The sequence below is a fragment of the Marmota flaviventris genome, chromosome 13, assembly GCF_047511675.1.
Source record: "Marmota flaviventris isolate mMarFla1 chromosome 13, mMarFla1.hap1, whole genome shotgun sequence".
Classification (NCBI taxonomy): Eukaryota; Metazoa; Chordata; class Mammalia; order Rodentia; family Sciuridae; genus Marmota; species Marmota flaviventris.
Window position 1 is genome coordinate 90986695 of NC_092510.1, and position 114420 is coordinate 91101114.

The 114420-nt window shown below is 39.4% G+C and overlaps 1 protein-coding gene across 1 annotated transcript; it reads right to left on the reverse strand.

Moving 5' to 3' along the window:
• Positions 1-12834: 12834 nt before the first annotated feature.
• Positions 12835-97103, reverse strand: C5 (complement C5). The gene is made up of 41 exons (XM_027937931.3): positions 97030-97103; positions 93008-93200; positions 90823-90985; positions 87499-87569; positions 85028-85119; positions 82631-82713; positions 80293-80383; positions 78651-78765; positions 76892-77018; positions 74328-74443; positions 72957-73142; positions 71417-71620; positions 69873-70082; positions 69609-69758; positions 68288-68417; positions 66282-66344; positions 64874-65071; positions 63045-63135; positions 61010-61083; positions 59930-60069; positions 57250-57477; positions 55984-56044; positions 51629-51718; positions 50066-50278; positions 49552-49627; positions 44280-44439; positions 41348-41443; positions 39856-40027; positions 36432-36637; positions 33918-34070; positions 31240-31302; positions 29908-29989; positions 28736-28793; positions 22414-22516; positions 21971-22045; positions 21758-21863; positions 20548-20631; positions 19557-19646; positions 16649-16732; positions 13570-13708; positions 12835-13051 (listed from the first exon to the last, which is right to left on the reverse strand). The coding sequence occupies exons 1-41, from the start codon at positions 97092-97094 to the stop codon at positions 12913-12915; spliced, it is 5040 nt and encodes a 1679-aa protein (XP_027793732.2). The 5' UTR covers positions 97095-97103; the 3' UTR covers positions 12835-12912.
• Positions 97104-114420: the final 17317 nt, after the last annotated feature.

Sequence of the window (114420 nt, forward strand, 5' to 3'; positions counted from 1 at the left end):
CCTCAAGAATGTGTGAAGCATTCGTTTATATACCCTTATTCTAGACTCAGATCAAATTGCTACTTGATATCTCCACAAGGATGTCTAAAAGTCTTCTCAAATATAGAAATATCCTTTTCCTATCTTGTGTTGGTTTGCAAGGGCGGTGGTAATGAAATATCACTAACAACAGAGATTCAGTCTAGAGAATAGATTTATCCTGTCAGAATTCTGGCGTTAGACGCCCGAAATCAAAACGTCAGCAGGACTGCATCCAGGAGCTCTGAGGAGAGCCCGCTCCCCGTCGCTCTCCTCGCTTCAGTGACAGCAACTCTTGGTGTTTCTTGGCTTGCAGATGCGTCACTCTGACTTCTGCCAGTCTTCATGTCTTCTGTTATCTGTGTCTTCTCATGATGTTCACTCTGTGTCCAAATTTCCCTCTTCTTATAAGAACAACAGTCACATTGGACGAAGGGCCTATCCTATTCCAGGATGACTCCTGTCTTTAATTATAACTTGATTTCAACAACTTTATTTTCAAATAAGGTCACATCCTGGGCATTGGGGGTTAGAATGTCAGTACGTCTTTTGGAGGGACATGGTTCAAGCCCATAACAACTCCCTTCCTTATTTTCCTGAAATTTCACCTTCTTCTGTCTCCCCAGCTGTGTCAATGGCACCTGTAGTGGCTCAAGCTAAGGGTGCAATCCTTGGTCCTTCCGCTTTCCTCACCCCATGCCAATTCCTTCAGCCCAACCTCCCAAATTATCCTGAATCCGTCCATTTCTCTTTACTCCGATTTCTATGGTTCTGCTTCAAGCTACTCTCACCTCTTACCAGGGCAGCTACATTAGCTCCCTGGCCCTATTCTCATCTCCAGTTTGGTTGATGGCCCTTGCTTAATACTCACAACTGAATAATATCCAAATACTTCATAGCTGCTTACAAAATCCTATTGATCTGGCCCCTCCCACCTCTCCAGCCTCATTTGCTGTAACTTGGTTTCTTTGCTCCAGTCACACGGGCCTTCCCACTGTTCCCTGGACCACTGGGTGTTTACCTTCACTAGCTTCCCTTCTAGAAATCTCTTTCCTGAACCTTCATATGGCTGTGAACATCCCTTTTGTTATGAGAATCTCAGCTTAAATGTCACCTTACATAGTGACATTTAATACACCTTCTCTGACCATCCAATCTCAGCAGTCACCTATGGTTCTCCATCATAAACCTTGATCTTAATTCTCTGCAAGGAATTTAGCAAGTTATATTATTTTTCTAATTTATGTGGGTATTGTTTTTTCCCCCATTGGAAATCTCCAGGAGAGCAGAGGGCTTGTTTATCTTGATTACACCACCTAGAACTGCATCTGGCTTGTAGGAGGTACTCAATAAATATTTGTTGAATGGATAATTAATGTTCCACAGAAGACCTTTGTGTATAAACCCTTTTTTTTTCTGTTTGGAAATTTAATCTACATAAATAATTCATCAGAAGGAGGGTTATTGGATCAAGAGATATAAACATATTTTGACTCTTGAAACGTATTGTTAAATTGCTTTGCAAAGAGGTAAGATCAGTTTTCATTTGTTAGGCAGCTTTTTAAGTCCTAAGTGCCAAGCTAGTGATTTCTGGTATGTGGGGGGAGGAGAAGGGAGGCATGCACTGGAGGAGGGGGTGGCCCGTCAGAGCTGCTGCCCTGGAGGGTCAGGGAGGGAGCTGCAGTGGCAATGAGCCAACTGAGCAGGTCTGGCAGGAGGGCAGCAGCCTGGTCTAAAGGCCGACATAGAGGATAGAGGGTGCTGCTCTGTGAACTTGGGCCAGAAGAAAGCCGACAGCGCACCTGCTCTTAGCTCAGTGAGGCCTGTCCTGCATGCCTGGTTGGGGACAGAAGTGAGGACACAGAGTAGGGCCTGGATCTTTTGCTTGAAGGCTCTTTGTAGGAGGCTATTTTTAGATTGGACATGGGGTCTGGGACATAAAGTGACACCGGCGCCCCTGTATAGAGGCCTCTAGGAACAGAGACCTGCTTTACCCAGTTTTACACGGCCAGGCCTGTTCCACAGGGCTCTGCCCTGAATCCCTGCTTGGCCACTGGAGCAATGGCAGGAAGACAAATGTCCCATGCTCATAAACGGAAGCTAAAATAGTTGACTTCATAGTAGAAAGCAGAATGGTGGTTCCTAGAGGCCCAGAAGGTTGGGGACAGAGGGAGGTTGGATCACAGATACCATAATGCAAGCAAGGGCACCTCCTCACAGGTAGCTGGTTGTGCACATGCTCTGTAAATGGAGGTGCTGGGCATTAATCGGCTTGCTCACTGAATAGCATAAATACTGGAGAAAGTTCTACTGGGTCTCTTTTGTTTGGTGAGGGAGCCTTGGAACAGCTGGGGGTGGGCACAGGTGACTGGGTACTGGGAGGGTTCTTGTTTATGGTGTGGAGTGCTTGGATGGAAACCATGGCATCTTTCCTGCCTTAGTCCACCTTACGCCGGTCACTCCCTCTGTAACTCCCAGCCCTACTGCACAAACAGGTCTCTACTTTGACGCTGCCTCCTTCCAACCCAGTCCTCTTTTCTTCGGTCCCTGGCCCCAGTATTCCCTGGATCTTTCATCTCTTGCAGGGCATGTCCCTCCACCCTCCTGGTCATCCTCCTTAGGATCTGCTCTGATTTAGGTCCCCAAGTAACTTGTGAGGCTTGGTTTCCCCTCCTTCCATCACCAGGGCCACAAGCCAGGATGCTACCCACAAGTCAGAGCCGAACTCTCCCTCAGGGCTGGCTCTGTCTCTCTGCTTCTCCTCTCCTGGTGTCTGAGTGTCTCTATTCTATCTTTGCAATTGCACAATGCTTTGGCTTCTGTCTGTCTTTCTCTCTCATGTCCCTCCCTATTAACGGGCCTCTGCGTAGGAGCAGTTTCCTTGTACTATTATTGTGGTCAATAAATATTTAATTGCATAAACAATGTTTTTAATGTCAGTAGTCCCTTCCAGAGCCCAGCGTTTTTGTCTGGCCCTTGCTGCGTCTCGCACATATTTGCTGAATGTACAATCAGCCCAAACCAGAGACTGACACTTCCTAACACATCATCCACTTCCGAACTCCTCCATGGTGCCTCTCCACTCTAAACAAAGGCCACACTCTGAGTCATGACCTTGAGGCTCTGCATGACCCCCTTACTCTTCTTACCTCTCAGCTCCTGTACCCCACCAAGGGACCCACCATACTGTACTTTTTTCTTTCCTTCACATCTTTGATGCATGGTCCCACTTTGCTCTTGCAGCTCTCTCTGTGCTCAGGTTGATCTGTTCCTTTCCCTTTGCTCCACTTCTGTCCTCTTCATCTGCCAACTCCTCCTACTTCAGATATTAGCTCAAATACCACTTGCCCCAGGCAACTAATCAGCTTGCTCACTGGATGGCTAATTGCTAGAGAAAGTTCTATACTGGGTTCTAAATTCTGGCTGGACCACTTACTAATTGAGTGACTGTGGGCAAGTTACTTAATCTCTTTGTTTCTCTGTTTACTGCTCTATAAAGTAATTATAGTTCCCACCTCTTGGATGGTTTTGTAGATTCATTAATTTGGTGAATGCAAAGAACAGTGCCTCACATATAGAGGGCATTTGATGAGTGAATGGTTAGTTCACGCCCAGACCTGGCCTGCACATGTTCTGCACAGGGAACTGAATTTTCCTTTAGTGCGCTCCTTTTTCCTTAAGACCTCTTTGTGATTGTTGTCTGTTTTCCTTTTCCCTAGTGTCCCTAAGCTTTTTCTTCTGCAACCAATTCTTGAAAATCCTGTGCAGAATTACTCTTAACTAAGGTATTGATTGTTAAAGGGTTATTTTTCTTCATACAGAAAACTCTGTCTTTATAGAACAATCTAGAACCTTGTTGTTCAAGGTTCAAACACCAGTTCTCTCTGGGCATCAGGTAGATGTGGAGGCTCCAGCCTACTCCAGGCCCAGAGAACCAGAACCTGCATTTTCACAAGATTTTCAACAACACTTCTTAGACTCTGATGTACCTGTAATTTTCTTGGAAAGCTTGTTAAAATATAGATTTCTAGAGCTCCCTGGGGTGGGACCTGAGGATCTGCTTGTCTAACAAGTCTCCAGGAGAATGGCAGCCTCCAAGCATCAAAGGAAGATGTGCTAATGGGGAAATTGGAGGCACTGGGGGACATCTTTTTTCCAAGATAGTACCCTTTTCCCATCTTTTAAAATCACCAGGCAGTCTCTGCCTGTGGTTTTGTGGCACAAAAATGCTTGTGATTATTGCTGCTATGTCCATTTCTATTTAAAATTCCACAGTTTAAAAGTTCTTCACATCTTTCATTTTATTTCCTCCTTGCAACAATTCTACCAATTGCACGAGAAGAAAATTCTTAGCCTTCTTTTTAAAAGAGCCTGATCATGTACAACCAGACGAATGAGAAGTTATACTCCATTTATGTATGATGTGTCAACATGCATTCTACTGTCATGTATAAGTAATAGAACAAATAACAAATATATTAAAAAACAGCAAGAGACTGAGATTAAGAGAACTCAGAGAGGCAAAGGCTCACAGCCACCAGCTGCCACTGCCATCACAGGTGGCGTCTCCTGGGTTGGCACCTAGTGTTTCTCTAATACTTACAACCTTTACGGCTGATAACATCACTTCCACTTTACAGGTGATACAAGGAGGCTGGATGAGGTTCAGGAACCTTCTCAGGGTCACAAGCCAGGGCAGCTCCACTCTGGTAAGTGGGTATTACAGAGCAGTAGTTCTGCTTCTAGAAGGGAATGTGGCCCTTCTGTTTCCTGGTCAGGATCTTAATTCTTCATTATCTCATTACTCATAGTAACAGCTCCTCTGTCTCTATCACACAGTCTCTCTCTCTCTCTCTCTCACACACACACACACACACACACACACACATACACACACACACAGATGTATAGGCCACTGATGGGCCATTTAAATTTCTACCTCCATTTGCCCTTCTGCCTTTAGAGGTGAAAGGAGCTGGGGAGGAGGTATGAAAGATGACCTCCCTGCCCAAGGCCCCGACAGATCCAGGAATCCATCTGGCTTTCTCCTCCGTCTCGGGCCATATCATCTTTCTCTTCCTCTTCTTCTGCTCTCAGAGAATTACAGTCCAGTCCTGGCTCTAATTTCCTACAGATTCTTTATTTAGAAAAAAAAATATTAAGCCAAACAATCTATTCCTTAACTTCAATTTCCCTTGTCTCATTGGGTTTCAATTCCCCTTCCACCTGCACACACAACACATACACACAGCCAAAACTCCAACCAATAAACTCTGATTTTTTTTCTCATCAGACAGTTCGGATTTCTCTCCTGTTGCCCGTTAGAAGTGCTGCCCTGGCCCCCTTGCCCTCCCCTGGGCTCTGGTATGCTTGCCTCCCCTGAGGCCCGGCTGGCAGGAGGACACACCAGGCTGCCAACAGAGGGCAGAGGAGCTTAGTGCTGCAGTTCTAGGCCCAACTGGGCTGTGGAGCCCTCAGAGAGTCCGTGCTCCTTCATGCAGAACACGGGCGGGTTGGTTAGATGACCTCCAGGGGTGCCTCAGACATCAATATTTTATGATTCTAAGTGGAATGTTCACAAGGAAAAACTTTCATGGCCTTTATTACCGATGGCGTGCCAGGGACATGTTATCGGGAAGCCAGAAGTTACTTTTATTGTGCCAGGTACTGTGCTAATAATTTTACATGCATTATCTGAATTATCTCATTTCATTCTCACAGAAACCCTCCAACCTGGGAATTATTAGTATTTCCGTTTCTCATATGAGAAAACTGAGGCTTAAAGAAATGTTTTGTTTTCCTGAATATCAATGGTCTCTCACAGACGAACAGAGGTTGGACTGTTATCAGGGCCAGCCCCTCACCCTGAATTGTGCCTGCCATATTTCTGGAAGGTGGTGCCTGGACTCTGCTTGGATTTCCCCAGGGCTGGGGAACTTGGTTTTTTGGAATCATTTTTTTGGTTCCATCTTTGGAACCACTTTTTGAATGGTTCTGAGTATAAGAAAACTCTTCTTCACAGGGAGCCCAAACTTCTTTCCTTGTAACTTGTGCTACTCTGTATGGTGGAAAGAACACGGGGTTGAGAGTCACAGGCCTTGGGCTAGTATCCCAGCCCTTCACTTAGCACCATAACCACAGGCAGGTGGCTCCTCTGGGCCTCAGTTATCCCAGGTGAACATGAAGGGATTGGAGGAGTTGAACTTGGGGTCCCTTCTGGTTTGGACACTTTAGGATTATATAGTTCACGATGGAGGATGTAACATACACATATCTGATCCCAATCATGGAAACAGTGAAGGAGTGAACATTGTGTTCCAAGAACAGGTCCCTTTCTGCCAAAATGTCTGTGAAGGTGGCAACCCTGCCAGCTGAGATGAATCCAGAAGGTTCTTATAAATGGAGTTCTCGTCTGGTCTTAAAACCAAATCCCTCTTCTCTCCCTCCTTCTTTTCCCTCCTTCCTACTTTTTTTTCTCCCTCCTTCCCCCACCTCCCGCCCTCCCTCTCTTTCTGATTTAGAGAATGTCTCTAAATGTGGACTACTGTAATCTTCCAAAGTTAGAGATCATGTCCCTGGCAACACACTTCTCTCATACGTTAAACATACAGAATCAATCCTTTTCAGGAGCAGAGAAAACCTGCAGAAACATAATCTAGAGTTGTTTCATGTCTCTTGAGAACCTTTAAATTTGGCTGCTAAACTCGTGGCTGTTGGGATAGCGGTTTTCAGTCATGAAGTCCCTGCACAACTTTTGAGGGGCCTCTGGAATAGTATGTCTATGTGTGCTTTGTTTGTGAATGTGCATTTTCTGGGGAAAAGTATCTGTGAAAGAGAAGAACAGCCTGTGACACTGGGGGTAGGCCTTGGTGTCTCTAGGAGTTGGCCTGGTGTTCAGAGCTGGGCTGTGGTGTTCTCTGTATCTGATGTCACAGAACACCAGCCGTCAGACAAAATGAATCAAGACAATAAAAAGAATACTCCATAATCATGTTTGAGCAGAGAATAAAAATAAGAACATCGTCCAAGCCACAGAAATGACCACACATTCCCCTTTCCTGGCCAATGGGAATGCTGCTTCCCTCCCTACCTGCTAGAAAAGAATCTAGATGACCCATTATGATATCGCCCCCGTTTCTCGACTGTTCAGTCCAGAACAAGAGCTCCATTTCCTTGAAGCTTCCCTGAAATGATCCATCAACAGCCCAAATCCTATAAGGAGTCTGTTCTAACAGCCTCTTATTGAGAAGCCTCCTGAGTCTCATGGCATATGCTCTCCCTTGTTTCACTCAATAAACTTGACCTTGTCTAGTGGCAGGTGTTCCCAGTTGCCTTGACCACAGGGAATAGGCATGTCTATAGCTTTTCAGTATCTGAATGGGATTAGAGAAAAATCCTACAATCCATGCTGACCAGTCTCATTTGAAATTCATGGCTAGAAACCCAAGTGGACTCTGGAGTCAGAGAGGCAGTTATATGGCAAGTTCTTAGTCCATTCAGTCTTCCTGTCTTCTAGACAATTGCTCCTCCCCTTCCCTATCTCAGGTGGCGATCTTCCTGCCTAGTTCTCCGAGACAGGGACTTGCACAGGTTCTCTGGCACATCCACCCACCTTCTAGTGTCTGCCCATGTACTCTCGCTCTCTGCCTACTCTCGTGGATCAGGGATGGGTACACTGCTGCCCAGGGCTAAATCCAGCCTGCCCACCCCCTGGCCATGCTTATCCCCTTATGCATTATCTATGGCAGCATTTGTGCTGCAATGAGAGAGTTGAGTGGTTGCAGCAGAGACCTCTTGACCTGCAAAACCTAAAATGTTCACAGATATTTTAATGCGTGGCCCATTACAGAAGAAGCTTGCTGACCCCTGGCATAGATGAGCAGGTGATGCACTTGGTTAAGCCTCCACTTGTACTCTAGATCCCCTGCCCCAGCCTCTTCCAAGACATTCCTCTATCAATCATCTTTGTCTCTCCTGCAAGGTCAACAGTTTCTTGTCTATTGGATCACTCCCTTCATGCACAAATGTGTTATTTCTCCTATCTTAACTTTTTCTTCATTCTACTCTCCCAACACATTTCTTTTGCTCCCCTTTGTGGCACAACTTCTTTAAAGAATTTATTCTCCCTGTCCCCAAATCTTCTCCTCCCATCCACTCCCCTGCCCCCACCCTGCCCCATATTGGGGACTGAACCCAGGCGTGCTTCACCACTGAGCTACATCCTCACCCATCTTTACTTTTTATTTTGAGAGAGGGTCTTGGTAAATTGCCCAGGCTAACCTCGAATTTATGATCCTCCTGCCGCAGCCTCCAGAGTCTCTGGGATCACAGGTGAGAGCCACTGGGCCACTGGGCCTGGCCCATTTGCTCTTCATCCATTGTAATTAGGCTTCTGTCTCCACTACTTCACTGGAGTGGCATTTCTCACAGTCACCGATGCTAAACCCAGTGCCAAGCCCTCACCCCCTTCTCCTTTCAGCAGCGTTGGTTCAGTCCAGCACTCTTCCTTCTTCCTCCCCAAACTCTTTTCTTTCTTTCACTTGGCTTGTAGGGCACCCTGCTCTCCCGGATTTGTTTTTCCCCTTAACTCTGTGGATCCTCTATCTCTTTTTCTCCATCAAATTAATATTGGGATGCTTCAAAGGTCTAGGCTTGGTCTTCTTCCCCTCCTCTTCTTCCCCCTTCTTCTATCTATATCCACATTCTCCGTGATCTTATCCAGTCTAATGGCTTTAGATAAGAACTCAGATTGATATCAGCTCAGACCTTTCTCTTGAACTCCAGAACTGAATGACCGGTAGTCTCATTGCCTCCTTCACTTGAATGATCCATAGTCTATTCTACAACTCGACACACCCAAAACAGACCCCTCCTCCTGCCTCCTGCAGCCGGCTCCATTGGCAGCCTTCCCTACCATTGTCAATGGCAACTCCATTCTTCCTTTACTCAGGCCAAAATCTTGGTGTCATTCTGACTTCTCTCTTTCAAACTTACTTCCAGTCTATCAGAGAATCCCATTGAATCTACGTTGATAATATATCCAGAATTCATCTGTGTTCCAATACGCCCACAGTACCTCTCTGGGCTGAAGCGTCAACCCTTGGGTCTGGTCTCTAACTCGTCTCTACCTCCATCCTTGCGTTATTTCAATGTGGCAGTCAGAGCAGTCCTTTAACACGGTTAGATAGATTGTGACACTCCTCCATTCAAAACCTTGCAGGGGCTAAAGCCCCTTCCACTGGCCTGCATAATCTGGACTGTTACCCCAGCCTCCCTGCTTGCGCTGTGGTACCCGTGCTCCTGCTGTAGGCTCCTGCTGTAGCTACCCACAACACTCTTGCCCTAGTACCCATTGGCTCACTTTTACATCCTTTACATCTTGGTTCACATTTCCCCACTGAAGCCCACCCTGGCCTGACCCACCCCATGTAAAAGGCAGCCCCTCTCCCCTCTCTCAGTCCCCTTGGTCTGCTCTATTTTCTTACATTTCTTATCTTCTAACATTCAAGATCAGTTTCCCAATTGTTGTCCTTGTTATTTCTTGCATGCCCCCCTCCCCTGGAGCCCACAAGGTTAGGGATCTTGGCACCAACCACCTGAAAATGGACTTAGCCTACAGTTACCTTTCTGTAAATATTTGTCGCATGCTGCTGAATAGATCAAAGACTGACCATTGCTTTGGTACAGAGTTTCTCACTGAGCCCTCGAACTTGAGTCATAGTCAATTCTATGCATTTCCTTAGTAGAGAGTTCCCTAGGCTTTCAACCATTTGCATGCCAAACTCTGGATTACTGCCCCAAACATAATCTGTATTTTTATTTACTTTATCCTTTTCCTTAATATAGACTTATTTTATGACAACTAAATTAATTTTATCAGAATATCTCATATCATGGCTCTGATATACTAGTTCTGTTTCTCCTAATACATTAAAATAAACATATAGCTATTAAATGAAAAAATGCTCATTTGTATTAACCGAGGTCATCTTGCTTAGCTCTTGTGGTGACCTGCCCATTCTTTTCCCTTCCATCAGAAAGGCCTCCAGCTTCCCCCATCTCCTCAAATCCCATTGTCCTTCTCTAGGAGGCCTCGGGAAGCTCCTCCAGCCTCCTTCTCTGAGCTCCCTTCACACTTACAGACAGAATGCTTAACCCAACATGTGGATGCCGACATCCTAGTATGGTTGGGCTCATGTGTTGAAGGCATGTTTCCCAATGCAGCAAAGTTCAGAGGTGGGCTTTTGGGTAGTGAGGGACCAGGAGGGCTCTGACCTCATCAGTGGATTAGTTCATTGATAGCTGAGTGGACTACAGGAGGTGGTGGAAACTCTAGGTGGTAGAGCATGATTGGAAGAAGTAGGGCATAGGGGCATGCCCTGGAGAGGTATTTCTTTTTTTTTGGTACCAGGGATTGAACCCAGGGATGCTTAACCACTGAGCCACATCCCCTGCTCTTTTTTAATTTTTTATTTTGAGACAGGGTCTTGCTTAGTTGCTTAGGGCCTCATTAAGTTGCTAAGGCTGGCTTTGAACTTGTGATCCTCCTGCCTAATCCTCCTGAGCTGCTGGGATTATAGGCGTGCGCCCCATGCACGGCTCGAAAGGTATCGATTGACCCTGGCTTCTTTTTCTTTCTCATGAGCAGAGCAGCTTCCCTCTGCTGTGCCCTTCCACCCTGGTGTTCTTCCTTGTCTCTGGCCCAAAGCAATGGACCCAGTTTGTAAAAAGCTGACTAATATTCCATTTGGTTTTGTTTTCTGTTTTGCATCATAGGATAATGAAAGATCTTCCTAGAGCTATACATAAAAGAGATGTTAGAGTGCTCGACTTCCTTATTTTACAGGCTGTCAAGGACATTAAGGGGCTTTCCCCAAATCACTGCTAAGTAGGGGAAAAGCCAAGTCTTGGGTCTTCTGATTCTTCACTCTCAGAGGGGGAAATCCACCAGCACTTGCTGGGTCCCTGTAATGTGCAGGAGAGAACCGTGAATAGAACGGATTCAGGCCTTACCCAGAGCTTACAGTGTGCTCAGGAAGACATCACTACACAAACAACCCTACATGATTAAGTAAATCACACCCTCTTTGGGACTGACAACTCAGCTGCATTGTGGGTTAATTAGGCCACTCTGGTCTCACCTATTTGCCACTGTGCTCAGGGAGAAGGCAGCCCAGGAGCTCAGGGACTCTCAGCCTTAGGAGTAGCTCCAGTTTCCACCTCGCTGCATTCAGCTAGATGGTGACAGGAGAGACTGCCAGGTCTGCTCTGGAGACAACCCCTTGGTTTTCGGAGTTTGGGCATCTTGGACATTTTTTGTTGTTGTTTTTGGTATTGGGGATTGAATCCAGGGAACTTTACCACTGAGTTACATTCATAGCTCTATTTTTTTTTTTTTTTTCTTTTTGAGACTGGGTCTTGCTAAGTTGTTGAGAGTCTTGCTAACATTCTCAGACTGGTCTTGAACTTGCCATCCTCCTGCCTCAGCCTCTGAAGTTGCTGGAATTACAGGTGTGTGCCACAAAATGCATGTTGGTCATTTTTGCCAAGGGAGTGCCTATAATGTGGCTTTGATGTTTTTTTTTTTTTTAAAGTCCTGAGTTTCCGGAAGTGGAAACTCTTAGTGTCATGTGTGAGGCCCATTGCAAAGCCTCAGGTAGCTTCACCTTTTTGGTAAAATGCAGGTTCTTCTAAAGAGGATGCACTTTTGTCCCTGTTACCATTACATCCAGAGCTTGTGCATTTCCTTGAGATTGTTCGGTGGGGCTGGTTAACCCATGCCTAAGAAACTCCAATTCCATCTGCCTTAGTCTTAGAAAATTAAACCTAACAAATGATGTGACATGTAGTGATTTGGAACAGGGGTGCATTTAACTGAGAAAGCACTGGAGGGCTTCAGCTCTGATTCTACCTCTCGTGAGGCTAGGCAACTGGCTTTGTGTTTCTCAGCCTCAATTTCCGCCGCTGTCAAGTGTAGACAATAATGACTCCTATACCTTCTGACATTCTTGAGACAGGAGATGGGAACATATGGGAGAATCCTTATCAGATCTCAAGTGCAACAAAATGTCACTTAAAAATTAACCTCCTGTTATGAATCCTGTTTTGTAAAGTTCACAAGGAGGCTCAGAGAGAGAGACGTGTTAGGGCTAGAACAAAGGGTCTCCTGATTCTTATGTTTCTTTTCACCAGGTTACTGTACCAGGGCCTGCTTTCTGGTAGAGCAATTATTGGCAAGAGCAAGTTCCTGGGGAAATTAATAGGGGCTGGGAGGGAAAGGAAGGGAGGAGAGTAGAGGGATCTCCTGTCAGGGTATGGAGAGGGCAGCGGAGGGGAGGGGGCAAAGCTGAGCTCTCTCTTACCTTCTCAGCATGTGGAGGGGGTGAGATCGGGTCTCCTCAGGGTCAGGGTTCTCTGCTGCCACCTTTCTTACCCTCTCTCAATTTGCCTATGAGTAGCTGAAGCTGATTCTAGTATAAAATAACATGCACTTTAGTACATTTTGAAAGGAAAGTCAAGTTTTAATGATCAGTTTCATGCTCCTTGGTATTTTCTTTCAAGCAAAGGCCATGTTTTCATAAGATACTCCACTTCAATGGGGCTATTCTTTTGGCCCCAGCAAACATTCCTGAGTGGTAGGTTTTAGGAGGTGTGCCAGTTTATTGCTTCTGTGTCCAATAACTTTGGAGGATCTCTCTTCATACCCCCCAAGGTCATGTTATTTCAGAAACCTACAGCTCTTCAACGTGTACTCTAATAAAAGCAAGCACCACTAATTCTAAAGGAAAGTGGGCTTTCCAAATAAGACCAGCTGTGAATATTTTTTTTTTTAAAAAAAGGTGTAATTTTAGCAACAGGAGTCCATACATCAAAATTCCACGCAGTTGGAACTCTTCAGGCATTTTCACAGCCATTTAAAAAGATGTCTTCAGCAAACTCATCTAAGTTAGCTATAAATGCTTGGCATGATGGACATGAAGTGTCTGTAGGCCAATATTCAATCCAGGTTGAGGAGTCTAATGGGTAGATGTACCTACCAAGAAGAAATGGAAACAGAGTTTGTGATGACGCCACACACAGAGCGAAGCTGTATTAGATCTCCCTGGTAAGAGACTATGGGCAGGTCCCCAGGGCCCCAGCTGTTAGTCACACTCTTCTAAACCAGCCTGGGGAGTGCATAGACCCTTAAAAGATGGTGAGCTGTTTGGGGCTCCCATGGCTAAAGATGGTAATGGCATCTATGTCACGGTCCATATTTCGTAAACAGATTTTAAGGTACATATTTAAACATTTGCTGAGGACAGATTAAGGGAGCTGGTGTGGTGCTCCTGAACTGATGCATCATGCTGGTTCCATCATCCAGATGGCCTGTCACATAGCTGCCAGGACGTTGCCAGCACTTCTTTGTTGTCAGTACGTGTTAGTTCATTTATGTTTGCAATGGTTTCTTGGTTAAGAGCAGAGTACATAAGAAGCATATTGTGCAGATAAGTATGAACTACACTCAGTTTTGGAGGGAAGATCAGAGGCCTCAAACTACTGGTGACTTACTTGAAGCTGAAATTGTATTTTATCTGCAGGGCTTCTTTACCCATAATTAAATACTGTCTTCCTTTTACCAGGTCTGCATTAGCACAGGTGGTCTTTTTGATGAAGGTGATTTCAGACCCTTTCTCAGCGACGGCTTCTCCTGAGAGACACAAGGAAGCTTATCACATTCTTGTTCTCATGTCACAGTTATCAACCCTCTCAAGCTGTCCAGTTCCTCATGGCTTCTGAGAGGTTAATGGCCACTGGAGAGCAGCACTAGTCACATGGTTAAGACTTCAGACTCTGGAGCCAGACTGTGTCACTCAAGCTCTAGCTGTGCCATTTCTTGGCTGTGTGGCTCTGGGCAAATACTCTACTATGCTCTGTATTAAGGACTCAGTCCTTCCACCTGAAAAATAGGCATGATGATAAAACCTACTTTGTGGATCGTTGTGAGATTCAATGGGTCAATGTGTGACCAGTGCTTAGAACACAGTAAGAATCATGTGTTTGTTATTACTGCTCTTATAGACTCCGAATTATTGCTCTAGTAGTTGAACAATATTAATTCCCATGTGTCATATAGCAAAAGAGAAAAGCATTTGGTAGCTGGCAATGGTCAACTTTGTTGAAAAGAATAAGACATGAAAGGCTTGGAAAATTTTAAGGAGAATAACTTGGATTCCCAAAGGATTCAGAGTCGCCTAGAAGCTGGTTCTTCTTCCTGGAATGCACTCCTCCCCACGTTGGTCTGTTGAATTCTACCCATCTTTAGACCCACTTTCAATCTTCACAGTATCCACTAAAACTTTCTTGTCTACTCTCTGTTGTATGAGTAATGGGGATGGAACCCAGGACTGGAGGCTGCCGGAGGAGAGCTCCACCACTGAGCTCCACCCCCAGCCCTCCCTCACTCCTTTTATCGTGAATTTCTATCAGTGTTTCACACCACATGTCTGTCTCCTCATCTAGACTAGAAACTTCTTAAGGCAAGGATTGTGTCTGATTCATTGCTATATATTTAGGACTGATATTTATATATTTAGGACTAATATTTAACTTTTTAAACTCTGGCAGAACACAGTGCTGCACACCTGTAATCCCAGCAATTTGTGAGGCTGAGGCAGGGGGATCACAAGTCACAAGTTCCAGGCTAGACTCAGTAGTCTAGTGAGCCCCTGTCTCAAAATAAAAATTGAAAAGGGCTGGGAATGTAATTCAGTGGCAAAGCAATTCTGGGTTCAATTCCTAATACGAAACAAGCAACAATCACAAACATACATACATACACACACACACACACACACACACACACACACACCCCTCTGGTACAGTCATTTTAATTGTTAAATCCTGAAAAAATTTTGAACCTGTCTGAAAACCATATTTAATAAATGTGTCCACGGAAAAACTTTAATTAATAACGTAAATCGTTCAGGCTCATTTTCTTAGGCTATCCCAGTGCCATGGTGTCCTGTTACAGCAACATGTGAACCACATGCCCACGCAATCTGCCAAGTCAACCATCGTCATACTATGCAGTGTGGATACATGGGCATCATCATCATCATTATTATTATTGTTATTGTTATTATTTTGTGTGCGTGGTGCTGGGGATTGAACCCAGGGCCTTGTGCATATGAGGCAAGCACTCTACCAACTGAGCTATATCCCCAGCCTTGGGCCTTATTATTTTTAAAAACTTTTGTTAGTGGAAAATTTCAAGTATATTTAGAAGAGAGAATAAATCTTTTTTTCTGTTTATATCCTCACCTACTATATGTACCCTTATGCTTTAGGAGAAAAATCAGTTTATCATTATCCACCAACTACATCATTCATCCTTGGTTCTGAGTGATTTCTTGTTAGTAGGCAACAATTCTTAAGCAAGTAGTAAGTGTGTATTATTTTAATGTTTATGTAAATTCGAAATTTATAAGTATTAAAAAGGAACATCCAGAATGGGGATGGCTTAACATTCCCTTTTAGGTATCATAAAAATTAATCCCCTGCATCTATAGAATAATGAAATGACACTCAACAAAGGACTACAGTTTGGAAATCATTTGATACTGGGTAAAGCTCAAGACAATCTTGATACAATGCAAAAAAATTGGTACACAGTAAAACAAATAATTTTTATTTTGGGAATGAAAAGCATTTATTATTCAGTAAAAAAGGGGTGGCTTATTGTTTGTGATGTGGGTGTTGAATGTAAACAGTGCTCAAAAAATGGAGGAGTGGTGGAATGATCAGAGTGCTAAATACCTATTTCATGAGAAAGGTAATCCATTCAAATAGAGAAAACCTGTGACCACCAATGAGGAAAAACTGAAACAGCATCACAAACAACTTTTATAAAGTGAAACGCTTAAAACTAGGAAAAATGTTGTTAGTGTTGATAAAACAAATTAAAATGAGGAAAATATTATTAGAATTTTTAGAACACTTTTAGACTCAAAATACTTGATAGGAATTAAGAGAAAAAATTGACATAAATATATTATTATAATTTATGTTTAGGATCTATTTATGTTTTTTTTAAGCATCAGAAATTTACTGGTTGCTCAAAACATTACATTGATCTTGACATATCATATATCATACATTTGTTTCAAATGGGGTATGAATTCTTATTATTCCCCCATGTACAGACTGCAGAATAGGATCTATTTATTACAGAACTTACACCTACTGAAATGAGAAAATAGCTGTTTGTTAGATATGAATAAGGCAATAAGCTAAATTTTCATCATGTTAAATAAATAAACTACTTCATTTAAAAAAGTGTTTTAAGTGACTCAAAACAAAAAATTGCACTTTGAGATTGGCTTATGATTTTTGTTAACCTCAAGGTGCTGGAAGAACAACTAAACAACACATCAAACTGTTTTGCTGAGGTTTGAGATTAAAGGATTCATTGAGAAATATTTACATGAACACCTTTAAAGGATGTGTCTCCCCAAGAATAATATAAAACTCTATGAAGGCAGAAGTCTGTTTTATTCAAGTTGATACAACTCTGGGTCTAACATAATGCCTGGCAAACAGTAAGTGCTAAATGTTTGTTGAATGAATGAAAGAATGCATGAAGGCTCACCTGCTTTGTAGACATCTAGGAGAGTTGCTGAGTACCTGACAAAAACGTTGTCTTCAGTGACGGATGTGATGCTAACTTTGTAAGCTGGTCAGAGAGCAAAGCAAGACAAGACAAAAACAAATAATTCAGGCTGAATACCACTGATACTATGTTCAATAAAAGCCAGAATTTGCCAAACAAATGAGAAACGCAGCATGGCAGCTATTATGGGAAACCTGAGGTAGATCTTACTTCTCCCAAGGAGCCTTCCTAAGCCCCTTCCTAAGCCTATGAGAATCATTAGCTCTGGCCATGGTTACAAAACAGGCTGATTAGGGTAAGGTACCAAATTAAACAACAGAAGCACATAAAACCAACCAACAAGGTAAACTCATGTTAGATGTAAAGTTCAGATGTTAATCCTTTAAGATTAGTGGCGTCACACCCATGGGCACTTTGAATTAAAGAGCCCCTTCCTTCTCTACCTGGAACAGTGGCGCCTTTCTCTCTCTGTCAGGCCTACCAGGAGAAACAACCTGCCAGCTTGTCTCCTTCATTTGCTTTCTCATATATCTTCATTGATTCTGATGTTTGATTTTAACAGGATTCTGTTTTCTCACTCATCCTTGCTGGAATTGGCAACTATCTGACATAAGCCACCCCAATCCTATTTTTGAAGGTTCAGGCATTGGTGTTTGACTTATGGCATGCTGGACCTCAGCTCTGGAATGACCTGCTTGAAGGGAATCATCTCTTCTCCTTGGCTTCATAGAAGACTCCTTTCTTATTGGTGCATTTGTTGGGGATGGAGTTGCAAAGAAAGAACTAAAAAAGAGATTTTATTTCTGAGATCCTTCTAGTCTATCAGTCTATCCTAGATAAAGATAAATGATGGATAGAGAGTGAACTCACTGTGGCAGAAGAAAAAGTTCAGTGGCTTAAGATATGTAAAAAAGGGGTTGGGGTGTGGCTCAGTGGTAGAGGGCTTGCCTAGCACGTGTGAGGCACTGGGTTCGATTCTCAGCATCACATAGAAAAAGAAGTAAATAAAGTCATTATGTCCATCTACAACAAAAAAAAATTCAAAAAAATTTTAAAAAACCATGAAAGATGTCCTGGATTTCAGATGTATGTCTTTGTGTTGGACATGGACAATGTACCTACCATATGAGGATGGGTCGAGAGAGGGGACTATTTTGTTTCCATTGTGTTATTACAGTAATAGTCTATGGTTTCCAGAAAAAGCCAGTTTTATATTATACTTGGGGAGACACATCCTTTAAAGGTGTTCATGTAAATATTTCTCAATGAATCCTTTAATCTCAAACCTCTTTTCTTGAAAGTAATACCCTAAATCCAGGTTGTGTTTATTCTCTATGTTAAAATTGGTTTCTGATATCTCAGAGTTAAAATAGTTCTAAAATGGAAGGAAGAAAGAATTTAGTGAAATTTTTGTTTGTTTGCTAAAACAATATAATATTCTCTTTGTCTTGATATATTTAAAAAACTGCAGTAGGTCTTGGCTGAGTCAGACTTTTTAAAAATCAAGATGAGTTCATAGAAAAGAAATAGCTTAAAGCATTCAAAATTTATTCTGATAGCGGTGTTTCCTTCCATTAACAGAATTCAGTAGATTATGATGGGAAAAAATATTGGAGCCCAGGATGTATTCTAGTCTACAACATACTTCCTGCATGACCTTGAGCAAACGTTTTAGTTTCCTTAAGGCCCATTTTCTTTATTAGTAAAACACTGATAAAGCTTGTAAAATACTCAAAGTGTGTGTGTATGTGTGTGTGTGTGTGCGTGTGTGTTTTCCCCATGCTGGGGACTGAATCTAGGGCTTTCAGAGTTTCACATATGCTAGGCAAGTGCTCTACCACTGAGCTACATGCCCAGCCCTTTTTATTTTTGAGACAGGGTATGACTAACTTGCCCAGTCTGGCCTCAAACTTGTGATCCTCCTGAGTCGCTAGGATTACAGGTGTGTGCCACCACATTAGGTTTCTGAAAGGCCTCTTCTGGAATTCCAGTGAGAAACCACACACAAAAACAGTAGGTAATTACAAAGTGCCAAATCAACTGTAGTTTTTTTTTTACTTAGAAATGATACCTTTCCAATAAAAAAGACATAGTGTACAATATGATCTCTGTCTTTTTAAAAAATATTCTGATTTTTTAGTTATAGATGGACACAATATCCTTATTGATTATTTTTATGTAGTGCTGAGGGCCAAACCCAGTGCCTCACATGTGCAAGGCAAGCGTTCTTCCACTGAGCTACAGCCCTAGCCCTGATCTCTCTTTCTTAAGGAAAAAAAAAAAGTGCCAGAAATAAGCATGGGAAACTATGGATAGAAAACAAAGCTAATTCTATCAGGAACTGGAGACAAGGTTACAGTGGTACTTGGGTATTGATTTAGCTCTAGGTTCTGGACAACTGGAAGGAGATCCTCCTTTTGAAATACAGTTTGAAACATGGATTGCAATTCTACAAATACTAAAAATTATTTAGAAATTTTACTTTTACCCTGTAGACATTTTTAAAGAACCAAGTCTCCCAAGCCACTCTTGCCACTGCCTCTGTTCTGTTAACTGGAGGAATACAGAATTGAAATCTCAGATCCCTGTGGTGTGTCAAAAGTTCCCTTTGAATTGGTTATAATGCCTGTAATTCAAAAGGATCTAGTAAAGAGTCTTAGCTGGGTATGCATGTCACTTTCATTATTTATAATGAAAATCATATTTCTTTGCTAGAGAATAAATAACTTTCCATGTTAATGTTGAAAATTGATGCCATTTTTCCTTCAAGGGACAAATGGAATATGGTATCCATATAATCACTAGTTAAGGTTTCTGACCTTTCTAATGGATCATGGATTCATAAAATTTCATGTTTAAAGGAACTCTATTGAACAGTTGAACTTACCATATGCAATCTCTGGTTTACATGCCGTTGCTTTCCTAGTCTCTGTAGAGATTGTCAGATCCAAATCTTCCTGCATTTGCCCACAGTCAGCTGGGTGTGAAAAATGGCACACATTAGGTCACTGTGAAGAAGCTGGTGCTCCCTTTGGGAGTAAACATGGTGTTTCATGAGCCCTGAGGCAATCCAATAGAATCTTACAAATGCCAGATTCCAAAAACCTGCAATTTTCTCCTCTTCCATAAAGTGGAACAGTACATAAAGTAAAAACAAAACCAACCAACATGTGCCAAATCTAGAACATAAGACTTATTCTTAGATGTGCATTAACTCCACAACCAGTTCTATAGAAATGTATTTGCTTCCCTTGAAGAATGGGGAAAATTTTTCCATTGGAGTATAATCAAAAGTCCCTTGAACAATCTAAAATGATAATTTGATTTCTAGTTATAAGATGGTATGATAAGTACATAGGAAACATGTAGATACCAAGGATTTTGAAAGAACCCAAACCAACCCAGACCCTCCCGGAGCCTGTGGTTGGTTACCGGTGAGTTCTGGATCTTTCCCTTGATCAAAAAAAGCTGTTTTCAATTTATGAAAGATGGAACTGAACTAGACCATAAAGAGACTTCCCTGACTGGGAGGGATAAGGAGAAAGGAGCTAGTGGCTTAGCCCCAAGTTCGTTCTCTTGGGCTTTGGTCCTATGTTAAAAAGTTTGGGGGAAAGTAAAACTTTCCCATCATGTTACCCTGGGGTATCCAACAACCACCTGCATGGGTTTCCCTGCTCCTGGGCAGTGTTCCATGGGGTTGTTCTAGAGTTATGCAGAAGTAGCTTCACAATGCTCAAGGAATCATTAGCTTTCTATCAGTTGAGATTACATTTCCACTTCTCAGAAACAGTAGTTTGTCAAACAGCTTCCCCCAGATTAATTTTGGATTATGCGTGGTTGCTTTAAACAAGCATGCAGTCTAAGTAAGTGAACTTTACCTTCTATGCACTTGCACATTGGTCCTTCACAAACTTTTTGGAGTTTGGTGTATGAGGTGCTGTAAAACATGGTGCACTGTTTATCTGTGGCAATAAAAGAGTGGTTATGAGAAGTGGCTAACAGACAGAGCTGCCCAAGGTCAAGTCATCTGCTTTCTGAACTGGTAAGCTCTCCCATCACTTAACAATCTCTGAAGTGCCTGAGTAGTTCAATGTGGGATCCTTCATTCAACAAAAGTTTATTAAGTACACACCATGTGCCTGACGCTGTGTTAGATACTAGGCATGCAAGGATGAAAACACTTTGGGGTCGGTGAGAAAGATACACCAACAATTTCAATGCAATGTGAAAAGCGCTATCACAGAACTATCTGCAAACTGTAATGGGAATGCAGGGTAGAAATTTTCTGGGAAGATCAAAGAAATAGAAGGGTATACTAACAGTGAATACCACAGACAAACTTGAGGCAAAAAATTTTAAGTTAGGCAACATCATCCAGTTATTTTAAAAACAAAGTGAGAACTGAGACTTGAAATGATTTTCTCAATGTCATGAAGTAGATTGGATTTAGTCATTTAAAAAGAAACCTGTATGCAATAGTTGGAATATTCTGGTTGGGACTGTTATGAAGTGGGTTCTAAGTGAGGCTATATATAAATCGATTGCATGGGTCTCTAGTGGGTTTCTATTGGTTATGTGAAGACTATCTGTGGGAAGCCATTCTCGAACGTGATTGGGCACCTCCCTGATTGGGTGTGAGGCGTTCTGGCCAAACTGTGTCGGAGCTATCCCCACCCTCTCCAGGTGCGAGAGCCTGTCCCTGTGGGGGTGTGACTGACCATTGACCCTGAGACCAATCACTGACCCTGACCTTGGAGTGCTGCCCCCCTCGACCTTCATTGGATGGAATTTTCCCCTGAATTTCTTGTTCCCCCCAAAAAGGCCACTCCCTGGTGTGCTCTCTCTCTCTCTCTCTCCCCTGCTAGTCCTGAGTAAGTCTTGCTGCCCCACCTGGTGGTTCGAGGCGAGAGCTAGAGGGAGGGCCGTCTCGGACCTGGTCATAGAAAAAGGTAATTGAGTCTGTGTGTTTATTTTGATCTCACTAGTTAACTTCTATGCTACGAACCTCTTGTATGAAACCAGCGTGCTGGCTGCGTGGTGGAACTATCAATTAGTTTTCTGAAGAAATTTTAGAGTAAAGCGGATTACCTGGTCTGTGATATTCATACACTGTAAAAGTGGCAGGATTCAGAAACCCAACTTCGAAAAGTTCAAATATCCGGAATCGGACACAAAGGAAATCGCTGGAGGGAATCTGCTTGACAAATTCAAGAATTTAAGGAAATGATGGGAGAGAAGAAATTCATAATAGCTTACTTTATACATTTTGAATGGTGATAGGAAGGGGAAAGTGGACCTTACCGAATTCAGCTGCAGAATGACATGTCCATCTTTGATTTGATAATCAGTCAATAGTTGATCTACCCCTTCCACAAGCTAAGGAAGGAAAGAGAAAAACTTACATTTCATTTTGTTATCTTTATGTTTAATTGCACTCACTTGATGATGGGATGTTTAACTAAAGGCATGTGATTCACTATTCAAAGAAGTTCAAGAGCAGTTTTCTCCTCTTGGAAAAAACCTGAACATGTTAGCACAAGCACTCACACTCTTTGGACCATGCTAGTATATGCCCTGGTTTCACTTGTGTAAATCAAAATGTAGGTAGATTATTGTTTTGGAAAGAAAATTTGGGGTGATTGCATGAAAGGGACATATGAGAACGAAAAGACAAACTTGTCTATAAAAATAATGCAGAAAAGAAATCCAAACATTCACAGCAATTTTTAAAAGAAAACACTTGCAGCTTGTAAATCTTCTTGGTTTGCACCGATGCCAGTGGGCAAGGAGATGTCCATCACTGCATGGGAGGACCCGGATGATGATTCCTCCTTGCTGGGCTTGTAGCTAAATGAATGAGAGATTAGGAATTGGAATAAGTAAATGGATAAGATGCTTTAATAAAGGACTCTATACTCTAAATTTCAATTTGGGTCTCCATTTAGCTGTTCCAGTCCCTTACATGAGTTAAAGTCTCTGAATTTTAGGGTTGTAAGAGATCTTTGACTCATCTGTTCTCTTTCCTTGATTTGTCCAGTAATCTCAGTATAGCCTATTCTGGAGCACAGAAGACACCAGTCCAGGTGAACGAGCTGGAGAAACTGAGGACAGAGTAAGACACCCCGCCAAGGTTACATGGCTAGTTCATTAAAATACAGGTTTCTTGATTCTCACTCGAGTTCATTTAAATTGAGTACATTTTAAATTGAAAATTAGTTGTATTATTGAGAGGGACTCCATAAGTGTGTCTAGGAAGAAAATACACTTAAATGTCAGCAGCTATTTTCTCCGGATGGTGAGATCACACTTGATTATCTCATTTCTCCCCCTACTTTACTTTGTTCTTAAAAATTCCCACAATAGGTAGATTTGAAAGAAGAATTCCTTGAGGACAGTCCCTTTCTGAGAATCATGCTAGTGAGGAATTAGGGAAAAAAGGCAAAGATGAAGCAGGAGGTGTTTTTGGTTTTTTGTTTGTTGTTTTTGGTTTTGGTAAGAAAGGAAAGAATGCTGAGAGGGAGAAACAGGAAGCCTGGGTTTTATCCCAATTCTGCTGAGAGATCTCCACAAGTCATTTCCCCTTTGTAAGCTCATTTGTAAAATGATCTGTGAAGAAGCATAAACTTGTGTTTTACATTTGTCTTTACGATTCTGAGGCTTTGGCTGAGTGGCAGAGGCTCGGCACTACCATTAAGGGGAGTCAGAGGACTGAAAGTGGGGGCAGAGGCAAGGCCCCTGCAGAGAGCGGGGTTCCAGCCTCCTCACAAGATGCCTGAGAGGCAGCTGTGTCCCGAGGCTGGAGTCGGGAAGAGCAGACAGGATAAAAGGAAGAAACTGAGAAGATGGCTTCATAAGAGGGGGAATGAGCTAGTGAAACCGCAGACACTGAGTCGGTGAGGTGTCAGGGCACCTCTTCCTCAACCGCACATAAGGGAGCACTCACAAAACGCCTCTATTAGTAGTTTTAGGTAGACTATTTACCCCAAAAATAAAGGATTAGGAAATCTCTGACTTATAAAAACTTAACCCCATTCTCCACCAAGCTAACCATTTAAAACAGAACATAAGACTTCTTTGAATGTACTGTGACACCCGAGCCATCTCCCTAATTGGATGGGCAGAGGCAGAGAACTCTGGCTCACAGATGCAAATACTCCAGGACAGGATGGAAAAGCCCCCCCCCCCCCACCGTGGAGGGTGTCTATGAAAAGGTCGCTGGAGCCTTGATGACTGGTTGCCATAGAGACCGTTTCAACCACAGAACAGAAATCCTCCTTTCAGGAAGCACTTTGCCTGCTGCCAAAACCAGCAATCTTCCCCAAGGCATTTTGTTGTGAGAGAAATGAAATCCTCTTTCCCCCTCTCCTTTTCTTATGAACATAACAGAGAGGCTGTAAAAAGCTAAATGCACGAAAGAGACCCTCAGAACACAGAGAGTATGTGCTGGGATTTTCTTTCTCTCTCTCTCTCTCTCTCTCTTTTAGTCAAGAGAGAGAATATTTGAAAGCAAAGAATTTCTTACATGAATAAGAACTACACAGTTACTTTTGGAATTGACCCAACCTAACTTCTGTATCACAGAACCCAAAACATATTCCACCCGCCTTTTTTGAACATTCTGTCTCCAATTTGTACAAACCAAAAGACAGACTATTCAACATGACATTTTAACTTCCTTTTGTACATTGACGATGTGAAATGAGGCTTCCTATCAATGAAGACAAATGAATGAATTTTTTATAAAGAGCCTTTTGGGATGTAGCAGGGTTGTGGACATTTAGAACTGGCAGAAATGTTAAGATAAGACTGTTCAGTTACCCTTGCTTTACAGAAAAGGTTCAGAGAAGTAAGCTGGTTTGCTGAAGGTCTCTGGAGTACATACAGGCAGAGGTGGCTCACAGGTGTGCGCCACTCCATCGTCAAGAGCCCTTCCTGGTGCCAACTCCAGAAGCCTCCCTGTAGAGTCCTGCACACAGATTCTGGCTGTGCCCAGAAGTTTGCTCACACCTCCCTGAGACAACTGCGGTGGGTTTAAAGAGAACCATGATTGTGTCTCTTCTTCAGTTGACCCAAGAAGAGGAATGGCAGTTAGGAGGAAGTGAGCTGCCTGGGAAAAGGTGACCTTCATGGAAAGATGTTAGGAAATGAAGAAAGATGCTCAAGAGAGAACAGAGCAAGGACTGGCCATGGCAGGAGGCAGGGAACGCTGGAAGGAAGCTATGCTGCCAAGGAAAGAAGACTAGGTAGTGAAGGAATCTGAAGAAGAGTAATGTCTTACTAAGGAAGTCGGGGCCTAATCCAATATGACGGAGATTAGGGCCGACTTTTTCTTCTATTAGATGCAGGGTCTCTGGTTTCATTCCTAGGTCCTTGATCCAATTTGAGTTTTGTGCATGGTAAGAAATAGGGGTTTAATTTCATTTTGTTGCTTATAGGATTCCAGTTTTCCCAGCACCATTTGTTGAAGAGGCTAACTTTTCTCTAATGTACGTTTTTGGTGCCTTTGTCTAATATAAGATAATTGAAATTATGTGGGTTAATCTCTGTGTCCTCTATTCTGTACCATTGGTCTACCAGTCTGTTTTGGTGACAATACCATGCTGTTTTTGTTCCTTTTGCTCTGTAGTATAGTTTAAGGTCTGGTATAGTGATGCCACCTGCTTCACTCTTCTTGCTAAGGATTGCTTTAGCTATTCTGGGTCTCTTATTTTTCCAGATGAATTTCATGACTGCTTTTTCTATTTCTATGAGGAATGTCATTGGGATTTTGATTGGAATTGCATTAAATCTGTATAGTGCTTTTGGAAGTATGGTCATTTTGACAATATTAATTCTGCCTATCCAAGAACAAGGGAGATATTTCCATCTTCTAAGATCTTCTTTAATTTCTTTCTTTAGCATTCTGTAGTTTTTGTTGTAGAGGTCTTTCACCTCTTTTGTTAGGTTGATTCCCAAGTATTTTACTTTTTTCTGAGGCTATTGTAAATGGGGTAATTTTCCTTGTTTCCCCTTCAGAGGATTTGTCACTGATAAACAGAAATGCCTTTGATTTATGGGTGTTGATTTTGTATCCTGCTACTTTGCTGAATTCATTTACTAATTTAGAAGTTTTCTGGTGGAATTTTTTAGATCTCCTAGTTATAGTATCATATTGTTGGCAAATAGTTCTAATTTGAATTCTTCTTTCTCTGTCTATATCGCTTTAATTTCTTTCATCTGTCTAATTGCTCTGGCCAGTGTTTCAAGAACTATGTTAAATAGAAGTGGTGAAAAAGGGCATCCCTGTCTTGTTCCAGTTTTTAGAGGAAATGCTTTCAATTTTTCTCCATTTAAAATGATGTTGGCTTGGGACTTAGCATAGATAGCTTTTACAATGTTGAGGTATGTTCCTGTTATATCAGATTAGGCCCCGACTTCCTTAATAAGACTCCTATTGCACAAAATTAAAATCAAGAATTAATAAATGAGATGGATTCAAACTAAAAAGCTTCTTTTCAGTAAAAGAAACAAACAGTGAGGTGAATAGAGAGCCTACAACTTGGGAGCAAATTTTTACTACTTACACATCAGATAGAGCACTAATCTCTAGGGTATATAAAGAACTCAAAACAAATAATCCAATCAATAAATGGGCCAAGGACATGAACATACACTTTTCAGAAGGTGATATACAATCAATAAATATATGAAAAATATTTAACATCTCTAGCAATTAAAGAAATACAAATCAAAACTACTCTAAGATATCATCTCACTCCAGTCAGAATGGCAGCTATTATGAAGACAAACAACAATAAGTATTGACGAGGATGTGGGGAAAAAAGCACACTCATACATTGCTGGTGGGACTGCAAAATGGTGCAGCCAATCTGGAAAGCAGTATGGAGATTCCTTGGAAAACTGGGAATGAAACCACCATTTGACCCAGCTATCCCACTCCTCAGTCTATACTCAAAGGACTTAAAAACAGCATACTACAGGGACACAGCCACATCAATGTTTATAGCAGCCCAATTCACAATAGCTAAACTGTGGAACCAACCTAGATGCCCTTCTGTTAGATGAATGGATAAAGAAAATGTGGTATATACACACAATGGAACATTACTCAACAATAAAAGAGAATAAAATCATTGGCATTTGCAGGTAAATGAATGGAGTCGGAGAAGATAATGCTAAATGAAGTTAGCCAATTCCAGAAAACCAAATGTCAAATGTTTTCTCTAATATAAGGAGGCTGATTCATAGTGGGATTGGGAAGGGGGAGCATGGGAAGATTAGACAAACTCTAGATAGGGCAAAGGGGAGGAAGAGAAGGGGAGGGGACAAGAGGGTAAAAAAGATGGAATGAGATGGACATCATTACTCTAAGTACAAGTATGAAGACACAAATGGTGTGAGTATACTTTGTATACAACCAGAGATATGAAAAATTGTGCTCTATATGCGCATATGAATTGTAATACATTCTCTTTGAATTGTTCACGATCAAATTAAAATAAAAAAATTAAAAAATAAATATACCATCTAATTTAATGCTTAAAAAAAAGAAGAAGAAGTAAACAGCTGGCTGGGAGGCAGTGGGAAACAATTGCTGTTTTTTGGGATCAATGGTCTCAGACTGCACTGATTGACAGAATTGGTTTAGATACTGAATTGGGTGTCAGGGGTCAGGGACATGAGCCCCTGGCTCTGCATCTAACTGTGAGAACTTGGCAGCCTACATTACATCTCTGGATCTTAGTGTATTTCTAAAATCAGTCTATTTCTACAGTATTCCCAGAGTCCTCTTTAAATCTAGTCTGTTACACAGCCCCACTGAATGTCCAAGATGTCCATATGGAGGGCTTTGGTATCGTGTGATTACAAGTAAAAACAGCAAAGCACCTTCCACAGATACCACTGTTTTTGACAATACCAAGAGTTAAGGAGACAGAACATGACAGGGGCCTGGAGAGGAGAGGGAAGGAGCCTAGGTCCAGCCCTTGCTTCCACCACTAACTGATGCACTCTTAGTGAAGCCAAAAATACACGCATATTTTCAAAACCAGCACACATGTTCACAAACATTTGAGGATGGTGGCTTGGTAAGAGACTAATGGCTCCCCGGGCATGTCCATATCCTAATCCCACAAACCTGGAATATGTTAAGCTTATGTGGCAAAAGGGACTTTATAAATATGATTAAATTAAGGATCTGAGGTAGGGAGATTAGGGAGGATTGCGGGTCTTTTACAGGGAAAGAAACAGAAGAGTCAGAGAGGGATGTGACGATTAAAGCAGGCATCAGAGTGAGGAAGGGCAACTGGAAAAGCTCAGATGCTGGCCTTGAAGATGGAGGAAGAGGCCACAAGCCAAGGGACACAGGAAGCCCCTAGAATCTGGAAAAGGCAAAAAAATGGATTCTTTTCTAGAGCCTCCAGGAGAAACAGCCCTGCCTACTCCTTGATTTTAGGACTTTTGATTTCTAGACATGTAGAAGAATAAATTTGAATTGTCATAAAGTTTGTAGCAAATTATTACTTAACAGCAATAGGAAACTAAGACAATAGCCAATTTAGGACCCTGGGTCCAGTCACAGATGGTTTAACATAGATGGTTCTCAACTTTGGCTCCATTTAGAATGGCCTCTGGGGTGAGGTGTGAGCTTTGGTCATTTCGGAAACTTCTGATTTCAATGTGCAGCCTGGGCTGAGAACCACTGGCTGATAGTGGCCAGGGGCTCGGTTGAGTGAATGATTTTTCTAAGAGGGAGGAACTGCTAATGGGAGACTCTTTTGCATTTTCTTTTCCTAACGCATCATATCTCCACCCTCTGAAAGACTGAAAAAGTTATTATACTGTTTAAACAAAAAATAGAAGAGAAAACTATATGTGAGCAGAACCCATATTGTTCTTTATAATAAGTAGCTACAGAGTAACACCTGTTAAATTTTGCCATTTAAAAAAAATTGAACAATTTCATATCTTCTGGACTTCTTAAGATTCAAAACGATACAAAGAAGTAATACTATGATAAAATCGAGACCTTGAACTCCACACTCTTGTTTTGTGGAAATGGCTCACCTGGCACAGGCTACGATGCGCTTGTATCCTGAGTCACTGAAGCCACTGTAGCTGGATGCTAGTACAAACAAAGGAACAAATGAGCAAATATGAAGCAAAGTGTTTTGAGTTGTCTTGGAACCTGTCAGAACAGAATCGTTAACGATCAAGTCTCTAAACATACTTCAAAATGATTTGACATTTGGAAGTTGGCACTTTTGGTGATTTCAATGGAAATTCATGGCTATGGGCAACATCAGGAAATCTTTAAATAATTACAACAGCTCTTTGCTCTCAAAGAACTTATAATTTAAGGAAGACATCATTTAAGATAAGTATATATTGGCAATGTGTCTGGGAGATTTGGAAGGAGGAAGAGCCAATGGCTGCATTTGCTGGTGGTTGCAAGAAAGCTGGTAGAAACTGAGCCAAAATGGAAGCCATCAGGGCAGAGGCAGCAGCAAGGCTCTGACCCTGGGGCAAAGGTCAAAGGAGGTGGTTTGGAGCCTGCAAGTGGACTTGATTTTGGACAGGGAAGTAAGATCCAATTAATAGAAGCTTGGGAGGGCCACAGGTTATAAAGGGGGAAAAAAAAGGAACATAAGAAAAGGGGGAGGAGGGGAAGAAAAGGAGGAGGAAGAGATGGAACAGGGGGAGGAGGAGGAGATAGAGAAGGGAGGAGGGCATGGAGGAGGGGGTGGGGGAAGAAAATGACAGTGAGGACTGTGAGTATTGGAGAGAACAAGGTAAAGATGGAGGCAGAGGATTGTGCATTTGCTGGATCCCTTGGAGTCCAGCAGAAAAGCTAGGGATGAAAAATTCACAGGGTTATAAGAGAATTCAAGGTCCTAAATGAAATGCTGGCATAGAAGTAAAGGGGATTAAAAGGAATTAGACCTTTCTGCAGCTTTACAACTAATTACAATCCTTAAAAGTAACAGGATCAAAACAACTTCAACAATAGTGAATGAATTTAGGTTAGTTGTTAAATTATTTAATGTTAGTTTCCAACTCTTATTAAAGAGTTACGCCTATTTTAATTGCAGTAATGTTTACGTGGATATTAGCCTGCTTAAGAATTGGGTTAAGACATTTTGTTTCTTTAGTGAGTACATTTTTCCTAACCAGGACAGCTCTCTTTTTTGACATTCTTTATGTTTAGCCAAAATTACATGTAAGTTGTTTTGTTTTACCTTCAATATCCTGGGTATCAATTTTCAAATAAAAGCTGCAAACTTCCTCAGAGGTGCTGGTTTTATGAACTATCGTTTTTACCTACATGGAGACATGGAAACAAGAAGGTTCTATTTAAAATGGGAAAATAAAAAAGTTATCATGGCAATCCTGCTGACGTAAAGGCGGTGCTTGAAGTTTTGATTTCAGAATCCAGTATGAATGGTGGACACTAACGACTCATTTCCCAGCAGCTGAACTTGCAGCAAACTCCAAACCTGAAACATAGCTGGGAAGCCCAAAGTAAACAAACAAACAAAAAATGACCTTTGTCCAGGCACATTCTTGGTCTGAGCACCTAACACTACAGAAAATTCCCAAGGGTCTTGTCCCGGAGCTTGGGCGCTTTAATTTTACACATGACCCTACAAGGCTAGGAAGTGTGGTTTTACACTAGCCCATACACCATCAAGGCAAGGTGTGTTGGGTGGGTGAGGGAACTGTCAGAAGTAGATACAGTGAGAGCAACCAGAATGGCAGAAAAGGACCACCCCTTCCTCAGGCAATCTATAAACAGACCTTGAAGGAATAAATAGAGGAAAAATAATATTCTATTGGTGATTTTAATTTTGTTATCAATAGAATATTAAATTAAAATCACCAATAGAATATTAAATTCAGCTCAGAACACACAGCTTAAGACTGCAAGGATATATGTAAAGAAATTAGAAAACTTGTAACCACAAAAATGGCTAAAATAGAAGAAACTTCAACCTTGATTATAATACCTCAATCCTCAAACACATTGGATAAACAAGATGTGACATGTTATTAACCAAAGAAAACACACATACGTGCACAATGTATGAGGCACTCATATAAAAAAAATTATAGGTCCAAACATAGTCATGTACCACATAACCCTGGGGATGTGTTCTCAGAATGAAGTCATTAGGCCGTTTTGATGTTGTGTGACTATCATAGGGATTACTTACAAAAGCTAAGCAGCTATGACATCACTAGGTGATATAATCTTATAAGACCATTGTCTATGTGGTCCCAGCATTGACAGCAATGTCATTATGTGGTACATGACTGTATAATCAGGTATATATAATTTCTACAAATATACAGAAGGTATGCATATAAGGATTAACAAGTCATTATCAAAAATAAATTGTGTGAGGAGCTGTCAAGATAGCTCGAAAGAATTAGAAAATTCTCTGAATCCTATTTTAGTCATGGTTATCCAAGTTCGGATTACTGTGACTTTGTGGCAAAGTCCTTAACTTTTACATTACCTAGTACAAATAGAGACACAGCTCCCTACTGATTTCCAGTTAAATACTTACATGTACTGTAGCCAGGCCATTGCTAAATCCTGTACTGATGACAAGATCATCATTGAGAGGCACCTGGAAAGAAATCAGGCTTTTTTGTTATTCAATAGGGAGAGAGGATGGAGCAAAGAAAAGAGTTGACTGACACCTGCCAGTCTCCTCTCAGAGCCCTGGTGAGAGTCAATGGATAAGACACATGCCCATAGTTGGCACTAAAAGCTGCTGGAGCTCACCCTTGCCTTCCATATGTGAGCAAGATGCCTGAGCTCTCTTGAAGGACAGCTCACTCATGTCAGAGGTCCTTTTTGGTTGCATTATTGTTATAGATGATCATAGTAAACCTGGGTCTTCATTTCCTTTTGCCAGTCAACTAAGTTTCTAGCTTGATGGCTTATTTCTTCCTACTTGTCTCTGGCCTTGTTTGTCCAAACTCCTGGCACCCCACTCAAGCCTTCTAAACCCATCGCTGCTGTTGCTTTTCTTTCCAACCCACTAGGAGGAAATGAAGACAAGAACTCAGTTAAGTAATTCTCCTCTCGAGAGAATTTTTATCCTTCAAATTCCCAATTCGTGGAAAGCCTGGGAGAGGTCATGCTGAGCAAGGGCCGAAGTGTCCGTCTGTAGCCCCCCCTGACCCATGCTTAGCACACTAGTGCAAAAAGGATCCAGGGTGCATTCAGGTTTGTCATCCTTCTCTCAAATGTTAGGAGACTTCAGAAAATTGGCCAACTATCCTATTCTACCTGACAGAATCTTGCCACATTAACTGGAAAGCTAGAAAAAAAGGTTTCTATGGACAAATACGTTTGGGAAATGCTATGCAATGGGCCCACCTGGCTCCTGAGTCACATTAAAGAATAGGAGAATCTTATACTAAAGAACTCATTTCACTTATTTTATTTTTAAATTTTTAAAAAATATTTATTTTTTAGTTATAGGTGGACACAATGTCTTTATTTTACTTTATGTGGTGCTGAGGATCAAACCCAGTGCCTCACACATCCCAGGCGAGCATTCTCCCTCTGAGCCCCAGCCCCAGCCCTCGTTTCACTTAATTTAAACAAAAGTTTCCGCACTTATTCAATGACCTAACATTCTTTAATTTCATGTAACATTTTTAAAGAAGAGCGTGTGTACAGAATTCCAAACTAGATAATAACAGCCCAGGTTTCACATGGAAGCAGCATTCTGGGCTGAGGTTCAAGGTATTTTAAGATGACAAGAGACTCTTACAAAATTACCCCTATGGAGAAAAGTACTTTTAGCTACGTCAAATAAGCCCACTAGGATCCTTAGGCCAATAGCTCCTCATTAGAACTTGGACTCAGAATGTGAATCTGGTGAGTTTTAAATGCTCAGGGGTGGGATGGGGATGGCTCAGTGGTAGAATGCTTGTCTGGTAAGAGTGAGGACCCAGCACCACAGAAACAAAACAACAAACAAAAAACAATAACTAAATGCTCTCAGGGACAGGAGACACATTCATAAACCAAGGACCATAAGAGCAAATGCCTACAGAGGCTGAGTGAAGCTAGTGAGGACATAAATGCATATTTCATGTGACTAGTGAAAATTATAGCAAATTAAAAATGACATGCCAATCAATGCCTAGAGCCCTATCACCGATCTTTTGATTTTCTTTTTTAAAATACTTTTATTTCACTTATCTATTTTTATGTGGTGCTGAGGATCAAACCCAGGGTCTCGCATGTGTGAGGGCTCCGCTCTACCACTGAGCCACAACCCCAACCCTGATCTTTTGATTTTTTTAAGGGAAGCTGATAATCATATTTGTATTTAAAATCTCTGGATCTTTAAATGTTGGCACAGACCTGTATTCAGGTCTATATCTTTTTAAAATTATGGGCCACTGGTTTGCAACTTTTGCATTATTTTTATTTTTATTTTTCATGCCTATTTAATATTTTTCACAAGCATAGAATTATGGAGGATGTAGACAGTGAGGACTATCCCAATTATCTGTATCTTTAAATATGCTTAATAATACAAACATAATAATTAGAAAAATAAATATTAGCAGCTTCATACTAACTGCTAATAGTAATATAGAACATACTTTTCCCCAGTGTGTCTTTGTCTTTGGGAAATTTTCATAAGTCATTAGAGTTTTCACTTTTAAAAATCCATCAGTAGCAAAGGACATGAAGCAAGGAGTTTGGGGACCTAAAGGCCAATTCCTACTTGGTTACAGTCTGCATATAGGACTGAGGCCAAAAGAACCACCAGGAGTCTTCCATTTCTGCTCTCCCACTCTGCAGCTGAACCTTTGTGTATGACATACCTATATTTGGAATGTTCTTCCCTTCTCTTTGCCTGGCTACCTCACTCCGATTGTTCCAGATCTGACCCACACATTTGGGCATGTTAAGACAATGTCCCCATCTTTCAGCCTGGATCAGGAGGCCCCTCTTGGAACTTGCACAGACTTATTGAGGCTCTTCATTTTCTCTGTCTGCTTAAATGACTGTCTCTCCCCTGTACACAGGTTCTTTGGGTTTTACTTTGGAGTCCCCAGCACTCACGATATAGCAGGCACTCCCCCTTAGGGCACCCCAGGCACTCAGCAATATATTTAAATGGTGCATAAATCTGTTTGTACAGTAAGGGCAGGACAGATGATTGGTGGTCTTACCCAAAGGTGAAATATTATGAAAAAATTCTTTATTTACCTCTACTGGCCTCCCAAGGAAATTCTTTTCGGTCACCTTGTAATGGTGGAAGTCCCCTTTGTGCTTGTAGGAGACATTGATGTCCATATTCAATTGGAGTTGTTTAACCAGGAGTGAATATTCTGTCAGGCCCTCGATGGCATTGATTGTATCCTATCAACAACCAGCAAGGCATGAATCACATTGAGCTTATTTATATCCCCCCATTTGACAAATGCCCTTCCTTATGAATGTGTGCATCATCATTGTTGGAGGCAAAACTCCAGTGCCCAAGGGCAACCATTGTGGAGGTGGAAGGGCGTCTCCTTTCCTCTCAACAAGGATGCTGCTGTTTGTAGGAACAGGAAGTAAGTGTGGTCTCAGACCTGGGTTCTCTACATATTCTGTTCAGGTAACCTCGGGCAAGTCACTCTGCTGAATGCCCCCGATTCTATTTTCCCTTCCCAGTATTCCCTGTTTTAGTGTTTCCTTTCTTCCGTTTTTAGCACCCATCTCTATTTGTTATACTTTTATTTGTAGTTAGTTAAAATACTTTTCTTTATAGTTAGTGACCTCCCTCTCTGTCATATGAGTCATGGTGTGAGTGAGTACTGTATCTTGGTATCTGCGATGGTTTGATTGTGTCCCCAGGTTCAGATTGGAAACCTAATCCCCAGTGTGGCAATGTTGGAGATGGATTCTAATGAGAAATATCTAGGTCATGGGAGAACCACCCTCACTAATGGATTAATGCCATTTTTGTCCTTATGAGTTTGACCCTCTTTTGTGTGTGATTGTTCTCTTTCTTTTCTTCTCTTGACCTCTTTGCCTTCCTTCAAGGGATGATGCTGCAGGAAGGCCCTTGCCAGTTGCCAGATGATGGCACTTTAATCTTCTACTTCCCAGCCTCCCAAACCATGAGCTAATCCATTTCTGTTCAGTATAAACCGCCTACTCTGTGGTGTTTGGCACTAGCAGCAAAAAAACTGATGGATACAATATCTATTGCATTTAGTAGGTACATATGATAGCTACTCAAGAAATATTTGTTGAAGAATAAATGAGTAAATTTATCATTTTGGGTTTCATCTTCCTTACCTATAAAATGAAGAAATGTGGCTAGATCAGAGATGTTACATACACAGCTATTCTCTTTGTGCATGCCTATGGAAGCCAGTGCTAATCAGTAGGGCATTTTTTTCCCTCTCCTAAGCCTACAGTTGTCCTCAAGACAAATCCATTAGATGATTACTAGATTAATCCTTCAGGATCCCTGAACTGTATATTTACATATATCTATAAATATATGTAGATATACACATGTCATCATTATCTAAACATTCAGGGGGCAGAAAAGATGTTAATATTTCAGCTTAATTTTGAATATAGAATATAGGCAATTCCATCATTGTACAAACATCACAGAGTATACTCACACAAACCTAGGTATAGGACAATCACTCAACGTGGCCTCTTTATACAATGAAGAGATGCGGTAAACACAAGATGTGTGAGGTTTTTGTAAGTAGAGTGAGTATGCTTTAAAGTAATAAGAAGTGTACTATAGGGGTGGGGGTGTAGGTCAGTGTACAGTTTGTGCTTAGCAAGCTCAAGGTGCAAGATTTAATAATCCCAGCACCCAAAATAAAAATATAGTATATAAATAGACAAAACCAGTAACATATTCATTTATTATCAAGTATTAAGTGCATAATTGTATGTGCTATGCTTTTATATGAGCGGTAGTGCAATAGGTTTGTTTTTACCTGCGTTACCACAGGCATGTGAGTAACATGTTACACTATGACATTATGATAAGCACATCATCACTAGGGAACAGGAATTTTTCAGGGCTCCCTGGAACCACTGTTGTATATGTGGTCTCTCATTGACTGAAATGATATTATGTGGCACATGACTGTATTTTATACAACGACATAATAGAATATAAAATATACATACTCAAATAATTGATAGGTAGGTAAATATAACAATCAGTGTTTCTCTTACTTTTTAGTTGTTTTCTGCAGGGAAGGGTAAGGGTACCTCTGACTACATGGTAAAGACTATGTTACATAGGATGTGATATAATTGTGTATACATATATATATATAATATGTATATATACATATATAGTATATATATGTATATATACACATTATTGCTTTAGTCAAGTAAACCAGTCACCTTGAATCCTTTTGGAACAAATTATTATTTTTTTAAAAGAACTTACAAGGCTTTCATGGTCTCTAAGAATTAGGAAGGAATCCCTGGGCTTAGTTGGGAGATGGAAGTCCTGAGTTAGGGTCTGCCACTAATGCCCTGAGGAAACTCCCTGGGCTCACTTCCTTCTCCACATAGTAAGGATATCAATGCAGATGGCTCTAGGGGGCCTTCACTTCTAAACATTTACTTTAATCTATAGCGTGCTCATTTGGTGGGCAAAGCATGGAGGCCAGAATAAGTGTGGAATGTGTGGTGTGAGCAACAATAAAAATGTCTACAGGAGGATAAAAGAAGCCACAAAAGTACTACCTGGGTGGAGTAGAAGCCGCCTCCATACCTCTGCTCCTCCGCTAGCCATTTGATGATGGGTTTGACATAATTCATGTCTTTCAGGCTGAGGCTGGTGAGCAAGGCGTAGGCGGTGGTTTCCACCATACCTGCGGTGCCCGTGTTAGGTGTGGAGCTGTCTCTACGCTGGAGATTATCTTTCCAAAAGCGGTAAATGGGTGGATTACCTGATATCAACACATCACATAGGATTAAAAATGTGAATATGACACCACTTTAGTAGTGAGTATATTATGGCCTTCTCATTCCTAGAAGTTTCTGATTTTCTTTCTTTCTTTTTTTAATATTTATTTTTTAGGTGTAGATGGACACAACACAATGCCTTTATTTTTATGTGGTACTGAGGATCAAACCCGGGTCCCGCCCATGCTAGGTGAGCACTCTACCGCTGAGCCACAATCCCAGACCCTCTGATTTTCTTTACACGAAGAAATTCCTCAAGGGTCCGATACAAAATGAGATCACTTATGACAAGCGTTACTTGTCTTTATTTGTAAAGGTCAATGTGAAAGGCCACATGGACCAGGGCGAGGTGGTTCAGTGGAGTGGAAAGTGCAATAAGCTGGAGATTAACAGACCCAGGTGCCAGTCTCTCCTCTAGGACTAACACCTCTGTCAACCTGGGCAAGTTCCCTTGGTCAATCTCCTAGTACTTCATGTAGATAATACTTTCTTTCATGCAGTGAAACTTAAATGAGATTCTAAATGCGAAAAGTATCTGTAAACCAGAAAGCACCATGCACATAGAAAAGATCACTACTATTATTGACACTACAAAGTAAATTGGAGAACCTTTCTCCCTGAAGGAAAAAAATCCACATATTGGGAATTATTAGATTCTACCCACATCCTTATTAGATCTTTAATTATCTTCTTCCAATTTAAAGTACCAAAGGGAATTTCATATATGCAGCACTTTTCATAACATAGATTCTAAATTATATATACTATACATCCATATTATATATAATATGTATACATATATATGTGTGTATAAATAGTATATAAAATATATTATATAATATATAAATGTATTATATAATACGATATATATATAATTGCTTTAGTCAAGTAAACCAGTCACCTTGAATCCTTTTTGGAACAAATTATTATTACATTTTTTAAAAACCTTGAAATCATTTTTGACAGTTAGTAAAAAGTTTCATGTGTCTGTTTACAACTCATTAATTACATTATTTTCATGACCTTGAACAAGATACTTTACTATCCCTTTCAGAGACTCACATTTGCTACATTTGAAATGAAAGATTTAGTTTAGGTTCTGAAAGAAACTTCCAGCTTGAACATTATTTTAATTATAAAGTTCTTTTCTAGCTCTTAAATTCTATGATTTTTCTGATCCATATCATAATATGGAAGATGTTTCTTTTGTGTGATTTTTGAAGTAGTTTACAAGAGGTTTGGAGGTATGTGATAAAATATAGTCATTTTTCAGTGATGACAGAGTGAAGCTTTGTAGAAGGCCATAACCTCATTTAAAAATAAAATTGTTATAAAACTCCATCCAGGAGAGGGCTCAAAAGTGTCCAACCAAAGGGCTGGGATTGTGGCTCAGTGATAGAGTGCTTGCCTAGCATGTGTGAGGCAGTGGGTTTGATTCTCAGCACCACATACAAACAAGTAAATAAAATAAAAAAGTTCATCAACAACTAATAAAAATACTTTTTTAAAAAGTGTCTAACCAAGCTGATGACTTTTGCTACCTGGTAGAATATAAGCAGATCAACCACTCCTTTGCTCAAAATCCTCCAGTGGCTTCCCTTCTTACTCTAAGTGGAAGTTAAAGTTCTGGGGTGCCCTCTGACCCTATAGCACTTTGACATGAATGAGACACAGACACCCCTTGCTGTGGATGGAGGTTGCTGTCAAAACCAGGGTGCATACCTTGAGGAACAGAGCACAGGCTGGATTTCACCTTCAATTCACCAGCCTGCTTAGGTGCTGTACAGTTTAATCTGGCTTGTCATCCCCAAAGCTCATGATGGGGCTTGGTCCCCTATGCAGCAGGGATGGGAGGTGGAGCCTAATGGGGAGTGTTTGGGTCATGGGGGTGGAGTCTTCATGGACGGGTTAATGCTTTTTCTCATGGGAATGGATGAGCTATCCCAGGAGTTCAGTCTCCTTTTCTCTTTCCACCATGTGCCCACTTGCCCATCTGCTTTCCACCAGAGTGCTTCATCAGAAGCTGAGCAAGTGCTGGCACCATGCTCTTGGACTTCAGAACTGTAAGCCCAAATAAACTTTTCTCCTCTATAAATTAACTGGTCTCTCGCATTCTAACAACAGAAACTGGACTAAGGCAAGTGTCCTAATCATTGTACACAGAACCCTGAAAAGTCCCTGTAATGGCCTCCAATGTGTTACACGACCTTCTCTCACTCCCTCCTCCTTTCCTTCCCTGACCTCACTTCCTGCTCATCATCTCAACTTTCCCATGGTCACACTGGCCTCCTGTTACTCTTGGGGCACCAGGCAGGCTCATGCCTTGGGGCATTTGTGCTTGCTCTCTGTTCACCAGAAACATCCTTCTAGCAGCCACAGGGCTTGCTTCCTGACGTCCTTTCAGGTCTTTACTCACATACGGTCACGTGCTGTATGATATGTTTCAGTTAATCATGGGCTGCTTATACAATAGTATGTCCCATATGACCTGAGTGTGTACCAGGCAGGCTATGCCATCTATGATCCTGTAAATATACTCTATTGTTCACAAGATGGTGAAACTAATACGCACCCCACTGTTAAGTGACACACAGCTGTACCATCTTCTCTGTGAGGATTAAGCTGAAGCATCTTACCTTAAATCCCAACCTTTACCCTTGTTATAACTTCTTTTCCTGCTTTATTTTTCTTCATATCAGTTATTACCAACCTGTTCACAGTTTTATTTTTGTATCATGTTTGTCTCTCCCCAAGTGGAATGTGCATTTCATAAGGGCTAGATTTTTTTCTTTGGGATCTGTTTTCTTTATTTCTAGAGCCTAGGACAATGCCTGGCACATAAAAAGTGCCCCTGAGACACTCAACACACATTTAAAAAAATGTTTTTTAGTTGTCAATGGACCTTTGCTTTATTTATTTAAATGTTTATTTATTTAAATCGAACCCAGTACCTCACACATACTAGGCAAGCATTCTACCACTGAGCCACAACCTCAACACACATTATTTGAATGAAAGAATACTTACTGAGTAAATGAATAAATAAATGAATATCAACACTTGGTGCATTGCAGCGTGATGACTGTTCCTTGAGAGCAGGGACTGTGTCTTGCTCAATCTTGTAGCCACCCACTTCCCCAAGTTAGCAGACTCTATGTGCTTAGTAAACATTTGCTGAATAACTGTGCAGGATTAGTCTCACCTTTAACCACAGCTTCTTTCTTTAAGGCTGAAGTAATTAAACGAAACCTTGGGTGTGTTTTATCTCCCAGGGAAAGAGCATAGGCCACAATGGCCAGGGTAAAGGTGTTCCGTGGCGGGAGGGCATTTTCAAGCAGGAAGGAGTCCGCTTTTTCTAGGGCTGTGTTGATTTTCTGGAAACAAGAGCAGAAGAAACTCAAGTTTGCTTGGTCAAGCACCAGCCTGTCAACTGATGAGCACAGCTCTCGGGGAGCACCATCCGGGGCAGGGGAGACAAGGGGTGGGAGGACACCACTGAGTGGAAATGGACAGTGTCTCAGAAAAGCAAGCCCTTCTGAGAGAAGGGGAAGAGCAGAACTTGGAAGAAACGTGGTTGTCCAAATCAGGTCAGGCTTTTCACCTCTGAATTCCCACTTTCCTTTTAGAGGTTTTGTCCCTTAAGTTTCTGACTTCAATGTCAGGCCTGACCTCTGGAAAGAAGCACCAAGCACAGACACAACTTTCCCCTTCCCTTTCAGCATAGTGGAGACAGGTGCATGTGTTCAAAAGAAATTATGCTAAAAATAAGTAAAACTATAAACGGCAGAAAAGAGAGCCCAGTTGCCAAAGTACTTTCTGGTCCTATGAATTCCTGGGAAAAGACCTCGGTCACTTTGGGCCAACACCACTAGAAGAGTTACTATGAACGAGAGCCTGGAGTATGTGGCTGGCATCCCCTCTGGCTCATCCTTCCCCCTCCACGCATGCTTCTCCCACTCATGGCTGCGGGTGCCACCTGGTCCTCTAGGCACCTGGTAATCGGTATAAGTGTAAATGCAAATACTTATTAAACAAACTAAAACTGTTTTTGTTCAGGTTCAGGTTCTGCAAATACCCTTGTTTTTTTCCATCTCAGTTCCGTATCCTAGTTTGAAGGACATGTCTCATTGAATCCTGCTGTGCAGATAGGAGTATTTAACCTTAGCTCTGGGATCTAGCTCTTCCCAAACCAAGAGAGCATCGCCATTAGCCTCTGGAAGTTTCTATGTTGGTTCATGTAGGAGGATCCTCTTTATTCCCCTCAGCAACAGTACAGCCCAAAGGAGCAGACCTGTGCTTGTGTGGCCCCAAGTACTTCCATGCTACAAAGAGCTCCAGTTACTGAATTTAATGGCAACAAGCATACAGCAATATGTACAGTAAGAGAGGGGAGCTGGAGACACTGGGTCAGTCCTTCACAGTCCCCATTATTGTCCCAATTCTACAATTTTGTACTGTGTGCCACTGGATGATTACATTCACCTTATTTACAGGCATTCATTTTCTGAAGTCTCAAGTAGTTGAGAGGATGTGGTCTCTAATAGCTATTATAGTTTTGAAAGCCTTTGATTCTAGAGTTCAAGTTATTTTCAAGTAATGTGAAAAAGGAGGAAAAGAAACTTTTTTCTAAGTATCCTCTGATTGATGGCTTCCCCACACTGCAGTAAATGGAAGGAAAGCAGACTCTTACTTACCAGCAGGGAGCATATGTCAAAAGCCTTTCTAATCCCAATGACAACAAACGCTGTAAGATACAAGGTGTTCTGTCCAGCCTCCACAGGCAAGGTACCCTAAAAATAAACAATGTTTTAAAAAAGTAAAATGATCTGGTTCTAATTTCTTCTTTGAGGCCCACGTCCTGCCCTCCCTTCACGCACTCCACGTTTCTCCATGAGCTCAGGTCTTCCTACTCCTGTGCCTTCTGTTGCCGGTCTCCCCTGCCTCACCTCCTAGTCCCATCTGATACTTCTTCACCTCCCACCCTCAAATTCTCCCCCTCCTTCAAGATCCCGTGAAAATCCAGCTCTTCTACAAAGCCCTGGTCTCCGTTCACCCGTATGTTCCTCCAAGGGTAGTGAAAATCCAATGCAATGCTGATAAGACCTTCAGTGAAATAGATTCAACCCCATAATTTTATTTCCTGCCACTCACCATCTAGTTCTCAAGGTCCTGGTTCTTTAAATGAACCACCTCCCCATTCTCTCTTTCTGCAATTCAAAATGCCAGGCATAACAGGTATACAAAAAAATCCTCAATGTCACTAAGCATCGGGGAATTGCAAACTGACACCACAGTGTGATATTACCTGACACCTGCTAGGATGCTATGAGCAAGACAACGAGCAAAAAGTGTTGGAGAGGACATGGAGAAAAGGGACCTCTGAACACTGTTGGTGGGAATGTAATGTAGGACAGCTACTACGGAAAACAGTATGGAGTTTCCTCAGAAAATTAATACAGAATTAGTATCTACCAGTACCACCACTGGGTATATGTCCAAAAGAGAGGAAATCAAGATCTCTAAGATATATTTTCCCTCCCACATTCACTGCAGCATTATTTACAAAAGCCAAGATATGGAATCAATCTCAGTGTCCATCCATGGATACATAAAATATAGTGTATATATACACACAGTGGAATATTATTCAGCCTTTAAAAAGAAGGAGATCCTGTCATTTGTGACAACATGGATGAATTTGGAGGACATTATGCTAGGTGAAATCAGCCAGTCATTGAAAGACAAATACTGCTTATATTTGGAATCTAATAAAGTTGAACTCATAGAAGCAGTAATCAAGGCTAGGACTAGGGCTGGATTAGGGAGAGATTGGCAAAATTTCACTAAGAAGAATAAAGACATAGAAGACTGTACAACAGAGACTATAGTTAATAACAATGTAGTATGTCATTTGAAAATTGCTAAGAGACTAGATTTTAAATGTTTCACCACAAAAGAGTACATGTATGATCTGCTGAGATATATCAATAAAAAAGCCCAAAACAAACAAACAAAAAGAATACATGTGAGATAATATATATGTTAATTAGCTTGACTGAATCATTCTATAATGTATACATACACCAAAACATCAGGCCTTATGCCATAAATACATACAATTTTAATTTTAGTTAAAAAAAGAAATTTATTAATACTGATGAAAAACATTAGGCATGCTGTGGCTCTACTTAGAATGTTCCTTCTGTGTCCCTCCTATTTCTCCCAGGAGCCTGGTCAACTCGTTGTTTTCCAATTCCTCCCATCTAGGTTAGATTCCCTGCATTCTTTTCTTTTCTTTTTTTTGGTCTTGGGGATTGAACCCAGGGGTGCTGTACCACTGAGCTACACTTCCAGCCCTTTTTGTTGTCTAGTTTGAGACAGGCTCTCGCCAAGTCGCCCAGGCTGGCCTTGAACTTGGGATCCTCCTATCTTGGCCTCTTGAGTCACAGGGACTACAGGTGTGTGCCACCACGCCTGAGTATTTTTTCCTTTTCTTAGTATGTGCCACGACTTGAAGTTACCTGATGTCTGACTTCTCTGCTGGGTCCTGAGCTCTGAGGCTTCAGTGGCCACTTTGCTTGTGTTCATGGCTGGGTCCCTGCCACCTAGTACTTAATAAATATCTCTTGACTCATATGAAGTACATTAGTGAACATACCCACATATATCTTGATTAGAGTCGCTAGTGCTTAGGCTAGCATTTGTACCCTCCCTTCTCTACCAGTGTATGAGCTTCTTTGTGGCAGGGATACTATCTGGGGTCCATTCTTCTCGGCTCTTCTGTCCTACCATACCCAAATAAGCCCTGGCATGATCAGGTGCTTGGTGGACGGTTGTTGAATGAATGTGGATGGATGGGTAGATGGGTGGATGGTTGGATGGGAGGATGGGTGGGTATTTCAAAAAGAAATGTGTTATAGTATTTTACTGTTCAAATAGCACCTTGATGATGTTAGTTGCCCCCATTTCTCATGGGAGTCCAATATTTTGCTATTGGTATAACAAGGGACCATTATGAGACTCACTGTCAATCATGGAGGTCACTTGAGCTTGATATGAAAGGGAATGGATAAGAGCAGGCAGATAAAAAATTCTGTTGAATCTTATGTAAGGTATAGAAGGAATTTCTGAGCTACCTTGGAGCGATATTGTAATTTCTTTGTAATTCAAGTTTGTAAGTAGATTTTAATCTCAGAAAACTCTTCCTTTTACTTTTTAAAATAAATTGACCCCTATCTCTCTTTTTAACAGGGTCTAAAGAAGGTCTCATCTTTCACGACAACACCTTGATCTGCAAGAAGTCTGTGAACTTTAGGTACAGATTCCTCGCCAAAGGGAGGTAGACAAATTAGTATATTTTACTTATTCTGAGGTCTCTGGAAGTTAACCCTTGTGAACCACTAATGCCTGTTCTACTAGTCACTTATCTGACCTCCAATGAGCTATTTGAGGATCTCTCCATCTCAGAGAGTATAGGAAGGCTTTAGTATTCTTTGCCTCTTCACAAGAGGAGTTTCCTGCTAGATTACATATATGTTATTCCTATTTTCTTCATCCTCCCTTAGTAGAATGAGAATGAAATTCATAAATAAAATTATTGCTAATTTGTATATTTGACTTCCTTACCTGTAATTTTATTGGTTGATACTGAGAATTTTCCTTAAAAGATCCGTTTTCCAATTGACAATTCTCAACCAGCCACAGTAAAGAATTACAAATGGAATTTTGGTTCTGCTCTACATATTTATTTACTTGTCCAAGTACTCTTAGAGCAAAAGCTGTTAACCTTTAAGACAGAAATCAAATAAATATTTAGAATGCTGAATTCCTTTTGGCTTTCAATTTGCAGGGTGTGTTAGTTCATACAATTTTATGCTTCCAAAGAAAGTAAAAAAATTTAAAACACAATTCCAAAGGAAGTCACCATTTTACAAGGTGATAAGACATTTGAAAGATTTCCAAGACATTCCGTCAATAATAAATGCGAACAGCATGTCTTCTGTGATTACAACAGCGTTAGTTAGCATAGAAGCTAAAACTGATTCCCAATGACAAGGAAAAAAAATACTTTCTAAGGTTAAAGAAAACCAAGGTGAAAGAAATAATTTTGAGTCAAGATACTGACGCACGAACACAAGCCATGGAAGAGTAAAACTGTAAATTCTAGGTTGTAAAATTTGCACAGTGTTGGCATCTAAATCGCTAAGGCTTGAATTTCCTTTCCCAGCACCCCTGGGATTGTCTTTATCTCACTTCTTCCCCTTGAACTCTGCTGTTGGCACAAAACTTGCCACTACACAAGGAACTTTTAACTTTTAATATCAGGATTGCTTGGACAAAAAGCAATTTCAGTCTCTGTTAGGATCTAACACAGAGCTATTAGGCAGGATGGAATTCATGACCTCCCCAAGCACCTCTTTCCTTTCTAGCTGCCCAAGAGCCGCTCCCTCTTGGCCTCTCCACATCCCAGACTCAGATCACTTGACTCCCCTACTCCACTTCCTCTCACTTTAAAATTTTGTAGGTTTATTTAATTTGCTTTCTTTTTTTAAAAAATATATTTTTTAGTTGTAGATGCACACACAGTATCTTTATTTATTTTATGTGATGCTGAGGATTGAACCCAGTGTCTCACACATGTGGGGGCAAATGCTTTACCACTGAGCTACAGCCACAATCCATAAGATATTTTTGTGTGTGTATGGCACTGGGGATCAAACCCAGTGCATGCTAGGCAAGCACTCTACCAACTGAACTGTATCTCAGACCTAATTTGTTTTCACTTGCTTTTTTTTTTTTACTTAAAAATTAATTAATTAATTAATTTTAATTAGGTATATATGACAACAGAATGCAATTTGATTCATTGTACACAACTGCAGCATAACTTTTCATTTCTCTGGTTGTACACGATGTAGCATCTCACCATATGAGCAGTCATACACGTACCCAGGGTAATAATGTCCATCTCATTCCACCATCTTTCCTCTCCCCAGGCCCCCTTCCTTTCCCCTCCGCGCCTTTTGCAAAATCATTTGCTTTTTAAAAAACGCATTTTAAGTAATTGATTTTCAGAGGGAAAACTTTCATATGATTCAAAAATCCAAATGCATAAAAGGATAGATAACGAAGAATCTTCCTCCTACCCACTCCCTACCCCCCCCCCCTCTTTCTCGTAGATCCTTCCAGATATTAAAGACAAGACAATAAGCTACCTGTTACCTTTCCATCCCAGCCACACCAAAACAGCAGTATATTTACATTATCCTGTACTTGGCTTTTTTTCATTTAATAATATACCTTAGAGTCTATACATATATACATATATGTATAGACTCTATATACATAGTTTCCTCATTCTTTCACAGATGATTTTATATATTACAGTATTTTGGTACAGATGCATGAAACTATTTTAGCTATGAACCTATTTATGGGTCTTTATATTGTTCTTAATCTTTGTTTCAATAGCTTTATTAATTTTTTTAAAAAAAATTTAAGCTGCAGATGGACCCAATATCTTTACTTATTCATTTATTCTTTACATAGTACTGAGGATTGAACCCAGTGCCTCATATGCCTGAGGCAAATGCTCTACCATTGAGCCCCAGCCCCAGCCTCTCTCCCCACGTGGGTCCCTTTTCTTAATCTTCCTCTGATGACATCAGAAGGTCATTTTCTATTCTGTTGACTTTTAGGGAAAATAATTGAGAGATTCTCTTCCTGCAATCCCCTAGTCTGCTCCCAAGCAGGAGGAACACTTCCATGATGGCCATATTCAAGAACCCTCACTGGGCCTTGTATGGTGGCACACACCTATAATCTCAGCAGCTTGGGAGGCTGAGGCAGGAGAATTGTGAGTTCAAAACCAGCCTCAGAAACAATGAGGCACTAAGCAACTCAGTGGTACCCCGTCTCTAAATAAAATACAAAAAAAGGGCTGGGGATGTGACTTAGTGGTTGAGTGCCTCTGATTCAATCCCCAGCATCTCCCTACCAAAAAAAAAAAAAAAAAATTCCTCACTGGAGCTCTTTTGGAATATAGCTTCTGGGAATGTCTTTTCTGTTAGCAGCCTAGAGAAGCCTAAAAGTGTAGTTGTAGGCCAGGCTCCCTCTCCATCTGTTAGCTATCTGGCCACTTATGTACCCTCCTTGGGCTTCAGTTTCAAGGCAATAGCAATAAAGAGAAAAAAGGTTCTCACTCCTGGAATCTGTTATAAGGATTAATTATATGACCACACCTAAAAATAGTTCTGGCTTACAGTTACATATCCGGTGGGTCTAAGTGAGTGTATCTGCCTCTGTTTGGTCCTGGGTTGCCTCAGACCCAGAGTCCTTCAGGAATGGATATTTAGACAGCTCTTCACTAGTTAATAATGAAGCAAGAGCATCTGGCTCAGGCTTTTTGGGTCCTCTTCTCACTAACCTGTCTTTTCTAGATGGCTCTGAAATTCAAAATTTAAGTGTGACTTGGAGGAAAGAAGAAATTGTAGGTTATTTGACTTTCTTTTGTTCTAGACCTTCTCTAGAAGCTCTTTTAGGCTGGCTTAGCTCCTCCAGCTTTACAATTGGATCTGGTATACTAAAAATTTGTAGTGGAAAAGAATGTTTGAAACTACCTTGAAGAGAAATCTGACAAAATGTAATGAAACTGAAAATGTGCATGCCTTACATCCCAGCAATTCCATTTCTGGGGATACACCCTACAGAAACTCACAGGTGTGCACAAAAAGACATATGAAGATGTTTATTAGAGTGTAATTTCTGAAAATTGGAAAAATTGTCCATCAAATGAGAACGGATAAGGAACATATGATGTGTGATATATTTGTAAAATATAATACCGCATGCAATGAATGGAATGTACTAGATCTACCTATGTTGCTAGACCTAAAAATCTAAATGTTGAAGGAAATAGGCAAGTTGCAGAATGATAGCTAGTTTGATACTAGTTTTGAAAACCTTTTTTTTTTTTTAAATCAAACACAAAAGGGATTCTTATGAATTATAATAATATAACACAAAAAAGTTCACAATCATCAATTCTGGGTTTTGTTAATATAAATAGTATACTTTTTTGTATATGTATACTTTTCAAAGTATGAATGATATTTTTTTGTTTTTGGTCTTTGTTTTTCCAGAAAATTTTTGTGGGTATTCAGGTGCTGTTTCCTCTTATGCATATTATTTCTTTGAAGGAACTTACAGGGTCAAGGACAGTACTCATTGCATGCAAGTGCTCCTGTTTCTGGCTAAACGCTATCCACTCCGCCTTGCCCCGACCTCTTGAAGGGCTCTGGTGTTGACCTAGAGGTCACGTCACCTTCTCTCAGGATTTCTGTCCTCCAGGCTTGCTTCCCAGTTCATCTTGTGGCAGTTTCCTGTCAGCACTGACACCCTTCTACTCCTGTAACCTAGTGTTACCCTCTGGTTGGTGTGCTCCCAGGACCCATGAGTCTTTGAAAATGTGCCACCTACATGTGGTAGGACCCAATTCTGAAGTCTAATCTGTGGCACATGATAACTGATTGGACTTGGAACCAAAAGCAAAGGGAGGGGTCAACAGCCAACTGAGGAGCCTGACTTGACGGGTGGGGATGAGGGTAGGGCATTGCCGGGCACTGATGAAGGGAACAGAGAAACGTGTCTGAGAAGGAGAGAATGAATTGGGCACAGACTGTGCTTGAGGCCTTGGGCTGCAGAGCTTTGGAGAGAAGTTAGGCCTGGAGACATCAATTAGGGAGTCATCAGCATAAAATCATGGAAGTCTTGGGCGAAGATGAGATTGCACAAGGAGAGACTGCAGGAAATAAGAGACCAGGGAGGAAATCCTGGGGACTCTTGATAGTTGAAAGGAAAAATCTAAAATTAAATCATTGTAATTTATAAACTCCTTTAATGTGTTTCACATAGTGGAACCCACCAAGGTTGATAAGCTATGTTTTGTTAAGTATTTTGTCAAAGCATGATAGTATTTTTTTGAAAATAGACTGCTATGTGGACTTTTAATTCATTCAGACTACCTTGCCCTCAAATTATCAGAATTACAGAAGTTATCATTTATTGAATAAATACTTATTGAGCACGCGGTATGAACCAGGCATGTACCAGGCATTAGGCACATTTGAAACTGCCCACATGCAGCTTATGTTCTAATGGGAGAGACAGTGGAATAAGTAAGAATGTTAGCACTAAATGTTAAGGAGAAAATGGACACAAACAAAGAAGGACAGGAAGTGCTAGGATGAAAGCAAGTCGCCATTTTAAACAGAATGATACAGCAGGGCCTCACTAAGAAGGTGACTTCTGGTAAAGACCTGAAGGAGATAAGAGAACCAGTCTTGCTGACACCTGGGAGGGATAAGAGACAGAGGGAACACTCGGTGCAAAGGTGCAGAGGTGGGAGCCTGCCTGGCGTGGAGAAATCACCTAGGTGAAGTGACGTGGAAATCAGTAGAGCTTTCTAACTCTCAATTAAAAGTTTGGATTCTACCCTGGATAAGGTGGGAAGCTCCTGAATGGTTTTGAGAGGCCTGGCCTAACTCGCATTTTAACAGAGTTGTTCCAGCTGCTGTGTTGTGTATAGACCAAAGAGGATCCAAGTCTGAAGTCGGAAGGCTAGAGGAGGCTAGAGCAATCATCCAGAGAGGATGCTGGCTTGGCCAGGATGGTGTGATGGAGTTGGTGAGAACCAGCCAAATTCAGGATCTGTTTTGAAGATGCAGCCAAGGATATTTGAGGATCAGATGTGTGTTGTAAGAGAAAAAGAGGAGTGAAGAATGAGATAGGCTTTTAGTTGGATCAACTGGAGGAACGGAGTTCCGTTATGATAGCTCTTCTTTAATTAATCAACTACTACATGAAATATAAGTTAAAAAAAAAACAAACTTCTACTTACCAAGTGCTGGCACTTCCGCCCCTCCACATGCTGTAAGAATGGTCAGAATTTTTGTAGGACATGATGCTCACCATCCCTAAGAGGCACCAGAAAAAGAACACAGAGCTCCACTGAACTCCATTTCTACTCAAAGAGTATCAGCCCCTGGGAGCAGTAAACTGCATTTGGTGTTGGGCAGCAAGCATGTGCTCTGTGGCCAACACTGAACTTCTCAAAGGAATTGCTTGAATTGGCAATCATCAAGTAGAACATTCTAATCTCATTCAAAGAGGAAGGAAGTGTTCAGTAGGGTTTGGAATGCAGGTGTCTTGTCTCCCATCCAGGCATTTTGGAAAGTTAAGCCAAAATGCTAAAGAAATAGTATCTATTTATATAGCAGGGTCCAACTCATGTTTTTTTCCCCCTAAAATTCTTTTGTAATTAAGCTTTTATATAATTCACAACTTAAATGCTAGTTTAATTAAATATTTGCTTGAAACCCACTGGATTATTATATAAAATAGATTATTTTTACCTTCTTTTATTTTTTTCTTCAGGTTCTGTTTTTTAGTTAATGAGTTAGGATGAAAAATGTTCCAGTGATTTCCTGTTTCCAGGTAGTGATAAACATAGAATACAGGGACAATGCTCATGAGCTCTGCCTCTGCACTCCCCTTGGGGAGGTGGGTGAGGAGGTCAATGCCTTCTGGACTCAGAACAGTAGACAGCACTTCACCTATAAGCAGTCCTGAAACAAAAGAAATCAAAGAAGACACATCCCCTTTCTATCAACATCTAACAGTGTACTCTAAAGAGAGAGGATCAACCATCTCTACTCTGCTTCTCAAAAATGACAAGAAGAACCATCTGGTTAGGAATGTGAACTTTAAAGAATCAAAAAAAAAAAGACTTAAAAACATTACTATTTTATAGTAGTAGATGGTATAATACAGTAGATAGATTACTGCTTAGAGAACATGGCAAACTGGTTGCCATTCAACCTGATAGATTTAGACCATCGTAAATCATAGTAACTATCCTCCCATGAAGCAAAGCAAAGAGCAGGAGAAGGGAGTGCTGGGATCGCTCTGCTATAACTCCCTGTGCAACCATAGGCACGACATTTTCTGATAAATCCAACAATAGGATTGTGCATGATCAAAAAGATCCTTTCCAGTAGCAATGATCTGTGATTCCAAAGTTTTGTCTGAGATAAAATACAGTCAGGACATGCTGTCATATTGTGTTAAGTTATTGAATTATGAAGGCCAGAGACCAGGGGGAGCCCATCAAAGATGCCACATCTGCGAACATACTGCAGGGAGAGATACTGCTGTGGATTCAAAGTGTGTGCCACTCCAGAACCTATGCCGAACCCTAACCGCCCAGGTGATGGTATTAGAAGGCTTTGCGGAGATTAGGTCAGGAAGGCTCAGTCCTCATGGAGGGATTAATGACTTTATAAAAGAGGTGTGGGAAGCTGTCCACACATTTTTGTCATTTTGCCCCTGTCTTTTGCCATGTGAGGTTGCAGCAACACAGGGCCACTTGGGAAGCAGAGAGCAGCCCTTGCTAGACACTCAAACTGCTAGCACCATGATCTCCAACCTCCAACCTCCACAACTGTGAGAAATACATATTTGGTCTTTATTAATTCCCCAGGTTCAGGTATTTTATTATAGCAGCACAAATAGAGTAATACAGCCCCTCTGGGACCAGTCATTCTGCAGGAAAGCAACATATCACAAAGCTTTCTGTGGAGCACGATTGGTTAGGACCCTGAAAAGTTCTTTAAGTCCAGAAGCAGCTGCACCCCCATTTTAGTGGGGTCTCTGGGCCCATGACAGCCCTTACCCTTCATCATGGGAGAATTAATAATCTCCATTTAAATCGGGCGAGTGGCAGAAGACAGCTGCAGAAGCGATCAGGCATTTGAAAGGGGTGTGGGGGTGGGAGTAGCAAGCGACAGGGTACGCTCAAGGGCAGAGCTGTGTGTGTAGGGAATTGCAGAAACATAAATGCAATAATCACAAGGATATTGATTTTTGTTTAAAGCACAAAGTGAAGTAAGTAATAAAAATGGGATTTATTAATTTACCTTTTACACTCAAAATCCTTTTGACATTTGTTTTGGGGACCAAATCTAATGGTATCCTGTATGGGAATTCCTTTCGTCTGCTAATGGCACCTATAAATTAAAAAATGATGAGACTTACAGACTTCTTCGGGGAAGAGACTATTTGCAGATTATTTATAAGGTACCTACTGCCAAATAATTTTTCAGAATAAAAGACTTCAATAATAACAATTAAAATTTTAAAAGAAAGAAAAATCATCAAGATTTTTGAAAATTAAATCCTAGGCTTATATAATCTTTTTACATAAAATATTTAATTTGACTGTAAGCTTTCTGACATGAAATAAATAGGATATATCAAGTTTATTCACTAGTATAGGGTAGCATGCCATTTTGTCCAAAGAGAGAAAATTGTTCCTGGAACTGAAATCTAAAAATAACTAATATGTAATTTCTTAGTCAAGGTTACTTGAACACTGATGGGAAGCATGACCTGAAATTCTTTCCACTGTCCCCTGTCAGTCTAACTTAGATCTTATTTTTTTCTCTATGTCCTCAACAGCAGAGTTTTAGCATACTGGTCTCAGGAGAATTTTTCTATTACAATCACTCAGTGGTTTATATCACAAAATGATAACATTTATCATTGTACTGATAGAGTACCAAGCACTGCACTAAATTCTTTAAATGTGTTATTACGTTGGATCTTCACAACACTTCTGTGTGTTAGGTCTATTTTTATTATTTTAATTTTATAGATGAGCAAATTGGGCTTGGAAAGGCTGAAGGCCACTACCCCAGGTGGAGCTGTGATCTGAGCTGAGGAAGTTTTACTGCAGAGTCCATTGTAGTCACCAGAAAGAGAATCTACCTCCTGTTGTCCTGCTAAGAAGGCTCTTTCAGGACAGGAACTATCTCTGACTCAAACTGAAGTTCACAAAGTCCCTGGCTCATGGAAGATGCTGAAGAAATGAGTGACAGTTTGCAATTTAATGGACAAGCCACATGGCTTTGCCAAAGATGCAGGAATGTTCCTCATGAGACCTCTTCCTCCATTAGCCTTGAAAAGTGCAGAGGAGAAAACATTCAGCATTTGTTTTTGGAGGACTGGCTAACTTCACTTAGCATTATCTTCTCCAATGCCATCCATTTACCTGCAAATGCCATGGTTTTGTTCTTTTTTAATGCTGAGTAAAATTCCATTGTGTATATATGCCACATTTTTTTTATCCATTCATCCACTGAAGGATCTAGGTTGGCTTCACAGTTTAGCTATTGTGAATTGAGCTGCTATAAACATTGATGTGGCTGTGTCCCTGAAATACCAAATATTTTCTCTGATATAAGGAGGTTGACTCATAGTGGGATTGGGAGAGAGAGCATGGGAGGAATAGATGAAATCTAGATAGGGAAGAGGGGTGGAGGGATTAACAAGGCTAGTGGAATGTGATGGACATCATTATACGAAGTACATGTATGAAGACTTGAATTGGGTGTCAACATACTTTATATACAAACAGAAATACAAAAAGTTGGTATTTATGTGTATTAAGAAGTGTAATGCAAAAAAATAATGTTACCTTAGATTAGGTAGAGGGAAGTGAAAGGAGGGGAAGGCAGGGGATGTGGAGATAAGAAAAATAGTAGAATGAAACAGACGTTATTACTGTATGTATGTATGTGACTGTATGACCAATGTGATTCTACAATATGTATACTCAGAAAAATGAGAAATTATATCCCATCTATGTATGATACAAAGTATATAAGTGCATTCTACTGTCATGTATAATTAATTAAAACAAATAAAAAAGAAAAAAGAAAAGTGTTGAGGATATTACATTAAGATAAAAGTCAGTGAAGGCATTTAAGAGTCTTGTAGTATGGCTGATGGAGCTTGGAGTTCAAAGAGAGCATCCTAAAAATATGTGGCACTGAGCAAGACACAACCTATAATTCAGTATGTTTCTTAGTTGGATGGAGGTAATAACTTTTTTCCTCAAAGGATGTGTGTGAGGTGAAATGGTATAGATAGAGAAATTGGCATACAGTTCATGCTTGATGCATGGCACTTATTTATAGAGAGGTGTTTGTAAATATCTAAATTTGAGCTTCTGCCATTTTCTCCCCTGATACCTGCTCTTGATTATTTTAATTCTCATTGACAACTCTGCTACCAGATGGAAAAGCTAAAGGAGGAAGTTAGAACTCAGGAAGTCAATTTTACTTCTTTTAAGAGATCATCAGCAAAGAACCATCATGACATCACATGTAAAGGTAGATTCCAGAAAGATTAAAATGCTAAAAAGCGGAATCTGTAAAATCGGTAGAATGAGATATCCATCAATGTCTTTTTGAACTAAGGGTAGAGGAAGATTTCTTAAAGATTATCCCAAAATAAATAATCATAAATCAGACAAATTATGATGGATTTGACTATCCCAGTATAAAGAACCATTGTTCAAAACCCATTTAGATTTTCTGTTACTCAAAGTATATCAGAGACAAAATGAAGAAGAAATGGACAAATCCAAAGGGAAATAGGAGAAGTTAAAAAGATGTGAATAGGCAATGGGCAGGTGGAAAATTTAAACAGCTAATAAATATATGAAGAGATGCTTAAAATTAACCAGAATAATCGATACTAAAACGACAATGAGATATTACTTTATAGCCATCCAAAAAAAATGACACAATTCACAGAGGTAAGTAACAGAAATAATTGGTGATAGCTAGGGAGAGAAGAGGACCCTTGTGTTGGTAGAAGCTCAGGAATACTGAAGAGTAAATGACATTAAATATGTGTGTGCCCTTTGACCCAGCAGTCCCCCTATATAGTCCAGATAAATGCTTATCCAGATTTTTCAAGGCTAATACTTCCCAGTGTGCTGTGAGACCCCATTCTCCCTCACCCATACACATATTTTCATATTTCCTTTAACATTATTATCATCTATGTACTTTTTCAGGTTCATCCTGATTATTTCTAAAACACTGAATTCTGTAGAGTGTCACTGTGGAATAGCAATTTCAATATATAAATATTGGAAGTATTAATAAACTCTATAAGATAACTGGATAGAATTGATTGCCATCTTAACCCTCTTTGGCTTCCTAGAAGGCAACGAAACTGCCTGAATCTAAGTTGCCTAAAATTATAAGGAAAAAAGGTCACATGACAAGATGGGAAAGAGGTGTAGATTTGTTTCCCTTCCCAGTGCCGGGTTGGAATCCAGGACTTTGTGCATGCTGGGCAAGTGCCCCACGACTGAGCTCTATCCCCAGCCCAGAAAGTTTTAAACTAAGAAATTCCCTAGAGGGATTCATTCTAGATAAAAAGATCATTCCTCTCTTTGACCCTACTGTTTACACATAGGACAAATAAGACAGGGGTGGGATTTTTCTTGCAATAATGTCAGGATAGGAAGCACTGTTGATGAAAGGACATGGAGGCTCGGAGGCTCTGAGGCTCGATGGCCCTGCCCCAGGCCTCAGATCTCAGAACACGCAGTGTCTCTACCCCTAGCCCACTCAGGAGGGTCCTCTGTGGGTGTGTGCCTGGGTGGCTACATGCATGCTGGAAGGAGCTTTCTGTTGTTACTCTGCTGAAGTCATCCTTATTCAGTTTGTGATACCCAGCTGATTTAAAATGTAAAAGTAGTAGCACTTTTCTTTCCCTGAGGAAACAGAACTCTGAGTATAGTGGTCTTTAATTGTAAGTAAATGTCTTTTCTCCCACTGTTGCATCATGGAAAGAAAACAGGAAGGACTGAATATGACAAGAAGGTAAATTGTAACAACTTAATATGAAGAATGACAGTCTGTCTTCCCTTGTTGAGAAGAGTTGTTCACAAAGCACATTCTAAAAAATTCAGAAATATATATTCTGTGTAGGCGTTGACTTAATGCACAAATGTTTACAAGAGTCTAGCTTAAGGAGTTTGCATATCTCAGTTGAGGGAAAATCAAAGAATCAGGAGCAATAAGGAATGGATTTGTAAAGTGATCAACATTATTGTGTTTTCAAATAATGCATGCTAAATAATTATGCAAATGACCTTTTCTTTGGACTTATGGTAATATAACATAATAGTATAAATTATTATTGTGATGGATAGAAAATAACTGACATATGAGCAAATCCATACAATTCTTAGTATTTCAATGCTTTGCATTTAAAATTAATGGAATAACCTTTGGTCTCAATCCTACAGTTTATAGCATGAAAAATGTTATCAATAAAGTCGGTGATTTAGGAAGCAGACATTTCTGATTCTACACATTTAACATTTTGAAACGTAGCATTTTAAGTTACATGTGCACTTCAATTTCTAGAGCAAAAAGACAACACATAAAATACAAAATCATTTTCCTACCATAAATTCCCTGAGGGTCCAGAGTAACACCAGCATAACTCTCCCTTTTGACTCCTTCTGGCTAAAGTAAAGGCAGAAAACATCAGTTAAGAATATAATTAAATTTACATGACCTGAATTCCTTGAATCAACTTTTTTGGTCTACTTTCCCAATTTAAAAAATCTTCTTTTCTTGAAAAAGCAAACTATGTATAAATACTTGCATGCTTACATGGCTATTTGTATAATGATCAGAGCAAGCCCTTAAATGGAAGTTGTGATAGGCTGGGTAACTTGTCTAAGTGCTTTGTATTTATTAACTATTTATTAACTCTTTAACCTCTAAAAAACTCCATGAGGAAGGTGCTATAATTACTCCCATTTGACAAATGAGACAATTGACACATGTAGAGATTGAATAACATATCCAATGTCACACTGCTGGAAGTGGGGAGCCAAGAGTCAAAGCCAAGCAGCTTGCTCCAGAATCTGTGCATGAAACTACGAGGCAAGGATGCACAGGAATGGGCCTTGCACAGAACAACTCAATCCAGGTTCACAGAAGGGAATTCCACAACTTAAAGCAGAGCTTGGAGAATGAAAACCTAGGGAGACCTATCAGTAACTAGCAATGTGAACTTTGCCAAGAATCTGACCTTAGTTTAAATTAACGTTGTTCTAAATTGACAAATATGAATTGTATAAGAGAGTCTTAATATTAACATGGAAACATTTAAAAGACTATGGGATTAATGGTATTTAATAAATGATTATTTTCTTCCCTTTTTGGCTTGCTCACTCACTCATAAATTGGACAGTTAAGTTCTTTAAAGGCAAGGGTCATATGTTATTTTTTGCTTTAACTTCAGAACCTAGCATGATATCGACATGTACATTTCAAGATGCAATTTCTGAATTTGTCTGGGGAAACCCTGGAAAACACATACCAATTTGTTAAAATAGTGAATCTCTGAGTGTGGGGATTATTGGTGACTTTTTTTCTTTCTGTGGTTTTTTTCAAGTATTCATATTTTCTTCAATAAAAAGTGCTGTTGTTTTATTTAAAAAATCTAAACATGATTTCAAACACACAGAAAAGTTGCAAGAATAGTACAAAAAAAATCAGAATGACCTCCATTCAGATTCCTCAACTGTTAATATTTTGTGACATTTACATTATTGTTTTTCTCCTTCTTTCCTCCGCTCACCTGAATCATTTAAGCATACGTGATTGATAACTTTTTTTTTTTCAGAAAAAGGTATGTTTAAAAAGAATGCTTTTCTTACCACCACTCGCAATGTTTTTACTAAAATTTCTTTTCCAAGCGCTGTCTCCAGGGAAAAGTTGATATGGTGGAGGCCGATTTCCAGGGGGAGCAGGCTGAAGGTCACCAAGTGACTGGAGGAGCCCTCTACTCTCTGGCGCACACATTTGGAGGACTTTGTCCCCTGGGGGTCAATGGTTGGGCTTCCTGAGGTACAGATTCCCTCCTCAGCTGACATTTTAACACAAAACTGAAATATCATCAGTGAAAAAATCATATCAATCAAATCAATCAATCATATCAACACTGAGTTATCACTTGAGTCATACATTTTATGAAAAAAAAAAAAACTTTATCTCTGGGGACATTTACCCTGAATTTCATTTGATTAGACAAGCTTTTCCCTGAGGCTTTAGTGATGTTAGGGTGACCCCTTAGGTTCTCAGCATGGGAGAAAGCTTGCTTCTGATTTCCTAACATACACACAAGCTGCTGTGGAGCTGAGTGATGGGAAAGGATGTCTAGAAAACTCGGCCCTGGCTCGGAGATGCCTGGCCTTTCTTAGGCCACCACCTCCTAAGTGAGGTACAAAGCTACTGTCGTTCTCCATGCTGTTCTGAGAGCATTACGTTGTCTCTCTGTGTGTTTGTGTTTGGAACAGCGGGAGCCTCGGGCTCAGGTACTCCACGTCTTACTCCTCTTTGTATCTTTTAGCCCAACCTCCAATATTCACTAAATGATGATTTGATGAAAGGTTGAAAACTACATATCTTGGTCCATGCACAGTCCTGCCCAATATGTCCCCAACTTCTTTTTTATTAACTTCCCACTTGTACCCAGTTTTACAACTAAACTCTAGCTCTAAAAATACCTAGATTCAAACCTTGGCTTTCTTATTAACTGTGACATGGGACAGATTGCATGACTTCTCTAATCTTCCATTTCCTCATATTTATTATGGGTTAGTAATAGGACTCAAGGACTTCTGGCTCAAATAGTGAATATTTTTCACCTTCCCTCCAAAACCTGGTGAAATGATAAAATCAAGAACTATACCTAAAAGATTCAATCCATAAAACTGAGAGTAAATCAAGATAAACAAAAGAAAGCATCAACATTTAACAACTAATTTTGAGGAATTTCTCAAAAATGTAAAGTTCCCTCTCCTTCTTACCCCCTCATGACACAGTGACAACCTGAGTTGGTGGGTTAGGAGCTGAAAAAACCTCAGGGTCACCTGAAGCCCCCGATTCCCCACTCTTAACCAGAGCAGACAGAATGGATGAAAAATGAAAAGATATAATGTTGAGCTTACTTTCATTTTTAGCAATAAATATTATTTATCCAGTTACTGAACCAATTGTTTAATGACTTTAGAAATACATAATGTCATGTTATTTTATCAATCGTGTACTAATGATATTTATAATGGTAACTAAATCCATAATTCTTTGCCATCTAGTGTTATAACCATGGAATTTAAAAATACTTCATTTTTTACATGTGTCATATCTTTACCGCATCAAAGTATGATAGGATAATCAATAGAATGGAAAAATTCAAGCATAAATATAGGACAGTAGAATAAAAATGAGTTCATAAAGAAAAAGGAATGACATATAATCTGTTAAGAACTTATTCAAATTTTTAAAAAATGGTTTACTATGTTATTTAGATTACATTATATATCTATTCAAATGTGATATACAGTCTTATTTAAAAATATATATTTAAATATTTCAAAAGCAATAGATTGGCATTATAACTCATAATGAAAAATTTTATATGACAACTTAAAATGTGTCAATGGAATACATAATTCTTCAAAACTTTAGAGGGTGAATAAACCAAACTTGGGTGGAGCTACTGAAATAGTCAACTCTGAGAATAAAATTGGAGATGTCAAAAATAGGCAGATAGATTTTTGGACGGCATTAGATTTCCATAGGAAGTTTTGTGATTGTGTGATTTTCAAGGGAAACCAGCCAGCCTCTGTACACTTTTTTTTTTTGAGGTGTGCTGGCAAAGGGGAGACAAGTGGTGAATCCCATCAGGGTTGGACCTTCATGGATTGTACCCTGGAGTGACAGGCTCAAGGGAGTCACCATCATTTTAATCAGTGGTTATAATGATGGCTCGTGAACTGTAACCTGTACAAGGACTAAAGAAACAATGGCAGAGGGCCAATGGCTAATTAACAAGTGATCAAGTTGTGGACTGGAGGTGTTGCTGGTGCTGCAGAACCCTGCTGTGGGTAGCCAGTCAGAAGGACAGGAAGGAGGCTACGACTCAAGGGTGAGATGTTTGAAATCAAGATGCTAGGGAGGGTGACAAGTTCCCCAAAGTGAAGATGAATTTGAACAGCTAAAACGGACGCAAGGAAAGAGGAGCTAGCGTCAAGGAGATCAAGGAACTCAAAGGTGTGAAATGAACTAAATATGAACTCACCCTTCCCTGAACCTCCACAGCACACCAACTGCCTTGGGCACCTTGTTCTGGAGTTGCATGAACACTCATCTCAACCCTTCCTCCCTCCTGTACCCCTTCTTGTACCAAGCTGCACATTCTGGTACCACACTCCTTATAAGTGCATGGTTATACTGCTGAACTGAGCTGAATTTCTGTTTTTGTGCGTATGATAATCACACCAAGGACATTCTCAGAACCCCGTTTCTTCTTCCACACCACGGATACCTACTCACCATCATGCCAGAAGTCCTGTAGTTGTAAACAGTTCCCTTCAGTTGGATCTGCTCCCCTCGCACAACAGAATACGGGATGTTCATTTCCAGGAAGATGTCTTTGAACACTGTTGCCTTGAGGGTATCAGCAACACATATACCTTCAGCGCAAAGGAAAAGCACAGCAGGGGCACATCAGAGAACTCCCATCCTGCTTTGTTAGTACTGAAATGTCTCATGTTGGCTTTACTTCAAGGTAAAAAGAATATTATATCGTGGTTTTTTCAGTTTTATCATCCATGTTCTTAAATTTTCTGCTCATTGATCTTTATTCTTTTTTGGCAGGGGGCATACCAGGGATTGAATCCAGGGGCACTTAACCACTGAACCACATCCCCAGCCTTTTTTATTTTTAATTTTGAGACAGGGTCTTCTGAGTTGCTTAGGGCCTCCCTAAATTACTGAGGCTGACTTTGAACTAGCTATCCTCCTGCCTCAGCCTCCCCAGTGACTGAGATTACAGGCATGTGCCATCAGGCCCGGCTGATCTTTATTGTAACAGTTATTAACAAAAAACTTTGTTTGTTCAACAAATGTTTAATTCTATTTAAGGCATGAAAAGGCTTATTAACTAATAAGCATTCATGATTGGCTTTTAGATATTTATGATTGGCTCCAATAATTGGCATAAAATTTTGATTGTGGGAAAATAAGACTTTGTGAAAAGAAAAACAGTAAATAAAGAAATGAAGCCAGTGCTGAATTTATTCATAAAAGTAAGTCGTCGCCACAAAGGGACATTGGGCCAAGAGGGACGTCATGTATTTATTCCTAACTCAAGCTCCCAGTCACTGAGAAAAGTGAAAGAAAATAGGGATGTGACACCCGCATGTATAAAATGATAGCTAATAGAAGCACAAAAGGAGAGATCAATCAGCTCAAGGATATGGGTATATCTAAGTCTCCTGGTAATACAGGAAGATTATTATTTTTTTAATGACACTATCTAAGTCCTGGGTACACTGAATACACAGTAACAAGGATATACATCTTGCTAATCGAACCACTCCTTCAATGAGCACTCAACTTCAGCTTTCTTACCACTATTTGAAATGCCAACACCTTGAATTTCCCAGGTAGTTAGAGAATCAGGGAGCACAAACTTCAGCTGTTTCCTGGAAGGTAAATGGTTGATGTTCAAATGCAGTCGAACATTAATTAACCCAACTTAACGTCATTTTTGCTTTTTATTACTTTAGAAGAAAGAAAAAAAATATCATAACACAAAATCAAATCAACTATTAGGGAAAAACTCATCAACAAAAATACATTAAGCAGCTCTCCATTCTATTCCATGTTTTTAGACATTATAAAGTGAGCATTCGAGGATGCATTTCAAAGCATATAAAGCAAAGAAAAACTATGTTTATTGTATATTCTAAAATAGGGAAACAAAGTAATGCAACTGAACACTGCTCACCACAAATTGACAAAACCAAAACTTTCTGATTAAGCATGGATATTTATTTCCAGGTCTTATGCACCAGCTTTGAGTCAGGCATAGTGTCAAGTACAAGTCAAGCATACAGTACTTGTCCCTCTTAGTTCTGTTTTCTGTTGTCTAGTGGAAGAAATTGTTAAGGAAATAAATTGTATTTCACTGTGATATCTCTACCGAGGGATACTGAGAGTTCAGAGCAGCATGTATTTATTTACATACTTATTATACCTTTATTTTCTTTATTTAATTTGTTCATGTGATGCTGGGGATCGAACCCAGTGCCTCAAGCATGCTAGGCAAGCGCTCTACCACTGAGCCACAACCTCAGCCCCGGCAGCAGGTATTTATTTAGCACATTTATTTTTATACCTCTACAAGTAGGATCTTAGTCCAGGATATAAAAAATAATCTGAATTCAGTTTTTGGCCCTTAAGGTATTCAAATTTTAATGAGAAATACAGGAAGTAAACAGACCATTATATACTTCGATTCAGGCAACAGACTTAATTGGAAAGGGTAACTAATGCAATCACTGGTTGGGTGGGGGGCAGTATTGGAAGTGTGAGCTTGAGCAATGTCAGATGAAATGGCCAAGAGTGTGGAGGAAGACCACATGTGTGAGGAAAAGGAGACCCATGAGGAAACTACTGCCAGCTCTGGATACAGGCCCTTGACTTCTCATGGGAAAGCCAGAGGTTTGAGCCCACCTGGAAAATTGAGGCCTGGAGACCCAGTATTATGTATCACTGTTTTCAGTGCCTGATACAGTGCAGGCATCCATCCCATTAAGCTGTGTCAAGTAAGCCAGGTGTGGTGGCGCACACCTGTAATCCCAGTGTCTTGGGAGGCTGAGACAGGAGGATTGAGAGTTCAAAAGCCAGCCTCAGCAATGGCGAGGTCCTAAGTGACTCAGTGAGACCTTGTCTCTAAATAAAATACAAAATAGGACTCAGGATGTGGCTCAGTGGTTGAGTGCCCTTGAGTTCAATCCTATACCCCCCCCCCCAAAAGATGTATCAAATAAGACTTTTTTTCGGGGGGGAACTGGGAATTGAACCCAGGGGTACTTAACCACTGAGCCATATCCCTTGCCTTTTTTTTTTTTTTTTGTATTTTATTTAGAGACAGGGTCTCACTGAGTGGCTTAGGGCCTCACTAAATTGCTGAGGCTGGCTTTGAATTTGCGATCCTCCTGATGGGATTAAAGGCATGTGCCACCATGCCCGGTTCAAATAAGACTTTAACAAGAAAATAACTAATCTTTTTGTTTATTAATGTTTATTTTATTGTACAGTTATTATTAAGATAAAAATAGCTGCTTAACATGGTGTAGAGCACACAACTGCATGTAGTAAATGGATCCTAATGTAAAATGAAATAGAATGGAAGAGTACTCTTCTTTACCAGTAATTAATGATGCCCTGGAAGGAATTATCACAGCAAAATACACTATAAAACCAAACCAAACAAACAAAAAATCATGAAGCGAAACAGAACAAAACTGGACCAGATGGTGGGATCATCTTAACTCTAAAGCAAACTATGGGGAATGAGTAGCATCCAGATTTTTGGCCATAATATTTTCATTTTCCACACTTTTTTTTTTCCCAGAGGAACATGAGAGAAGTAGAATACCTTTTGGGAACAAAATGAACTTCCCATAACCAGCTTTCTGGGAAGTAGCTCCGAATTACTGGGTTGCTTACTGGTATCAGGGTCTTTATATCTGGGGAGTAGGGAAAAGCATATTCAGTTATGGAAAAACAATATAAATTCTCTTTGAAGATGAATTTTAAAATACGGCTGTTAATCTATTACTTAGGTGTTTTCCAAAAGGCCAATAAAACATTTTGCTTAGTGATTTCAAAACAGAACTGTAAAGGCCTAGGATTTCTCCACTAACAGCACTGATAAGACAAAGTAGAAAGACATCTTTATGATTTTTTTTCCTTAGAGTGTTAAATGTTTAGTTTGACCGAAGTTATGCAAGATACTGGTTAGTCTATAAAATTACGTTCACTTCTACAATTTTAATAATTGTGTCTATATTAGAAAATAGGCAAATTTTATGTGATTCCCTGCCTTAACTCAATATTTTATTTATATTTACTTTAATAAAAATAGTCAGAACTTCTGCTTCTATCCAAGGTGTACTGGATTTACCCCTCGCTTAAAAATCCAGAAAATGCTACACAATATGTAAAGCAACAGTTTTCAGTCCTTAGGACATAACAGCACAGGACCACGAACCCTGAGGGGAGAGAGTCCTAACAGCGCTCCAGCTTACTGCTTGGAGGCAGTTTATAGGCAGGGCAGCAGAGGAGGCCATGCCGAGCCTAGTGGTTTTGAAGACTCGAGGCTCCACAGCTGTCTAGAAGGGCAGGTAGAGCCTCCAGAGAGGAAGGGGCCGTAGAGAGGGAATTCCAGGTAGCTGAGGCAAACCAGATTATTTTAACTGAAAAACTAGGCAGCAAAGAAAAGAGTACTAGACTGTTTATCAAGATGCTGCTCGTAATAAACCCCAAATTGAAAACAACCCAAATATATCTAATGACATGGTTTTCATAAATAGCCATAACATTTATTTGTGTAGAAATGCACCCATTTCTGAGAAGGGCAATGTTTAAAATACATAGGTAAGCAAAAGTCAGGGTAAAAGAAGGATCTGTCACTTGCTTTCCTTTGTTTTCTTAAAGGCTATATGCTTTTGTTCATTTTCTTTTTTAATTTCCCCCACTCTTTTTTTAAAATATTTATTTTTTAGTTTAGGTGGGCACAACATCTTCACTTTATTATTATTTTATTTTTATGTGGTGCTGAGGATTGAACCCAGTGCCTCATGCATGCTAGGCAAGCGCCCTACCACTGAGCCACAGCCTCTTTTGTTCATTTTCTTTAAGATGATATATAAATTAAAGTCCTAAAAGCTTAAAAACATTAAAAAGAGTTTTATAAGTTCTGAAAATACTTATTATGTCTGAAACTAAAATGAGATTTCAACTTTTATAAGTACAATTAACCTTAAGCTAGATTTAAAACACTCTTGCTATATATTTGGTCAGTGTAGCTATAAATAATTTTCAATGGTTGTAATACCACAGCACTACAGAATGATAGAACTCAAAGGCATATTGGAGCTATCTGGTCCAAGTGTCTTGCTTAGAGGATAGATAGTCATTAATATTTACAAATTGAGGGTTTATCTAACAGAGAATAAATAGTCATTAATATTTACAAACTGAGTTGGTTTCAGGTTTTCACTGGGTGTTGGTTCTCAACTAGTGTGCTCTGCTCTGTACTATATCTCTTCAAATTCCCAAAAATGACGGCATATTTTTTTTTGTGGGCCTTTACAAGTTGTTTCTATTTTTAACTACAGCATGAAAACTGCTTTTCTTAGCAGCATAAAATTACACACAATTCTCCACATTGGGCAGAAATCTGATAGAAAATGTCATACTCACTTAGCCTTCCCAACTGGATATTTTTATGAGGATCTGCATCTCGGTACTGCTTTGCAATGATACAACATTCATTGAAAGCTCTGATACAGAATGGGCCTATGGTAATCCGTGCGACCCGCTGCTCACAGGTTTCATCATCATTACGACGGGCTCCATCATAGCAACACTTCTTTGGCACGGGATGTTTGTATTTATCAGCTAAAAGAATAATAATACAAATACCTTTGACCAGACTGAGTCCTAGCATCTCTCATTTGATTTCTACTACCAAATGCCCCCTTACCCACAATAGCCATACCTAGTTGACTGACCAGCCTGTCCTAGGTGGTCCATCTCAATTCATACTAAATGGTTGAAGGGCTTTCTGCAACTAAGCTAAGTACTAACTTTTGAAAATGGCACTTAGGGTTCAGCATACTTTGAGTATAATAAGTTAAGCATCCAAGAAGGCCTTTAAATATTTGAAGATGGCTATCATTATTATACAGGAATTTCCTTATATAAGCTAAATATCCTACTTTTTGAAACATTTCTTATATGACATTATCTGCAGACCTTCACCAGTGGCATCATCCTTCATTGTAAGGGCTCAGATTAATCAACCTCTCTCCTTTCATATCATTAGAACACAGAATGAAGGTTAGAATTATAGTAGCTCATTTGAAAGTTACTGTAAACATGATCACTAGCTGAACTCAGGCTCTGGACTCTCAGATTGATATTCTTTTGTACTATAAAATGAACAACTGTCATATAACAATTTAAATTAATTCCCATTAGAATTATTTTCCAAAGAATAATCCAAAATTCTTAGCTATTAGCTATATATTGAGAAGAAGGGGAAAGTGGTAGGAAGTGATATTGGCCAAATTATGTTGTTATTTTGTATGTATGTACAAATATGTGATAACAACAAATTCCATCATTATGTACAACTATAATGCACAAATAAAAAATGTGGAAGGATAAAAAAAATTAATATACATTGAGTCTTTGGTGCCTCAATTTCTTGGTCTGTGAAGTAAGAGGCTTGACCAGTTAATTGGATAGATTCAGCAAAGAAACAGATGTCTATGTATGCCCCAGAGTTAATCAAATCATGGATATTTTTCTGAATAAAATGGAAGAGTATGATTTGTCAGTGAGGAAATATTTGTGACAAATCAAAGCTCATATTGTAGATTTTAGAGATAAAAGTAATAAAGACTTATTTTCATATTAGGGCTATGGCAAATGGACTACTGGATGTATTTGGATTAATCTTTCTGAGGGAGGCAAGTTAGACATCCAAATCTTTCTTTTCACCCATTCTATTTGAGTTAAGGGAAATTACATAATATTTCATTTTCTCCAGTTTTTGGATGATATGATCATGAACTTTCTATAATCACATAAACTCTTAGAGTACCTTGTTCCTTTATTTTCTGTTGCAGATCTCTTCTTGGCCTGAGAATTTCTTTACAAGGTTTATCTGTGTAATTAAAAAATAAAAGAAAGAGGGAATAAAAGCTAAAAGCCAAAAGAAATATTGCATGGGCCTATGTACTTAAAACATTCACAGCTCGTTCATTTAACAGATTGTATTACTTCTTGCTTACTCTGGATTGGGCACTGTGCGTTACACATCATAATGTGACTTATTTATCACAGTGGAGATCATGGCATGGTGTCATATAGTTTGTTTTATCTGAATTTGGTCTTTAATCTAAAAACTTATGGACCCACTGGTTATTGAGAACTACCAAAGCATTTAGAGTGAGCAAATCCTAAATAAGATATTAGCCATTCTCATTCAAAAATACATTAAGAAGATGGTACATCATGATGCAGCTGGTTTCACTCTAGGGATCCAAGGTTGGTTCAACATACACAAATCAATAAAAGTACTTCACCACATAAATAGAATTAAGGACAAACATCATCTCAACAGATACGGAAAAGCCATCTCAACAGATAAAAAAAAAAAATCCAGAACCCAATCATGTTAAAAACAGTGAAGAAATTAGGAATAGAAGGAAGTTACTTCAACCATTATAAAGGCTATAAATGACAAAACCAAAGCCAACATCATTCTCAAAGGGGAAAAACTGAAAATCAGGATCAAGACATTCCTATCAATCCTATTCAACAATGTACTTGAAACTGTAACTTGAGCAACCAGAAAAGAGAAGGAAATGAGGGATAGAAATAGAAAAAGAAGTTGAATTATTTGTTTGCAGATGATATGATTCTTAGAAGACCCAAAAAACTCCACCAGAAGACTTCTACAGCTGACAAATACATTTAGCAAAGCAGGATACAAAATCAACATAAAAAATCAATAGTTTTTTTATGCACTGATATTGAAACTGATGAAACAAAAATCAGGAAAACAATTTCATTCACAATAGCCTCAAAAAAACAAAACAAAGGCTGGGGTTGTGGCTCAGAGGGAGAGTGCTTGCCTCACATGCATGAGGCACTGGGTTCGATCCCTAGCACCACATTAAAAAAATAATAATAACTAGACAAAATAAAGGTATTGTGTCCATCTACAACTAAAAATATTAAAAACAAAACAAAATAAAACACCCCACCAAAAAACAAAAACAAAACACTGTGAATAAATCTAACTGAAAGATATTTATCATGAAATTATAGAACACTAAAGAAAGAAATTAAAGAAGACATCAAAGGATGGAACGTTCACCCATATTCTTGGACTAGCAGAACTGATATTGTCGAAATGGCCATACTACCCAAAGTGATCTCCAGCTTCAAGGTAAAGATTTTTCTTATTTGCTCTTCAAGCTATGTTATTACAAATACAAACATGAATACCACAGTTATCAAGTATAATTATGAACAATTTTAAAACCACAGAACAGTGATTAAGATGTGGTCACTGCCCGTGAAGAGCCCACATGGCTGTGGGTGAGACAGGACTATAATTGAGTGTGAGGATATGAATGACCCAGTGCTGTCATGTTATAAGTAGACCTGGTCCTACAAGACCCTCCTATTAAAGCAGAAGGGAGTGATCAATTCTGTGTGGGGAAGAGGCCCCCCCAGAGGAGAGGATTCTTCTACTTGCTTCTCCAGGCTAATAAAGGGGAAAGCAGTCCCCATGAGTAAAGGCCCAAAGGTATGAAGAGCACAGCAGCAGATCAGAGCTACACCTGGTGCTGTGTAGACAGGCAGGAACAGCAGGACGAGAAATTGTTGGAAGACCCTGGAGAAGATCATAGAAGGCGTTGAGTACTATGCTAACGAACTTGTTCTTTATCTTGAAGGCCGCTGGAACACCTTATACAGGGGAGTTATGTAGTCACAGCATTCTAAGATCATTGTGGGGAATATTCTGGAAAAGGGACAAAAAGGAGAGTTGGGAAGCAAATGATCAAAGTCAATCTCAGTGATAAACGCAGGCTTTACCATAGTCTTGGGAGTCCTCTGCATTCGCATTGGTGAGGAAGGTGAGTCCAGCCAAATGAAACACATCTGCATTGTCTCGGCCACCACCGGCCCCACAGCCCAGGTCACTCTTCTCTAGAGCTTGGAACGCCTGTCCAGAAAGGCAAAAGGATGAGCTTCTTCAGTGTGAAGAACCAAAGGTACTGGCCATTGAGTGGTTAGCACAACCTGTGAGATGCACAGGGCACAGGTTTTTCCAAGGACCAGGACCAAATCTCCTATCTCTATTCCTTTAGTTTGTGATTTTATATTTATAAATACATACCTATTCAAAATTCATCCAAGACTGAAAATTCTTAGAAATTGACCCAGAGTGTTTTGTACATAAAATATATGTTGCAATCAATGTGTAAAACAAATGAATGAATAGGTGAAAGCACAAAGGGGTGAGTCATTAAACTAATTTTTAGTTGCTAAATAGAAAAAGAACATGCCCTCTTATGTTTCCAAGAGAAGGCTCTAGTGGAGAAGGACTGATCTGGGGTCTTATTTCAGTTTGAATTTTGACTTCAAATGTCCTCTCCACTGTGGATAGTTTAACTTTCCAGTTTCTTAATTTGTTCTTCCCTTGTTCAAGCAAACCCAAGCCAAGACAATAATAGCTGAGTGTAGTGGAAATAAATGGGAACTTAGGGAATTGAGTCATTGTCAAATTCTTCTGCGCCACAGATTTATTGAGTTAAATAAACCAACCCAAAGATTTTGTGTCCGGGCTTCTCTTGTGCTGCTTCTGTCCCCACCACCACATGCTGCCCCAAATCCTCCAGCTCTCTGAGTTGAGGGCGCTTTTGCCCCATAAATACAATTGTTAGTTCTTATAGTACAGCATGATCGTGTTTTGTTTTGTTTTGTTTTTAAAGAGAGAGAGAGAGAGAGAGATAGAGGAGAGAGAGAGAGAGAGAGAAATTTTAATATTTATTTTTTAGTTTTTGGCAGACACAACATCTTTTTTGTTTGTTTGTTTATGTATGTGGTGTTGAGGATCAAACCCGGGCTGCACGCATGCCAGGCGAGCGCGCTACTGCTTGAGCCACATTCCCAGCCCAAATCGTGTGTTTTTTAAAGTGCTTGGATCTGTATTTGGAAAGCAAAAAAGCACTGACTTGTGCTTTGGATATTTGCTGAGGGTGGTTGACCTTCCTAAGACCCACTGTGCTGAGGACCTTGTGGAGAAGCAGGCCGTGTTGCCCAAACTCTCCCCCAACCTGTCCTGGTGGCCACCCTGCTGAAGGCTGCACTGAGCCACACCTCCCACAGTGACCCCAGAACAGCATTACTTAACCCTTTCCATGGGCTTTCTGGCTCTTCCCTGGACTCCATACACAGCACTGTCCACTGCTGTGACTGCCACCCACGACTCTGACTCAGTTGCCAAGTTAAGAGACACGGGTTGGCCTGGAGAATAAGCATCAGCATCTGGAGACAGATGAACCTAGAAGTTCAAATGAAAAAGAACATTTGTATGTGACAGAACTGTTCAGAGGCAGCTGCTTTGACAACTTCTATTAAAAATAAAATTAGTTGTGATATATAATTTGGGTCTCACCTGGAGCTGATTGTCACACTTCTCTTCAATATTTAACCAGACTGAATCAGACACTAATTCTGCAGTCTGCTCTCCTGTGACGATGTAATAGACCAGAAGTCGAGCGGAAGGAACCATGTTCTGAGTCACTGGGATGTTTATACTTTGATAAGTTGAATCTAGAATCTTCTCTCTTGTGCCAAAGTGTACAATTTTGCCCCTGGATAAAATCTAAAAATGAATAGCAGTGGTGAAAATAAGTATAAAAACAAAACCTGTGCATCAGGATGGAAATTGGAGAAAAAAAAAGTATGTATATTCCTACTATGTGCCAGGCACTTTGACCTTTATTTAGCTCCTTTAGTTCTTATAGTACAGCAGTGGGATAGGCATAGTACCCCCACTGGAGAATCTGAGGCTCAGAAACTACAAAGTCAGACTGAAAAAAACAAAATAAAGATAAAAAATAAAAAGTCATACTGATTTTAATTGAAAACGACATATCTAGAAATTAAAGAGCTAAAATTTGAAACCAAATCTGTTCGAATCACACACTGTCAATAATCCTCTTTTGTTTCATTGATTTTAAAAAAAGAAGAAGACAAGTAGGTGGAGGGCATCTTTTGGGGGGATTCAGCTTTTAAGCATGGATATGATTCTAAATGGGAGAGTTAAGTTTTTTCTTAATCCCCTTAATTGACCAATAAAAAAACATTTTAAAAAATTGTGTCTTTGGAGAAAAGGACTGCTTACATGGTTTTAGAATAGTAATCCATAAGCTGTTTCCCTGTTCTTCATCAGTCAATATTTTTGTATGGTCCTCATTTATTTTTCTATTTCTTCCTCAAAATTATTCAAAGAGCCTCACCACCTGCTTGACCTGGCCTGTGGAACGATTCATTCTATGTCTTTGATGACTGCAGGAAGCGCTTGACAGTTTTTGCACATTCTTTCCTTGGCTTCACCGACAGGCCTGACTGCTCCATCTCCTGTCAAATGTGGGTGTTACAATAGAGGTGTTGCTAATAGCAGGGTCAATAAGACACAACTCTTCAGAGCTGGATTTGGATTCCCCCATTTTGTGCCAGTGAAATGCACATATTTGAATTAGGTGCAGGAGTATATTTTTTTGGCTATGAAACAGCAGAGGTGATGTCATTGAATCAGACTCTCTTTGCCGAGAAGAGTTATCAGATCAGGAAATAGAGGTCCTTGGTTCAAGTAAAATCTTTTTCAGCTGGGCTAAGTGATCATGGTAAGTCATATTACCTAATCATATCACCTCAACTTCCTCATCTGTGAAATGGTTGTGAAAATCGTGCACTATGTGAAAAGGTTTTGAAAACTTGATATTCAAATTAGATGGTGTGTGTGTGTGCAGTGCTGGGAATTGAATCCAGGGACTTGGGCATGGTAGGCAAGTGGTCTACCCCAGCTACATCTCCAGCCCGTAAGTGATGTTATTGAAAGTGCTTTGTATTTACAAATGTAAAGAACCATTCCAGTGCTTCTCTAAACCTAAGATATTTTTCCAGGTGGGTGAATGAGATGTAAATTATACTTACCAAGAAATTGTAGTGAGTTATTTTGTCAATATACGGACTTTTGGGAGTAACAATAATATTCAGATATTCTCCTACTAGCAGAGGCTTATAGTTTCCAGTCCAATCAATATAAAGGTAACTTTGGCTGAGTGATGAGTATGTGATTGCTTGGTAATTTCTGCTGGCCTGATTTTCTTCTGGAAGATCTGGGTCATCAGTTTTGATCTGAAAAGGAAAATTTCAAAAAGACATTTGGATGGTGAGTCATGCTTTTATAACCTTCCAATTCTTTGCTTTTTAAATTTCTGAATTTCACAATACAAAATACCAAAGGGCAGTGGGTTGGGAGGGGGAGGTTCCAGCACTCCAGTGTTTGTACAGCTGCAGTATCAAGTAACTTTGCAAAGACTATGGAAAATAATGATGGGATTGTGGGCCATGGTGGAAAAGTCTGGTGAAATGCACAGAGAAAGATGCTCCAGGAACAAACACTGGCTCCCTTCCTGAAATACCACGTGAGCTTTACTACTCTTTTTGGGGATGGGAGGGCAGGAATTGAGGAAGGAGAGGGAAATTGGTGGGAGGAGGCACCAACTCAAGCACTGGGGGCAGAAGTTAGAAGTTAGTGTCATCTATGATGACAGATACCATCTGTGGTATTGTTGCAGGAAAATTTGCCTTCAGACAGCAGAAAGATTACTAGCTTGTGATCTGGGGTCAGGTACACATCGGTTTGCATCCTGGTGCTGCCACTTATTAATTCTGGACAAGTTATTTGATCAAAACAGAGATCAAAACAGAGGTAGAAGTCTCCTTTCCTCTGACACAAAATGGCAAAGATGATATTTTCCAACTCTTACTGCTGATAAATGAATTTGTTCCTCAGAAATCTCTTAGCACAATGCCTAAGTATTCAGTAAGGGCTCAGTAGATGATAGTGAATCTGTGCATGCTGCAGTCATTGATCTGTGTAGTTAGTTATACCTGGGTTGAGACTGGGAACCTAAACATTATTTGCTGGGAGAGAAGATGATTGAACCCTAAAGCAGAGTGGTTTGTGCATTAGAGAAAAGGGAAGCTTCCACATTTGACCCTTGTATGGCCCTGAAAGAATGGGTGTGTTGGGGGAGGGGATTCCTACTCCTGATGTCCACTGCTATACCTATTCTGAAGTTTCTGGATTCTAATATACTTTTAAAAAATATTTATTTTTTAGTTGTAGTTGGACACAATACCTTTATTTAATTTATTTATTTTTATGTGGTGCTGAGGATTGAATTCAGGGCCTCACACGTGCTAGGCAAGCGCTGTACCACCAAGTCACAACCCCAGCCCCTCTAATATACTTTTATTGGAAACAAGATATGGATTGATTGATCTTCCTCAAGGACCATTCAATGAAAAAGAAGAGTGTCTCTTGTCATTTGGTTTGTTTTCAGAATTGTAGAACTGTTCACTGGACTCATGTATAAAATCTGCCACATCTGTTCTCTACACTTGCCAAAACATACAGTCAAAAGTACACACTGTCCTAGAAAATATAGCCAGAGATTCAGCTCACATCAAACTCCAGTGCCGTCACTCCAGATGGGAGGTTAACCACAAACGAGGCTACTCCATCACTGAGACGTGTGATGCTCTTCTGTGGTTCCAAGTCGGCCATCTCTTGGTTTTCATCAATGGTTTGTGCATTCAGGGTTACAGGGACCCCACCCACCAACTGGTCCAGAGAATCCTTAACCTGCACCTGTTTGTCAGAACAATTCCATCCACGTCAACAGCTCATCATGACCTTGAAAGCCCAACAAGTCTGAATCTTTTTCCTTCCTCTCTATAAACGCATAAATTCATTGTGGTTGTTAATTCAGTAAGATTGTGTTCTCGACATATAGAAATGTTAAATTCTATTTAGTTTAATCATCTTGAATGGATTCCTCCACATATCAACCTGACTCAGAACATAAATATCATTTCATTATGCCAACCAAGAAGATGTGGCAAGATCTATGTGATCCACCTTCTGCATTTCTTTAAATATATTGGAACTGGATAATGGAGAAAATGAAGCAATGGCTTCTGGGAATGATTCTTTTGTGTGTGAGAAACAATAAATAACATTTTTTTCTTAACCTCTATCTTGCACCACCATGCATATATTATTTCCAAAAGGATATCTTTTGCTTTATGTTATTTTTTTCTTTTAAAAATTTATTTCTTACATACATGACAATAGTGAGGTGCATTACATTCATAATTATCCATTCACAGCACAATTTTTGTAACTCTGTATATAAAGTATGTGCACACCAAATTATGCCATTATACACGAGCTCTCTTACTTTTTTTTTGCATACAATTCTTAATACACCTTTATACCACCATTTACCATATCTCTGTTTGTATGTAAGGTATGTTGACACCAAATTCACATCTTCATACATGTATTATATAATGATGTTTTATGTTATTTTTATATGTGACGTAAAATTTAATATTATATTTCAAATATTTTATTGTGTAATATATTACATATCACTATGTATTATGTGATAATATATTATATATTGTATATGTATGTAAGAGAATATTATTAAAAGAAAAATGTTTTCAAAGAAAAAATTAAAATATCATGCTCTAGGCTTTCTAAATTAAAGATGGAATATATAACATTATTTTAAATAAAATACTGAATACAATAATAAATACAATAAACATGAAAAGGATGCTTTGACTCTAAACTATTAGCATTTTAAAAAGAAACAGTAAAAAAGGGAGCAAAAAAGGCAGAAGATAGAGACAGAAAGTCCAAATTGGAAGGACAGAGAGCAACATAGACAGAGGAGAGACCAAACAGGGTGTGCCCAGAGACGGCAGAGAGAGAAAGTGAGACCCACAGAAAGGCACTCAGACACAGCAATCGCAAATGACCTACCTTGATAGAATATGGAATCCCAGGCTTCAAGAAAAGAGGAGTAGCAACCAAGTTCAGTTTGTAGGGAGAGAGAACATAGTTGACACCAGGTACTTCTGCCTCTTCAGAAAATCCACCTAAGGAAATGGCAAGCATATTTGAAGTCTAATGATCTGCACAGGTCTCTATATCATCTCTAGGAGCCCACGGACTTACTGTTTCTCTCCCCGGCTCCCGGCACTCATTCATTTTTTTCCCCACAGTAAGTAGGACATGGATCTTGGTTCTGAGGGGCAGAGTAGAATTTAGACCTCAGGAGTTTCCAAACCCACACAGAAGGCTCCTATGTAGATGCCTCTGTGGAAGCAGCTTTTGCAAAGGACTGAGGAGGAAGAAGAAAGGATGTTGCTTCTTAGCAGTGGCCCCAGTCTCAGCAAAACCTGTTCACCAAGTAAGGAGACAGCAAAAGACCAAGCCAGAGACTGAGCCTTATAGGTGTTCATAGTCAGATTACGGGTTTGAGAGACAAAGAAGAATCAGAGAGCTTGATGTAGAGAGAACCTGAGGGACCACCAGCAAAAACTCAATAGTGTCATCCTACGGCTAAAAGTTAAGGTAAACATTAAAATAACATATGAAACTCTAGTATCCTCAATCTCCATTCCAATGCCGTATCCACGAGTCTCCCATATATATCTTACACTGTAGTCAAACTGTAAAATCTTATTCTCAAAGACCAATCTTCATTTTCCAGGCTTCTTGGTGAGCCCTCCCTGTGGAAGGAGCCCCACTTGGCCCTATCTACCATCCGGTCTCCAAACCCTTCTCCTTTAGGACTCGTCATCAGAACCCTGTTCTTGGTTGCTATACACATGTCCAGAAACTTGCCCTCTTCTTAAGGTCACTAGCATTGAATGCTTTGTGGAGAGCACATTTGGAATTGCTTCTTGTCAAGGGTCTTGGATTACTGTCTTCTACCTGATGTCAGTTTTTAATCCACTTGGTTTTGGCATTATACATCATTCATGTTTATAAGCCTGTGTGTTTAGCAACACTTTGAATATTTCATAAATATTGAACAAATTGAATTTATTTAAGATAAATTGAGGAACAAAAGAGAAAGAAAGAAACATTGAAATAATGCTGAAAACAATAGCCAGGGCAAGGAGTATAAAGTCAGTGCAGGTCTCCAACATCTGCTAAGCATCTGCACAATAACCTCATACCACAAAAGGACAAATTTATTTATTTATTTATTTATTTTTTCACATCTTCATACATGTATTTTGTATAATGATGAAAGTCTCCTTTCACCAGAGAAGGACAAATTTAAAGGGAGAGAAAAAGTCTTAGAATCATCTGGTCTCTCTCTCTCTCTCTCTCTTTTTTTGATACCTGGGATTGAACCCAGAGGTGCTTAAACCACAAACCACTGAACCACATTCCCAGCCCTTATTTATAATTTATTTAGATAGGGCCTCACTAAGTTGCTAAGGCTGGCTTTGAACTCAGAATCCTCCTGCCTCAGCCTCCCGAGCTGCTGGGATTACAGGCATGAGCCAACATGCTGTGCCTATTATTTTATGGAAAAAATTTGACTCAACTCAGAGTAGTGATTTATGACTGTTGAAAACTATTGGAGTAGGGTTGAAAGCACCAGCCAGGATATTAAGTGTGGAAGGGAGGACCTTCCGGAGCAGGAGGATAAAGGCGGGAAAGAGGAGGGAGAAGATAGGAAGAGGGCGATGGACATAGGGCTTATTTGACAGGTACTGTTTAAGCTTTGCTTATATTGACTCTTTGATCCTCACCATAACCCTAGGAGGTATATACTATTACTATACTCATTTTAGAAACACTATTCCCTCTAATTTTAGATAAAAACTGAATTTTACATCTAAAGAGGAATTTATGAAGCATTTAGTTCAACTTCATAATTGCAAAGATAAGGAGACCAGAACAATAACAGTAACTGTGGGAGACCAACCTTGCACCTGACTGGGTCATACTCCCCAGCTGGGTGCTGAGGCGCTCAATCACAGAAATGTTATTGTTCTGTCACAGCGACCCCAAAGAAAAAGGTATTTGTGTCTCTTGTGTGGTTATTTTGCTCAGCCCAGTTAGCCCAGTTCAACTGGAATGACCCCTGAGCCTTTTAGTCATGAGAACAGAAACCCGGCAAGTAACATTTTCATTTGCTTAGTATTTTATCAAATATTTGTACATATATAATCTTATTTTGATTTAGATTCTGTCCAGGGGAAAATACTTCAGTAGCACATCTTCCAGCCAGATGCCTGCGGAGCCACTTCAGATATCACCTGGATGGTGTTATTCCATTTCTGCAGATGCGAGAGCAGGGACCCAGTGGCTCCCCCCAGAAACTACAGTTTGGCAGAGCTCTTTTCTAATCCCAGTCTTCAATGATATAAAAATAAAATTTAACCATTAAAAAAAAAGAAGATATAAAGTAACTCTACAAGTCATTTGCACCCTTGATATACTAAGTATTTCCCAAGAGAAAGTTAAATACATACACACACACACACACACACACTCTCTCTCTCTCTCTCTCTCTCTCTTACCTGTAGACTCTATGACTGTTACAGCAATATAAAGGTACTTGTTGTTTAAATCTTCTAGACTGTCATATGACAGCTCTTTAATTGCCGTTTCAGAATCAAATGTGACATGAGCAATTCCATTTATCAACTTTTAAAAGGGGAAAATGGAAACATTATTTTAGAGAAGAATTTACAAGAAAATATTCACAAAATTTGTGTTAACAAGACTCTAAACTGAAAGCAAATATTATTAAACTGTTTTAGCATCACCCATGAAGGGGATGCCCGAGGCCACCACTAAGCCCAGCAGTTGCTTCCTGCTTCCTCTGTGTGGAGCTACAGACATGGAAGAAGCTGGAACGTGACAGGAACAACAGGCTTTTTTGGTACTAGAGACACAGGTGCCTCTTCCAAACCCTGAGTCCTCATCCACCTGCAGGAGCCTCTTGTTCTGCTTCTGCCATTAGCCAAGAGTTTGTTGGATTTTATATTTCATTTGTGCTTCACTGTTAGTAACTTTAAACATTAATTCACAAACATATGTTAAATAGAGGGAGATGAAGTTAAGGGCATATCATATCTTTTAACTATTTTAAAATAGATTTTTTTTCCTATTTTTAACTTTAAATTTGAGGACAGGCATTTTTGTCTGGTTTAATTTTATTTTAATCTTTTTTATTTTTATTTTTGGTGCTGAGGATTGAATGCAGGGCCTCACATATGCTAGGTACTTGCTTGAGAACTTAGTTACATTCCTGTTCTGCAATTCCAGCGACTGAGGAGTCTGAGGCATGAGGATTGTAAATTCAAGGCCAGCCTCCGCAACTTAATAAGATCCTGTCTCAAATAAAAAATAAAAAGGGCTGGGAATATAGCTCAGCAATAGAGTGTCCCTGGGTTCAATCCCCAGTATGAGAAAAATAAAAGACATGTAATTTGTATCTTGAAAATATAGGGCTACCTTTTAAAAAGCAGAGGATATATAATTGATGATGCAAAATACATAAATATGCAAAAGTAAGGAAAAATGACATAACCTCGTATCACCCATGGTATAATGTAAAGAAACTGAATAAGAGGAGAGGGGGCCAGAACTCTAACCTCAGTCCCATCAATCACGCCCTTAGCCATGAACAAATAACTTCACAAATATTTACAGAGCACCAACCCATTACAAGGAGGTATGCTGTCTCTGGCCATAAAATGATAATGATTTGGACCTGCAAAAAGTTCAATGTCTAAAATGATAAACAAGTAAATAAACCCTCCCCAAAAGGAAGGTCTTCTTCCCCTCAGCATCACTGACATTTTGGACAGGATAATCTTCGTTGTGTGTGTGGGTGGGTGGGGGGTACTCTGTCTATCCATTACATGCCCCCTGTTGTGACAACCATAAATGACTCAGGAGCTCATAGTTAGCCAAGGGAGGAGTTAGGGTGGGGGGCTTCCCAGAGAGAAGATGTCAACTTAAAGAATGAGAAGGAATTAGGTGAAGAAGAGGTGGAAAGAGACAGAGGAAAGAATAAAGACCTAAAGTGAAGAGAGTCTGCAAGTCTGAGCACTTGGAGTGATTAGTACATAGGGGAGGAGGAGAGAATTGGCCCAAGATCAGCTGGCCGATGCCCTGGCCTTTATCCCAAGGGCAAAGGGAAGTCAACAGAGGTTGCTAAGCTTCAGCTTCCATACCTATGTAGAACAAGGGATTGGACCAGAGGGGTCCGAAATACCCCACAGCTCTCACGTCATCTTTGGTATGAGCGAACATGTCTTAGCAACTCACCTTGGTGTTCTGCATTGCTTTTGGCATCATTTCTTTTTGACCGTCTTTTATATCTTCTCTTATTCCAAAATAGATATAAACTTCAGCCTCAGTAACTACTTTATTATAGAAATATCTGTCAAACAATACCAAAAAATTGTGTTGCCCAACATGGTGACAATAACAATCAGATACACTGTAATGATTTGAAATCACATAAAGCACTTTATACACTTCCAACCCACTACTACACTTCATAAAGCAACAATAAGAAAGCTAGAGTATGGATTTTTATTACTGTGAGAGAAATGAAAGAGCTGACTTGGGAGAGATGAAGACACCCAGCTCCAGGGCCTTTCCTCCAGCCCATGTTACTTCCTGGATGATCGTTACATCAGTGGGGAGCGACTCCCAATTTTCTTTTATGTCTTTAAAAGGAGCATGCTGATCTCACTACTGTGAGATAAGTTCTTTTGAAAAAAATACAAACTGCATATTTGCTTTTTTAGTTTAGAATTAAAGTAAGAATAAAGTGAATTTTCTATGTATCAAATAATAGTATAGCAAGAGCTAACTTTCCTTATTCATAATTGGAACAAACCGTCACCATTACAAGAGGTTAGTTTCTATAATTTTCTCTCAAGTATGCCATTTACACTGTTGTACACTAAATATCACTCTATTTTCACAGTAAATGCTTACAATAGAGGCAGTATGGGGTAGTGTTTGAGGGTAAGCACTCCAGAACTAACAGGTTGTACAACTTACCAGCTGTATTATGTTGAGCAAATGATCTACCTCAATTTTTGTACTTGTGCTATGCAGAGTTGCTATAAGGATACTGTGCTGTATAAATTGGTTATTAACAACTACATTAAGTGGGATTTCTAAGTGACCTTATCTCTTTTGATAGTTTGCTACATACAACACTAACCCCAATTCTCTCCCTCTGTCTGGATCCACAACACTGGCAGCCCTTGCCTGCAGAAAGCGTGGGAGGAGCCTACTTCCTCTGGGCTGGCCTTGTAACTTGCTTTGGACAAAAGAGTATGGTGGAAGTAATGGTGTGCCAGTACCAAGCATAGGCCTCCAGAGAATTTTTCTGCTTGCATTTCTGTCAGAGCACTGATGCTGCTGAAGGCTAGCTTGCTGGTTAGGATATCTGTGTGGTCCAAGCACTGTTAGCCCCCACCCCTGCCAGCTATTGACAGACATGTGAATAAGACCTTCCTGTACTCGCCACCCACCCCCAAGATGACCTGTGTACTGAGTGTAGACACACAGGTGAGCATAGCTGCATCAGCCTGGCCCAGATCAGCAGACTGCCCAGCTGACTCGTAAACAGTGGTGGTTTCAAGGCATTGGGTTTTGAAATAGTTATGGAGCTTTTGTGGCTGAGTAAGCCACTAAAAATGACAAGAAGTCAAGTATTCATATTTCAGCCCAGATATGCTAAGTCATCTTGGGTTCCAAATATATATATATATATATATATATACATAGAAAAAGAAAAAGGTCCTAAAGATTTAATCTCTTTTTTCCTTGCTTTTCACTAACAAATAACCAACAAAACTAAAGTCAGAATAAGCAAATAAACTATGAGCACAATGTTTCCTAGTTTAGCTGGGAAATCTGAAAAACAAAACAAATAAATCTCTCTTACCTTGCTTTTATAGTAATTCCAAAATTCTTAAAGTTCTTGTAACCAATGAAATTGCCTTCTGGTTCTATTGATACAGAAAAATGTGGCAAGACTGAAAATAGAGAGGAGGAGGAATATTACCAGGTGAATTAGGCCTTGAAAACACAGCAAAGGGCTCTCCTTGCTGGTACCTGGGCAGGCTGCACCATCAGTGCCACATCTGCCTTGGCATCACCACTGCCATCAGCAACAATGCCCCTGGGAAGCCTTGCCACCCAGGCAGTCCAGCCTCCCCACTGGAAGCCCCTGGCTTCTTCCATTTTGATTTTAATGTACATTACAGGCAACAGGTTACTCCCTCCACTAGGTATGGGCTCCTTCAAAACAAATGAAAGACCATTCTCTATTTTTCTTTTTCTCCCTTCACCCTTCTAAGTCTTTAACATAGTATGTGTTCAATGAATATTCATTAAATTGAAAATAGAAATGGAAAATTCTGGTCTATTTAGCATCTCCCATTTTCATCTAGTAAAAAAGTGCATCCAATCTGCAAGTGCCAGCATGCAACTCTGATGTTGGAAAAGGGAGAGAGAACTCCCAATTAGAGATAAGAATGAACATCAATGTTAAATTTAAAAATAGGACCAAAAGGAGGCAGGGGTCTATTTTTTTTCTTTTATCTCTTTGGTAAAGAAAATGATTCAATCTATTGAAATGGCCCTAACTCAGGCCACATCCAAGGGTCATGGATTCGGATTCTGATGACCTGCACTACAGTTAACTGGTGATTGCATGGAATGGATATTGTGGACAGAGAGTGACCTAGAGAGGGGTGAGTCAGCTGCAGCTGTGGCTCACAGGTCTTCTAGACATTAAAGGTAGAAGAAACAGAATGAAGCAGTCTGTTGCTGTGGGCTGTGTTCCTGTTCTTCAGAGACCAAGGCAGGTGTGCTCTCTCCAGGGTGGGAGGGGCAGGGAACTATTTTAGCCTTCCAGCTGATACCTGCTCACCATATAGCAGCACACACCGATCAACAGGGACACAGGGATGACTAAGACAGACAGGAACAAGCAGGAAAGATAGGACAGGTATCTAATTACACAGATACACACCCAAGCTACAATGATGGGCACTGATGTGACGTACAGGGATCCCATGCAGGGAAAGGAGTTCAAGGAAAGCTTCCTGTGGCTTTTCAACTTGGACATGAGCATGAGCAGGAGCTGGCTGGGCAAGGAGGGAAGCGAAGAGTGTTGGAAGCAGAGGGAACATCACGTGTAAAGCCCCCAGTGCTGCAGGTCAGCGAGGTCAGGAGTGAACTCAAGTGAGGATGAGGAGGAGCCAGGGAGGCCTGTCCAAATGAATCCAAACGAATAAGGATCTACTGTAATGAAATATAATGAAATGATATGATGAGATTTGCATTTCAATTTTTTTTTTTTGGCTAATACCAAGCAAGGTCACTTGGAAGCAGAGGCACCAGATGGGGAGGCTTCAGCAGTCGTCCAGGAGAGAGCCTAGTGATGAACAGACCAGGGTGGCTACAGAAAGTGGGTGAATGCTACACATATATAGAAAGTAGCAAAAGCACGTAGAAGAAAGGAGATCAGTTTGAACACCATGTGTCTGGGAGACTGTAATCTTTCAGGTTGTGTTTCAGTACAAATTTTTGTCACTGTTTTCCTTGTTATTTGTGAAAATTTCCTGTTGAGTATTTATCCTTCTATCATTATGAATCTCCTGAGAGAATGAAAAATGACTTCAAGCAGAAAAAAGTTAAATCTGATATGGAGCACACAGATATTCTATTAAACTACTACGAGAACTATAAAGTTATTGACATGTTAATTATTAGTTCACTTATATGATTGGTTTCGAATAAGAAATTTTTAAATCAGTATGTTAGAGATTCGTGACCTGGAAGAAAAAGCACTGAACTAGCTATAAGGGAACCTGATATCTTTGTTCTGTTTCTAAGTGACTGAGATTTGAGTGACTCATTTATCTTTCTGGGTTCCACTGTCCTTATTTCTGATTGTTTATTTCTCCTAAAATCATAATTCTCTAAAGGACCTTAACAAGTCAAGCTCTTTAGAGGACTAGGCTCTTCCAGCTCCATGAAGAAGATCCCAGGTGCAGAGAAGCTGGCGACTTGCTCAAGGTAAACAAAGGCAACCTGGAACCAGAATTTGGGCATTCAATACCCCTACCCCATCCCCTGCCTCAACAGGCCCTGAGCAACACCAGCAGGTGGCCCCATCTATATCTGGGATGATTTTACTTTAGGAACACAAATGAAAAGAATTACTGCAAAAACCACGACTTTTAGTAGGTAGACTTCTAATTGTCAGAAATTACCATATTCTTTAATTTCAAAGTATGTGGTTCCAGCTGTCGAAAAGTCCTCTTTATATTTAGCTTTAATTGTCCACACACCATATCTGTGAAGCAAAATATTAAAAATTACACATTATCACATATTTTAATTCACACAGTGGAAACCAAATACATTCCTATTTTAAAGAAGTTATAATATATTTTATACATCTACATGTAGCCTAAATAAATGTTTTATTTGTGTAAGATTTTAAAGCAAGAAATAGAACTAATTTGGCATTTTCAGGACAATAACAATTGTTTAGTAATCAGATTTTCATATATTGTGTAATTTTTCCAGGTCTACCACTGAGCTACAACCTCAGCACTTTTAATTTTTTATATTGAGAGAGGAACTTGCTAAGTTGCTGAGACTGGCCTTGAATTTGTGATTCTCCTGCTTCAGCCTCCCAAATTACTGGAATTACAGGTGTGTGCCACTATGACTGGATATTTCATCTTAATATAGATTCATTAACTTGGATTTGAAGAGCTGACAAGTTGAGAATTTATTTAATCCTGGAACTTAACTATGCTGGCATAACATTAAGATTCACAAGAGTAGAAAATTCATAATAGTATATCAGGAAACATACATTATAGATCGAGCCTATTTGAATGACAAAATTCACACCTCACACAAATGAAATTCGGGTTGGAGACAAAGTATGGTGTGTTTAAAGAGGAAGTAAAGTAATTAGTAGTAAAATCAATAAAGAGTGGTAAAATTATAGGCTCAATTCTATATTCTGTACCTGTGCAATTAACAACCTTTACTAAAAAGTATTTACTGAGCAGTATATTAAGCACTAGAAATGAAAAAGTAGACAAAATAGGAAAAAAAATCTAATTCTCATTTTTTCATTTACTACCAGGTTTGACTTATCCAAATTACTTAACCTCATTTGTGAAATGAAAAAAAAAAAAGAACACCAACCTTCAGATTGGTTATGTTGTCCATTAATGTTAATATTATGACTGTGATTATTATCAACATCATCTTAACTCAATGAGTACCTATTATACTGAAGTGCTGAGATACAGCAGTGAGCTAAATGGACAAGGCCCCTGCCCTCAAGGAGTTTACAATCTAAATAAAAAGGCATGTTCATTAGTAAATAAACAACCACCATGTTGAGGTAAGTGTCAAAAAGAAAATACACAGGTGTGAAGATAGAGTAAAGATAGCGAGGGACTCCATAGATCACATCCAGCAATAGCCTCTCTGCAAAAGCAGCATTTTCTCTGAGACCTAAAGATGACAGGAAGCTTGCTCTGTGAAGGACAAGGGGAAGCACACTCTAAACAGGGGCAACAGGTGGTACTGGGGCTTGGGAAAGTTGTGGTCGTAATAGATCCTCACCTCTGATATATAATCTTCCCTGGGGAAAGTAGCACAAGATGATAATGGCAGTGAGATATCAGGCTCAATCTGTACTCGAGAGCGTGCAGCATTTTCAAAAAAGGACACAATTTGTAAATTATTGAAATTCTCCAAATCTCCCAATTTTAATCTAAATTTTTAGGTTGATAATCCAATGAACTAAATGCAAACTCCCCTCAAGAAGGCAGAGGAGAAATGACCATAAAAAGATTGAGCCTCAAAGTTATAATGTAGCCATTTCTAAGTGCCCTTATCTTATGAGTCCTCCTCTATTTTAAGTTCCTTCAAAGCAGGGATTGTGGATTCTTGGTTTCTATTGGGTACCTCTCCCTCCCATGGTGATTTACACATGCCAGGAATGTGTTCACTAAAGGTGTGTTACATCAGATCCTGTGAAGACACGATTTTAAGTCCTTTCACATGAGGACCAATGAGGTATGGCTCTAAATGTCCCCACCTTGGACTCTGCCTTTTGGTGGTCTATGCAGACAGAGGACCTGACTATCTAACACCCAGGCAAGGATTATAGCACCACTCCAGTCTCTTGGACCCACAGCCTACAGTATTCCTTCAGAGGTGGGAAGTGGGAAGTGATGCTTTTGATGAAAAGAAGCCCAAGGACTATTTTTATATCTTCCCAATTGTTATTTCTGTATGTTAAGAGAATGAATGAGACGTATTGGGATTTTTTTTTTCCCTTTTGAGACATGGTCTCACTATGTAGCCCATCCTAGTCCCAGTCTCCTGGGCTTAACCAATCCTCCTACTTCTGCCTTCTGCAAGGTCTATCAGCTCACCTGGCCAGGCTCTAGTACTGGGACTCCCCCCACACACCCCAGGAACTGATCCTAATTTCTCAAAAGACTAAATAGACTGCACATCCACATTTGTGACACCTTTTGTTAACACTAGGTGGCTCCATTTGACTGCTTCAAGGCCAAAAGTTCCTGATGTGCTTTGTAGAGGGAACTTTATCAAGTAATATTTTTACATACATAGGATTGGATGGAATCTTGAAGTCAGGAAAAGAGATAATTCCAGTATAATCCTTTTCTTCTACTATGTCAACTTCTGATCCTTGGGGATCCTTTGAATAAAAACAAACATCCTTGTCTTAATTTATTTTCTCCAACTATAAAAGAATATTTCATACTTGGCAGTCTGTGAAGAACACAGATTTATTTAGGCTTACTGTTTCTGGAGCCTTGGAAGTTCAAGAGGATGGTGCTGGCATCTGGGGGGACCCTGGTCTTGTTTCTCTTATGGTGGAAAAGGGGGGGGACAAGCAAGCTCATGGGAAAGAGTTTGCTCTGATGACAAAGCCTCTCCCAGAGAACTCACCTGCCCCCCTGAGAATGGCCTAATTCATTCATCAGGGTGGAGCCTTCTGACTCCTCCCCTGACCCCACCTCCCAACACTGCCTCACCTGAGCTTGGGGCACATACTCAACCCACAGCAGCCCTGAAGGCCCAGAAACCACATTTTAACAATTTCAACTAATTATATGATCTTTGACCTTTAGAAATACTTACCAACGAATACTCCTGACTTCAAATTAAATATGAAAGACAAAATTCAATGTAATGTTATGCAAGGTACATACAGTTCACTTAAAGCTACTTCCTTCCTATTTTGGGAACCTGTCTCACCTGTCCTCATTATCTGGAAGAAGCTCCAGTCTATTTTACAATTAAAAAAAGAAGTATAACAAAGTGTCAACAACAACAGCAAAGTATCCCTGTTAGATTCTAAACGTGAATCTAGCAGGCTTTAGAAATACCAGATTTTTTTTTTTTTTTAATGTATGTATGTTCATTTGAAATTTTCCAAAGCAAATATTCTACAAACTGAATTTTATTAGCTAGACAACCCTAAATGTGTTCTATGGGCATTTTAAGCCTCTACAACCCTCAAAATGGCTAAACGAACTTGAAAGGTCTCATAAAACCCTCCCTACAAGCTTCATTTTTGTATTTGGTTTAGCAAATAAACAAGATGAGGTTTCATCCTCTTGGAATCACACTTGGAGGTCTGGTTGCACCTTAACTAAAAATCAGCACCATTTACTCAGACTGAAACTCCCGGTTGGAATTTTAAGCTGCTTTTTTTTTTTTTTTCTGTTGGATTACAAATTGTAACAGTTACAAAAGCCTATCGCGAGGAAGAACTACACTCAACACTGAAGGTTAAGTATCTTCCCTGCTGACCTTCATCCCAGCATCAGTATGGGATTCTCTAAGATGTTCTGAGTACTCTTTCCAGGAAACTTCCTACATACTGGCTCCCTGCAGGTCTGGGATCAGCTCCTCCACCCTGCTCCCTAGGGAAGGCTCTTGCCTGGAATGACTGGAATTCAGTGGTTCCTGGGTTCTGCTTTATTCACATTCAATCATGGAGATGTGGGCTCAGGAGCCTGTCCACAGCCCTGGTGCTCTCCAAAAGAGCCTAGGTTTCCTCTGTTTACTTCTCTTCCAGCCATTCTATCAGTCTGCCAGTCATTTATTAATTACTACTGTTTAAAATACTTCCTCCTCCCAGAGGTTAATTAACAGTTTCTTCCACAGGAGGACCTTTATTATTTTAAAAGAACCTATGTCAGTTCCTTTCATTAAGACCCAGTTCCAGGTTTCCTGTACCTCCTGCATTCCAAAACAGGGTTTTCTCAGCCCTTCCTGTCACCCTCTTTTGTCTCCTCCAAGCTCCTCTCTTACGTCATTTATCCTAATGCATAATTGGTTTGGTTTATATTCTAGGGTAGTTTTGTTCTCTAGTATCCCCTCTTTTTACTTGTATTCTGATAAGGTTTCTGTTTGTTTTGTTTTTGGAGTAGCAGAAGTGGTGCCACAGCCTATAGGGGAGGACTGTACTCCTACACCTGATGTTAATAAGTGAGCAGTTTTGACTAATTGCAGTATCTTTTTTTCCCCACAAAAATATCATAGGTGTGTAAACTGAGTAAAGCTACAGGCATCTATTACAATCTTATAAACTGGGTGAGACCTTGCAAATTTATTTCATATTATCTATTATGTTTGTCATCTCTGACAAAAGAATAACTGCTCACCCCATCTGTTAGCAAAAATTTCCACATGTGTTAGCATATTAGTTATTAAATTCTACATAATTTAAAAGTAAGCACCATGGATTTTAATTCTTCATCTTAAATTATGCAAATAAAAAATCATAATAGATATTTAATTAATTATAATTGATTGGTGGGTGTTCTTTTAAAAAGGAATCATAAAGGATGTACTTGAATGGTTTAGTTCAAAATCCTTCAATGTGTAGCTTCCTGCATGTCTAGAGCATACGGGTAAAGGTCTATGGTGCTATTCTCATAATGGATATTTAACATCTGTTTATGGGACACTGAATGACAGAGGGTGCTATAAGGACAGGATTTTGGAATGGGACTCCTGTCTTAAAAACAAGAGTTAGTGTCATTTAAATAAATCATATACTTACTATGAAAGTTAAAACAGTTTCTCTTTTGGCTGGCTTCAATTCATCATCCAGTGAATAAACTCTAACCTTTACTGCAAAGAAAATTAATATAATCAAAACCTCTGTTAAACACAAGGGTATTTTAAAAAACAATAATTCTTAAAAGAGAAAGTTGCTTTTAAAAACTTCAATAAATAGTCTATACATTACAATCCGTATTTAGAAGAAAGAAAATGTCACTTTGAAGACAGATATGTCTGTCTTTACCTATCTTTTCTTTATCCTAAGGTGACTCCTCTGGGTTTTCTTAAGAGTTATTTCTCCCAGTGAATTTAAAGTACAGTTCACTTTATTAAAATATACTTATGGCTGTAATCCCAGCAACTCAGGAAACTAAGGCAAGAGGATCATGAGTTCAAAGCCAGCCTTAGAAAACATGAGGAGCTAAGCAGCTAAGTGAGACCCTGTCTCTAAATAAAATACAAAATAGGGCTGGGGATGTGGCTCAGTGATCCAGTGCCCTGAATTCAATCCCCGGGAGCCACCCTCTCCCCCAAAATACACTTACAACTTTTTGGGAAGACACCCATAGTACAAAATTAATTATATCTATAATTAGGTCATTATTTATTGAGAATTTCAGAACAGAAGAATAGTGACCTAGATCTACCATATGGTTATTTGGAAACATAAAATGTTGTCTTAAATTATGGTTAAAGATTTCAGTGAAAAATTTGGAGTTTGATTCAGACCTATATACTCTTCCACTTATGAAACTCAGCAAGGCCTCAACTAAGCCTTGAATTATATGGTTTTGTTAACTGTGGGAGACCATCCTTACATGTGACTGAGTCATACTCCCTGGCTGGGTGCTGAGGCGCTCAGTCACAGAAATGTGGCAGAGCTTTCCCCACCCTTCTTGGATCCGAGGGTCGGTGTCTCGTGCATGGGTGTGTCTTGCTACAGCCCCATGGGTGAAGCTACGCTCACCTGTTCCTTTGTAATATAATCCTTTGCCCTGTTTAGGATAGAATCTTCCATGGAAGTGCCTTATATGTGTCCCCTTCTCTTACTGTGCCCTTGGGTGTGGCCTACCCAGGTGTCAGTCATCCTGCTGACAGTGGACATCATGAAGATAGACTCAGCCCCCTGAAACCTGACCCCTTGCCTCATTTAAATAACTTCTCCTCAATAAAAGGGGTCAGCGGCGTACTCTCGCTCTCTTTCTGCGGACCCTTAAGGTCGGAGGAGCCGTCACAGTGACCTCAAAGAAAAAAGTATTTGTGTCTCTTGTGTGGTTATTTCGTGCAGCCCAGTTAGCCCAGTTTAACTGGAGTGACCCCTGAGCCTTTTAGTCGGGAGAACAGAAACCCAGCAGTTAACATTAGTGAACCAGATCCTACCATTATTTTCTCATGTTTAAAATAGTAATGCCAGGGGCTCAAATTGTTCATTGTCTTCCTTTCATTTCTGTCAATTAATATACCCCCACTTTTGAACAAAAGCCTTTGTTTAGCTCTTTGTTACACATGGAGTAAATGCTTTTCAATGACATGCTGTAATTTCTCTAGCAAAATCTGGTGCTCAAATCATTTCATGGTGAAAACTTTGTTCATATAATAAAAAGATTGGTACCAAAAGCCCCATATGTTTTAGAGGGTCAGTACTATGCAAAACTCTACAAAGAAGCTATGTTAAAATCAGTTTTACTGAGACCACGAGATAAAATCAACATGCTGAGTACGTCTCTCATGTTCTTTTTCTCTCCTCCCCCTCATACATATCTGCCACATTGAATCCCCCCTGCCCCCCACACCCCCCTCCCACAACTCTAGTAAGTATGTTATTTTATTAACTTTTTTTTTTTAAACAGATGAGGAAAGTGGGGATCTGAGAGTCTAATTCACAAAGTCATGTAGGTAATAAATAACAGCCCAAGCTGGAATTTGAACCCAGGAAATCTGGCTCCAGAGTCTGCTTCTAACCACTTACACATCACTACCTCTCACTAATGTGGCAATGTTTAAAGGAATTGCTCTCATTTTCTTCTATGATTATAATACTGAGGATATATTTCACCTTTTTACCTTAAAGTCCTGATAGAGGACTTTAATTTAATAATGAGGCTGTTCTTAAGGAAAGCACTGATAGCCATGAAAGGTTCCAGATATTGGGGATTAGACTAGGTACTTACTGGACAGTGACTCTGACCCTAGATGGTAGGCAGGGTGAACAGGACCCAGTCAAGGAGCATCAGTAATACAGGAAGAAGGGTGGAGGTTGTTCTTGTTTCTAGGTATGATCAAGCTTCAAAGGACCTGACCTGTGTGGGGCAGAGACTGTTGCCTTGTCACCAAGTCATCTTCAAGGGGCAAGAGATGGCACTGTTCCAGCAAGGACATTCTGTCTAAGATGATGGCAATATCCTCACCCTCTCTGGACCTTTCCATGCTGAACGGATTGTAACAGGTGCCCCTGCTGAGGAGGTAGTGGTACGGCCATGTCCCACTTCAGTGTTGACATCAACATCTACCAACATTTAGCAAGTCCCCACTGTGTGCCAAGCTTTTCAACAAAACCTGCTGGTTCTGCCTTCTTTCCCCAAAACCATCACTAATAAAATGTCAGAGGCTCCCTGTTTTACAGACACATCTCTCATAACCCTGTCTCTGGCGTGGTCAAGAGGCAAAGATGGTGAGGAGGAGAGATGGGGAGGTGAAGGCTTTGCACACATGACCGTGTGGGCAGCATCATGCTTTTCTGGGTTAAACTTTTGGTCCATTGAGAATATTTCCAGGCACTCCTCAACCAGGGTTAGACTGGCTATTCTGCCTTTCCCCTCTAACAGAAGAACAGTGTGTTTAACAGACATTTTCTCAGGTAGAAACTCTTTGAAAATCAATATCCACACATTTCTGTGAGCTGGTGTATTCTCTGCTGAAACATCTAATCCCCTTGGCTTGGATTTGTTTCTCCAGTTTGGGGATCCGCTCCAGAGTCAATTAAATTTTTCATATATGTGGTTCTAAAGTAAGTTATTTTCCCATTGCCAAAATTGTATTTGCAATTAAGTCTTACATTTGTTTAATAAATAAATTCAAACACTATTTTACAATGTTTAAAAAACTTTTTTCTACTTGGAAATAATTGATAGGGAAGATAATGTAAATGTTGATTTTACAATTTCTCTAGAAATTAAACATTAAAATGCTATTTGAAAATGTAAAAGTCATTAGGAATTTAGTCTCTTGAGCAGGTTGAAAACCTGTCTCCAATTTTAGGTGTGAAAAAGTTCTACAATACAGTGTCATTTTTCTCCAGAGAAGGAAGAATCTTGCACTCTACCTGACTGGTGTGGAGTGTAAACAGGTTTGTCTGTATGAACGAAGAGATATCCATTGTCATAGCTTATTGGCATTTTTTTTGATTTTGAAAAATGCTTTGATACGACTTCCAAATACACATATGAAACAGAGCCTTGTTCTCCAGATAGTTGTTTGGGATGTATCTGTAAAAGAAAATGTTAATGGAAAAGAGAAAAGTACTTTTAGGATTCTAAGACATGTTGACTTTCTCAACACCACTGCAATCTCATTAAAACCCAAATTGATGTTCATCTCACCATTTGTGAAGTGGATTGGGAGCCAGAAGAGTCAATTAAATTTGCCCAAAGCCCTTCAGTGTCAATTATTATCATCAACTTTAAGAACTGACAGTCTTCTTGGTTCCATGTTTGCTAAATGTACACACTCTTAATGCAGCCACTGCTACAGAATTGATGAGAAACCTCGGCCTGGTTGGCTCCCTGATGAGCCCTGCTCTCCTCGGCCTCTGTGGCAGCCTGGCTCAGGCTCTGCACACTCTGTGCCCATCACACACTGCTGCTTCTGGGCCACGGTACATGCTTCCCAGTGTGAGCATGTAATTATACTCATCCCCTTTACCTTCAATGATATGTGATTTTACACAAAAATATGTAATAAAAGGAAGCACAATGTATATCAGAAAATTAGGATCTAAAACATGGGGTGAAAATACTAACAGCTATTTCAGATTGTTGTAGAAATTTTGAAAACATTGTAAAAATCTGTAGGATTCTGTACTCGGGTTACTTTGTAAAGCATCTTAATTTCCTTATCCACTCTTAAGAAACACTTTAGAACACTCATGATTCATTGAAGGCGTAACCTGTAATAAATTAGATTTTTGAACTCAGGTCAATGGGCTTGTCCTTAGAAGATAGTGGTACAACACCCAACAATTGGCCAAGAAAGATACCTTAGAATGTTAAGATAAAATTAAATGCTTCAGATGCATATTGATTTTTATGATTCTCTCACCTTCATTTCCTTTTTCAATTGACTGTTCAATAGCACAGCTGATTGATTTAAATTTAAAGGTGAGCACCATAGGTGGCTAGTGGCAACCCTGTATATCTTTTCACATAAGAAAATGCCTACTGAAAATAACACTTGTGGGGAATGAATTTGAATTCTTAATAAAACTAATAAGTGCAAGTATTTGTTGAGATTAGAACACTTGCCATCCAAAACTAATGACAGAATCCTTATGTAGGCCACAATTTATTTAGATCAGAGTTGATTAAACATGAGTAATAAATATACCACTTTTAAAGGATAAATATAGAAAGATTCTTCATGCTGACATTTTATTATTTGTAGTATAATGAAAATCATTTACAGTGTATCTTAATATATCCAAACATAATATTAGCTGTAATATTCTTATGCTTATGACCTCACATAATTAAAAATCAAAACAAATGTAGAAATGAATCCAAAATATTAACAATCAATATGAGTCTAACTTGAAGTTTTCATAAAATTTCAATTTTTAATTTCTTTATGAAGAACTCAGTTTAGACAAACACTGGTCTCAATGAGGTCTAGAGCCCCTTCCAAATTTGATTTTTTTTTTTTTTTGGTTCTTTTTTAAGTCTCATAGTTTTTCGTTTTTTTTTTAATAACAAATGACTTGCAAGCATGTCTCTATGCTACAATGTCTTAATAGAAGAAGTTGGTTGATCAAGGTTGACATTTCTATATACCATGGGTTGTCAGTGAGAGCTATTTATTTAGTAGTCAATAGTTTATGACTTTTGGATTTTAGAATATTGGAGTTTAAGCAACCACACATTCAATAGCATCCATGGTTGTTTGTGAGCAAAGTACTACAGATCAATACACATATTCATGTTCCTCTATATCTTTGCATGATAATTTTCATAGCAAAAAAGTATTTTCAATTCTTCAAATATTTTCCTTAGTACAATTTTACTTTCCAATAAGAGTTTGAACATTCACATGCATGGTTCAGAAATAAACACAATTCTTTGTTTAGAATTTTCAGTTTCACTCAGATTATCATTAGCAACTGATAATCGGCTAATAATTGCACAGTGGTAGTGTAGCAAAAATGGTCATATCTTATGTTTATCGATATTCTAATTTTGTACATATTTTATCAGAAATATTCTGCATATAAAAGAAAATGAAGGATAAATACATACGCTTAAGATTGTAGAGCTTTGGAATTTATTTTCTGGAGTTAAAATAACATAACTTGAAGAGTAACTAATTTTTTTATCAGGATAACTTTTAATAGAGACTGTTGCATCAAATGCTTCAGTGTATCCATAAACTTGAATCACAATATTTTCAGCTGCTCCAACATGAAGTACTTTTGGTGCTGAAATAACGTAGCTGTTGAAACAGGAAAGAGTTCAGTATCTTTATATGACATGTGTTCTTATATTGACTTTTTTCTCTCACTCGTGAGATTCAACTTGAAATAGACATATGTCAACTTAAAATGATATTTTAAAATAAAAATTTATTTGTGACCTATGATAATTTCAGCAAAGTTTCGAGGAAGAAAGAGCTTAGAATTTAGATCTAGGAAATAGAGCTGGGGAATTTGTTTATGTTTAGAAAGGTAATAATAGCAGTCAGGGAGGTGTTCACGGCAACATAGAAGTGGGCGCTTGCATGTGTGTGTGTGTGTGTGTGTGTGTCTCTCTCTCCCCCTCTTCCTTCCCTCTCTCTCTCCCCCCCGTCCCCTCCTTCCTTCCTCTTTCTCCCACTGAAGAAAAAAGAAATGCAGGTGCTAAAAACTGAATTTCAACCCTGCCATCTGCTGGCTGAATGACTGAGGTAAAGTCACTAACCCTCCTGGAGGCAAAAATAATATATCTGTTAAAATATAATTTTTTTAAAACCATACTGTGGTCAGGGTTAAATAAGAGCATGTATATGATAGCACCCAACATGCTTAGTACTCAACATTAAGAATAAGATCCACCAATTTCACTAAGTTAGTTCAAAGGAATTAATCTTAGAAATATGTCTTTCTAGTGAAGGGATAAAGACGCAGAACATGAGTGAGCTGGAGGAAGGTATCTGGCAGTAGTGATGGAGCTCCGAGAGGTAACAGAAATAACAATAATCATACAACAATAATCAGAAAGGCAGTAACTTGGGTAGTGATGTGTCAGAGCAGGTTAGGACTTCTTTAGAACTCTTTTCATCTTTACAAGCCAGTGATGTATTATTATTAGCCAGTGCTATAATAGCCAGTACTATTATTATTCCCGTTTTACATGTGATCAGAGGTCATGACTTATAAGTAAATGAGGTGAAAGTTTACATTCAAGTCTCTATTGTATGTGTATAATTGAGGTCAAAGTAACAAGCATTGTTCCAACCATAGACTGTTTGCTTCAATTTTATCTTTATGCAATTTATATAAGAATGGTAGTGATCTATACGAACTTTTGAAATTCAAATTTTAAAATGTGATTTTCATTATCTCATTAAATGGAAACTTTCAAATAAATGTAAATTAGGTTATTAATTACATATCATGTAAGTATCTAATTCGAATAGTGAGAACTGCATAAGAAGTATGTATCAATCTAAAAGGGCCTAGTGATTGACTGATTGAAGTGTTCCCAAAGTCTTGGGATACACCTACCACCCCACTGGGTAGAATTACCCTAGGCTCCTACCAATATCTGACTTCTTAAAAAAGTCTTTAAAGATCAACAAGTCTATGGTAACAACAAAATTAGTTTAGCAGTAAATAATTCCTTTAAAGCATCAGGCAGTTCTGCTACATAACTAATTTGGAGCCAATTATAGGTACATTTAAAAATCTCCAGACTTCCAACCCATCAGCCAATCATCTCAGTCATTTACTGCTTTAGCAGGGGACTGCAGAAAATGAGAAATGGTAATAAGATATGTTTGCTGAAACCTCCTTATGTGCTAGACACCATTCCAAACTCTGTGTGAGATATCATTATATATTATGTATTATTACCCATCATGTATAACTCATTATATATTATATTATTACTAATTTATATATATAATTATTACTCATTTGTTATTATAACTATTTATGTTATAACTTATTATTACTCCCATTTTAAGATGAGCAAGTTGCTTATTAACTTGGCCAAAATCACATAACTAAGTTATAGAATTAAGAACTAAATCTGAGAAGACATTTCCAGAATTAGCATTTTCAACAGTCATCCTAAATGGAACTTAAGACTTTTGCAATCAGAAATGTCTGGAGATAAAAAGCTATTTTAATCTCAGCATTCTTAGAAACTTTGCATTTTTCATTTAATATTGTTTTGAGTTGTTTATTTGGTGGTAGTGGTAAGACATTGTAAATTCAGTGCCTTGAAGCTCTTAGGTGGCCCACACCTGGAATTCCCACTATTTGGGAGGCTGAGGAAGAAGGATTCCAAGTTTGAGGCCTGCCTGGGCAATTTATAGCAAGATCCTGTCTCAAAATAAAAACCAAAAGGAGCTGGGGATATAACTCAGTGGTAGAGCACCCCTGGGTTCAGTCCCCAGTAATTAGGCCAGGATGGCCATGGAATCACCTTCATACAAGTTTCAGTCCCATATTTTCATTTTCTTTCAACAGCTGCAGAGGATCAGGACACTAAGCTTGCAGAGAGGTGAGAATGCTTCCTTGGCCTTTACCTAGAATGTTTCCCCCAGAAGGTTGCATGGCTTCCTCCCTTGCTTCTTCAACACCTGCTGTGTCATCTCCTTAAGAGAACTCTTATTCACACTTTTAAATGGTGCTCCTTCATTTCCTTATCTTCTTACTTTTATTTCATAATACCAGTAACTACCTGTCCCCATTTATTCCTTCTGTTGTTGGTTTCTCCCATGAGAAGCAAGCTCTAGGAATTGTCTTTTCTCATCTGCTATACCCTCAGTGCAAATCACATGCTAGGTGCTCAATAAACATTTGTTCAATCAACCAATCAATTAAAGTAATTGATTACCACTTTTTCAGAGCAAGTGAGGAGTTGCTTTTTATTAAGGGCCAATGCACTGTAGTAGGGGAGAATTCAGAATGTCCTTGGATAAGAATCTTGTGATCCCAGGTTCTAGCCTTACTTCTGCCAGTAATGTGAAGTCAATTAATATCAATTTCCATAAGCTTTAATTGATTGTCTGAAAAACAAATATGTGTGTGTATACACACATATATAATACATCAATTTAAAATAGATAAACATAAAACCAATAGAATAGAGTAGAAGAAGGGTACTAGGGGAGGGAGGAGGAGAGGGAAGGGGTAGTACTTGCAACTGAAATGGAGAAAACTATGTTATATGCATTTATGAATATGTCAAAATTAGCTCCAATACTACATGTAACTAGGAAGTAAAAAAAAAACCACTAAAAAGTAAGAAATAAAAACTACATAAGGTGATGGGTTGATTATGGTAAACATCAGATTAGAGATGGTAAAATACTATATATTTATGACATACTAAGAATTTGTATTTAATATATTTATGTGGAAAGTTTTGAAAAAATTGAAGTGATAAGGAGAAGATGTGAATGAAAGTCTTGCCCTTCTCTCTCTAGTCGTGTGACCTTTAGCCAATCACTTGCCCTGTCTGGACATACCCTCACATCTTAAATGAGTTGGTTCCATTAGATAATATCCAGTTACTTTTCAAAAATCAGATATTGTTTCTAAATATGAAATCCCCACTTGTAAGACATAGTTTAAAATGTACAGGCTTTCAACACCACTAAAACTTGTGAAGAATCAGCTCAGAAGTGTAGACACAATTAATTACAACAATAAATTTTCAAATCACAGTATTAGACTTGACCCCCAAGTAACTCTGGCTTAACTGTGTGTAGTCCATGGAAAATCACAAATCAAACTAAGTACTGAATACAAATAAGCAAGAAATGACAAATAAGTTATTATCTTGAGTTGACTTTGTGCCTTTTTGAAGTGGAATGTGAGTAATCACTTATGTATATTTTTATAAATAACAATCTCATAAAAGCTGTCACTTTGTTAGTCACTCATCATATCAAAATGTTCCTTGGCTGTCTCATTCAGAAATGAGACTACCCATTTGGTGCTCTCAGAAGGAGAGAGTTATTTTCAAATCAACACAATCTGTTAAATTTACTGTTTTCTTCACTCATCACTACTAAGATACATTATAAAATGAAGACAATTTCTTTTACTTACGTTTGTTCCTGACTCCAACTTTTCCCCAGGAAGATTAAAAGACAAAGTATTTTCAAAAGGTCCATGGCTGGAGGTGGTATAAAACCATGGATATAACCTGCTTGAAGCTACTTTCCTTATAAATAAACTGAGCTTGAAGATTTTGGATAAATTAGTTTTCTGGTTAATTATTAATTCTGAAAGAGGGATCTCTAAGTAAGAAAACTAAAATCAGAACTAAAACACTAAAGATAGAAGTTATTTTATGGGAATTTATATCCAGAAGACTTAATTCTATTAATGCAAGTAAATAGACTCTAAAATGAGAGTTTAGCACTATGAAGAACAGCTCAGTGCTAGAATCCAGGAAGCCACCTTTGGCCTTTCTCCTCTAGACCAGGGCATTTGCTCTGATGTTGTTTTGGTTTTTTTAGCATATCTCTGGTCAATTCCACTTGTTTCTAATATTAAAAAAGACCCACCTGGATTTAGTTTCTATCTCAGATGATTTTAGAAGTGTTTTGAACAAACAAGGCTCTTTCAGGGGATGGGGTTGTGGCTCAGTTGTGGAGTGTTTGCCTAGCATGTGTGAGGCACTGGGTTTGATTCTCAGCACTGCATATGAATAAATAAAAAATAAAAGTTCATCAACAACTAAAAAAAAATTAAAACAACAACAAAAAAGGTTGTCTCTTTCAGAGAAGACCTGAAAGTGATATCGTCATTGATGTTGCAAATGGTCTAAGGATAACTAAGATCTGCAAAAGAGGTCCAAAGGATAATCAGGTGGTCTTTCCCAGTCTAGAGAGAAAGCTGAACATTAGGTAGAGAAAATCTTGTGACTGGCAATGAGGATGCCATGCTGAAGATGCAGTCATCATCCTCTAAGTACTAACCAAACACTTTGGAGTTTGGTAGGGAATGCATACCCTTTAATACCCATCCATTCAAACACTGCTCATTCAAAATCTGCATCCATTTAGACACAGAATATTTTTATTTAAAAGTTCATATATTTGTATGAAGATTTCAAGATTTTAGTATAGCTCAAGAAAGACAAAGCTTCTTATAACAACTGAGAATAGCAATTAATTTACAATTAAATAAAAATTTACCTTTTTTAGGTTTTTTTTTTTTTTTTTTTGGTACTGGGAATTGAACCCAGGGTTTCATGTCTGCTAGGCAAATGCTTTACCACTGAATTATACCCCTAACCCTTTAAGATTTTCAATTTGGTTTTATGATTTTATAGTCATTAGAAAAATTTTATTATGACTAATTTCTACCTTAGTATGTAATATGTACTCTACTTGAAATAGAGTTCACATCCTAACCATATTTCTACAAATCAGATATGGTCCCAAAGACATCCTTGCTTTGAATTGATAAGGTTCTATTTACCAACACTTTAATACTGAATTCAGTAGGGGAAAAAGAACAGATACATTCACTAAAGGTGTCTCTTACACGTGGCTGAAATGACAGAAATATGTCACTACTGTCTGACCACTTAGCCCATTTAATTCAGAAGAAAATCTGTCAATTATTAAGCTGAGTTGTGAAAGATAGGTCAAGTTAAACAAAGCACTTTCGTCATCACTTTCGGGAAAAGAAACTTGAGGAAAAGAACACTTCAATCAACATGGGTAATATTTGTTTTAAGTGCAAAGAAGTTTGTTTGCTTGTGCTATAGGACAAATGCTAATAAATAGTATTTGCAAACCATTGCTATGTTTAGCTTGTAGAATATATTTAAAGAATGAAGGAGTTCAAAGATTCTAAAAAAAAAAAAAAAAAAAAAAAACAGATTCTCAACTGTTTAACGAATTTTTTTTTCCTGTCTTTTAGATGCAAACCAAAGATGGATTTTTCTTTGTATGGTAAAAATGTGACCTTTGAGCAAATCTTTGGTTTTATTTTATTTTTGTACAAATACTGCATTTCTAAAAGAGGAGAATCTCAAAAATCTGGCAGAAGTTTTGACGATCACTTAACATTCCTGTTGATATTACCTTGATTCTGCTCTCAAGGTGGAGCCCAGATGACAGCCTCAGTTACAAGGCCCCTCCTTATCCAGTCTTGTTGGTTCTTCATTCTTCAAATTCCCATTCTTCCCTACAGCCAACCGTCTGAAGTATGTGTGGTGATTCCCAGAAGTCACCATGACATGAAGGTGCTTCTAGCAGGATAATAATTTTGTATCTTTCAATTATTTTTGTATATTTTAATTAGTAAAAGTGAAAAAGGTCTAGAAACCAATTTACTATTAATATAAACTCCATACCTCTTTTTTATATGTGATAAAGGATTTTATTGTGTATCAATTTCAAAAGCAAACAAACTCATAGGGAGGCAATATTAATGGATGTTAAATCCAGAGAATGAAAAAGCAGCAATATTTTGTGTTATTGTTTTCAGAAATTTAGCCCACCAACTGCTAGCCTTAGGTGCCTGCTGCCTAGCTGGTGCAGGAAAGGTAGTATGTCCCATAACCACCCCATGTAATTTGCACAGGCCTGTTCAGTCTCTGGAGGCTACCAGAGAAAAGGAAGTGTCTCCCTGGAATTAAATCATTCTCAATTGAGACTTGAGATCATGCAAAGTACGTTCAACAGTGGAAGGGGGGCACTCAGTGGTTCTGGGCATAACACATCTGCTCCTCAGCCTGCTTTTTGGTTCAGGCCCATAGTCTCATGCCTTCATACTGTTCTTAATCTTCTTATACCCTCAGTTTGATGTGTCTTTGGAACTATGGGTAATGAATGGATTACTGCTTCCGGCTCTGGAACACATGGTACACTCAGTGCCTTTATTTAAGTGCTTCCCCTTAATAGCATTGGGGAAGGGAATCTCAGAGTACAAGCTACATCCACTTAGGGAAACGTATGAGTCAATATCTCTCATTAATCTGTTGTTTCCCACTGGGCATGTGTGTGTTTAAATGGGTTGAAATACACATTGAGCTACCAAAATGTTTATTGAAACAAAATCTTACAGAGAAGTTTGATGTGTTAAAAGAGTGGAACAGCTCCAGGTGAAGAAGAGTAGGATAGTCCATTGTCCACATTTAAACCTTTAGGAGCCCTTGAGGGCTTTACATGGCAACCCTGGGGTCCCTGGACACGTTGTTTAAAGACCACTGACTTACACTACTAAATAACCTCTTCTCACATTTCTTGTTTAATTGTTCTATTCCTGTTGCTTCCCTGTACCAACTTACCTAAATCCAGGTGGAAATAAGTTTTTCAGTTGATCAGACCAAAGGAGAAACCAACTGCTATAATTAGATCTGGAATGTTCCCTAAACTCCCAAACATTAACAGCTCTTTTTTCCAGAGTGGGACTACTGAGATGTGGAACCTTCTAGAGGTGAGGTGTGGCCTACTGGGAGGTCTTCCAGGCTTTAGGTGCACGCCCTTGGTGATAGCATGACCTAAGCCCTGTCCCTTTCTTTTTCTCTTTCACTTTCCAGCCATGAGGCAAGTGGTTTTTGCTTCACTACTCATTGCTGTGGTGATGTGCTACCCCAATCCTCATCAGAGCACTAAAAGCAATGAGCTTCCCATATGGGAATCCCCAAAACAGAGAGCCAAAGTAAACATTTTCCCAGGTGTTTGTTATAGAGATGTGTGGGAGGCCAACCTTACAGGTGACTGAGTTACTCTCCCCAACTGGGTGCTGAGGCGCTCAGTCACAGAAATGGGTGTGTCTTGCTACAGCCCCATGGGTGAAGCTATGCTCACCTGTTCCTTTGTAATATAACCCCTTGCCCTGTTTAGGATAGAATCTTCCATGGAAGTGCCTTGTGTGTGTCCCCTCCTCTTACTGTGCCCTTGAGTGTGGCCTACCCAGGTGTCAGTCAACCTGCTGATAGTGGACATCATGAAGATAGACTCAGCCCCCTGAAACCTGACCCCTTGCCTCATTTGAATAGCTTCCCTCAGTAAAAGGGGTCAGCGTGTGCTCTCTCTCTCTCTCTCTCTCTTTCTGCAGATCCTTAAGGTCAGAGGAGCCATCACAGCGACCCCAAAGAAAATGGTATTTGTGTCTCTTGTGTGGTTATTTTGTGCAGCCCAGTTAGCCCAGTTTAACTAGAGTGACCCCTGAGCCTTTAGTTGCAAGAGCAGAAACCCGGCAGAGATGGAAAGCTGACCACAGCCTCCTTTCTCTTTGTGCTCATGATCCTCTACTTCAGCTCAAGTTAAAATTCTTTTCCCAAGTGACTTGGGTTATCAACACCAGACCCTCAAAGCAGCCTTGTTCCTTCATAATTCTGTACCAGGCAGTATCCTTATCCAACTCTAGTCTCCTAATACCTTATCAGGAATTTATCACATACCACAATAAACTTGGTAGAGGATAACAGAAAAGTGACCCTCTAAGTATATACATCAGGAAAAATTCACACATTGTCCTAGAGATTACTACAGGAATGTTCTTTGATATTCCTTACAATGTCAAAAATTAGAACACAACCTTAAACAATAGGATAATAAATTACTGTATATATTCATCAAATCAAAGCTGCAAGACACAAAATGCATAACTTTTATGAAGGTCAAAAGCACACAAAGTAATGTCTTTTTCTATTGACACATCTTTAGTAATAATACGAACATATGGTTCAAATCTATTGCAGAGGAGTTTATATTAAAATCTCAAATGGCAACTGAGGAAAGATAAAGGAGAAAGATGTTGCTCACAGTATTCTTTTAAGTCACTCATGTATTGAGTTGGAATTGCAAGTTGCAAAAGGCCACTTTGGGTCCTATTCAATAAGGAGACAGGAGAGGATTTCAGAGTAGTGAGAAAATAGCAAGCCATAAGCTTGAAAGAGAAAATCAAGTGTTAACAATGGAGTGCAGTTAAGCACATTCACTTCAAAAGAAACAAAAAAGAGACACTCCCACTCTGCCTTTATTGCTCAGCTGGAGGGAGGTTATAGATGTGTGGACGGTTACCTCACTTGAGCTTTTCTGTCTACACCCCATACCTTTTAATGCATCAAGCTCAGCCCATTAATCCTCTCTTTGGCTCCACTGATACATTTTTTCAGACAATCTTACTTTTTGATCAACATAAGTTCCTTCATCTAATTGTAGTACCTATTATTCCTCTAATGGCCAGGAGCCTCAAGATGGCCCCGGTTGATCCTTACCTCTTGGTAAGGATCTTGATGCCCTTTTGTGGTTCCCCTCTCACACTGTACCAGAGTTGGGCTATTTGGTAAATAAATAACAGCAAAAGGAAAGGTGGATGACTTCTGAGGTCAGCTCATACAAGACATGACTATTCCTGCCTTGCTCTCTAGTGGATTTCCTGTTCTGGGGAACCCAGCCATTGTGCAGCAAGGACACTCAAGAAGATTATGGAGAGGCCCATGTGGAAAGGAACTAAGGCCTCCTACCCAGAGCTGTATGAGCAAGCTGCCTATAGATAGCCCTGGTCACGCCCTTAGGTGGCTGAGCCCCACTGACATCTTAACTGCACCCTCAAAAGAGAATCTGAGCTGTGACTGGCCAACTAAACCATTCCTGAATTCTTGCCCATAGGAGATGAGGAGGTTAACTAATGTCTGCTGCTATTTTAAACCACTAATTTTTTTTAGGTAATTTATAATATTGTAGTAGTTAACTTCTACACCAGGACAGATATTTTTCTAAAAAGGTAACTTTCATGAAAGCTGCTTACATTCAATACCACCATAAACAGGAACATACTCATCATCCTGAAGTCCTTAAAGAACAGCAGCTTTAAAAGAAGCCTGCTTTGAAAGCGCCACCTGCTGATAGTAAATTAATAGCTTCCCAAAGAAAGCTGGATTGATGCATTTTGATCTAGCAACACCTTTCCAAGGCTGACTCTGGCTTCCAATCCTGTATCTCTTCTGAGAACAAACTTCTTCAATGCCCAGAAGTAACAAGAATGCTGACATATGACACCCTTTAGCATAAAAAAAAAAAAAAAATCATATAAACATGCATGCAGTGTTTCAGCCAGCTTTTTTATCACTGTGACCAAAACATCACATCTGACAAGAACAATTAGAAGAGGAAAAGTTTATTTGGCTCACAGTTTCAGACATCTTAATCCATAAATGGGCAACTCCATTACTCTGGGCTGGAGTGAGACAGAACATCCGGTCAAAAGGTTAAGGAGGAGGAAAGCAGCTCAGGACATGGCAATCAGGAAATGGGGGCTGGGGGTGGGCTCTGCTCACCAGGGATAAAATATAAAACCTAAAGGCACACCTCCAGTGTTTCTCCAGCCACACCATACCTGCATATTTAATTCATATCAGTGGATTAACCCACTGATTAGGTTACAACGCTCATAAACTAATCACTGAAACTTTAAATATTCTTGTATTGTCTCACACATGAGCTTTTGGGGGACACCTCATATCTAAGCCATAACAGTTCTTATTGTTAAGGAACAGACAGAGAAGGATGGTGGGAACTTAAGGTTAAGAGAATAATTGCATAAAATGGGACCACCATGCTGACCCACACATGCTTTCTTTTCCAAGATGCAACTTACCTGTAAATCTGCCTGGCCTAATTGGACAGGATATGTCACATTTCTTACCTGTTAACTGCAAGAGAAATGCAGGCTCAAAATAATGTTCACACGAGGAACTCAGGAGACTTTTGTGACCAGATCCTGAAATTTTGAGAGATAAGGATAGTTCCTCCTAACCATATAATCTGTAAGAACGTATGGTTAAGAATCCATTTAGAACCAGTCAGCATGGGCCAAGGTAACCTAAAGTTGTCTTAAAACTTAAAATCTGATGTCACCCTTCTGTCTGTCAAAAGTTAAGAGGTGGAACTGGGTGGGACTCTCTAGAAACTTCTCTGGGATCCACAATAAAACTGGAGTGCAGGAGAGGCACATTGTCCTTCTTCTCTATAAAAGGACCCACTCTCTCCCTTTCCCTTTTGCTATCCTTTCTTTCTTTTTTTTTTTTTTAGGATTCTTTTTTTTTTAAATTTTTTATTGTTGGTTGTTCAAAAACATTACATAGTTCTTGACATATCATATTTCACACTTTGATTCAAGCGGGTTATGAGCTCCCATTTTTACCCCATATACAGATTGCAGAATCACATCAGTTACACATCCATTATTTTACATATTGCCATACTAGTGTCTGTTGTGTTCTGCTGCCTTTCCTATCCTCTACTATCCCCCCTCCCCTCCCCTCCCCTCTTCTCTCTCTGCCCCCTCTACTGACATTCATTTGTCCCCCTTGTATTATTTTTCCCTTTCCCCTCACTTCCTCTTGTATGTACTTTTGTATAACTCTGAGGGTCTCCTTCCATTTCCATGCAATTTCCCTTCTCTCTCCCTTTCCCTCCCACCTCTCATCCCTGTTTAATGTTAATCTTCTTCTCATGCTCTTCGACCCTACTCTGTTCTTAGTTACTCTCCTTATATCAAAGAAGACATTTGGCATTTGTTTTTTAGGGATTGGCTAGCTTCACTTAGCATAATCTGCTCTAATGCCATCCATTTCCCTGTAAATTCTATGATTTTGTCATTTTTTAATGCAGAGTAATACTCCATTGTGTATAAATGCCACATTTTTTTTTTATCCGTTCATCTATTGAAGGGCATCTAGGTTGGTTCCACAGTCTTGCTATTGTGAATTGTGCTGCTATGAACATTGATGTAGCAGTGTCCCTGTAGCATGCTCTTTTTAGGTCTTTAGGGAATAGACCAAGAAGGGGAATAGCTGGGTCAAATGGTGGCTCCATTCCCAGCTTTCCAAGAAATCTCCATACTGCTTTCCAAATTGGCTGCACCAATTTGCAGTCCCACCAGCAATGTACAAGTGTACCCTTTTCCCCACATCCTCGCCAGCACTTGTTGTTGTTTGACTTCATAATGGCTGCCAATCTAACTGGAGTGAGATGGTATCTTAGGGTGGTTTTGATTTGCATTTCTCTGACTGCTAGAGATGGTGAGCATTTTTTCATGTACTTGTTGATTGATTGTATGTCCTCCTCTGAGAAGTGTCTGTTCAGGTCCTTGGCCCATTTGTTGATTGGGTTGTTTGTTCTCTTATTGTCTAATTTTTTGAGTTCTTTGTATACTCTGGATATTAGGGCTCTATCTGAAGTGTGAGGAGTAAAGATTTGTTCCCAGGATGTAGGCTCTCTATTTACCTCTCTTATTGTTTCTTTTGCTGAGAAAAAACTTTTTAGTTTGAGTAAGTCCCATTTGTTGATTCTAGTTATTAACTTTTGTGCTATGGGTGTCCTATTGAGGAATTTGGAGCCCGACCCCACAGTATGTAGACCGTAGCCAACTTTTTCTTCTATCAGACGGCGTGTCTCTGATTTGATATCAAGCTCCTTGATCCATTTTGAATTCACTTTTGTGCATGGCGAGAGAAAGGGATTCAGTTTCATTTTGTTGCATATGGATTTCCAGTTTTCCCAGCACCATTTGTTGAAGATGCTATCCTTCCTCCATTGCATGCTTTTAGCCCCTTTATCAAATATAAGATAGTTGTAGTTTTGTGGATTGGTTTCTGTGTCCTCTATTCTGTACCATTGGTCCACCCGCCTGTTTTGGTACCAGTACCATGCTGTTTTTGTTACTATTGCTCTGTAGTATAGTTTGAAGTCTGGTATCGCTATACCGCCTGATTCACACTTCCTGCTTAGCATTGTTTTTGCTATTCTGGGTCGTTTATTTTTCCATATGAATTTCATGATTGCTTTCTCTATTTCTACAAGAAATGCCGTTGGGATTTTGATTGGCATTTCATTAAACCTATAGAGAACTTTTGGTAATATCGCCATTTTGATGATGTTAGTTCTGCCTATCCATGAACAGGGTATATTTTTCCATCTTCTAAGATCTTCTTCTATTTCTCTCTTTAGGGTTCTGTAGTTTTCATTGTATAAGTCTTTCACCTCTTTTGTTAGGTTGATTCCCAAGTATTTTATTTTTTTTGAAGATATTTTGAATGGAGTGGTTGTCCTCATTTCCATTTCAGAGGATTTGTTGCTGATATACAGGAATGCCTTTGATTTATGCGTGTTGATTTTATATCCTGCCATTTTGCTGAATTCATTTATTAGCTCTAATAGTTTCTTTGTAGACCCTTTTGGGTCTGCTAGGTATAGAATCATGTCATCTGCAAATAGTGATAATTTAAGTTCTTCTTTTCCTATTTTTATGCCTTTAATTTCTTTCGTCTGTCTAATTGCTCTGGCCAGTGTTTCGAGAACTATGTTGAACAGAAGTGGTGAGAGAGGGCATCCCTGTCTTGTTCCAGATTTTAGAGGGAATGCCTTCAATTTTTCTCCATTCAGAATGATGCTAGCCTGAGGCTTAGCATAGATTGCTTTTACAATATTGAGGTATGTTCCTGTTATCCCTAGTTTTTCTAGAGTTTTGAACATAAAGGGATGCTGTACTTTGTTGAATGCTTTTTATGCATCTATCGAGATGATCATATGGTTCTTATTTTTAAGTCTATTGATGTGGTGAATAACATTTATTGATTTCCGTATATTGAACCAGCCTTGCATCCCAGGGATGAATCCTACTTGATCATGGTGCACAATTTTTTTGATATGTTTTTGTATCCGATTCGCCAGAATTTTATTGAGGATTTTTGCATCTAGGTTCATTAGAGATATTGGTCTGTAGTTTTCTTTCTTTGAAGTATCTTTGTCTGGTTTAGGTATCAGGGTGATGTTGGCCTCGTAGAATGAATTTGGAAGTTCTCCCTCTTTTTCTATTTCCTGAAGTAGCTTGAAAAGTATTGGTATTAGTTCCTCTTTAAAGGTTCTGTAAAACTCTGCTGTATACCCATCCGGTCCTGGGCTTTTCTTAGTTGGTAGTCTTTTGATGGTTTCTTCTATTTCCTCAGTTGATATTGGTCTGTTTAGGTTGTCTATATCCTCCTGACTCAATCTGGGCAGATCATATGACTTAAGAAATTTTTCTATGCCTTCACTATCTTCTAATGTATTGGAGTATAAGGATTCAAAATAATTTTTGATTATCTTCTGTATTTCTGAAGTGTCTGTTGTGATATTGCCTTTTTCATCCCGTATGTTAGTAATTTGAGTTCTCTCTCTTCTTCTCTTTGCTAGCATGGCTAAGGGTCTGTCGATTTTGTTTATTTTTTCAAAGAACCAACTTTTAGGTTTGTCAATTTTTTCAATTGTTTCTTTTGTTTCGATTTCATTAATTTCAGTTCTGATTTTCATTATTTCTTGCCTTCTACTTCTTTTGCTGTTGTTTTGCTCTTCTTTTTCTAGGATTTTGAGATGAAGTATGAGATCATTTATTTGTTGGTTTTTTCTTTTTTTAAGGAATGAACTCCACACAATGAATTTTCCTCTTAGAACTGCTTTCAATGTGTCCCATAGATTCCGATATGTTGTGTCTGTGTTTTCATTTATCTCTAAGAATTTTTTAATTTCCTCCTTGATGTCTTCTATAACCCATTGATCATTCAGTAACCTATTGTTCATTCTCCAAGTGATGTATGCTTTTTCCTTCCTTCTTTTATCGTTGATTTTCAGTTTCATTCCATTATGATCAGATAAGATGCATGGTATTATCTCTACTCCTTTATATTGTCTAAGAGTTGCCCTGTGACATAATATGTGATCTGTTTTTGAGAAGGATCCATGTGCTGCTGAGAAAAAAGTGTAACTGCTTGATGTTGGGTAGTATATTCTATATATGTCAATTAAGTCTAGGTTATTAATTGTGTTATTGAGTTCTATAGTTTCCTTATTCAACTTTTGTTTGGAAGATCTGTCCATTGGTGAGAGAGGTGTGTTGAAGTCTCCCATGATTATTGTATGGTGGTCTATTAGACTCTTGAACTTGAGAAGAGTTTGTTTGATGAACATAGCTGCACCATTGTTAGGGGCATATATATTTATGATTGTTATGTCTTGTTGGTGTATGGTTCCCTTGAGCAATATGTAGTGTCCCTCTTTATCCCTTTTGATTAACTTGGGCTTGAAATCTATTTTATTTGATATGAGTATGGACACACCTGCTTGTTTCCGAAGTCCATATGAGTGATATGATTTTTCCCAACCTTTCACCTTCAGCCTATGTATGTCTTTTCCTATCAAATGCGTCTCCTGTAGGCAGCATATTGTTGGGTCTTGTTTTGTGATCCATTCTACTAGCCTGTGTCTCTTAATTGGTGAGTTTAAGCCATTAACATTTAGGGTTATTATTGAGATATGGGTTGTTCTTCCAGCCATATTTGTTTATTTATGTTACTAAACATGGTTTGTTTTCCTCTTTGATTATTTTTCCCCCCTTTACTGTCCTACCTCCCACTGTTGGTTTTCATTGTTATTTTCCATTTCCTTTTCCTGTAATGTTTTGCCAAGGATGTTTTGAAGAGATGGTTTTCTAGCTGCAAATTCTTTTAACTTTTGTTTATCGTGGAAGGTTTTAATTTCATCTTCCATCCTGAAGCTTAATTTCGCTGGAAACACAATTCTTGGTTGGAACCCATTTTCTTTCAGTTTTTGAAATATGTTATTCCAGGATCTTCTAGCTTTCAGAGTCTGTGTTGAAAGATCAGCTGTTATCCTGATTGGCTTACCCCTAAATGTAATCTGCTTCCTTTCTCTTGTAGCTTTTAAAATTCTCTCCTTATTCTGTATGTTGGGCATCTTCATTATAATGTGTCTAGGTGTGGGTCTCTTATGATTTTGCACATTCGGCATCCTGTAGGCTTCTAGGATTTGGGATTCTGTCTCATTCTTCAAGTCTGGGAAGTTTTCTCGTATTATTTCATTGAATAGATTGCTCATTCCTTTGGTTTGAAGCTCTGTCCCTTCCTGTATCCCAATGATTCTTAAATTTGGTCTCTTGATGTTATCCCATATTTCTTGGATGTTCTGCTCATGGTTTCTTAACAGTCTTGCTGAGCTGTCTATGTTCTTTTCAAGTTGAAATACTTTATCTTCATTGTCTGATGTTCTATCTTCTAAGTGTTCTACTCTGCTGGTAGTATTCTCAATTGAGTTTTTAAGTTGGTTTATTGCTTCCTGCATTTCTAGGATTTCTGTTTGTTTGTTTTTTATAACCTCTATCTCCCTGTATAGTTGATCTTTTGCTTCTTGGATTTGTTTATGTAATTCATTGTTGAAGTGATCTTTCATTGTCTGATTTTGCTGTCTGATGTCTTCCTTGAGACTCCAGATCATCTGAAGCATGTATATCCTGAATTCTTTATCTGACATTCCATCTGCTGCAGCTATTACCTCTTCTAACGTTGAGTTGACCTGCATTGCTTGTGGTCCTTTCTTTCCTTGTCTCTTCATACTGTTCGCATTCCTTTCTACTTGGTGAAACTGTTGTGCTATTGAATTTTCCCCCTATATATTTATATTGGTCTTGTATAGTTGCAAAGTCTCCCTCGCAGGCGCGGGCGGCGGCTCTGCCCCTCCTCCAATTGGGGCAATGTGCCTACCACGCCGGCAGGCCGCTGGGCTTGCTCTGCCGGACGGCAGCAGGTCTGCCTACCTTGCAGGCGCGGGCGGCGGCTCTGTCCCTCTGCGGGCCACTAGGCTTGTTCTGTCGGTGGTCGCAGTTCTGCCTACTTTGCAGGCGCAGGCAGCGGCACTGCCCCTCTGCAGGCCTCTGGGGCTGTTCTGCCGGTGGGTCGCAGGTCCGCCTACCTTGCAGGCACGGGGGGGGGGGGCGGCTCTACCCTTCCTCAGGCCACTGGGCCTGCCCTGTCCGTCGGTTGCAGGTCTGGCCTGTTCTGTTGGTGGTCACAGTTCCGTCTACCTTGCAGGCGCGGGGGGAGGGGGCGGCTCTGCCTCTCAGCAGGCCGCTGCGCCTGTTCTGCCGGTGGGTCGCAGGCCCGCCTACCTTGCAGGAGTGGTTGGCAGCTCTGCCCCTCCGCGGGCCACTGGGCCTTTTCTGTCGGTGGTCACAGTTCCGCCTACCTGGCAGGCGCGGGGGGGTGGGGGGCGGCTCTGCCCCTCAGCAGGCCGCTGGGCCTGTTCTGTTGGTGGTCACAGTTCCATCTACCTTCTTTTGCTATCCTTTCAATAAGCTCATTCCTGTTACTCTGAGCAACATGTCTGAAATCTTTCTGACTTTGTTGCAAGAATGAGGGTTTGAAGAGGGGGGGTCTTCACACTGCCTCAGTTTCTCTAAGGGTCCCAGCTTCATAACATTATGATTGTTTTTTCTAGCATCTTATCTCTCCTGCTTTTCCAATTCTTTTATTTCTACCTTAAATATTTTTGAAATAAAGACTTGTAGAAGTCTCTGTTTAAAAAAAAAAAGCCAGATATAACAAAACTTTTCAATGGATCTTTTTCTTCCAAAACAACATCCAAATCTCAAATGTGTGGTCCATTCTCCCAACCCCACCAACTTTATGTAATATTCTTCCCCTCCAATGCTTTATGGGTATGTCCATGAAAGTTAGAAAGAAAATAAGAAATTAGTGAAAGGATTCACCACTGTAGAAGTCATTTGATGTTGATTGGCATGATTTAGCATTATCTGCAGTGTAGAGAAAAATCTGATGATCAGAAAGAGTTTACAAAAAAACCCAGAATTACATAAAAAGTGGACATGGTCAACTATATAGTTTGAGGGACCCAGTGTAAGAGGAAAACATGAAGTCTTTTGTTCAAAAAAGCAGGGAAAAGTGCTGTTCAGGTATTGAAATATAAAGCCTTTCCCTTTTCTTCTATAGTATCTCCCTCAACTTCTCATGGTGTTTTTTAGTTTTAATGCACTTGACAGTAAAGGAAAATTAAAAATTTAAGTCAACGGCATGAATTTCACCATTTCTCTTTATATTGTACAAAGGCAGTTTCAAATGCAAATATAAAAGCATTTCACTCCTGGGTTGTTTTAGTAAGCTTTTTCACTTCTGTGACTAGAACAATTTTGGAGGAGGAAAAGTTTATTGAGGGCCTCACAGTTTCAGAGATCTTAGTCCATATAAGGCCAGGTTCACTCCTCAGGGCTTGAGGTGAGGCAGAACATCATGGTGAGAGAATGTGATACAGGAAAACAGTTCACATGATGATCAGAAAGCCGAGGAAGACTTCACTTGCTGGATACAAATATATACCCCAAAGGCACGCCCCCAATGACCTACCTCCTCCGGCCACACCACACCTGCCTTCAGTTACCACCCAATTAATCCTATCAGGTGATTTGAATTAACTGCTTGGGTTAAGCCTCTCACAACCCAATAATTTCTCCTCCAAACCTTCTTACACTGTCTCACACATGAGCTTTTGGGGGACACCTCAAAAGGCCAAAATCACACGACTCCCATGGCACAGCTTCCTCAGGCATGTATGTTCCATTCTTCCTAGGACTGTGGGAAGGCTGCGTAAAATCGACTCAGTTATTTTGATTTCACTTTGTTGTTTTAACAATACCCTCTTCCTTTGCTAACTAATGAATAAGAAAGGCCTAGAGGGAAAAGGAACTATGACTTTTCTTTTCCTATATTATATTTAGTGTAAGTGGTTGGTTGACACAGGAAATAACACGAATAGTAAACAATATGATAAGACTCCTCTTTTTCTAGAATGACACTGCCTCTTTCTGTGCTCAGAAGAATTCTGGTTCCTAAGGGAAATGTGGCCTCTTTGGGCTGTCATCAAACTCTGCTTGCTCAGCTGCAGACCAGTCGTACTTATCTTGCACTGACCTTGAGTCTCTATAAACTTCCACACACCATGGGTCCCCTGGAACTCTGTGTTCATGGGGTACTGTGTATGCTGTCTGTGAATGAGGTGGCAAGGAATGGTGGCCTGGTCTTGTGCTATCTCCTCTGTTTCTGTGCATGCTCCACTGACCCACCAGACTTTACTTAAAGTAAAAACCCAACTTTTTTTTTTATTAATATTTTCAAGACAGCAATGGCAGAACATTAAACCAAATGTGGAGTCCTTCTTGAGTGCAGAGCCCTGAGAAATTGCACAGGTTGCAGGCCCCTGAATCCTGTGAGGATCTAAGTTAGAAGTGAACTTATATCTGATACCTAAGATGAATTTCTTAACACATTATCAGAGCTTTTAATAATGTAGGGCAATGTATTGGCAGAGTGATCAAAAAAATGTCAAGAGAAATTTTTAAGAGGAGAAAATAGGAAACATTGAACAGGTATACCTGTGTCCTGTGATGATTATTACTGTGGTCTGAATGTTTGTAACCCCTAAAACACGTATGTTGAGTCCTAACCACCGAAGTGGTGATGGTATTATGTAGAACTTTTGGTTGATAGACTTTTTTTAGCTTTGAATATATAATGTCATTATCTCGTGGCCTCCATGTTTTCTGATGAGAAATTGCCTGTTAATTTTACTGATGATTCTTTATACCATAATGTGTTGCTTTTGTCTTGCTATTTTCAAGATTCTCTTTTGATCATTGACTCTTCATGGTTTTATTTTAATATAACCCCATGTGACTGTTTCTGAGTTTGTGATACTTGGCATTTAGCGATGTATAATTAATGTTTTTCGTTGTATTTGGAAGGTTTTGACCATTATTTCTTCCAATAATTTTTCTGCCCCTCTGTCTCCTTTCCAAGGATCTCCCTTTATGCATATGTGCTTGGTGTTGTCCCAGAGGTCTCCCTTTACACACATGTGGGTACATTTGATGGTATAACAAGATGGCAGTTGGAGACTACTCATTTTTCTTACTTTTTCTCTTTTTTGCCCCTGAGACTGTATAATATCAATTCATCTATCTTCAAGTTTGCTGAGTCTTTCTTCAGCATGCTCAGATCTACTGGTGAATGCCTCTGGCAAATTTTTCAGTTCAGTCATTCCAGTTTTGAACTCCAGAATTTTTGTTTGGTTCTTATTTATAACTTCTGTCTCTCTGTTGATATTCTTTATTTGGGGAGACATCATTCTTATATTTTCTTTTATTCCTTTAGACATGGTTTCCTTTAGTTCTTTGGTCATGTAATGTCTGTGTCCAGGAAGTCCAGTGTGTAGACCCTAAAGGTGCAGATTTTATTGGTTTTACCTCTGTGTCTACACTTTCCTGATTCTTTGCATGTCTTATAAAATGAACATTAACCCATTAAATTTCAGGTTTTCAGTTTCTGTGAATATTTCAACAAAATTCACACAGCTGCATTAACATAGATTGGAAATTATATACAGCTTATACATATTATTGTATTAATTAATATTAAGCAATACTAATTAATGTTATGTTATGATAAAATTATGTTATTATTAAATAATCATGTAATATATTACAAATTATAAACTATATTCAAGTTTTTATAGGTGTTCCATATCTGAGACCATAGGACAAAGTGGGTTAATGACATATGAAGAGGATTGGGGCTGTAGCTCAGTGGCAGAGCACTTGACTAGCATGTGCGAGCACTGCATTCTATCCTCAGCACCACATAAAAATGAACAAATAAGGGCATTCTGTTCATTTACAACTACAAAAACATTTTTCTAAAAAAATAATATGTGAAGAAATTCTGGAAAATTTGATCAATAGGTTAGATTTGAACCTTAATTAATTAATTTGTTTATTTTACTGGGGATTGAACCCTGGGCATTTTACACCACGCTACATCTCCAGTTCTTTCTTTTTTTTTTTTTGGAGACAGGGTCTCACTAAGTTTACTGAATCTGACCTTGAATTTGCAATCCACTTGCCTCAGCTAGGATTAACAGATGTGTGCCACTGTGCCCAGCTTGAATTTTAATTTAGAAATGCTTCCATTTTCATGTGTTAGGGCAATTCTTAAAATGTTTTTGAACAATTTTTAGAAGCAATATTCAGAAAGGTCATAGAACTGGATTGCTTTTCCATGAAGTTAACCCTTTAATTCTTTGAAACAAGATGTGATGATTCCCAGTTAATACAATAAAAAGTGATTTATTCTACTGTAAATTATGAAAAGACAGGTATGTAAAAATGCCTTCCAAAATTTAGTTGACTTTTAAAACTGGTGCGTATTCTGGGAAATTCAGGAAATATTATCTATTTAGTATTTCTTGAGTGGATTTATTTATGAGAACTGGATCATTGCTTCTCATGAATCTTACCAACATTGAACCCTGTCCCTTGTTTTTTATTATCCATCTTTCATTTCCATTTTTTCTCCACAATAAATAGTTAAGAATATCTTGACTATTTTCAAAACTTAACATTATTTTTATTTTTATAAAATAGGGATTGCAATCTACTTACCCACCTAACAGGGTTGCTGAGAGTTTCATATGATACTTGTTACATCTCAACAAACCATACACTGGCTTCTGTGGCTTCCTCATACATTTCTTTGAGTGTTCTTTTACCCCTTTCATATGAAATTGCTAACAAGAGGATATATCTTAATTGATCTTACTAGTAACCAGAATCTCAGCATTTCTGATGTGA

Bases quoted from the DNA above. Each gene is read 5' to 3' on its own strand.
- C5 (XM_027937931.3), bottom strand. From the start codon at position 97,094: ATGGACCTTTTGAAAATACTTTGTCTTTTAATCTTCCTGGGGAAAAGT. The intron at 44,440-49,551 runs GTAAGTAGAAGT...TCTGTCTTAAAG, and splicing joins GGCGGAAGTGCCAGCACTTG to GTTAACAGCTTTTGCTCTAA. The intron at 29,990-31,239 runs GTAAGTATTTAA...GTCTCCATGTAG, and splicing joins ATGGCCTGGCTACAGTACAT to GTAAAAACGATAGTTCATAA.